General features: G+C 33.7%; 1 protein-coding gene and 1 long non-coding RNA gene across 2 annotated transcripts; both read left to right on the top strand.

Annotated features, from left to right (window-relative positions):
- The first annotated feature begins 135,512 nt into the window (after positions 1-135,512).
- Positions 135,513-135,854, top strand: LOC139842608 (uncharacterized). The gene has a single exon (XM_071832728.1). It carries the CDS (start codon positions 135,513-135,515, stop codon positions 135,852-135,854), a length of 342 nt encoding a protein of 113 aa, XP_071688829.1.
- A 492-nt stretch (positions 135,855-136,346) lies between these two features.
- LOC139845076 (uncharacterized) lies at positions 136,347-137,852 on the top strand. The gene is made up of 3 exons (XR_011758195.1): positions 136,347-136,498; positions 137,053-137,112; positions 137,583-137,852. It is a non-coding gene; the product is annotated as an uncharacterized lncRNA (long non-coding RNA).
- Positions 137,853-144,179: the final 6,327 nt, after the last annotated feature.

Here is a 144,179-nt window from a genome sequence, read left to right as displayed (position 1 = left end):
CTTTATAGTTCTTTCATCTCGCTGGGTGCGAGTCTGTAAGGAGCACGAGCTATTGGTGCAGCTCCTGGTACAAGATCTATTTGAAATTCAACGGATCGATGTGGGGGTAATCCCGGTAATTCTTTCGGAAATACATCGGGAAATTCTTTTGCAATGGGAACATCATTGATGCTCTTTTCTTCAGTTTGTACTTTCTCGACGTGTGCTAGAACAGCATAGCAACCTTTTCTTATTAGTTTTTGTGCCTTCAAATTACTAATAAGATGTAGCTTCGTGTTGCCCTTTTCTCCGTACACCATTAAGGGTTTTCCTTTTTCTCGTATAATGCGAATTGCATTTTTGTAACAAACGATCTCTGCTTTCACTTCTTTCAACCAGTCCATACCGATTATCACATCAAAACTCCCTAACTCTACTGGTATCAAATCAATCTTAAATGTTTCGCTAACCAGTTTAATTTCTCGATTCCGACATATATTATCTGCTGAAATTAATTTACCATTTGCTAATTCGAGTAAAAATTTACTATCCAAAGGCGTCAATGGACAACTTAATTTAGCACAAAAATCCCTACTCATATAGCTTCTATCCGCACCCGAATCAAATAAAACGTAAGCAGATTTATTGTCAATAAGAAACGTACCCGTAACAAGCTCCGGGTCTTCCTGTGCCTCTGCCGCATTAATATTGAAAACTCTTCCGCGGCCTTGTCCATTCGTGTTCTCCTGGTTCGGGCAATTTCTAATAATGTGGCCCGGTTTTCCACATTTATAACAAACTACATTGGCATAACTTGTTCCGACACCATTTGTTCCTTTCGTTCTGTTAACCCCTGGTCCGTAGACATCACACTTCACCGCGCTATGACCATTTCTTTTACACTTGTTGCAAAATTTGGTGCAGAACCCCGAGTGATACTTTTCACACCTTTGGCATAGCTGCTTCTGATTGTTGTTGTTGTTGCGGTTATTATTGTTGTTGGGATGATTGTTGTAGTTGCTGTTGCTGTTGTTGTTGTTGTTGTTGGGCCGTTTGTTGTAGTTGCGATTGATGTTGCGATTGTTGGGATAATTGTTGCGATTATTGTTGTAATTGCTGTTGTTGTTGTATTGGTGATTCTTATCACCGTTTTCCTCCCACTTTCTTTTGACTTGCTTCACATTGGCCTCTTCAGCAGTCTGTTCTTTAATTCTTTCTTCAATCTGGTTCACTAGTTTGTGAGCCATTCTACATGCCTGTTGTATGGAGGCGGGCTCGTGTGAACTTATATCTTCTTGGATTCTTTCCGGTAATCCTTTCACAAACGCGTCGATCTTCTCTTCCTCATCTTCGAATGCTCCCGGACACAATAGGCACAATTCTGTGAATCGTCTTTCGTACGTGGTAATATCAAATCCTTGGGTTCGTAACCCTCTAAGTTCTGTCTTGAGCTTATTGACCTCGGTTCTGGGACGGTACTTCTCGTTCATCAAGTGCTTGAATGCTGACCACGGTAGTGCGTACGCATCGTCTTGTCCCACTTGCTCTAGATAGGTATTCCACCATGTTAACGCAGAACCTGTGAAGGTATGCGTAGCGTACTTCACTTTGTCCTCTTCAGTACACTTACTTATGGCAAACACCGATTCGACCTTCTCGGTCCACCGTTTCAATCCGATTGGTCCTTCGGTTCCATCAAATTCCAAAGGTTTGCAGGCAGTGAATTCTTTGTAGGTGCATCCTACACGATTTCCTGTACTGCTAGATCCAAGGTTATTGTTGGTATGTAGCGCAGCCTGTACTGCGGCTATGTTTGAAGCTAGAAAAGTACGGAATTCCTCTTCATTCATATTCACGGTGTGTCGAGTAGTCGGTGCCATTTCCTTCAAAATAGTTAAATGGAACAAGTTAATCATACAGAATATTAAGAGTAGTTAATAGTATTTCGTAGCATAATATGAACTCATTTATAAAAGCTTTTTCTTCATATTAGCGTTTTATAAGTTTAAATTCGGGTAGTACCTACCCGTTAAGTTCATACTTAGTAGCTAATATACAATTCAACTACTACAATTCTATATGAAAAACTGATTATAATAATATTTCACGTTCAAACTTTTATACAATATTTTACAAACTTACAATACCACTTATTTTACATAAAGCATGAAATATAGCACACAATAACTTTGATACAAGATAGTTGTGAAGATAATTCTAGCTAGTACACAAGTCGTTCAGCAAAGGCAATAAAGACACGTAATTCATACGTCCAGAAACAAGTCATGCATTCTGGTTTTACTAGGACTACTTCCCATCCTTGGTCTTGTGGAACATAACCGTTATGGCCGTTGATAAGACAGCGTGTTGTAACGTCATCAAAGGGACGAGGGTTACGTAATGACCAACAGTCTCGTAATAACCTAAAAACCTCATTTCTTACCCCAATTACCGACTCCGTCACTTGTGGAAACGTTTTGTTTAATAGTTGTAGCCCGATGTTCTTGTTCTCACTTTGGTGAGAAGCGAACATTACTAACCCGTAAGCATAACATGCTTCTTTATGTTGCATGTTAGCCGCTTTTTCTAAATCACGAAGTCCTATATTCGGATATACTGAGTCAAAATAATTTCTTAACCCGTTGCGTAAAATAGCATTTGGGTTCCCCGCAATATATGCGTCAAAGTAAACACATCGTAACTTATGGATTTCCCAATGTGATATTCCCCATCTTTCGAACGAAAGCCTTTTATAAACCAAGGCATTCTTGGAACGTTCTTCGAATGTCTTACAAACTGATCTTGCCTTAAATAGTTGTGCCGAGGAATTCTGACCGACTCTAGACAAGATTTCATCAATCATGTCTCCGGGTAGGTCTCTTAAAATATTGGGTTGTCTATCCATTTTGTGTTTTTATACTGTAAAATAGACAAGAGTTAGATTCATAAAAAAAATACTTATTAATACAAGCAATTTTTACATATATCATAAAGCATAAGCACACTATATTACATATATTACACCACACGAATATAACTATCTTATTCCGACTCGCTCGTTTCTTCTTGTTCGGTTTTGGTTCGTTTTGCCAAGTTTCTAGGGATATATGATTTTCCCCTAATACGAGCCGTCGTTATCCACATTGGTTTAGAAAAACCTGGTGGTTTAGAGGTTCCCGGGTCATTGTTACAACTTAAGGACTTCGGGGGTTGACGATACATATAAAGTTCATCGGGGTTGGAATTAGATTTCTCTATTTTTATGCCCTTTCCCTTATTATTTTCTTTTGCCTTTTTAAATTCAGTTGGGGTAATTTCTATAACATCATCGGAATTCTCGTCGGAATCCGATTCATCGGAGAATTGGTAATCCTCCCAATATTTTGCTTCCTTGGCGGAAACACCATTGACCATGATTAACCTTGGTCGGTTGGTTGAGGATTCTTTTTTACTTAACCGTTTTATTATTTCCCCCACCGATTCTATTTCTTCTTCCGGTTCCGATTCTTCTTCCGGTTCCGATTCTTCTTCCGGTTCCGACTCTTCTTCCGGTTCCTCTTCGGGAACTTGTGAATCAGTCCACGAATCATTCCAATTTACATTTGACTCTTCATTATTATTAGGTGAGTCAATGGGACTTGTTCTAGAGGTAGACATCTATCACATAATATCAAACACGATAAGAGATTAATATATCACATAATATTCATATGTTAAAAATATATAGTTTCCAACAAAAATGTTAAGCAATCATTTTTCAAGTAAACACGGTCGAAGTCCAGACTCACTAATGCATCCTAACAAACTCGATAAGACACACTAATGCAAAATTCTGGTTCTCTAAGACCAACGCTCTGATACCAACTGAAATGTCCCGTTCTTATTGATTAAAAACATTCCATATTAATTGATTTCGTTGCGAGGTTTTGACCTCTATATGAGACGTTTTTCAAAGACTGCATTCATTTTAAAACAAACCATAACCTTTATTTCATCAATAAAGGTTTAAAAAGCTTTACGTAGATTATCAAATAATGATAATCTAAAATATCCTGTTTACACACGACCATTACATAATGGTTTACAATACAAATATGTTACAATAAAATAAGTTTCTTGAATGCAGTTTTTACACAATATCATACAAGCATGGACTCCAATTCTCGTCCTTATTTAAGTATGCGACAGCGGAAGCTCTTAATAATCACCTGAGAATAAACATGCTTAAAACGTCAATAAAAATGTTGGTGAGTTATAGGTTTAACCTATATATATCAAATCATAATAATAGACCACAAGATTTCATATTTCAATACACATCCCATACATAGAGATAAAAATCATTCATATGGTGAACACCTGGTAACCGACATTAACAAGATGCATATATAAGAATATCCCCATCATTCCGGGACACCCTTCGGATATGATATAAATTTCAAAGTACTAAAGCATCCGGTACTTTGGATGGGGCTTGTTGGGCCCAATAGATCTATCTTTAGGATTCGCGTCAATTAGGGTGTCTGTTCCCTAATTCTTAGATTACCAGACTTAATAAAAAGGGGCATATTCGATTTCGATAATTCAACCATAGAATGTAGTTTCACGTACTTGTGTCTATTTTGTAAATCATTTATAAAACCTGCATGTATTCTCATCCCAAAAATATTAGATTTTAAAAGTGGGACTATAACTCACTTTCACAGATTTTTACTTCGTCGGAAAGTAAGACTTGGCCACTGGTTGATTCACGAACCTATAACAATATATACATATATATCAAAGTATGTTCAAAATATATTTACAACACTTTTAATATATTTTGATGTTTTAAGTTTATTAAGTCAGCTGTCCTCGTTAGTAACCTACAACTAGTTGTCCACAGTTAGATGTACAGAAATAAATCGATAAATATTATCTTGAATCAATCCACGACCCAGTGTATACGTATCTCTGTATTGATCACAACTCAAACTATATATATTTTGGAATCAACCTCAACCCTGTATAGCTAACTCCAACATTCACATATAGAGTGTCTATGGTTGTTCCGAAATATATATAAATGTGTCGACATGATAGGTCGAAACATTGTATACGTGTCTATGGTATCTCAAGATTACATAATATACAATACAAGTTGATTAAGTTTTGGTTGGAATAGATTTGTTACCAATTTTCACGTAGCTAAAATGAGAAAAATTATCCAATCTTGTTTTACCCATAACTTCTTCATTTTAAATCCGTTTTGAGTGAATCAAATTGCTATGGTTTCATATTGAACTCTATTTTATGAATCTAAACAAAAAAGTATAGGTTTCTAGTCGGAAAAATAAGTTACAAGTCGTTTTTGTAAAGGTAGTCATTTCAGTCGAAAGAACGACGTCTAGATGACCATTTTAGAAAACATACTTCCACTTTGAGTTTAACCATAATTTTTGGATATAGTTTCATGTTCATAATAAAAATCATTTTCTCAGAATAACAACTTTTAAATCAAAGTTTATCATAGTTTTTAATTAACTAACCCAAAACAGCCCGCGGTGTTACTACGACGGCGAAAATCCGGTTTTATGGTGTTTTTCGTGTTTCCAGGTTTTAAATCATTAAGTTAGCATATCATATAGATATAGGACATGTGTTTAGTTGATTTTAAAAGTCAAGTTAGAAGGATTAACTTTTGTTTGCGAACAAGTTTAGAATTAACTAAACTATGTTCTAGTGATTACAAGTTTAAACCTTCGAATAAGATAGCTTTATATGTATGAATCGAATGATGTTATGAACATCATTACTACCTTAAGTTCGTTGGATAAACCTACTGGAAAAGAGAAAAATGGATCTAGCTTCAACGGATCCTTGGATGGCTCGAAGTTCTTGAAGCAGAATCATGACACGAAAACAAGTTCAAGTAAGATCATCACTTGAAATAAGATTGTTATAGTTATAGAAATTGAACCAAAGTTTGAATATGATTATTACCTTGTATTAGAATGATAACCTACTGTAAGAAACAAAGATTTCTTGAGGTTGGATGATCACCTTACAAGATTGGAAGTGAGCTAGCAAATTTGAAAGTATTCTTGATTTTATGAAACTAGAACTTTTGGAATTTATGAAGAACACTTAGAACTTGAAGATAGAACTTGAGAGAGATCAATTAGATGAAGAAAATTGAAGAATGAAAGTGTTTGTAGGTGTTTTTGGTCGTTGGTGTATGGATTAGATATAAAGGATATGTTATTTTGTTTTCATGTAAATAAGTCATGAATGATTACTCATATTTTTTGTAATTTTATGAGATATTTCATGCTAGTTGCCAAATGATGGTTCCCACATGTGTTAGGTAACTCACATGGGCTGCTAAGAGCTGATCATTGGAGTGTATATACCAATAGTACAAACATCTAAAAGCTGTGTATTGTACGAGTACGAATACGGGTGCATATGAGTAGAATTGTTGATGAAACTGAACGAGGATGTAATTGTAAGCATTTTTGTTAAGTAGAAGTATTTTGATAAGTGTCTTGAAGTCTTTCAAAAGTGTATGAATACATATTAAAACACTACATGTATATACATTTTAACTGAGTCGTTAAGTCATCGTTAGTCGTTACATGTAAATGTTGTTTTGAAACCTTTAGGTTAACGATCTTGTTGAATGTTGTTAACCCATTGTTTATTATAACAAATGAGATGTTAAATTATTATATTATCATGATATTATGATATATAATATATCTTAGTATGATGTATATACAGTTAAATGTCGTTACAACGATAATCGTTACATATATGTCTCGTTTCGAAATCATTAAGTTAGTAGCCTTATTTTTACATATGTATTTCATTGTTAATACACTTAATAATATATTTACTTATCATTTAACATAATTAACCAAGTGTATCAATATCTTAATATGATTCATATGTACCTAGTAAGACGTTGTTATAACGATAATCGTTATATATATCGTTTTCGAGTTTCTTAAATTAATAGTCTCATTTTTATGTATATAACTCATTGTTAAAATACCTAATGAGATACATACTTATAATAAAAACATGTTAACTATATATATAACCATATATATGTCATCGTATAGTTTTTATAAGTTTTAACGTTCGTGAATCACCGGTCAACTTGGGTGGTCAATTGTCTATATGAAACATATTTCAATTAATCAAGTCTTAACAAGTTTGATTGCTTAACATGTTGGAAACATTAAATCATGTAAATATCAATCTTAATTAATTTATATAAACATGGAAAAGTTCGGGTCACTACAAATAATTCATACTTTAATAATTTACTTTAATAATTCATACTTTAATAATTCACTTTAATAATTCATACTTTAATAATTCACTTTAATAATTCATACTTTAATAATTCACTTTAATAATTCAAAAATCTATTATAAATAGAATTCAATAGGTTTCATTATTTCATAGAAACTTGAAAATATTTTTCTCTAAACTCTCTCAATCAATTTACATATATATATTTACTCCGTATTATTTCAAGATATTATTAGTATACATAAAATATTACGACGGAGTGCTGTCCGAGTGATTTCGAAATTGTTTTTCGAGTAGGATAGGATTAAGGAAATTATGGGTTATAGCTATGGAGGTGATTGAGTATGGTTCATGGGTATGCTCGTGAGGTCAATATAGTGTTTATCATTTCCGTTGCGTCTACGTACCTTTCCTGCGATATTGAATCTCAATATTGATACGTGAGTACTCATAATTTAACTTTTACATACTAATAGTGTATCCCTGACTAGTGCTCGAGTATTTAGGATTATGCATGCTTGTACTTTTGATATTGCCCTTAGACAGGTTAGGTTGAATCTTGAATTAGTTACACTTGCGGTTGAGATAAGGTATAAGATATGCATGTCATTGGAAAGCTAGCGAAAAATTAAGAACTTTTCCTTTAGATATTGAATGGTTTCGATGAATGGATTAGAAGTTATAATCAATTGAATTTTCGATATTTTTATTAAAAATGATTATTATTATCGTAGTTTTTATCGTCGTTCTAGTTTTATCTTATTATTATCATTATTATTATCTTTATCAATAAAAGGGATTTATCATTAAAAATTGTTATTTTTTTATTATTACTATCGTTATTATCGTTAAAGTTATAATTAGTATTATTATTATTATCCAATTATTATTATTATTATTATTATTATTATTATTATTATTATTATTATTATTATTATTATTATTAGTATTATTATTATTATCATCATTATTAATATATATATATATCATTATTTAAAAATGGTTATTGTTATTGTTATTATTATTATTACTATATTATCATTAAGATAATTATTAGTATTATCGTTAATAATGTTATAGTAACTATCATTATTAATATTAGTGTAATTAAAATAAATATTTGTAACACCTAATTATTTTGATTACTATTATTATCATTATTATGAACACGATATAAAAGATGATTAAAAGCTATTAAACGAAACGATTAGAAAATAATGAGTAAGAGTATCATGATGAAATTAAAATATTATAAGATATTGATTTAGATAAAATTATCATTCTTATTATTTTTATCATTACTATTATTATTAAAAGTATCGTTAGTATTAAAACTATCATTTTAACAAAAATTATCATTTTAATAGAAATGTCATTGTTACTATAAAATATCATTATTATTATTATTTTAAATAGAATTATTATTTTAAAGATAATATTAAAAATTATCGTAAATATTAAAGTTATCATAATTAGAATTATCGTTTTATTATAATGTCATCTTAGTAATTATAAATATTGATATTTTTATAATAATAATTATTATTACAAAATAATACAACTTTTACTTACTATCATTATTGATATTATTTTATCAAATAAATATGTGATACAAACATATTTTACTACGTGTAATAACTTACTTTAATAATACCTATCATATTATCTTTATATATTAAATTAACCCTATAAATTTTATTACTTAATATATATAAAAGTATATTTTATTATATAAATTTAATATAAAATTTTATTTATTAATACAAAAATTATATTATTTACTCTAATAAATCTTTTAAAAATATTAAAAATATAAAACGACGATATTTAAACTATATATTAATCATGTATAGATTTTTGGAAATTATTTTGAGTCAAATTTACTTTTGTTGACTTTTGCATATTAGTCTCGAGCAAATATATATATGAATTTTGCATAGGATTGTGGTACACTATGACTTAACCTAATTTGTTAGACAAATATTGACCAACACATAAATATATATAATTAATTTAGGTTCGTGAATCCGAGGCCAACCTTGCACTTGTTCAATGACGTTATATGTATTTTTACTACGAAATACAGTATGGTGAGTTTCATTTGCCTTTTTACCCTTTATATTTTTGGGACTGAGAATACATGCGCTTTTATAAATGTTTGACGAAATAGACACAAGTAATTGAAACTACATTCTATGGTTGAATTATCGAAATCGAATATGCCCCTTTTTATTAAAGTCTGGTTATCTAAGAATTAGGGAACAGACACCCTAATTGACGCGAATCCTAAGATAGATCTATTGGGCCTAACAAACCCCATCTAAAGTACCGGATGCTTTAGTACTTCGAAATTTATATCATGTCGGAAGGAGGATCCCGGAATGATAGGGGATATTCTTATATGTATCTAGTTAATGTCGGTTACCAGGTGTTCACCATATGAATGATTATTTTTGTCTCTATGCATGGGACGTATATTTATGAGAACTGGAAATGAAATTCTTGTGGTCTATTAAAATGATGAAAATAAATGATTATGATAAACTAATGAACTCACCAACCTTTTGGTTGACACTTTAAAACATGTTTATTCTCAGATGTTAAAGAAATCTTCCGCTGTGCATTTGCTCATTTTAAAGATATTACTTGGAGTCTTTCATAGCATATTTCGAAGAACGTTGCATTCGAGTTATTGAGTTCATCAAAGATTATTGTTAAATCAATTTATAGTTGGATAGTGGATATTATGAAATGGTATGCATGCCTGTCAATTTTCGATGTAAAGAAAGTTTGTCTTTTAAAAACGAATGCAATGTTTATAAAATGTGTCATATAGAGGTCAAATACCTCGCAATGTAATCAACTATTGTGATTCGTTTATAATGTATATAAACGGGTCCTTTCAGTTGGTATCAGAGCGGTGGTCTTAGCGAACCAGGTCTGCATTAGTGTGTCTAACTGATAAGTCGATAGGATGCATTAGTGAGTCTGGACTTCGACCGTGTCTGCATGTCAAAAGTTTTGCTTATCATTTTGTGTCGAAAATTAACTACTTATCATCCTCAAGAAATTACCTTCTTATCATTTTTAGTCTAAGACACGTCTTGCTGCATTGATTGCATGAATAGTGTATATATATATACATACATATATATATATACATATATATATATATATATTCTATGTAATTAGAATACCATCCGTTAGCCAAAATCATTTCATATCGAAAAGAAAAAAAAAATCCTTTATCCAATCGTACGAAATGGAATTCGTTATCAGTTCAAGTCACTCAGATTCCGAAATGGAATCCCATTCAAGCTCCGAAAGCAGTATGACCGGAATAGATCAACCAATCAGTCATCACCTATTTTGGATGAATTGGGGATGGGTTCGTAGCCTCCTCAATCATTGGAGACAAGGAGAAGGTGATCCCTTCCATCCACCACATTGCCCTCTTGACGAAGAACCTGAAGCACTTACCGGCGAACCTGTCCGAAACACCATTTTTTCGCTCATTTCTAGAGTATCTCGTCATGATTATATATTACATAAAATTTTAGATTTTATTTATCCGTTCGTCCGAACTGACAATCACCCCGGTGTAATAGAAGAAGTCAACGAGTTTCGCGCTCGGGTAGTGGCTTTGGAGAATATGGTGCAGAGATTATACACACCAGTAGCAGCATCAGCAGCATAACCAGTACTACCATCATCAACGCCAATAGTACCATTACCACCTCCAGCCACAACCGCGTCGTAAATCTCAACTTCACAATCTGTCCCACGAGCATCAACGTCATATGCACCATAGATACCAAGGAGTACCAACAACAATAACTGACGAAGTATTAATTCATAACTTCATTGGAGAAACATTCCGCGACGATTATGTAATCTCTAAAGTCTTAGAGATTATCTAATCTAGTAATCTAGCCCTAACCATAAATCAGTTAAGCGAACCAAAATGATAGAAGGAAGAGTAGAAACCCTTACAAAAATGGTGTGTGATTAACAAGCTAAACTTGCTTTACCAACAGCATCAACAGTACAGTCAGTGTTACCAGCATCGTCAGTATAGTCAACATCCGAATCAACAACACCGATAACATCACAAACTCCGTCAATTCAAGAATCACTGTGGACATCATTACGAATAAATAACGTGTATATTGTATCAACGAGTTATGAAGAATTAACTCATTCCCTCTGAAGAAATTATATGTATATTATATATATATATATATATATATATATATATATATATATATATATATATATATATATATATATATATATATATATTGAAATAAATCTTTCCGTGCTAATCTATTGTGTGTGAATCTTAACTACTCGGTTAATTCATATTACAAATATGCAATAATGTACATCCTTCGGCCGCAACTTAACCAGCGTTAACTACAATCTCTGTCGCAATTCAACAAATTCCAATTCATAATAAATCAAGTATATATTTGATTTTACACTTTCATCATCGATGTACCCGAAACTTTTCAGATAACATCATTCGTACTTTGCGAAATTCACAAGAATTCCACGAATCGAACATCATACTTTAACAAATAACGAAGTATTGATTCATAATTTCAATGTCATTAAAGAAATACTGCGTAAAAGTTATGTACTTTTTAAAGCCTTTAGGGATTATTCAATTCTAGTTTCAACCGTAAATCAAATGAGTTTAATTTAACATTAACTCATTAAATCTATGTTACATCTGAAGAAAATAAACATATTTATATTTTCATAAAGACTGTGATAAAATTCTTTTGTACAAAATATTAATTGTGAATTTTTTTTTAACGGGTAGGTAATACCCGAGAGATATATAAATTCACAAATAATATGTTACATTCTTCGAATCTGATTCAGCAAATCATTCATTATACTCCCTACTTTCACAACAATATACATTCTTTTATAGAAATCAAAACAACCATACTCATTCAAAATTTAATTACATATTTTGATTTTGAAATCTCAAAATTCAACTCGAGATATGACCAAAATCATCACTCTTAGATCCTTACATCTTTCACAAGCTATATTTTGACTTCAAAACTGTGTTAGAACATCAAATGTATGTTAACGATTACAATCTGTGTTCAAACCCTTCGAAAATTTCTGAAGAAACTTCGAATGATGAGCAATCGTGATGATGATCCAACCACATGTTGCCCACAGTTATGTACCCGAAAAACTCTTGAAACCAAAGTAAAAGTTTAAACAACGTATCCGCGTCAGATTCTTTGGCATTTATTAGCAAAAATAACTTTGCGACTCCTATTCAAAGTAGCCAGTTTTGTCACAGCTCCAACAAGTCAACTTCGACTTTTCAGTCAGACTAACCTTATTATAACCTTGAGATATACACCATCGTTACCAGGGAACCTTTTACATTCCACCACATTATTAGCAGATGTACCAACAACTTCATTGCCCTTTGACTTTAGCCTCTCCAAAAAGTCATTATAATTATTTATTGAAACCCCATCATTTACTCATTCGCATCTTGTAATGAGAATTTCCATACGAATCATTGGGAATTAGCAATCAGTATTTTGAAATCTCACAGCATGTCTACGCCAACAGTTATATGTGTATATATAACGTCTATCTTCTGAACTTAATTTGAATGTGAAGTTTCTAAAAAATACTCCGAACTACGAATTGGTTCTCCGAAAATGGAAAAAATGCTGATGAAGCAGCAAAAACTATAAATGACTTTAAACGGTAAAAGCTGGATGATAATGATGAAGTGTGCTGGCAAAGCGCAGAAAAAGGGAAGTTTTGGAACTGGAAAACGGATTGAGCAAAGTAGGAAGGAGGCTGTGGACAAATTACAAAGACTGAACCTGACTTCAAAGGATCCAAATGATTCAGTACCTGCTGAAGCCATTAACGAATACCTTGCTCCTGACTCTAAACCCCTGCGAACAATATTCTTCATCATCCTCTGATATTAGAAATTCTAAAATATCATCATATCTTTCATTATAAATATCCTCCATATTTCTGAAGATATTTTCTTAATTTTTCTTATTTGAAATCATTTACCTCTTCGCGCTATCTGTATTACATCATAAAAGAAACTATTTTAGTTTCTAAATTCTGAAACATTCAAGTTTAAAATAGGAATATTTTGAAGTAGTGTTGGGAACTGAAGCATGAATTAGTATAATATAATGACACTTGATCAACGTGATTATATTAAAGTAAGTCATGCTGAGTTTCTAAATGGAAGGTGATGATTCACAGATCATAACATCATCATGTGCCATGTTATACGACTCTTGTATTCTATTTAACCTCTAAAATATCAAGAAAATATTTCTTGATGATTCGGACTTTTCTAAGGTATTCTAGTAATTTGACAAGTCAAGATCGTGCCATCACAATTTCCTTCCTAGAACATTAACAATGTTCATTCCGAAATTCATATCTGTGAATTATGGACCATTACAAGCGGTGCTTAATCGCAAGAAGAAGAAACGAAAGGACAAAACTACGAAATAGAAATTGGGGTATAAATTGAAGCAAATAAAAGAGAGCATTAACTGTGAATGATAATGATTATAGAAGACAGAAGCAGAGACTTTGAAATATAAGGGAACATATAAAGCCCAACGACAAACCAGAAATTATAAACCATATATATCGATGCATATAGCAATATAAAGATACGGGAGAACTAGAAACACTATAAACCCAAGAGTATAGTAGAAGTAAATAGATTCTTCCGGTGGTAGATGAAAAAGAAGAATGACCGATATGAAAGTTAGAAGTATATCGAGAATCAGAACTGGATGGAGCATATTGATGAATACTTTAAAATATGAGTTGAGGGGGAAAGAATAGAAGGTGATGAAACATGACTAGGAACTTAGAAATCAACAGATTTAACTCACACAATGGTGGAATAAGTGAATCAAACCCTCTAGTGAATAGGTTAAGTTTTTTTTTTTTTGGTTAATTTAGTCAAACTACAACTAAATCAAGTGTGATTAGATCAACACCTAGAGCTATTATTCACCACTTGGGTGATTTGGACTGAGAGAGAATCGGAGGAGCTCACTAGATCTGAGTATGTGTAACAAATGAGAGGCTTAACCTAAAATGAAGAACATAAGACTTTATATACCCCTACTGTTGACTCACCCATACGATTCATTCATCACACGTACAAGTTGGCTTCATAAGCTGTACGGGTGATCATTCACTCGTGTCTTCTCATTAAGGTTGTAATTGTGACTTAACTCAGCATCAACCGTGCGTATGAGCCTGTCAGCCGTACTAGTGAGGCTTCACTTGTACGTCTGACTAAGTCTAACATAGTTAAACATCTAAATCTCGTTCCTGCAGTTCCTGTAACCACATACAAACACGGATAGGATAATAACAAGCAATCATGGTGGCCTGTAAACTGTTGTACCTGCAATGGACGTGGGTAGATGTCTAGGGACTTGCATAAAATGCATCAACAGAAGGTGTGAGTTGTAAGGAAATGAAGGAGGTGAATTTATAAAAAATCTCCTACAGAACAATTAAAATGGATGATCGCATTTAAAGCGGATCCTAATTCCCTTGATTACCGGAGAGTCAAATCTTATTAAGAAGATTTTCTTCAAATCCCTTGAAATCTGGAAATCAATCATATCTACGTCAAATGATAAGATGAATCTACACTTACTCATTTCACTCTTCTATGTTAGCTTCATTCGTACTCTTCATATAAATGGATTGTTTATCCAAATTATTCGCTGATGACAAAACTCTAATTTTCAGCCCGTATGCATCATGAAAACATACTTATTATCATTCACGACCTTTCCACTCAAATTTCGGGACGAAATTTCTTTAACGGGTAGGTACTGTGACAACCCAGAAATTTCCAACCAAATTTAAACTTTAATCTTTATATGTTTCCGACACGATAAGCAATATTTGTTAAGTTAAATTTTAAGAATTTTAAACTATGTTCATACATTTATTCAACCTCGACCAAGTTCCAACGATTCACGAACCATTAAACGAATATGATTATATATGTATATGTGTATATATATTATAACTTGAAACGTAAACAAAATATTAGATTAAATACTTTATATGATTGTATCTGTTTCAAAATGTTTATCAAAGGAATTAGAAGATAAGATCAAATGATTGAATTATCAGATATATTGAATTATGATTACAAGTCTCTGTTGAAAGGCCCACGTTGATTTGAGAAATATTTCCATTTTAACAATATTCAGAAAATGGTAAAGTGATTTATAAATAAGAACAAATTGTCAATCATTGAGAACTAGACAAAGGATAGTGGAAGATTGAATCTCATAAAGACTCGATTGATCTATTTAGTTTCAAACGTACAAAAACGTTTTCAGTTTAAAAAGAACTTTATTATTAAAACGTATATAACTTTTATAAATATCTAGAACCACTTTTGACAACTCATTACTTAACTAGTATGATAAAGATAACGATATTTATATTTTATTTTATTAAATATATATAACGATTTAAATTAATATTATATATATTTATATGCGTATTATACGTACATAGTTTTATACTTTTACTATACTTAAACTTTACCTTTACTTTATTTTTACTTTACTTTAACTTTAATAATTCACTTTAATAATTCATACTTTAATAATTCACTTTAATAATTCATACTTTAATAATTCACTTTAATAATTCATACTTTAATAATTCACTTTAATAATTCATACTTTAATAATTCACTTTAATAATTCATACTTTAATAATTCACTTTAATAATTCAAAAATCTATTATAAATAGAATTCAATAGGTTTCATTATTTCATAGAAACTTGAAAATATTTTTCTCTAAACTCTCTCAATCAATTTACATATATATATTTACTCCGTATTATTTCAAGATATTATTAGTATACATAAAATATTACAACGGAGTGCTGTCCGAGTGATTTCGAAATTGTTTTTCGAGTAGGATAGGATTAAGGAAATTATGGGTTATAGCTATGGAGGTGATTGAGTATGGTTCATGGGTATGCTCGTGAGGTCAATATAGTGTTTATCATTTCTGTTGCGTCTACGTACCTTTCCTGCAATATTGAATCTCAATATTGATACGTGAGTACTCATAATTTAACTTTTACATACTAATAGTGTATCCCTGACGAGTGCTCGAGTATTTAGGATTATGCATGCTTGTACTTTTGATATTGCCCTTAGACAGGTTAGGTTGAATCTTGAATTAGTTACACTTGCGGTTGAGATAAGGTAAAAGATATGCATGTCCTTGGAAAGCTAGCGAAAAATTAAGAACTTTTCCTTTAGATATCGAATGGTTTCGATGAACGGATTAGAAGTTATAATCAATTGAATTTTCGATATTTTTATTAAAAATGATTATTATTATCGTAGTTTTTATCGTCGTTCTAGTTTTATCTTATTATTATCATTATTATTATCATTATTATTATCTTTATCAATAAAAGGGATTTATCATTAAAAATTATTATTTTTTTATTATTACTATCGTTATTATCGTTAAAGTTATAATTAGTAGTATTATTATTATTATTATTATTATTATTATTATTAGTATTATCATTATTATTATCATTATTAATATATATATATATCATTATTTAAAAATGGTTATTGTTATTGTTATTATTATTATTACTATATTACCATTAAGATAATTATTAGTATTATCGTTAATAATGTTATAGTAACTATCATTATTAATATTAGTGTAATTAAAACAAATATTTGTAACACCTAATTATTTTGATTACTATTATTATCATTATTATTGAAAGGATCCGTTCATATACATTATAAACGATTCACAATAGTTGATTACATCGTGAGGTATTTGACCTCTATATGATACATTTTACAAACATTGCATTCGTTTTTAAAAGACAAACTTTCTTTACAACGAAAGTTGACGGCATGCACACCATTTCATAATACATCCAACTATAATTGGCTTAATAATAATCTTGATGAACTCAATGACTCGAATGCAACGTCTTTCAAAATATGCCATGAATGACTCCAAGTAATATCCTTAAAATGAGCTAATGCACAGTGGAAGATTTCTTTAATACCTGAGAATAAACATGCTTTAAAGTGTCAACCAAAAGGTTGGTGAGTTCATAGGTTTATCATAACAATCATTTCAATATATTAATAGACCACAAGATTTCCGTTTATAAATATATGTACACTCGCAAGTGTATAAAAGTATTCTATAAGTTGTAGGCACCCGGTAACAAGCCTTAACGTTCATGTTTTACCCTCTGAAGTACACCAGATCAGGTGTGTTTAAAATAACCTCGAAGTACTAAAGCATCCCATAGTCAGGATGGGGTTTGTCAGGCCCAATAGATCTATCTTTAGGATTCGCGCCTACCGTACATAGACAAGTAGTTTAATGTTACCAAGCTAAGGGTATATTTCTGGTTTAAACCCACGTAGAATTGGTTTTAGTACTTGTGCCTATTTCGTAAAACTTTTATAAAAACAGTGCATGTATTCTCAGTCCCAAAAATATATATAAAAGGGAGCAAATGAAACTCACAATACTGTATTTTGTAGCAATTATGTATATGACGGCATTGAACAAGTGCAGGGTTTGTCTCAGATTCACGAACGTATCAATATTGTGATTCAATATTGCAGGAAAGTACGTAGACGCAACGAAAATGATAAACGTTAGGTTGACCTCACGAGCAATACCCTCGATCAATACCCATAACCTCCATATCTATAACCCATAATTTCCTTAGCTCTATCCCGTTTGAAAACTTATTTTGAAATCGTCTGAGTATAACTCCGTCGCAGTATTTTATGTATACTAATAATATCTTGAAATAATACAAAGAAAATATATATATGTAATTCGATTGAGAGAGTTTAGAGAAATATATTTTCAAGTTTCGATGAAATAATGAAACCTATTGAATTCTATTTATAATAGATTTTTGAATTATTAAAGTGAATTATTAAAGTATGAATTATTAAAGTGAATTATTAAAGTGAATTATTAAAGTATGAATTATTAAAGTGAATTATTAAAGTGAATTATTAAAGTATGAATTATTAAAGTGAATTATTAAAGTGAATTATTAAAGTGTGAATTATTAAAGTGCATTATTAAAGTATGAATTATTAAAGTTAAAGTAAAATAAAAGTAAAGTAGAGGTAAAGTTAAAGTATAGTAAAAGTATAAAAACTATGTATGTATAATACGCGTATAAATATATATAATATTAATTTAAATCGTTATATATATTTAATGAAATAAAATATAAATATCGTTATATTTATTATACTGGTTAAGTAATGAGTTGTCAAAAGTGTTTCTAGATATTTATAAAAGTTATATACGTTTTAATAATAAAGTTCTTTTTAAACTGAAAACGTCTTTGTACGTTTGAAAATAGATTAATAGAATATTATGGAAACCAATTCTCCACTAACTTTTGTCTAACTTTCGTAAATGACACTTTTTGTTTTTATTTATAAATAGCTTTACAAATTATTCTGAATATCGTTAAGAGGAATAGATTTCCTCAAATCATAGTGGACCTCTCAACAGAGACTTGTAATCATAATTCAATGTTTCTGATAATTCAATCATTTAATATATTTTTTTTAATTTTGTCAAAAATCATATTGAAACAAATACGTTCGTGTAAAGTATTATACGTTTAATACTTTATTAATATTCTCAAGTTATAATAATATATATATATATACATATACATATCTATTTATATATAACGGTTCGTGAATCGTCGGAATTTGGTCGAGGTTATAATGAATGTATGAACACAGTTTAAATTCTTGAGATTTAACTTAACAAACTTTGCTTATCGTGTTGGAATAATATAAAGATTAAAGTTTAAATTTGGTCAAAAATTTTCGGGTCGTCACAGTACCTACCCGTTAAAGAAATTTCGTCCCCGAAATTTGATAGAGGTCGTCATGACTAACAATGAGAATGTTATTATAATGATTATAGAGTTTTATCATGTTCAAGAAGAATGGATAAAATAATTTAATAACTCGAAGCGTGTTAGTGAAGTTATCGTAAATGAATGAAATAAGATAATAGTGATTCGTCGTATCTTTTGACGTCATCACGATTGATCTCCGAAAATAAAATCTTTGTAATCTATATTGGATTTGATTATTCGGCGATTAATGAAATTATGATCCTCTTCGAATTAATGCGATAATCCATTTTGATTTCTCTGTCGGATATTTCACTATAAATCCACCTCATTTGTTTTCTTACAACTCACAGCTTCTCAACTCATATTTTAAAGTATTTGTTAATATGCTTCATCCAGTGCTGATTCTTGATATACTCCTCACTTTCATATCTGTCGCTCTTCTTTTTCATCTGCCTCAGGAAGAATCTATTTACTTCTACTATACTCTTGTTTTTATAGTGTTTTTAGTTCTCCCGTGTCTTTATATTGCTATATGCATTGATATATACGGTTTGTGATTTCTGGGTTGTTGTTTTTATATCTTCCCTTATATTTCAAAGTCCTTGCTTCTTCTATAATCATTGTCATCCACAGTTAATGCTCTCTTCTATTTGCTATGATTTATAATCCCATTTCTAGTTCGGAGCTTTGTCCTTTCGTTTCTTCTTCTTGCGATTAAGCACCGCTTGTAATGATCCAGAATTCGCAGATATAAATTTCAGAATGAACATTGTTAATGTTCTAGGAAGGAAATTGTAATGGCACGATCTTGACTTGTCAAATTACCAGAATACCTCGGAAAAGGCCGAATTATCAAGAAATATTTTCTTGATATTTAGAGATCAAAGAGAATACAAGAGTCATGTAACATAGAACATGATGACATTATGATCTATGAATCATCATGTTCCATTTAGAAACTCAACATGAATTACTGTAATATAATCACGTTAATCAAGTGTCATTATATTATACTAACTCATGCTTCAGCTCCCAACACTTCTTCAAGAATATTCCTATTTTAAACTTGAATGTTTCAAAATTTAGAAACTAAAATAGTTTCTTTTATGATATAATATAGATAGCGCGAAGAGGTAAATAATTTCAGATAAGAATAATTATAAAAATATCTTCAGAAGTATGGATGATATTTATAATGAAAGATACGATGATATCTTAGAATGTCTAATATCAGAGGATGATGAAGGATATTGTCCGCAGGGGTTTAGAGTCAGAAGCAAGGTATTCGTTAATGACTTCAGCAAGTACTGAATCATTTGGATTCTTTGAAGGCAGGTTCAGCCTTTGTGATTTGTCCACAGCATCCTTCATACTTTGCTCAATCCGTTTTCCAGTTCTAAAGCTTCTCTTTTTCTGAGCTTTGCCAATATACTATCCTTTATCATCCAACTTTTTACTGTTAAAGTCGTTTACAGTTTTTGCTACTTCATCAGCATTTTTCAAAATTTCGAGAACTAGTTCGCAGTTTAGGGTGTTTTTCAGAAATTTCTCATTCAAAGAATGTAAATCTTGGAGGTAGACATTGTGTGTATATGTAATTGTTGATGTAGACATGCTGCGAGGTTTCAAAATACTGATTGCTGATTCTCAATAATTGGTATGGCAATTCTTGTTATAAGGTACGAATGAGTATATGATAGGGTTTCGATAATTATAATGATTTTTTTTTTTTGGAAAGTCAAATATCAATGAAGTTGTTGGTAAGTTTATTGCTAATGTGGTGAATATAAACGATTCCCCCGGTAACGTTGGCGAAGGGGTAACGTATCTATCGAGGTTATAATAAGACTGTTTTGATTGAGAAGTCGAAGTTGACTTGCTGGAGCTGTGACAAAACTGTCTATTTTGAAATGGAATTGAAAAGTTATTTTAGTTAGTAAATGCCAAAGGGTCTAACACGGATACGTGTCGAACTATGACTTGGGTTTTGAGAGTTTTTCAGGTGTATAACTGTGGGTAACATGTGGTTGGATCATCATCTCGATTGTTCCTTAGTTGAAGTGTCTTCAGGAATTTCGTAGGGTTTGAGCACATATTGTAATCGTTAATACATATGATGTTCTAACACAGTTTTGAAGTCAAAGTATAGCTTTGAAAGATATAGGAATCTAAGAGTGATGATACTGGTTATATTTCGAATTGAATTATGCGATTTCAAAATCAGAATATGTAATTGAATTTGAATGAGTATGATTGTTTTGATTTATATGAAAGAATGGATATTGTTGTGAAAGTATGGAGTATAGTTGATGATTGCTGAATCAGTTTCGAAAAATGTAATATATTAATTGTGAATTTATATATCTCTCGGATATTACCTACCCGTTAAAAAAATTTTCACAATTAATATTTTGTACAAAAGAAGTTTATTACAGTCTTTATGAAAATATATGTGTATATTTTCTTTAGATGTAATATAGATTTAATGAGTTAATATTAAATTAAACTCATTTGTTTTATGGTTGGAACTAGAATTGAGTAATCCCTAAAACTTTATAAATTGCATAAGTATTTCTTCAATAATATTGAAATTATGAATCATTACTTTGTTATTTGTTGGTTTTCGTGAAATTCTTGTGAACTTCGTAAGGTACGAATGATGTTATTTGAAAAGTTTCGAGTACATCGATGATGAAAGTGTAAAATCAAACATATATTCGAATAATACGCTTGATTTATTATGAATTGGATTTTTATTGAATTGAGACAGAGATTGTAATTAACGATGGCTAAGTTGCGGACGAAGGACGTACATCATTGCATATTTATAATATGAATTTACTGAGTAGTTAAGATTCACACATAATAGCTTAGTACGGGAAGATTTATTATGGTTTAAAAATTTATACATATAAAATATACATATAAATCTTTCGATTGGAAATGAGTTAATACTTCATAACTCGTTGATACAATATATTTGTTGTTGATTCGTAATGATGTCCACAATAAATCTTGAACTGACAGAGTTTGTGATGTTACAGGTGCTGTTGATTCTGACGATACTGACGGCACTGACTGTGTTGATGATGCTACGGTCCTGTTGATGCTGTTGGTAAAACAATTCTAGCTTGTAAATCGTACACCATTTTCGATCAAATTTTCTACTCTACCATCTCCGTTCACTCATCCGATTTATAGTCAGAATTAAATAATCTCTAAGATTTTGGAGATTACATAACTGCCGCAGAGATATCTCTTCAATGAAGTTTATGAATTAATACTTCATCGTTTGTTGTTGTTGATATTCCTGGATATTTACAGGGCGTATGACGTTGATGTTTGAGATACAGATTGTGATGTTGCGGTGTGGGATGTGGATGTTGTTGTTGGTGGTGGTGATGGTACTGTTGGTGTTGCTGATGGTGGTACTGTTTATGCTGCTGGTGCTGCTGCTGGTGTTTGTAACCTTTGCACCATATTCTCCAAAGCCACTACCCGAGCGCGAAGCTCGTTGACTTCTTCTATTACACCGGGGTGATTGTCGGTTTGGACGAGCGGATAAATAAAATCTAGAATTTGGTGTAGTATGTAATCGTGACGAGATACTCTAGAAATAAGAGAGAAAATGGTGTTTCGGATAGGTTCGCCGGTAAGTACTTCAGGTTCTTCGCCAAGAGGGAAATGTGGTGGATGGAAGGGATCACCTTCTTCTTGTCTCCAATGATTAAGGAGGCTATAAACCCATCCCCAATTCATCCAGAATAGATGATGACTAATTGGTTGATCCATTCCGGTCACACTGCTTTCGGAACTTGAGTGGGATTCCATTTCGGAATCCGAGGGACTTGAACTAATGACGAATTCCATTTCGTACGATTGAATAAAGAATTTTTCGATATGAAATGATTTTCCGGCTATCGGGTGGTATTCTAATTATATAGAGCAAAAGGTTTCGTAGATTACGGAGGAATTTACGGAATATGTCAGGCAAAGTTTACAGTAACAGATACGCTAAGATATGAATTAGCAGATACGCTAAGATATGAATTTTGTCTATACACTATTCATGCAATCAATGCAATAATATGTGTCTAGACTAAGAATGATAAGCAGGTAATTTTCGACAAAAATGATGAGCAAAACTTTTGACATGCAGACACGGTCGAAGTCCAGACTCAATAATGCATCCTAACGACTATCAGTTAGACACACTAATGCAGACCTGGTTCGCTAAGACCACCGCTCTGATACCAACTGAAAGGATCTGTTCATATACATTATAAACGTTTCACAATAGTTGATTACATCGCGAGGTATTTGACCTCTATATGATACATTTTACAAACATTGCATTCGTTTTTAAAAGACAAACTTTCTTTACAACGAAAGTTGATGGCATGCACATCATTTCATAATACATCCAACTATAATTGGCTTAATAATAATCTTGATGAACTCAATGACTCGAATGCAACGTCTTTCAAAATATGCCATGAATGACTCCAAGTAATATCCTTAAAATGAGCTAATGCACAGCGAAAGATTTCTTTAATACCTGAGAATAAACATGCTTTAAAGTGTCAACCAAAACGTTGGTGAGTTCATAGGTTTATCATAACAATCATTTCAATATATTAATAGACCACAAGATTTCCGTTTATAAATATATGTACACTCGCAAGTGTATAAAAGTATTCTATAAGTTGTAGGCACCCGATAACAAGCCTTAACATTCATGTTTTACCCTCTGAAGTACACCAGATCAGGTGTGTTTAAAATAACCTCGAAGTACTAAAGCATCCCATAGTCAGGATGGGGTTTGTCAGGCCCAATAGATCTATCTTTAGGATTCGCGCCTACCGTACATAGACAAGTAGTTTAATGTTACCAAGCTAAGGGTATATTTCTGGTTTAAACCCACGTAGAATTGGTTTTAGTACTTGTGCCTATTTCGTAAAACATTTATAAAAACAGCGCATGTATTCTCAGTCCCAAAAATATATATAAAAGGGAGCAAATGAAACTCACAATACTGTATTTCGTAGCAATTATGTATATGACGGCATTGAACAAGTGCAGGGTTTGTCTCAGATTCATGAACGTATCAATATTGTGATCCAATATTGCAGGAAAGTACGTAGACGCAACGAAAATGATAAACGTTAGGTTGACCTCACGAGCAATACCCTCGATCAATACCCATAACCTCCATATCTATAACCCATAATTTTCTTAGCTCTATCCCGTTTGAAAACTTATTTTGAAATCGTCTGAGTATAACTCCGTCGTAGTATTTTATGTATACTAATAATATCTTGAAATAATACAAAGAAAATATATATATGTAATTCGATTGAGAGAGTTTAGAGAAATATATTTTCAAGTTTCTATGAAATAATAAAACCTATTGAATTCTATTTATAATAGATTTTTGAATTATTAAAGTGAATTATTAAAGTATGAATTATTAAAGTGAATTATTAAAGTAAATTATTAAAGTATGAATTATTAAAGTGAATTATTAAAGTATGAATTATTAAAGTGAATTATTAAAGTGAATTATTAAAGTGTGAATTATTAAAGTGAATTATTAAAGTATGAATTATTAAAGTTAAAGTAAAATAAAAGTAAAGTAAAGGTAAAGTTAAAGTATAGTAAAAGTATAAAAACTATATTTGTATAATACGCGTATAAATATATATAATATTAATTTAAATCGTTATATATATTTAATGAAATAAAATACAAATATCGTTATATTTATTATACTGGTTAAGTAATGAGTTGTCAAAAGTGATTCTAGATATTTATAAAAGTTATATACGTTTTAATAATAAAGTTCTTTTTAAACTGAAAACGTCTTTGTACGTTTGAAAATAGATTAATAGAATATTATGGAAACCAATTCTCCACTAACTTTTGTCTAACTTTCGTAAATGACACTTTTTGTTTTTATTTATAAATAGCTTTACAAATTATTCTGAATATCGTTAAGAGGAATAGATTTTCTTAAATCATAGTGGACCTCTCAACAGAGACTTGTAATCATAATTCAATGTTTCTGATAATTCAATCATTTAATATATTTTTTTTAATTTCATCGAAAATCATATTGAAACAAATACGTTCGTGTAAAGTATTATACGTTTAATACTTTATTAATATTCTCAAGTTATAATATATATATATACATATACATATCTATTTATATATAACGGTTCGTGAATCGTCGAAATTTGGTCGAGGTTATAATGAATGTATGAACACAGTTTAAAATTCTTGAGATTTAACTTAACAAACTTTGCTTATCGTGTTGGAATAATATAAAGATTAAAGTTTAAATTTGGTCGAAAATTTCCGGGTCGTCACAATTATGAACACGATATAAAAGATGATTAAAAGCTATTAAACGAAACGATTAGGAAATAATGAGTAAGAGTACCATGATGAAATTAAAATATTATAAGATATTGATTTAGATAAAATTATCGTTCTTATTATTTTTATCATTACTATTATTATTATTAAAAGTATCGTTAGTATTAAAACTATCATTTTAACAAAAATTATCATTTTAATAGAAATGTCATTGTTACTATAAAATATCATTATTATTATTATTTTAAATAGAATTATTATTTTAAAGATAATATTAAAAATTATCGTAAATATTAAAGTTATCATAATTAGAATTATCGTTTTATTATAATGTCATCTTAGTAATTATAAATATTGATATTTTTATAATAATAATTATTATTACAAAATAATACAACTTTTACTTACTATCATTATAGATATTATTTTATCAAATAAATATGTGATACAAACATATTTTACTACGTGTAATAACTTACTTTAATAATACCTATCATATTATCTTTATGATATTAAATTAACCCTATAAAATTTATTACTTAATATATATAAAAGTATATTTTATTATATAAATTTAATATAAAATTTTATTTATTAATACATAAATTATATTATTTACTCTAATAAATCTTTTAAAAATATTTAAAAATATAAAATGACGATATTTAAACTATATATTAATCATGTATAGATTTTTGGAAATTATTTTGAGTCAAATTTACTTTTGTTGACTTTTGCATATTAGTCTCGAGCATTAGGATTGTGGTACACTATGACTTGACCTAATTTGTTAGACAAATATTGACCAACACATAAATATATATAATTAATTTAGGTTCGTGAATCCGAGGCCAACCTTGCACTTGTTCAATGACGTTATATGTATTTTTACTACGAAATACAGTATGGTGAGTTTCATTTGCCTTTTTACCCTTTATATTTTTGGGACTGAGAATACATGCGCTTTTATAAATGTTTGACGAAATAGACACAAGTAATTGAAACTACATTCTATGGTTGAATTATCGAAATCGAATATGCCCCTTTTTATTAAAGTCTGGTAATCTAAGAATTAGGGAACAGATACCCTAATTGACGCGAATCCTAAAGATAGATCTGTTGGGCCTAACAAACCCCATCCAAAGTACCTGATGCTTTAGTACTTCGAAATTTATATCATGTTCGAAGGAGGATCCCGGAATGATAGGGGATATTCTTATATATATCTAGTTAATGTCGGTTACCAGGTGTTCACCATATGAATGATTATTTTTGTCTCTATGCATGGGACGTATATTTATGAGAACTGGAAATGAAATTCTTGTGGTCTATTAAAATGATGAAAATAAATGATTATGATAAACTAATGAACTCACCAACCTTTTGGTTGACACTTTAAAGCATGTTTATTCTCATGTGTTAAAGAAATCTTCCGCTGTGCATTTGCTCATTTTAAAGATATTACTTGGAGTCTTTCATAGCATATTTCGAAGAACGTTGCATTCGAGTTATTGAGTTCATCAAAGATTATTGTTAAATCAATTTATAGTTGGATAGTGGATATTATGAAATGGTATGCATGCCTGTCAATTTTCGATGTAAAGAAAGTTTGTCTTTTAAAAACGAATGCAATGTTTGTAAAATGTATCATATAGAGGTCAAATACCTCGCAATGTAATCAACTATTGTGAATCGTTTATAATGTATATGAACGGGTCCTTTCACTTTCCACGTCTCGAATTTGAAGAAATGTTTTGCTAAAGAAGATCTCACTATTCCGTTAGATGAAATCCAAATCAACGAAAAACTTCAATTCATCGAAGAACCCGTCAAAATAATGGATCGTGAGGTTAAAAGACTTAAGCAAAACAAGATACCAATTGTTAAGGTTCGATGGAATGCTCGTAGAGGACCCGAGTTCACCTGGGAACGAGAAGATCAGATGAAGAAGAAATACGCGCATTTATTTCTAGAAGATACGTCAACACCTCCAACTGCTTAAAATTTCGGGACGAAATTTATTTAACGGGTAGGTACTGTAGTGACCCGAACTTTTTCATGTTTATATATATATTAAATGAAATTGTTATTTACATGATTAAGTGTTTCCAACATGTTAAGCAATCAAACTTGTTAAGACTTGATTAATTGAAATAGGTTTCATATAGACAATTGACCACCCAAGTTGACCGGTGATTCACGAACGTTAACATTTGTAAAAACTATATGATGACATATATATGGATATATATATATATAGTTGACATGATATTATGATAAGTAAACATATCATTAAGTATATTAACAATGAACTACATATGTAAAAGCAAGACTACTAACTTAATGATTTTGAAACGAGACATATATGTAACGATTATCGTTGTAACGACATTTAATGTATATATATCATATTAAGAGATATTCATACATCATATTATCATGATAATATAATAATTTAAAATCTCATTTGATATTATAAACATTAGGTTAACAACATTTAACAAGATCGTTAACCTAAAGGTTTCAAAACAACACTTACATGTAACGACTAACGATGACTTAACGACTCAGTTAAAATGTATATACATGTAGTGTTTTAATATGTATTCATACACTTTTGAAAGACTTCAATACACTTATCAAAATACTTCTACTTAACAAAAATGCTTACAATTACATCCTCGTTCAGTTTCATCAACAATTCTACTCGTATGCACCCGTATTCGTACTCGTACAATACACAGCTTTTAGATGTATGTACTATTGGTATATATACTCCAATGATCAGCTCTTAGCAGCCCATGCGAGTCACCTAACACATGTGGGAACCATCATTTGGCAACTAGCATGAAATATCTCATAAAATTACAAAAATATGAGTAATCATTCATGACTTATTTACATGAAAACAAAATTACATATCCTTTATATCTAATCCATACACCAACGACCAAAAACACCTACAAACACTTTCATTCTTCAATTTTCTTCATCTAATTGATCTCTCTTAAGTTCTATCTTCAAGTTCTAAGTGTTCTTCATAACTTCTACAAGTTCTAGTTTCATAAAATCAAGAATACTTTCAAGTTTGTTAGCTTACTTCCAATCTTGTAGAGTGATCATCCAACCTCAAGAAATCTTTCTTATTTACAGTAAGATATCTTTCTAATATAAGGTAATACTCATATTCAAACTTTGATTCAATTTCTATAACTATAACAATCTTATTTCGAGTGGAAATCTTACTTAAACTTGTTTTCGTGTCATGATTCTACTTCAAGAACTTTCAAGGCATCCAAGATCCTTTGAAGCTAGATCCATTTGTCTCTTTTCCAGTAGGTTTATCCACAAAACTTGAGGTAGTAATGATGTTCATAACATCATTCGATTCATACATATAAAGCTATCTTATTCAAAGGTTTAAACTTGAAATCACTAGAACATAGTTTAGTTAATTCTAAACTTGTTCGCAAACAAAAGTTAATCCTTCTAACTTGACTTTTAAAATAAACTAAACACATGTTCTATATCTATATGATATGCTAACTTAATGATTTAAAACCTGGAAACACGAAAAACACCGTAAAACTGGACATACGCCGTCGTAGTAACACCGCGGGCTGTTTTGGGTTTGACAATTAAAAACTATGATAAACTTTGATTTAAAAGTTGTTCTTCTGGAAAAATGGTTTTTCTTATGAACATGAAACTATATCCAAAAATCATGGTTAAACTCAAAGTCGAAGTATGTTTTTCAAAATGGTCATCAAGACGTCGTTCTTTGGACTGAAATGACTACCTCTTACAAAAACAACTTGTAACTTATATTTCCGACTATAAACATATACTTTTTCTATTTAGATTCATAAAATATAGTTCAATATGAAACCATAGCAATTTGATTCACTCAAAACGGATTTAAAATGAAGAAGTTATGGGTAAAACAAGATTGGATATTTTTTGATTTTTGTAGCTACGGGAAATATTAACAATTCTATACAAATCATATCCTAGCTAACTTATATTGTATTATACATGTATTCTAATATATTATGTAATCTTGGGATACCATAGACACGTATGCAAATGTTTTGACATATCATATCAACCCATGTATATATATTATTTGGAACAACCATAGACACTCTATATGCAGTAATGTTGGAGTTAGCTATACAGGGTTGAGGTTGATTCCAAAAATATATATACTTTGAGTTGTGATCTAGCCTGAGACGTGTATACACTGGGTCATGGATTGATTCAAGATAATATATATATCGATTTATTTCTGTACATCTAACTGTGGACAACTATGTAGTGACCCGAACTTTTCCATGTTTATATATATTAATTGAGATTGATATTTACATGATTAAACGTTTCCAACATGTTAACCAATCAAACTTGTTAAGACTTGATTAATTGAAATAGGTTTCATATAGACAATTGACTACCCAAGTTGACCGGTGATTCACGAACGTTAAAACTTGTAAAAACTATATGATGACATATATATGGTTATATATATAGTTAACATGATATTATGATAAGTAAACATATCATTAAGTATATTAACAATGAACTACATATGTAAAAACAAGACTACTAACTTAATGATTTTTAAACGAGACATATATGTAACGATTATCGTTGTAACGACATTTAAATGTATATATATCATATTAAGATATATTAATATATCATAATATCATGATAATATAATAATTTAACATCTCATTAGATATAATAAACAATGGGTTAACAACATTAATTGAGATCGTTAACTTAAAGGTTTCAAAACAACACTTACATGTAACGACTAACGATGACTTAACGACTCCGTTAAAATGTATATACATGTAGTGTATTTAGATGTATTAAAATACTTTTGGAAGACTTCAAGACATATATCGAAACACTCATACTTAACGAAAATGGTTACATTTACTTTCCCATTCTTTTCTTTCATCAAGAATTCTAGTCGTATTCTTACCCGTATTATACACAGCTTCAAAACGTACTTACTATGGGTATATACCAATAGGAACTAGCATGGGATTCCACTCTTGATTATGTCATGTATGACTAATCAATTTTAACTTCTACCATGAGCTAGTCAACTAACTAGAACTCCTTTTAACCCCACTCACCACTCACCAATTAACACTCATCATTCACTCCATTTCACTTCCAAATCTCTTTCTAATTCTCTCTCAACACACCCACACTATTATGAACGTATTTTTCCAGTAGTTAATCATCATCTTCATCAAAAATCACTTCAAGAATCAAGCTATAATCATCATAGGAAGAACACTTCAAGAATACTTCAAAAATCCCTTCAAGTTTACTAATTTACTTCCAAGCTTTCTAATCCATTCCAAGTAATCATCTAAGATCAAGAAACCTTTGTTTTATACAGTAGGTTATCTTTCTTATTCAAGGTAATATTCATATTCAAACTTTGATTCAATTTCTATAACTATAAACTATCTTAATTCGAGCAAAAATCTTACTTGAACTTGTTTTTGTGTCATGATCCTACTTCAAGAACTTTCAAGCCATCCAAGATCCTTTGAAGCTAGATCATTTCTTGTCACTTCCAGTAGGTTTACCTACTAAACTTGAGGTAGTAATGATGTTCATAACATCATTCGATTCATATATATAAAACTATCTTATTCGAAGGTTTAAACTCGTAATCACTAGAACATAGTTTAGTTAATTCTAAACTTGTTCGCAAACAAAAGTTAATCCTTCTAACTTGACTTTTAAAATTAACTAAACACATGTTCTATATCTATATGATATGCTAACTTAATGATTTAAAACCTGGAAACACGAAAAACACCGTAAAACCGGATTTACGCCGTCGTAGTAACACCGCGGGCTGTTTTGGGTTAGTTAATTAAAAACTATGATAAACTTTGATTTAAAAGTTGTTATTCTGAGAAAATGATTTTTATTATGAACATGAAACTATATCCAAAAATTATGGTTAAACTCAAAGTGGAAGTATGTTTTCTAAAATGGTCATCTAGACGTCGTTCTTTCGACTGAAATGACTACCTTTACAAAAACGACTTGTAACTTATTTTTCCGACTATAAACCTATACTTTTTCTGTGTAGATTCATAAAATAAAGTTCAATATGAAACCATAGCAATTTGATTCATTCAAAACGGATTTAAAATGAAGAAGTTATGGGTAAAACAAGATTGGATAATTTTTATCATTTTAGCTACGTGAAAATTGGTAACAAATCTATTCCAACCATAACTTAATCAACTTGTATTGTATATTATGTAATCTTGAGATACCATAGACACGTATACAATGTTTCGACCTATCATGTCGACACATCTATATATATTTCGGAACAACCATAGACACTCTATATGTGAATGTTGGAGTTAGCTATACAGGGTTGAGGTTGATTCCAAAATATATATAGTTTGAGTTGTGATCAATACTGAGATACGTATACACTGGGTCGTGGATTGATTCAAGATAATATTTATTGATTTATTTCTGTACATCTAACTGTGGACAACTAGTTGTAGGTTACTAACGAGGACAGCTGACTTAATAAACTTAAAACATCAAAATATATTAAAAGTGTTGTAAATATATTTTGAACATACTTTAATATATATGTATATATTGTTATAGGTTCGTGAATCAACAGTGGCCAAGTCTTACTTCTCGACGAAGTAAAAATCTGTGAAAGTGAGTTATAGTCCCACTTTTAAAATCTAATATTTTTGGGATGAGAATACATGCAGGTTTTATAAATGATTTACAAAATAGACACAAGTACGTGAAACTACATTCTATGGTTGAATTATCGAAATCGAATATGCCCCTTTTTATTAAGTCTGGTAATCTAAGAATTAGGGAACAGACACCCTAATTGACGCGAATCCTAAAGATAGATCTATTGGGCCTAACAAACCCCATCCAAAGTACCGGATGCTTTAGTACTTCGAAATTATATCATATCCGAAGGGTGTCCCGGAATGATGGGGATATTCTTATATATGCATCTTGTTATTGTCGGTTACCAGGTGTTCACCATATGAATGATTTTTATCTCTATGTATGGGATGTGTATTGAAATATGAAATCTTGTGGTCTATTATTATGATTTGGTATATATAGGTTAAACCTATAACTCACCAACATTTTTGTTGACGTTTTAAGCATGTTTATTCTCAGGTGATTATTAAGAGCTTCCGCTGTCGCATACTTAAATAAGGACGAGATTTGGAGTCCATGCTTGTATGATATTGTGTAAAAACTGCATTCAAGAAACTTATTTTGTTGTAACATATTTGTATTGTAAACCATTATGTAATGGTCGTGTGTAAACAGGATATTTTAGATTATCATTATTTGATAATCTACGTAAAGCTTTTTAAACCTTTATTGATGAAATAAAGGTTATGGTTTGTTTTAAAATGAATGCAGTCTTTGAAAAACGTCTCATATAGAGGTCAAAACCTCGCAACGAAATCAATTAATATGGAACGTTTTTAATCAATAAGAACGGGACATTTCAGTTGGTATCAGAGCGTTGGTCTTAGAGAACCAGAATTTTGCATTAGTGTGTCTTATCGAGTTTGTTAGGATGCATTAGTGAGTCTGGACTTCGACCGTGTTTACTTGAAAAATGATTGCTTAACAAATTTTGTTGGAAACTATATATTTTTAACATGTGAATATTATGTGATATATTAATCTCTTAACGCGTTTGATATTATGTGATAGATGTCTACCTCTAGAACAAGTCCCATTGACTCACCTAATAATAATGAAGAGTCAAATGTAAATTGGAATGATTCGTGGACTGATTCACAAGTTCCCGAAGAGGAACCGGAAGAAGAGTCGGAACCGGAAGAAGAATCAGAACCGGAAGATGAGGAACCGGATGAAGAAATAGAACCGGTGGGGGAAATAATAAAACGGTTAAGTAAAGGAAAATCCTCAACCAACCGACCAAGGTTAATTATGGTCAATGGTGTTTCCGCCAAGGAAGCAAAATATTGGGAGGATTACCAATTCTCCGATGAATCGGATTCCGACGAGAATTCCGATGATGTTATAGAAATTACCCCAACTGAATTTAAAAAGGCAAAAGAAAATAATAAGGGAAAGGGCATAAAAATAGAGAAATCTAATTCCAACCCCGATGAACTTTATATGTATCGTCAACCCCCGAAGTCCTTAAGTTGTAACAATGACCCGGGAACCTCTAGACCACCAGGTTTTTCTAAACCAATGTGGAAAATTACGGCTCGTATTAGGGGAACATCATATATCCCTAGAAACTTGGCAAAACGAACCAAAACCAAAGAAGAAGAAACAAGCGAGTCGGAATAAGATAGTTGTATTCGTGTGGTGTAATATATGTAATATAGTGTGCTTATGCTTTATGATATATGTAAAAATTGCTTGTATTAATAAGTATTTTTTTTTTTTATGAATCTAACTCTTGTCTATTTTACAGTATAAAAACACAAAATGGATAGACAACCCAATATTTTAAGAGACCTACCCGGAGACATGATTGATGAAATCTTGTCTAGAGTCGGTCAGAATTCCTCGGCACAACTATTTAAGGCGAGATCAGTTTGTAAGACATTCGAAGAACGTTCCAAGAATGATTTGGTTTATAAAAGGCTTTCGTTCGGAAGATGGGGGATATCACATTGGGAAATCCATAAGTTACGATGTGTTTACTTTGACGCATATATTGCGGGGAACCCAAATGCTATTTTACGCAACGGGTTAAGAAATTATTTTGACTCAGTATATCCAAATATAGGACTTCGTGATTTAGAAAAAGCGGCTAACATGCAACATAAAGAAGCATGTTATGCTTACGGGTTAGTAATGTTCGCTTCTCACCAAAGTGAGAACAAGAACATCGGGCTACAACTATTAAACAAAACGTTCCCTCAAGTGACGGAGTCGGTAATTGGGGTAAGAAATGAGGTTTTTAGGTTATTACGAGACTGTTGGTCATTACGTAACCCTCGTCCCTTTGACGACGTTACAACACGCTGTCTTATCAACGGCCATAACGGTTATGTTCCACAAGACCAAGGATGGGAAGTAGTCCTAGTAAAACCAGAATGCATGACTTGTTTCTGGACGTATGAATTACGTGTCTTTATTGCCTTTGCTGAACGACTTGTGTACTAGCTAGAATTATCTTCACAACTATCTTGTATCAAAGTTATTGTGTGCTATATTTCATGCTTTATGTAAAATAAGCAGTATTGTAAGTTTGTAAAATATTGTATAAAAGTTTGAACGCGAAATATTATTATAATCAGTTTTTCATATAGAATTGTAGTAGTTGAATTGTATATTAGCTACTAAGTATGAACTTAACGGGTAGGTACTACCCGAATTTAAACTTATAAAACGCTAATATGAAGAAAAAGCTTTTATAAATGAGTTCATATTATGCTACGAAATACTATTAACTACTCTTAATATTCTGTATGATTAACTTGTTCCATTTGACTATTTTGAAGGAAATGGCACCGACTACTCGACACACCGTGAATATGAATGAAGAGGAATTCCGTACTTTTCTAGCTTCAAACATAGCCGCAGTACAGGCTGCGCTATATACCAACAATAACCTTGGATCTGGCAGTACAGGAAATCGTGTAGGATGCACCTACAAAGAATTCACTGCCTGCAAACCTTTGGAATTTGATGGAACCGAAGGACCGATCGGATTGAAACGGTGGACCGAGAAGGTTGAATCGGTGTTTGCCATAAGTAAGTGTACTGAAGAGGACAAAGTGAAGTACGCTACGCATACCTTCACAGGTTCTGCGTTAACATGGTGGAATACCTATCTAGAGCAAGTGGGACAAGATGATGCGTACGCACTACCGTGGTCAGCATTCAAGCACTTGATGAATGAGAAGTACCGTCCCAGAACCGAGGTCAATAAGCTCAAGACAGAACTTAGAGGGTTACGAACCCAAGGCTTTGATATTACCATGTACGAAAGACGATTCACAGAATTGTGCCTATTGTGTCCGGGAGCGTTCGAAGATGAGGAAGAGAAGATCGACGCGTTTGTGAAAGGATTACCGGAAAGAATCCAAGAAGATATAAGTTCACACGAGCCCGCCTCCATACAACAGGCATGTAGAATGGCTCACAAACTAGTGAACCAGATTGAAGAAAGAATTAAAGAACAGACTGCTGAAGAGGCCAATGTGAAGCAAGTCAAAAGAAAGTGGGAGGAAAACGGTGATAAGAATCGCCAATACAGCAACAACAGCAATTACAACAATAATCGCAACAATTATCCCAACAATCGCAACTACAACAAACGGCCCAACAACAACAACAACAACAACAACAACAACTACAACAATCATCCTAACAACAATAATAACCGCAACAACAACAACAATCAGAAGCAGCTATGCCAAAGGTGTGAAAAGAATCACTCGGGGTTCTGCACCAAATTTTGCAACAAGTGTAAAAGAAATGGTCATAGCGCGGCGAAGTGTGAGGTCTACGGACCAGGGGTTAATAGAACGAAAGGAACAAATGGTGTCGGAACGAGTAATGGCGGAGCAAGTAGTGTCGGAGCAAGTTATGCCAATGTAGTTTGTTATAAATGTGGAAAACCGGGCCACATTATTAGAAATTGCCCGAACCAGGAGAACACGAATGGACAAGGTCGTGGAAGAGTTTTCAATATTAATGCGGCAGAGGCACAGGAAGACCCGGAGCTTGTTACGGGTACGTTTCTTATTGACAATAAATCTGCTTACGTTTTATTTGATTCGGGTGCGGATAGAAGCTATATGAGTAGAGATTTTTGTGCTAAATTAAGTTGTCCATTGACGCCTTTGGATAGTAAATTTTTACTCGAATTAGCAAATGGTAAATTAATTTCAGCAGATAATATATGTCGGAATCGAGAAATTAAACTGGTTAGCGAAACATTTAAGATTGATTTGATACCAGTAGAGTTAGGGAGTTTTGATGTGATAATCGGTATGGACTGGTTGAAAGAAGTGAAAGCAGAGATCGTCTGTTACAAAAATGCAATTCGCATTATACGAGAAAAAGGAAAACCCTTAATGGTGTACGGAGAAAAGGGCAACACGAAGCTACATCTTATTAGTAATTTGAAGGCACAAAAACTAATAAGAAAAGGTTGCTATGCTGTTCTAGCACACGTCGAGAAAGTACAAACTGAAGAAAAGAGCATCAATGATGTTCCCATTGCAAAAGAATTTCCCGATGTATTTCCGAAAGAATTACCGGGATTACCCCCACATCGATCCGTTGAATTTCAAATAGATCTTGTACCAGGAGCTGCACCAATAGCTCGTGCTCCTTACAGACTTGCACCCAGCGAGATGAAAGAACTGCAAAGCCAATTACAAGAACTTTTAGAGCGTGGTTTCATTCGACCAAGCACATCACCGTGGGGAGCTCCTGTTTTGTTTGTCAAGAAGAAAGATGGTACATTCAGGTTGTGTATCGACTACCGAGAGTTGAACAAACTTACCATCAAGAACCGCTACCCACTACCGAGAATCGACGACTTATTTGATCAACTACAAGGCTCGTCTGTTTATTCAAAGATTGACTTACGTTCCGGGTATCATCAAATGCGGGTGAAAGAAGATGATATTCCAAAGACTGCTTTCAGAACACGTTACGGTCATTACGAGTTTATGGTCATGCCGTTTGGTTTAACTAATGCACCAGCTGTGTTCATGGACCTTATGAACCGAGTGTGTGGACCATACCTTGACAAGTTTGTCATCGTTTTCATTGATGACATACTTATTTACTCAAAGAATGACCAAGAACACGGTGAACATTTGAGAAAGGTGTTAGAAGTATTGAGGAAGGAAGAATTGTACGCTAAGTTTTCAAAGTGTGCATTTTGGTTGGAAGAAGTTCAATTCCTCGGTCACATAGTGAACAAAGAAGGTATTAAGGTGGATCCAGCAAAGATAGAAACTGTTGAAAAGTGGGAAACACCGAAAACTCCGAAACACGTACGCCAGTTTTTAGGACTAGCTGGTTACTACAGAAGGTTCATCCAAGACTTTTCCAGAATAGCAAAACCCTTGACTGCATTAACGCATAAAGGGAAGAAATTTGAATGGAATGATGAACAAGAGAAAGCGTTTCAGTTATTGAAGAAAAAGCTAACTACGGCACCTATATTGTCATTGCCTGAAGGGAATGATGATTTTGTGATTTATTGTGACGCATCAAAGCAAGGTCTCGGTTGTGTATTAATGCAACGAACGAAGGTGATTGCTTATGCGTCTAGACAATTGAAGATTCACGAACAAAATTATACGACGCATGATTTGGAATTAGGTGCGGTTGTTTTTGCATTAAAGACTTGGAGGCACTACTTATATGGGGTCAAAAGTATTATATATACCGACCACAAAAGTCTTCAACACATATTTAATCAGAAACAACTGAATATGAGGCAGCGTAGGTGGATTGAATTATTGAATGATTACGACTTTGAGATTCGTTACCACCCGGGAAAGGCAAATGTGGTAGCCGATGCCTTGAGCAGGAAGGACAGAGAACCCATTCGAGTAAAATCTATGAATATAATGATTCATAATAACCTTACTACTCAAATAAAGGAGGCGCAACAAGGAGTTTTAAAAGAAGGAAATTTAAAGGATGAAATACCCAAAGGATCGGAGAAGCATCTTAATATTCGGGAAGACGGAACCCGGTATAGGGCTGAAAGGATTTGGGTACCAAAATTTGGAGATATGAGAGAAATGGTACTTAGAGAAGCTCATAAAACCAGATACTCAATACATCCTGGAACGGGGAAGATGTACAAGGATCTCAAGAAACATTTTTGGTGGCCGGGTATGAAAGCCGATGTTGCTAAATATGTAGGAGAATGTTTGACGTGTTCTAAGGTCAAAGCTGAGCATCAGAAACCATCAGGTCTACTTCAACAACCCGAAATCCCGGAATGGAAATGGGAAAACATTACCATGGATTTCATCACTAAATTGCCAAGGACTGCAAGTGGTTTTGATACTATTTGGGTAATAGTTGATCGTCTCACCAAATCAGTACACTTCCTGCCAATAAGAGAAGATGACAAGATGGAGAAGTTAGCACGACTGTATTTGAAGGAAGTCGTCTCCAGACATGGAATACCAATCTCTATTATCTCTGATAGGGATGGCAGATTTATTTCAAGATTCTGGCAGACATTACAGCAAGCATTAGGAACTCGTCTAGACATGAGTACTGCCTATCATCCACAAACCGATGGGCAGAGCGAAAGGACGATACAAATGCTTGAAGACATGCTACGAGCATGTGTTATTGATTTCGGAAACAGTTGGGATCGACATCTACCGTTAGCAGAATTTTCCTACAACAACAGCTACCATTCAAGCATTGAGATGGCGCCGTTTGAAGCACTTTATGGTAGAAAGTGCAGGTCTCCGATTTGTTGGAGTGAAGTGGGGGATAGACAGATTACGGGTCCGGAGATTATACAAGAAACTACCGAGAAGATCATCCAAATTCAACAACGGTTGAAAACTGCCCAAAGTCGACAAAAGAGCTACGCTGACATTAAAAGAAAAGATATAGAATTTGAAATTGGAGAGATGGTCATGCTTAAAGTTGCACCTTGGAAAGGCGTTGTTCGATTTGGTAAACGAGGGAAATTAAATCCAAGGTATATTGGACCATTCAAGATTATTGATCGTGTCGGACCAGTAGCTTACCGACTAGAGTTACCTCAACAACTCGCGGCTGTACATAACACTTTCCACGTCTCGAATTTGAAGAAATGTTTTGCTAAAGAAGATCTCACTATTCCGTTAGATGAAATCCAAATCAACGAAAAACTTCAATTCATCGAAGAACCCGTCGAAATAATGGATCGTGAGGTTAAAAGACTTAAGCAAAACAAGATACCAATTGTTAAGGTTCGATGGAATGCTCGTAGAGGACCCGAGTTCACCTGGGAGCGTGAAGATCAGATGAAGAAGAAATACCCGCATCTATTTCCAGAAGATTCGTCAACACCTTCAACAGCTTAAAATTTCGGGACGAAATTTATTTAACGGGTAGGTACTGTAGTGACCCGAACTTTTCCATGTTTATATATATTAATTGAGATTGATATTTACATGATTAAACGTTTCCAACATGTTAAGCAATCAAACTTGTTAAGACTTGATTAATTGAAATAGGTTTCATATAGACAATTGACTACCCAAGTTGACCGGTGATTCACGAACGTTAAAACTTGTAAAAACTATATGATGACATATATATGGTTATATATATAGTTAACATGATATTATGATAAGTAAACATATCATTAAGTATATTAACAATGAACTACATATGTAAAAACAAGACTACTAACTTAATGATTTTTAAACGAGACATATATGTAACGATTATCGTTGTAACGACATTTAAATGTATATATATCATATTAAGATATATTAATATATCATAATATCATGATAATATAATAATTTAACATCTCATTAGATATAATAAACAATGGGTTAACAACATTAATTGAGATCGTTAACTTAAAGGTTTCAAAACAACACTTACATGTAACGACTAACGATGACTTAACGACTCCGTTAAAATGTATATACATGTAGTGTATTTAGATGTATTAAAATACTTTTGGAAGACTTCAAGACATATATCGAAACACTCATACTTAACGAAAATGGTTACATTTACTTTCCCATTCTTTTCTTTCATCAAGAATTCTAGTCGTATTCTTACCCGTATTATACACAGCTTCAAAACGTACTTACTATGGGTATATACCAATAGGAACTAGCATGGGATTCCACTCTTGATTATGTCATGTATGACTAATCAATTTTAACTTCTACCATGAGCTAGTCAACTAACTAGAACTCCTTTTAACCCCACTCACCACTCACCAATTAACACTCATCATTCACTCCATTTCACTTCCAAATCTCTTTCTAATTCTCTCTCAACACACCCACACTATTATGAACGTATTTTTCCAGTAGTTAATCATCATCTTCATCAAAAATCACTTCAAGAATCAAGCTATAATCATCATAGGAAGAACACTTCAAGAATACTTCAAAAATCCCTTCAAGTTTACTAATTTACTTCCAAGCTTTCTAATCCATTCCAAGTAATCATCTAAGATCAAGAAACCTTTGTTTTATACAGTAGGTTATCTTTCTTATTCAAGGTAATATTCATATTCAAACTTTGATTCAATTTCTATAACTATAAACTATCTTAATTCGAGCAAAAATCTTACTTGAACTTGTTTTTGTGTCATGATCCTACTTCAAGAACTTTCAAGCCATCCAAGATCCTTTGAAGCTAGATCATTTCTTGTCACTTCCAGTAGGTTTACCTACTAAACTTGAGGTAGTAATGATGTTCATAACATCATTCGATTCATATATATAAAACTATCTTATTCGAAGGTTTAAACTCATAATCACTAGAACATAGTTTAGTTAATTCTAAACTTGTTCGCAAACAAAAGTTAATCCTTCTAACTTGACATTTAAAATTAACTAAACACATGTTCTATATCTATATGATATGCTAACTTAATGATTTAAAACCTGGAAACACGAAAAACACCGTAAAACCGGATTTACGCCGTCGTAGTAACACCGCGGGCTGTTTTGGGTTAGTTAATTAAAAACTATGATAAACTTTGATTTAAAAGTTGTTATTCTGAGAAAATGATTTTTATTATGAACATGAAACTATATCCAAAAATTATGGTTAAACTCAAAGTGGAAGTATGTTTTCTAAAATGGTCATCTAGACGTCGTTCTTTCGACTGAAATGACTACCTTTACAAAAACGACTTGTAACTTATTTTTCCGACTATAAACCTATACTTTTTCTGTGTAGATTCATAAAATAAAGTTCAATATGAAACCATAGCAATTTGATTCATTCAAAACGGATTTAAAATGAAGAAGTTATGGGTAAAACAAGATTGGATAATTTTTATCATTTTAGCTACGTGAAAATTGGTAACAAATCTATTCCAACCATAACTTAATCAACTTGTATTGTATATTATGTAATCTTGAGATACCATAGACACGTATACAATGTTTCGACCTATCATGTCGACACATCTATATATATTTCGAAACAACCATAGACACTCTATATGTGAATGTTGGAGTTAGCTATACAGGGTTGAGGTTGATTCCAAAATATATATAGTTTGAGTTGTGATCAATACTGAGATACGTATACACTGGGTCGTGGATTGATTCAAGATAATATTTATTGATTTATTTCTGTACATCTAACTGTGGACAACTAGTTGTAGGTTACTAACGAGGACAGCTGACTTAATAAACTTAAAACATCAAAATATATTAAAAGTGTTGTAAATATATTTTGAACATACTTTAATATATATGTATATATTGTTATAGGTTCGTGAATCAACAGTGGCCAAGTCTTACTTCTCGACGAAGTAAAAATCTGTGAAAGTGAGTTATAGTCCCACTTTTAAAATCTAATATTTTTGGGATGAGAATACATGCAGGTTTTATAAATGATTTACAAAATAGACACAAGTACGTGAAACTACATTCTATGGTTGAATTATCGAAATCGAATATGCCCCTTTTTATTAAGTCTGGTAATCTAAGAATTAGGGAACAGACACCCTAATTGACGCGAATCCTAAAGATAGATCTATTGGGCCTAACAAACCCCATCCAAAGTACCGGATGCTTTAGTACTTCGAAATTATATCATATCCGAAGGGTGTCCCGGAATGATGGGGATATTCTTATATATGCATCTTGTTATTGTCGGTTACCAGGTGTTCACCATATGAATGATTTTTATCTCTATGTATGGGATGTGTATTGAAATATGAAATCTTGTGGTCTATTATTATGATTTGGTATATATAGGTTAAACCTATAACTCACCAACATTTTTGTTGACGTTTTAAGCATGTTTATTCTCAGGTGATTATTAAGAGCTTCCGCTGTCGCATACTTAAATAAGGACGAGATTTGGAGTCCATGCTTGTATGATATTGTGTAAAAACTGCATTCAAGAAACTTATTTTGTTGTAACATATTTGTATTGTAAACCATTATGTAATGGTCGTGTGTAAACAGGATATTTTAGATTATCATTATTTGATAATCTACGTAAAGCTTTTTAAACCTTTATTGATGAAATAAAGGTTATGGTTTGTTTTAAAATGAATGCAGTCTTTGAAAAACGTCTCATATAGAGGTCAAAACCTCGCAACGAAATCAATTAATATGGAACGTTTTTAATCAATAAGAACGGGACATTTCAAACTAGTTGTAGGTTACTAACGAGGACAGCTGACTTAATAAACTTAAAACATCAAAATGTATTAAAGGTGTTGTAAATATATTTTGAACATACTTTGATATATATGTACATATTTGTTATAGGTTCGTGAATTGACCAGTGGCCAAGTCTTACTTCCCGACGAAGTAAAAATCTGTGAAAGTGAGTTTCATTACTCCCTTTTTAAATGCTTTTGCAATATATATTTTTGGGACTGAGAATACATGCGTTTTTATAAATGTTTTACGAAATAGACACAAGTAATCGAAACTACATTATATGGTTGAATGATCGAAGCCGAATATGCCCCTTTTGCTTGGTAACCTAAGAATTAGTAAACCAGTCTACTAATTGACGCGAATCCTAAAGATAGATCTATTGGGCCTAACAAACCCCATCCGTTATAGCGGATGCTTTAGTACTTCGATGTTGTTTTATCATGTCCGATGGATGTCCCGGAATGATAGGGGATATTCTTATATGCATCTTGTTAATGTCGGTTACCAGGTGTTCACCATATGAATGAATTTTATCTCTATGTATGGGATGTATATTGAAATATGAAATCTTGTGGTCTATTATTATGATTTGATAATATATAGGTTAAACCTATAACTCACCAACATTTTTGTTGACGTTTTAAGCATGTTTATTCTCAGGTGATTATTAAGAGCTTCCGCTGTCGCATACTTAAATAAGGACGAGATTTGGAGTCCATGCTTGTATGATATTGTGTAAAAACTGCATTCAAGAAACTTATTTCGTTGTAACATATTTGTATTGTAAACCGTTATGTAATGGTCGTATGTAAACAGGATATGGTTTGTTTTAAAATGAATGCAGTCTTTGAAAAACGTCTCATATAGAGGTCAAAACCTCGCAACGAAATCAATTAATATGGAACGTTTTTAATCAATAAGAACGGGACATTTCAGGTCGCCAGTTTTTTCCGCTCATTGCCATCCCTAAAATTAAACACTGAATAGACCCTCACAGGCTCCTTGTGCTCTAATACTTCAGGATTATTAGTCAATATACCAACTCTCAATATATAGGAAGACATTATTACCCTTATAGCACTATACTGCTGTCACGTCTAATTTTTTTTAACGATGGTTAGAAGTAACAGAAGGGGATTCAAACGCAATATCAGAACTCACCCACCTGATCATTTTCCTAGAAGAATCAATACATTTCTACTTCCTCCCGGGAGCAAACCTTAACGACAAATCCATACGGGCATCGCCTGTGGTAAAAACCCCTCCGGTGAGGCTCAAACGCATTGACGTTCGAAAACTCAGAGGCCCATGAAATGTGCGGGTAACCACTGTAGTGACCCGAACTTTTTCCATGTTTATATATATATTAATTGAGATTGATATTTACATGATTAAATGTTTCCAACATGTTAAGCAATCAAACTTTTTAAGACTTGATTAATTGAAATATGTTTCATATAGACAATTGACCACCCAAGTTGACCGGTGATTCACGAACGTTAAAACTTGTAAAAACTATATGATGACATATATATGGATATATATATAGTTAACATGATACTATGATAAGTAAACATATCATTAAGTATATTAACAATGAACTACATATGTAAAAACAAGACTACTAACTTAATGATTTTTAAACTAGACATATATGTAACGATTATCGTTGTAAAGACATTTAATGTATATATATCATATTAAGAGATATTCATACATGATAATATCATGATAATATAATAATTTAAAATCTCATTTGATATTATAAACATTGGGTTAACAACATTTAACAAGATCGTTAACCTAAAGGTTTCAAAACAACACTTACATGTAACGACTAACGATGACTTAACGACTCAGTTAAAATGTATATACATGTAGTGTTTTAATTTGTATTTATACACTTTTGAAAGACTTCAATACACTTATCAAAATACTTCTACTTAACAAAAATGCTTACAATTACATCCTCGTTCAGTTTCATCAACAATTCTACTCGTATGTACCCGTATTCGTACTCGTACAATACACAGCTTTTAGATGTATGTACTATTGGTATATACACTCCAATGATCAGCTCTTAGCAGCCCATGTGAGTCACCTAACACATGTGGGAACTATCATTTGGCAACTAGCATGAAATATCTCATAAAATTACAAAAATATGAGTAATCATTCATGACTTATTTACATGAAAACAAAATTACATATCCTTTATATCTAATCCATACACCAACGACCAAAAACACCTACAAACACTTTCATTCTTCAATTTTCTTCATCTAATTGATCTCTCTCAAGTTCTATCTTCAAGTTCTAAGTGTTCTTCATATATTCTACAAGTTCTAGTTACATAAAATCAAGAATACTTTCAAGTTTGCTAGCTCACTTCCAATCTTGTAAGGTGATCATCCAACCTCAAGAAATTTTTGTTTCTTACAGTAGGTTATCATTATAATACAAGGTAATAATCATATTCAAACTTTGGTTCAATTTCTATAACTATAACAATCTTATTTCAAGTGATGATCTTACTTGAACTTGTTTTCGTGTCATGATTCTGCTTCAAGAACTTCGAGCCATCCAAGGATCCGTTGAAGCTAGATCCATTTTTCTCTTTTCCAGTAGGTTTATCCAAGGAACTTAAGGTAGTAATGATGTTCATAACATCATTCGATCCATACATATAAAGCTATCTTATTCGAAGGTTTAAACTTGTAATCACTAGAACATAGTTTAGTTAATTCTAAACTTGTTCGCAAACAAAAGTTAATCCTTCTAACTTGACTTTTAAAATCAACTAAACACATGTTCTATATCTATATGATATGCTAACTTAATGATTTAAAACCTGGAAACACGAAAAACACCGTAAAACCGGATTTACGCCGTCGTAGTAACACCGCGGGCTGTTTTGGGTTAGTTAATTAAAAACTATGATAAACTTTGATTTAAAAGTTGTTATTCTGAGAAAATGATTTTTATTATGAACATGAAACTATATCCAAAAATTATGGTTAAACTCAAAGTGGAAGTATGTTTTCTAAAATGGTCATCTAGACGTCGTTCTTTCGACTGAAATGACTACCTTTACAAAAACGACTTGTAACTTATTTTTCCGACTATAAACCTATACTTTTTCTGTTTAGATTCATAAAATAGAGTTCAATATGAAACCATAGCAATTTGATTCACTCAAAACGGATTTAAAATGAAGAAGTTATGGGTAAAACAAGATTGGATAATTTTTCTCATTTTAGCTACGTGAGAATTGGTAACAAATCTATTCCAACCATAACTTAATCAACTTGTATTATATATTATGTAATCTTGAGATACCATAGACACGTATACAATGTTTCGACCTATCATGTCGACACATCTATATATATTTCGGAACAACCATAGACACTCTATATGTGAATGTTGGAGTTAGCTATACAGGGTTGAGGTTGATTCCAAAATATATATAGTTTGAGTTGTGATCAATACTGAGATACGTATACACTGGGTCGTGGATTGATTCAAGATAATATTTATCGATTTATTTCTGTACATCTAACTGTGGACAACTAGTTGTAGGTTACTAACGAGGACAGCTGACTTAATAAACTTAAAACATCAAAATATATTAAAAGTGTTGTAAATATATTTTGAACATACTTTGATATATATATGTATATATTGTTATAGGTTCATGAATCAACCAGTGGCCAAGTCTTACTTCCCGACTAAGTAAAAATCTGTGAAAGTGAGTTATAGTCCCACTTTTAAAATCTAATATTTTTGGGATGAGAATACATGCAGGTTTTATAAATGATTTACAAAATAGACACAAGTACGTGAAACTACATTCTATGGTTGAATTATCGAAATCGAATATTCCCCTTTTTATTAAGTCTGGTAATCTAAGAATTAGGGAACAGACACCCTAATTGACGCGAATCCTAAAGATAGATCTATTGGGCCTAACAAACTCCATCCAAAGTACCGGATGCTTTAGTACTTCGAAATTTATATCATATCCGAAGGGTGTCCCGGAATGATGGGGATATTCTTATATATGCATCTTGTTAATGTCGGTTACCAGGTGTTCACCATATGAATGATTTTTATCTCTATGTATGAGATGTGTATTGAAATATGAAATCTTGTGGTCTATTATTATGATTTGATATATATAGGTTAAACCTATAACTCACCAACATTTTTGTTGACGTTTTAAGCATGTTTATTCTCAGGTGATTATTAAGAGCTTCCGCTGTTGCATACTTAAATAAGGATGAGATTTGGAGTCCATGCTTGTATGATATTGTGTAAAAACTGCATTCAAGAAACTTATTTTGTTGTAACATATTTGTATTGTAAACCATTATGTAATGGTCGTGTGTAAACAGGATATTTTAGATTATCATTATTTGATAATCTACGTAAAGCTTTTTAAAACCTTTATCTATGAAATAAAGGTTGTGGTTTGTTTTAAAAATGAATGCAGTCTTTGAAAAACGTCTCATATAGAGGTCAAAACCTCGCAACGAAATCAATTAATATGGAACGTTTTTAATCAATAAGAACGGGACATTTCAGTTGGTATCAGAGCGTTGGTCTTAGAGAACCAGAATTTTGCATTAGTGTGTCTTATCGAGTTTGTTAGGATGCATTAGTGAGTCTGGACTTCGACCGTGTTTACTTGAAAAATGATTGCTTAACAAATTTTGTTGGAAATTATATATTTTTAACATGTGAATATTATGTGATATATTAATCTCTTAACGCGTTTGATATTATGTGATAGATGTCTACCTCTAGAACAAGTCCCATTGACTCACCTAATAATAATGAAGAGTCAAATGTAAATTGGAATGATTCGTGGACTGATTCACAAGTTCCCGAAGAGGAACCGGAAGAAGAGTCGGAACCGGAAGAAGAATCGGAACCGGAAGAAGAATCGGAACCGGATGAAGAAATAGAACCGGTGGGGAAAATAATAAAACAGTTAAGTAAAAGAAAATCCTCAACCAACCGACCAAGGTTAATTATGGTCAATGGTGTTTCCGCCAAGGAAGCAAAATATTGGGAGGATTACCAATTCTCCGATGAATCGGATTCCGACGAGAATTCCGATGATGTTATAGAAATTACCCCAACTGAATTTAAAAAGGCAAAAGAAAATAATAAGGGAAAGGGCATAAAAATAGAGAAATCTAATTCCAACCCCGATGAACTTTATATGTATCGTCAACCCCCGAAGTCCTTAAGTTGTAACAATGACCTGGGAATCTCTAAACCACCAGGTTTTTCTAAACCAATGTGGAAAACGATGGCTCGTATTAGGGGAACATCATATATCCCTAGAAACTTGGCAAAACGAACCAAAACCGAAGAAGAAGAAACAAGCGAGTCGGAATAAGATAGTTGTATTCGTGTGGTGTAATATATGTAATATAGTGTGCTTATGCTTTATGATATATGTAAAAATTGCTTGTATTAATAAGTATTTTTTTTATGAATCTAACTCTTGTCTATTTTACAGTATAAAAACACAAAATGGATAGACAACCCAATACTTTAAGAGACCTACCCGGAGACATGATTGATGAAATCTTATCTAGAGTCGGTCAGAATTCTTCGGTACAACTATTTAAGGCGAGATCATTTTGTAAGACATTCGAAGAATGTTCCAAGAATGCCTTGGTTTATAAAAGGCTTTCGTTCGAAAGATGGGGGATATCACATTGGGAAATCCATAAGTTACGATGTGTTTACTTTGACGCATATATTGCGGGGAACCCAAATGCTATTTTACGCAATGGGTTAAGAAATTATTTTGACTCACTATATCCGAATATTGGACTTCGTGATTTAGAAAAAGCGGCTAACATGCAACATAAAGAAGCATGCTATGCTTACGGATTAGTAATGTTCGCTTCTCACCAAAGTGAGAACAAGAACATCGGGTTACAACTATTAAACAAAACGTTTCCACAAGTGACGGAGTCGGTAATTGGGGTAAGAAATGAGGTTTTTAGATTGTTACGGGACTGTTGGACATTACGTAACCCTCGTCCCTTTGACGACGTTACAACACGCTGTCTTATCAACGGCCATAACGGTTATGTTCCACAAGACCAAGGATGGGAAGTAATCCTAGTAAAACCAGAATGCATGACTTGTTTCTGGACGTATGAATTACGTGTCTTTATTGCCTTTGCTGAACGACTTGTGTACTAGCTAGAATTATCTTCACAACCATCTTGTATCAAATTTATTGTGTGCTATATTTCATGCTATATGTAAAATAAGCGGTATTGTAAGTTTGTAAAATATTGTGTAAAAGTTTGAACGCGAAATATTATTATAATCAGTTTTTCATATAGAATTGTAGTAGTTGAATTGTATATTAGCTACTAAGTATGAACTTAACGGGTAGGTACTACCCGAATTTAAACTTATAAAATGCTAATGTGAAGAAAAAGCTTTTATAAATGAGTTCATATTATCCTACGAAATACTATTAACTACTCTTAATATTCTGTATGATTAACTTGTTCCATTTGACTATTTTGAAGGAAATGGCACCGACTACTCGACACACCGTGAATATGAATGAAGAGGAATTCCGTAATTTTCTAGCTTCAAACATAGCCGCAGTACAGGCTGCGCTACATACCAATAATAACCTTGGATCTAGCAGTACAGGAAATCGTGTAGGATGCACCTACAAAGAGTTCACTGCCTGCAAACCATTGGAATTTGATGGAACTGAAGGACCTATCGGATTGAAACGGTGGACCGAGAAGGTCGAATTGGTGTTTGCCATAAGTAAGTGTACTGAAGAGGACAAAGTGAAGTACGCTACGCATACCTTCACAGGTTCTGCGTTAACATGGTGGAATACCTATCTAGAGCAAGTGGGACAAGACGATGCGTACGCACTACCGTGGTCAGCATTCAAGCACTTGATGAACGAGAAGTACCGTCCCAGAATCGAGGTCAATAAGCTCAAGACAGAACTTAGAGGGTTACGAACCCAAGGATTTGATATTACCACGTACGAAAGACGATTCACAGAATTGTGCCTATTGTGTCCGGGAGCATTCGAAGATGAGGAAGAGAAGATTGACGCGTTTGTGAAAGGATTACCGGAAAGAATCCAAGAAGATATAAGTTCACACGAGCCCGCCTCCATACAACAGGCATGTAGAATGGCTCACAAACTAGTGAACCAGATTGAAGAAAGAATTAAAGAACAGACTGCTGAAGAGGCCAATGTGAAGCAAGTCAAAAGAAAGTGGGAGGAAAACGGTGATAAGAATCACCAATACAACAACAACGGCAATTACAACAATAATCGCAACAATCGCAACATCAATCGCAACTACAACAAATGGCCCAACAACAACAACAACAATAACAACAACAACAACAACAGCAACTACGACAATCATCCCAACAACAATAATAACCACAACAATAACAACAATCAGAAGCAACTATGCCAAAGGTGTGAAAAGTATCACTCGGGGTTCGGCACCAAATTTTGCAACAAGTGTAAAAGAAATGGTCATAGCGCAGCGAAGTGTGAGGTCTACGGACCAGGGGTTAATAGAACGAAAGGAATAAATGGTGTCGGAACGAGTAATGGCGGAGCAAGTAGTGTCGGAGCAAGTTATGCCAATGTAGTTTGTTATAAATGTGGAAAACTGGGCCACATTATTAGAAATTACCCGAACCAGGAGAACACGAATGGACAAGGCCGCGGAAGAGTTTTCAATATTAATGCGGCAGAGGCACAGGAAGACCCGGAGCTTGTTACGAGTACGTTTCTTATTGACAATAAATCTGCTTACGTTTTATTTGATTCGGGTGCGGATAGAAGCTATATGAGTAGAGATTTTTGTGCTAAATTAAGTTGTCCATTGACGCCTTTGGATAGTAAATTTTTACTCGAATTAGCAAATGGTAAATTAATTTCAGCAGATAATATATGTCGGAATCGAGAAATTAAACTGGTTAGCGAAACATTTAAGATTGATTTGATACCAGTAGAGTTAGGGAGTTTTGATGTGATAATCGGTATGGACTGGTTGAAAGAAGTGAAAGCAGAGATTGTTTGTTACAAAAATGCAATTCGCATTATACGAGAAAAAGGAAAACCCTTAATGGTGTACGGAGAAAAGGGCAACACGAAGCTACATCTTATTAGTAATTTGAAGGCATAAAAACTAATAAGAAAAGGTTGCTAAGCTGTTCTAGCACACGTCGAGAAAGTACAAACTGAAGAAAAGAGCATCAATGATGTTCCCATTGCAAAAGAATTTCCCGATGTATTTCCGAAAGAATTACCGGGATTACCCCCACATCGATCCGTTGAATTTCAAATAGATCTTGTACCAGGAGATGCACCAATAGCTCGTGCTCCTTACAGACTCACACCCAGCGAGATGAAAGAACTGCAAAGCCAATTACAAGAACTTTTAGAGTGTGGTTTCATTCGACCAAGCACATCACCGTGGGGAGCTCCTGTTTTGTTTGTCAAGAAGAAAGATGGTACATTCAGGTTTTGTATCGACTACCGAGAGTTGAACAAACTTACCATCAAGAACCGCTACCCACTACCGAGAATCGACGACTTATTTGATCAACTACAAGGCTCGTCTATTTATTCAAAGATTGACTTACGTTCCGGGTATCATCAAATGCGGGTGAAAGAAGATGATATTCCAAAGACTGCTTTCAGAACATGTTACGGTCATTACGAGTTTATAATCATGCCGTTTGGTTTAACTAATGCACCAGCTATGTTCATGGACCTTATGAACCGAGTGTGTAGACCATACCTTGACAAGTTTGTCATTGTTTTCATTGATGACATACTTATTTACTCAAAGAATGACCAAGAACACGGTGAACATTTGAGAAAGGTGTTAGAAGTATTGAGGAAGGAAGAATTGTACGCTAAGTTTTCAAAGTGTGCATTTTGGTTGGAAGAAGTTCAATTCCTCGGTCATATAGTGAACAAAGAAGGTATTAAGGTGGATCCGGCAAAGATAGAAACTGTTGAAAAGTGGGAAACCCCGAAAACTCTGAAACACATATGCCAGTTTTTAGGACTAGCTGGTTACTACAGAAGATTCATCCAAGACTTTTCCAGAATAGCAAAACCCTTGACTGCATTAACGCATAAAGGGAAGAAATTTGAATGGAATGATGAACAAGAGAAAGCGTTTCAGTTATTGAAGAAAAAGCTAACTACGGCACCTATATTGTCATTGCCTGAAGGGAATGATGATTTTGTGATTTATTGTGACGCATCAAAGCAAGGTCTCGGTTGTGTATTAATGCAACGAACGAAGGTGATTGCTTATGCGTCTAGACAATTGAAGATTCACGAACAAAATTATACGACGCATGATTTGGAATTAGGCGCGGTTGTTTTTGCATTAAAGACTTGGAGGCACTACTTATATGGGGTCAAAAGTATTATATATACCGACCACAAAAGTCTTCAACACATATTTAATCAGAAACAACTGAATATGAGGCAGCGTAGGTGGATTGAATTATTGAATGATTACGACTTTGAGATTCGTTACCACCCGGGGAAGGCAAATGTGGTAGCCGATGCCTTGAGCAGGAAGGACAGAGAACCCATTCGAGTAAAATCTATGAATATAATGATTCATAATAACCTTACTACTCAAATAAAGGAGGCGCAACAAGGAATTTTAAAAAAGGGAAATTTAAAGGATGAAATACCCAAAGGATCGGAGAAGCATCTTAATATTCGGGAAGACGGAACCCGGTATAGGGCTGAAAGGATTTGGGTACCAAAATTTGGAGATATGAGAGAAATGGTACTTAGAAAAGCTCATAAAACCAGATACTCAATACATCCTGGAACGGGGAAGATGTACAAGGATCTCAAGAAACATTTTTGGTGGTCGGGTATGAAAGCCGATGTTGCTAAATACGTAGGAGAATGTTTGACGTGTTCTAAGGTCAAAGCTGAGCATCAGAAACCATCAGGTCTACTTCAACAACCCGAAATCCCGGAATGGAAATGGGAAAACATTACCATGGATTTCATCACTAAATTGCCAAGGACTACAAGTGGTTTTGATACTATTTGGGTAATAGTTGATCGTCTCACCAAATCAGCACACTTCCTACCAATAAGAGAAGATGACAAGATGGAGAAGTTAGCACGACTGTATTTGAAGGAAGTCGTCTCCAGACATGGAATACCAATCTCTATTATCTCTGATAGGGATGGCAGATTTATTTCAAGATTCTGGCAGACATTACAGCAAGCATTAGGAACTCGTCTAGACATGAGTACTGCCTATCATCCACAAACTGATGGGCAGAGTGAAAGGACGATACAAACGCTTGAAGACATGCTACAAGCATGTGTTATTGATTTCGGAAACAGTTGGGATCGACATCTACCGTTAGCAGAATTTTCCTACAACAACAGCTACCATTCAAGCATTGAGATGGTGAAATGTCCCGTTCTTATTGATTAAAAACGTTCCATATTAATTGATTTTCGTTGCGAGGTTTTGACCTCTATATGAGACATTTTTCAAATACTGCATTCATTTTAAAACAAGCCATAACCTTTATTTCATCAATAAAGGTTTAAAAAGCTTTACGTAGATTATCAAATAATGATAATCTAAAATATCATGTTTACACACGACCATTACATAATGGTTTACAATACAAATATGTTACAACAAAATAAGTTTCTTGAATGCAGTTTTTACACAATATCATACAAACATGGACTCCAAATCTCGTCCTTATTTAAGTATGCGACAGCGGAAGCTCTTAATAATCACCTGAGAATAAACATGCTAAAAACGTCAACAAAAATGTTGGTGAGTTATAGGTTTAACCTATATATATCAAATCATAATAATAGACCACAAGATTTCATATTTCAATACACATCCCATACATAGAGATAAAAAACATTCATATGGTGAACACCTGGTAACCGACATTAACAAGATGCATATATAAGAATATCCCCATCATTCCGGGACACCCTTCGGATATGATATAAATTTCGAAGTACTAAAGCATCCGGTACTTTGGATGGGGCTTGTTGGGCCCGATAGATCTATCTTTAGGATTCGCGTCAATTAGGGTGTCTGTTCCCTAATTCTTAGATTACCAGACTTAATAAAAAGGGGCATATTCGATTTCGATAATTCAACCATAGAATGTAGTTTCACGTACTTGTGTCTATTTTGTAAATCATTTATAAAACCTGCATGTATTCTCATCCCAAAAATATTAGATTTTAAAAGTGGGACTATAACTCACTTTCACAGATTTTTACTTCGTCGGGAAGTAAGACTTGGCCACTGGTTGATTCACGAACCTATAACAATATATACATATATATCAAAGTATGTTCAAAATATATTTACAATACTTTTAATATATTTTGATGTTTTAAGTTTATTAAGTCAGCTGTCCTCGTTAGTAACCTACAACTAGTTGTCCACAGTTAGATGTACAGAAATAAATCGATAAATATTATCTCGAATCAATCCACGACCCAGTGTATACGTATCTCAGTATTGATCACAACTCAAACTATATATATTTTGGAATCAACCTCAACCCTGTATAGCTAACTCCAACATTCACATATAGAGTGTCTATGGTTGTTCCGAAATATATATAGATGTGTCGACATGATAGGTCGAAACATTGTATACGTGTCTATGGTATCTCAAGATTACATAATATATAATACAAGTTGATTAAGTTATGGTTGGAATAGATTTGTTACCAATTTTCACGTAGCTAAAATGAGAAAAATTATCCAATCTTGTTTTACCCATAACTTCTTCATTTTAAATCCGTTTTGAGTGAATCAAATTGCTATGGTTTCATATTGAACTCTATTTTATGAATCTAAACAAAAAAAGTATAGGTTTCTAGTCGGAAAAATAAGTTACAAGTCGTTTTTGTAAAGGTAGTCATTTCAGTCGAAAGAACGACGTCTAGATGACCATTTTAGAAAACATACTTCCACTTTGAGTTTAACCATAATTTTTGGATATAGTTTCATGTTCATAATAAAAATCATTTTCTCAGAATAACAACTTTTAAATCAAAGTTTATCATAGTTTTTAATTAACTAACCCAAAACAGCCCGCGGTGTTACTACGACGGCGTAAATCCGGTTTTACGGTGTTTTTCGTGTTTCCAGGTTTTAAATCATTAAGTTAGCATATCATATAGATATAGAACATGTGTTTAGTTGATTTTAAAAGTCAAGTTAGAAGGATTAACTTTTGTTTGCGAACAAGTTTAGAATTAACTAAACTATGTTCTAGTGATTACAAGTTTAAACCTTCGAATAAGATAGCTTTATATGTATGAATCGAATGATGTTATGAACATCATTACTACCTTAAGTTCCTTGGATGAACCTACTGGAAAAGAGAAAAATGGATCTAGCTTCAATGGATCCTTGGATGGCTCAAAGTTCTTGAAGCAAAATCATGACACGAAAACAAGTTCAAGTAAGATCATCACTTGAAATAAGATTGTTATAGTTATAGAAATTGAACCAAAGTTTGAATATGATTATTACCTTGTATTAGAATGATAACCTACTGTAAGAAACAAAGATTTCTTGAGGTTGGATGATCACCTTACAAGATTGGAAGTGAGCTAGCAAACTTGAAAGTATTCTTGATTTTATGTAACTAGAACTTGTAGAATATATGAAGAACACTTAGAACTTGAAGATAGAACTTGAGAGAGATCAATTAGATGAAGAAAATTGAAGAATGAAAGTGTTTGTAGGTGTTTTTGGTCGTTGGTGTATGGATTAGATATAAAGGATATGTAATTTTGTTTTCATGTAAATAAGTCATGAATGATTACTCATATTTTTGTAATTTTATGAGATATTTCATGCTAGTTGCCAAATGATGGTTCCCACATGTGTTAGGTGACTCACATGGGCTGCTAAGAGCTGATCATTGGAGTGTATATACCAATAGTACATACATCTAAAAGCTGTGTATTGTACGAGTACGAATACGGGTGCATACGAGTAGAATTATTGATGAAACTGAACGAGAATGTAATTGTAAGCATTTTTGTTAAGTAGAAGTATTTTGATAAGTGTATTGAAGTCTTTCAAAAGTGTATAAATACATATTAAAACACTACATGTATATACATTTTAACTGAGTCGTTAAGTCATCGTTAGTCGTTACATGTAAGTGTTGTTTTGAAACCTTTAGGTTAACGATCTTGTTAAATGTTGTTAACCCAATGTTTATAATATCAAAAGAGATTTTAAATTATTATATTATCATGATATTATGATATATAATATATCTCAGTATGATGTATATACAGTTAAATGTCGTTACAACGATAATCGTTACATATATGTCTCATTTCGAAATCATTAAGTTAGTAGTCTTATTTTTACATATGTATTTCATTGTTAATACACTTAATAATATATTTACTTATCATTTAACATAATTAACCAAGTGTATCAATATCTTAATATGATTCATATGTACCTAGTAAGACGTTGTTATAACGATAATCGTTATATATATCGTTTTCGAGTTTCTTAAATTAATAGTCTCATTTTTATGTATATAACTCATTGTTAAAATACCTAATGAGATACATACTTATAATAAAAACATGTTAACTATATATATAACCATATATATGTCATCGTATAGTTTTTACAAGTTTTAACGTTCGTGAATCACCGGTCAACTTGGGTGGTCAATTGTCTATATGAAACATATTTCAATTAATCAAGTCTTAACAAGTTTGATTGCTTAACATGTTGGAAACATTTAATCATGTAAATATCAATCTCAATTAATATATATAAACATGGAAAAGTTCGGGTCACTACAGTACCTACCCGTTAAATAAATTTCGTCCCGAAATTTTAAGCTGTTGAAGGTGTTGACGAGTCTTCTGGAAATAGATGAGGGTATTTCTTCTTCATCTGATCTTCACGCTCCCAGGTGAACTCGGGTCCTCTACGAGCATTCCATCGAACCTTAACAATTGGTATCTTGTTTTGCTTAAGTCTTTTAACCTCACGATCCATTATTTCGACGGGTTCTTCGATGAATTGGAGTTTTTCGTTGATTTGGATTTCATCTAACGGAATAGTGAGATCTTCTTTAGCAAAACATTTCTTCAAATTCGATACGTGGAAAGTGTTATGTACAGCCGCGAGTTGTTGAGGTAACTCAAGTCGGTAAGCTACTGGTCCGACACGATCAATAATCTTGAATGGTCCAATATACCTTGGATTTAATTTCCCTCGTTTACCAAATCGAACAACGCCTTTCCAAGGTGCAACTTTAAGCATGACCATCTCTCCAATTTCAAATTCTATATCTTTTCTTTTAATGTCAGCGTAGCTCTTTTGTCGACTTTGGGCGGTTTTCAACCGTTGTTGAATTTGGATGATCTTCTCGGTAGTTTCTTGTATAATCTCTGGACCCGTAATCTGTCTATCCCCCACCTCACTCCAACAAATTGGAGACCTGCACTTTCTACCATAAAGTGCTTCAAACGGCGCCATCTCAATGCTTGAATGGTAGCTGTTGTTGTAGGAAAATTCTGCTAACGGTAGATGTCGATCCCAACTGTTTCCGAAATCAATAACACATGCTCGTAGCATGTCTTCAAGCGTTTGTATCGTCCTTTCGCTCTGCCCATCAGTTTGTGGATGATAGGCAGTACTCATGTCTAGACGAGTTCCTAATGCTTGCTGTAATGTCTGCCAGAATCTTGAAATAAATCTGCCATCCCTATCAGAGATAATAGAGATTGGTATTCCATGTCTGGAGACGACTTCCTTCAAATACAGTCGTGCTAACTTCTCCATCTTGTCATCTTCTCTTATTGGTAGGAAGTGTGCTGATTTGGTGAGACGATCAACTATTACCCAAATAGTATCAAAACCACTTGCAGTCCTTGGCAATTTAGTGATGAAATCCATGGTAATGTTTTCCCATTTCCATTCCGGGATTTCGGGTTGTTGAAGTAGACCTGATGGTTTCTGATGCTCAGCTTTGACCTTAGAACACGTCAAACATTCTCCTACGTATTTAGCAACATCGGCTTTCATACCCGGCCACCAAAAATGTTTCTTGAGATCCTTGTACATCTTCCCCGTTCCAGGATGTATTGAGTATCTGGTTTTATGAGCTTCTCTAAGTACCATTTCTCTCATATCTCCAAATTTTGGTACCCAAATCCTTTCAGCCCTATACCGGGTTCCGTCTTCCCGAATATTAAGATGCTTCTCCGATCCTTTGGGTATTTCATCCTTTAAATTTCCCTCTTTTAAAACTCCTTGTTGCGCCTCCTTTATTTGAGTAGTAATGTTATTATGAATCATTATATTCATAGATTTTACTCGAATGGGTTCTCTGTCCTTCCTGCTCAAGGCATCGGCTACCACATTTGCCTTCCCCGGGTGGTAACGAATCTCAAAGTCGTAATCATTCAACAATTCAATCCACCTACGCTGCCTCATATTCAGTTGTTTCTGATTAAATATGTGTTGAAGACTTTTGTGGTCGGTATATATAATACTTTTGACCCCATATAAGTAGTGCCTCCAAGTCTTTAATGCAAAAACAACCGCGCCTAATTCCAAATCATGCGTCGTATAATTTTGTTCGTGAATCTTCAATTGTCTAGACGCATAAGCAATCACCTTCGTTCGTTGCATTAATACACAACCGAGACCTTGCTTTGATGCGTCACAATAAATCACAAAATCATCATTCCCTTCAGGCAATGACAATATAGGTGCCGTAGTTAGCTTTTTCTTCAATAACTGAAACGCTTTCTCTTGTTCATCATTCCATTCAAATTTCTTCCCTTTATGAGTTAATGCAGTCAAGGGTTTTGCTATTCTGGAAAAGTCTTGGATGAACCTTCTGTAGTAACCAGCTAGTCCTAAAAACTGGCGTATGTGTTTCGGAGTTTTCGGGGTTTCCCACTTTTCAACAGTTTCTATCTTTGCCGGATCCACCTTAATACCTTCTTTGTTCACTATGTGACCGAGGAATTGAACTTCTTCCAACCAAAATGCACACTTTGAAAACTTAGCGTACAATTCTTCCTTCCTCAATACTTCTAACACCTTTCTCAAATGTTCACCGTGTTCTTGGTCATTCTTTGAGTAAATAAGTATGTCATCAATGAAAACAATGACAAACTTGTCAAGGTATGGTCCACACACTCGGTTCATAAGGTCCATGAACACAGCTGGTGCATTAGTTAAACCAAACGGCATGACCATAAACTCGTAATGACCGTAACGTGTTCTGAAAGCAGTCTTTGGAATATCATCTTCTTTCACCCGCATTTGATGATACCCGGAACGTAAGTCAATCTTTGAATAAACAGACGAGCCTTGTAGTTGATCAAATAAGTCGTCGATTCTCGGTAGTGGGTAGCGGTTCTTGATGGTAAGTTTGTTCAACTCTCGGTAGTCGATACACAACCTGAATGTACCATCTTTCTTCTTGACAAACAAAACAGGAGCTCCCCACGGTGATGTGCTTGGTCGAATGAAACCACGCTCTAAAAGTTCTTGTAATTGGCTTTGCAGTTCTTTCATCTCGCTGGGTGCGAGTCTGTAAGGAGCACGAGCTATTGGTGCAGCTCCTGGTACAAGATCTATTTGAAATTCAACGGATCGATGTGGGGGTAATCCCGGTAATTCTTTCGGGAATACATCGGGAAATTCTTTTGCAATGGGAACATCATTGATGCTCTTTTCTTCAGTTTGTACTTTCTCGACGTGTGCTAGAACAGCATAGCAACCTTTTCTTATTAGTTTTTGTGCCTTCAAATTACTAATAAGATGTAGCTTCGTGTTGCCCTTTTCTCCGTACACCATTAAGGGTTTTCCTTTTTCTCGTATAATGCGAATTGCATTTTTGTAACAAACGATCTCCGCTTTCACTTCTTTCAACCAGTCCATACCGATTATCACATCAAAACTCCCTAACTCTACTGGTATCAAATCAATCTTAAATGTTTCGCTAACCAGTTTAATTTCTCGATTCCGACATATATTATCTGCTGAAATTAATTTACCATTTGCTAATTCGAGTAAAAATTTACTATCCAAAGGCGTCAATGGACAACTTAATTTAGCACAAAAATCTCTACTCATATAGCTTCTATCCGCACCCGAATCAAATAAAACGTAAGCAGATTTATTGTCAATAAGAAACGTACCCGTAACAAGCTCCGGGTCTTCCTGTGCCTCTACCGCATTAATATTGAAAACTCTTCCACGGCCTTGTCCATTCGTGTTCTCCTGGTTCGGGCAATTTCTAATAATGTGGCCTGGTTTTCCACATTTATAACAAACTACATTGGCATAACTTGCTCCGACACTACTTGCTCCGCCATTACTCATTCCGACACCATTTGTTCCTTTCGTTCTATTAACCCCTGGTCCGTAGACCTCACACTTCGCCGCGCTATGACCATTTCTTTTACACTTGTTGCAAAATTTGGTGCAGAACCCCGAGTGATTCTTTTCACACCTTTGGCATAGTTGCTTCTGATTGTTGTTGTTGTTGCGGTTATTATTGTTGTTGGGATGATTGTTGTAGTTGCTGTTGTTGTTGTTGTTGTTGTTGTTGTTGTTGTTGTTGGGCCGTTTGTTGTAGTTGCGATTGATGTTGCGATTGTTGGGATAATTGTTGCGATTATTGTTGTAATTGCTGTTGTTGTTGTATTGGTGATTCTTATCACCGTTTTCCTCCCACTTTCTTTTGACTTGCTTCACATTGGCCTCTTCAGCAGTCTGTTCTTTAATTCTTTCTTCAATCTGGTTCACTAGTTTGTGAGCCATTCTACATGCCTGTTGTATGGAGGCGGGCTCGTGTGAACTTATATCTTCTTGGATTCTTTCCGGTAATCCTTTCACAAACGCGTCGATCTTCTCTTCCTCATCTTCGAATGCTCCCGGACACAATAGGCACAATTCTGTGAATCGTCTTTCGTACGTGGTAATATCAAATCCTTGGGTTCGTAACCCTCTAAGTTCTGTCTTGAGCTTATTGACCTCGGTTCTGGGACGGTACTTCTCGTTCATCAAGTGCTTGAATGCTGACCACGGTAGTGCGTACGCATCGTCTTGTCCCACTTGCTCTAGATAGGTATTCCACCATGTTAACGCAGAACCTGTGAAGGTATGCGTAGCGTACTTCACTTTGTCCTCTTCAGTACACTTACTTATGGCAAACACCGATTCAACCTTCTCGGTCCACCGTTTCAATCCGATCGGTCCTTCGGTTCCATCAAATTCCAAAGGTTTGCAGGCAGTGAATTCTTTGTAGGTGCATCCTACACGATTTCCTGTACTACTAGATCCAAGGTTATTGTTGGTATGTAGCGCAGCCTGTACTGCGGCTATGTTTGAAGCTAGAAAAGTACGGAATTCCTCTTCATTCATATTCACGGTGTGTCGAGTAGTCGGTGCCATTTCCTTCAAAATAGTTAAATGGAACAAGTTAATCATACAGAATATTAAGAGTAGTTAATAGTATTTCGTAGCATAATATGAACTCATTTATAAAAGCTTTTTCTTCATATTAGCGTTTTATAAGTTTAAATTCGGGTAGTACCTACCCGTTAAGTTCATACTTAGTAGCTAATATACAATTCAACTACTACAATTCTATATGAAAAACTGATTATAATAATATTTCGCGTTCAAACTTTTATACAATATTTTACAAACTTACAATACCGCTTATTTTACATAAAGCATGAAATATAGCACACAATAACTTTGATACAAGATAGTTGTGAAGATAATTCTAGCTAGTACACAAGTCGTTCAGCAAAGGCAATAAAGACACGTAATTCATACGTCCAGAAACAAGTCATGCATTCTGGTTTTACTAGGACTACTTCCCATCCTTGGTCTTGTGCAACATAACCGTTATGGCCGTTGATAAGACAGCGTGTTGTAACGTCATCAAAGGGACGAGGGTTACGTAATGTCCAACAGTCCCGTAACAATCTAAAAACCTCATTTCTTACCCCAATTACCGACTCCGTCACTTGTGGAAACGTTTTGTTTAATAGTTGTAGCCCGATGTTCTTGTTCTCACTTTGGTGAGAAGCGAACATTACTAATCCGTAAGCATAACATGCTTCTTTATGTTGCATGTTAGCCGCTTTTTCTAAATCACGAAGTCCAATATTCGGATATATTGAGTCAAAATAATTTCTTAACCCGTTGCGTAAAATAGCATTTGGGTTCCCCGCAATATATGCGTCAAAGTAAACACATCGTAACTTATGGGTTTCCCAATGTGATATCCCCCATATTTCAAATGAAAGTCTCTTATAAACCAAGACATTCTTGGAACGTTCTTCGAATGTCTTACAAACTGATCTCGCCTTAAATAGTTGTGCCGAAGAATTCTGACCAACTTTAGACAAGATTTCATCAATCATGTCTCCGGGTAGGTCTCTTAAAATATTGGGTTGTCTATCCATTTTGTGTTTTTAAACTGTAAAATAGACAAGAGTTAGTTTCATAAAAAAATACTTATTAATACAAGCAATTTTTACATATATCATAAAGCATAAGAACACTATATTACATATATTACACCACACGAATACAACTATCTTATTCCGACTCGCTCGTTTCTTCTTCTTCGGTTTTGGTTCGTTTTGCCAAGTTTCTAGGGATATATGATGTTCCCCTAATACGAGCCGTCGTTGTCCACATTGGTTTATAAAAACCTGGTGGTTTAGAGGTTCCCGGGTCATTGTTACAACTTAAGGACTTCGGGCGTTGACGATACATATAAAGTTCATCGGGGTTGGAATTAGATTTCTCTATTTTTATGCCCTTTCCCTTATTATTTTCTTTTGCCTTTTTAAATTCAGTTGGGGTGATTTCTATAACATCATCGGAATTCTCGTCGGAATCCGATTCATCGGAGAATTGGTAATCCTCCCAATATTTTGCTTCCTTGGCGGAAACACCATTGACCATAATGAACCTTGGTCGGTTGGTTGAGTATTTTCTTTTACTTAACCGTTTTATTATTTCCCCCACCGGTTCTACTTCTTCATCCGGTTCCGATTCTTCTTCCGGTTCCGATTCTTCTTCCGGTTCCGACTCTTCTTCCGGTTCCTCTTCGGGAACTTGTGAATCAGTCCACGAATCATTCCAATTTACATTTGACTCTTCATTATTATTAGGTGAGTCAATGGGACTTGTTCTAGAGGTAGACATCTATCACATAATATCAAACGCGTTAAGAGATTAATATATCACATAATATTCACATGTTAAAAATATATAGTTTCCAATAAAATTTGTTAAGCAATCATTTTTCAAGTAAACACGGTCGAAGTCCAGACTCACTAATGCATCCTAACAAACTCGATAAGACAAACTAATGAAAAATTCTGGTTCTCTAAGACCAACGCTCTGATACCAACTGAAATGTCCCGTTCTTATTGATTAAAAACGTTCCATATTAATTGATTTTCGTTGCGAGGTTTTGACCTCTATATGAGACATTTTTCAAATACTGCATTCATTTTAAAACAAGCCATAACCTTTATTTCATCAATAAAGGTTTAAAAAGCTTTACGTAGATTATCAAATAATGATAATCTAAAATATCATGTTTACACACGACCATTACATAATGGTTTACAATACAAATATGTTACAACAAAATAAGTTTCTTGAATGCAGTTTTTACACAATATCATACAAACATGGACTCCAAATCTCGTCCTTATTTAAGTATGCGACAGCGGAAGCTCTTAATAATCACCTGAGAATAAACATGCTAAAAACGTCAACAAAAATGTTGGTGAGTTATAGGTTTAACCTATATATATCAAATCATAATAATAGACCACAAGATTTCATATTTCAATACACATCCCATACATAGAGATAAAAAACATTCATATGGTGAACACCTGGTAACCGACATTAACAAGATGCATATATAAGAATATCCCCATCATTCCGGGACACCCTTCGAATATGATATAAATTTCGAAGTACTAAAGCATCCGGTACTTTGGATGGGGCTTGTTGGGCCCGATAGATCTATCTTTAGGATTCGCGTCAATTAGGGTGTCTGTTCCCTAATTCTTAGATTACCAGACTTAATAAAAAGGGGCATATTCGATTTCGATAATTCAACCATAGAATGTAGTTTCACGTACTTGTGTCTATTTTGTAAATCATTTATAAAACCTGCATGTATTCTCATCCCAAAAATATTAGATTTTAAAAGTGGGACTATAACTCACTTTCAAAGATTTTTACTTCGTCGGGAAGTAAGACTTGGCCACTGGTTGATTCACGAACCTATAACAATATATACATATATATCAAAGTATGTTCAAAATATATTTACAATACTTTTAATATATTTTGATGTTTTAAGTTTATTAAGTCAGCTGTCCTCGTTAGTAACCTACAACTAGTTGTCCACAGTTAGATGTACAGAAATAAATCGATAAATATTATCTCGAATCAATCCACGACCCAGTGTATACGTATCTCAGTATTGATCACAACTCAAACTATATATATTTTGGAATCAACCTCAACCCTGTATAGCTAACTCCAACATTCACATATAGAGTGTCTATGGTTGTTCCGAAATATATATAGATGTGTCGACATGATAGGTCGAAACATTGTATACGTGTCTATGGTATCTCAAGATTACATAATATATAATACAAGTTGATTAAGTTATGGTTGGAATAGATTTGTTACCAATTTTCACGTAGCTAAAATGAGAAAAATTATCCAATCTTGTTTTACCCATAACTTCTTCATTTTAAATCCGTTTTGAGTGAATCAAATTGCTATGGTTTCATATTGAACTCTATTTTATGAATATAAACAAAAAAAGTATAGGTTTCTAGTCGGAAAAATAAGTTACAAGTCGTTTTTGTAAAGGTAGTCATTTCAGTCGAAAGAACGACGTCTAGATGACCATTTTAGAAAACATACTTCCACTTTGAGTTTAACCATAATTTTTGGATATAGTTTCATGTTCATAATAAAAATCATTTTCTCAGAATAACAACTTTTAAATCAAAGTTTATCATAGTTTTTAATTAACTAACCCAAAACAGCCCGCGGTGTTACTACGACGGCGTAAATCCGGTTTTACGGTGTTTTTCGTGTTTCCAGGTTTTAAATCATTAAGTTAGCATATCATATAGATATAGAACATGTGTTTATTTGATTTTAAAAGTCAAGTTAGAAGGATTAACTTTTGTTTGCGAACAAGTTTAGAATTAACTAAACTATGTTCTAGTGATTACAAGTTTAAACCTTCGAATAAGATAGCTTTATATGTATGAATCGAATGATGTTATGAACATCATTACTACCTTAAGTTCCTTGGATAAACCTACTGGAAAAGAGAAAAATGGATCTAGCTTCAATGGATCCTTGGATGGCTCAAAGTTCTTGAAGCAAAATCATGACACGAAAACAAGTTCAAGTAAGATCATCACTTGAAATAAGATTGTTATAGTTATAGAAATTGAACCAAAGTTTGAATATGATTATTACCTTGTATTAGAATGATAACCTACTGTAAGAAACAAAGATTTCTTGAGGTTGGATGATCACCTTACAAGATTGGAAGTGAGCTAGCAAACTTGAAAGTATTCTTGATTTTATGTAACTAGAACTTGTAGAATATATGAAGAACACTTAGAACTTGAAGATAGAACTTGAGAGAGATCAATTAGATGAAGAAAATTGAAGAATGAAAGTGTTTGTAGGTGTTTTTGGTCGTTGGTGTATGGATTAGATATAAAGGATATGTAATTTTGTTTTCATGTAAATAAGTCATGAATGATTACTCATATTTTTGTAATTTTATGAGATATTTCATGCTAGTTGCCAAATGATGGTTCCCACTTGTGTTAGGTGACTCACATGGGCTGCTAAGAGCTGATCATTGGAGTGTATATACCAATAGTACATACATCTAAAAGCTGTGTATTGTACGAGTACGAATACGGGTGCATACGAGTAGAATTATTGATGAAACTGAACGAGAATGTAATTGTAAGCATTTTTGTTAAGTAGAAGTATTTTGATAAGTGTATTGAAGTCTTTCAAAAGTGTATAAATACATATTAAAACACTACATGTATATACATTTTAACTGAGTCGTTAAGTCATCGTTAGTCGTTACATGTAAGTGTTGTTTTGAAACCTTTAGGTTAACGATCTTGTTAAATGTTGTTAACCCAATGTTTATAATATCAAAAGAGATTTTAAATTATTATATTATCATGATATTATGATATATAATATATCTCAGTATGATGTATATACAGTTAAATGTCGTTACAACGATAATCGTTACATATATGTCTCATTTCGAAATCATTAAGTTAGTAGTCTTATTCTTACATATGTATTTCATTGTTAATACACTTAATAATATATTTACTTATCATTTAACATAATTAACCAAGTGTATCAATATCTTAATATGATTCATATGTACCTAGTAAGACGTTGTTATAACGATAATCGTTATATATATCGTTTTCGAGTTTCTTAAATTAATAGTCTCATTTTTATGTATATAACTCATTGTTAAAATACCTAATGAGATACATACTTATAATAAAAACATGTTAACTATATATATAACCATATATATGTCATCGTATAGTTTTTACAAGTTTTAACGTTCGTGAATCACCGGTCAACTTGGGTGGTCAATTGTCTATATGAAACATATTTCAATTAATCAAGTCTTAACAAGTTTGATTGCTTAACATGTTGGAAACATTTAATCATGTAAATATCAATCTCAATTAATATATATAAACATGGAAAAGTTCGGGTCACTACAGATGGCGCCGTTTGAAGCACTTTATGGTAGAAAGTGCAGGTCTCCGATTTGTTGGAGTGAAGTGGGGGATAGACAGATTACGGGTCCGGAGATTATACAAGAAACTACCGAGAAGATCATCCAAATTCAACAACGGTTGAAAACCGCCCAAAGTCGACAAAAGAGCTACGCTGACATTAAAAGAAAAGATATAGAATTTGAAATTGGAGATATGGTCATGCTTAAAGTTGCACCTTGGAAAGGCGTTGTTCGATTTGGTAAACGAGGGAAATTAAATCCAAGGTATATTGGACCATTCAAGATTATTGATCGTGTTGGACCAGTAGGTTCGTGAATCGACTAGTGGCCAAGTCTTACTTCTCGACGAAGTAAAAATCTGTGAAAGTGAGTTTCATTACTCCCTTTTTAAATGCTTTTGCAATATATATTTTTGGGACTGAGAATACATGCGTTTTTATAAATGTTTTACGAAATAGACACAAGTAATCGAAACTACATTATATGGTTGAATGATCGAAGCCGAATATGCCCCTTTTGCTTGGTAACCTAAGAATTAGTAAACCAGTCTAATAATTGACGCGAATCCTAAAGATAGATCTATTGGGCCTAACAAACCCCATCCGTTATAGCGGATGCTTTAGTACTTCGATGTTGTTTTATCATGTCCGATGGATGTCCCGGAATGATAGGGGATATTCTTATATGCATCTTGTTAATGTCGGTTACCAGGTGTTCACCATATGAATGAATTTTATCTCTATGTATGGGATGTATATTGAAATATGAAATCTTGTGGTCTATTATTATGATTTGATAATATATAGGTTAAACCTATAACTCACCAACATTTTTGTTGACGTTTTAAGCATGTTTATTCTCAGGTGATTATTAAGAGCTTCCGCTGTCGCATACTTAAATAAGGACGAGATTTGGAGTCCATGCTTGTATGATATTGTGTAAAAACTGTATTCAAGAAACTTATTTCGTTGTAACATATTTGTATTGTAAACCGTTATGTAATGGTCGTATGTAAACAGGATATTTTAGATTATCATTATTTGATAATCTACGTAAAGCTTTTTTAAACCTTTATTGATGAAATAAAGGTTATGGTTTGTTTTAAAATGAATGCAGTCTTTGAAAAACGTCTCATATAGAGGTCAAAACCTCGCAACGAAATCAATTAATATGGAACGTTTTTAATCAATAAGAACGGGACATTTCAGGTCGGCAGTTTTTTCCGCTCATTGCCATCCCTAAAATTAAACACTGAATAGACCCTCACAGGCTCCTTGTGCTCTAATACTTCAGGATTATTAGTCAATATACCAACTCTCAATATATAGGAAGACATTATTACCCTTATAGCACTATACTGCTGTCTCATCTAATTTTTTTTAACGATGGTTAGAAGTAACAGAAGGGGATTCAAACACAATATCAGAACTCACCCACCTGATCATTTTCCTAGAAGAATCAATACATTTCTACTTCCTCCCGGGAGCAAACCTTAACGACAAATCCATACGGGCATCGCCTGTGGTAAAAACCCCTCCGGTGAGGCTCAAACGCATTGACGTTCGAAAACTCAGAGGCCCATGAAATGTGCGGGTAACCACTGTAGTGACCCGAACTTTTTCCATGTTTATATATATTAATTGAGATTGATATTTACATGATTAAATGTTTCCAACATGTTAAGCAATCAAACTTTTTAAGACTTGATTAACTGAAATATGTTTCATATAGACAATTGACCACCCAAGTTGACCGGTGATTCACGAACGTTAAAACTTGTAAAAACTATATGATGAAATATATATGGATATATATATAGTTAAAATGATACCATGATAAGTAAACATATCATTAAGTATATTAACAATGAACTACATATGTAAAAACAAGACTACTAACTTAATGATTTTTAAACGAGACATATATGTAACGATTATCGTTGTAAAGACATTTAATGTATATACATCATATTAAGACATATTCATACATGATAATATCATGATAATATAATAATTTAAAATCTCATTTGATATTATAAATATTGGGTTAACAACATTTAACAAGATCGTTAACCTAAAGGTTTCAAAACAACACTTACATGTAACGACTAACGATGACTTAACGACTCAGTTAAAATGTATATACATGTAGTGTTTTAATATGTATTTATACACTTTTGAAAGACTTCAATACACTTATCAAAATACTTCTACTTAACAAAAATTCTTACAATTACATCCTCGTTCAGTTTCATCAACAATTCTACTCGTATGCACCCGTATTCGTACTCGTACAATACACAACTTTTAGATGTATGTACTATTGGTATATACACTCCAATGATCAGCTCTTAGCAGCCCATGTGAGTCACCTAACACATGTGGGAACCATCATTTGGCAACTAGCATGAAATATCTCATAAAATTACAAAAATATGAGTAATCATTCATGACTTATTTACATGAAAACAAAATTACATATCCTTTATATCTAATCCATACACCAACGACCAAAAACACCTACAAAAACTTTCATTCTTCAATTTTCTTCATCTAATTGATCTCTCTCAAGTTCTATCTTCAAGTTCTAAGTGTTCTTCATATATTCTACAAGTTCTAGTTACATAAAATCAAGAATACTTTCAAGTTTGCTAGCTCACTTCCAATCTTGTAAGGTGATCATCCAACCTCAAGAAATTTTTGTTTCTTACAGTAGGTTATCATTTTAATACAAGGTAATAATTATATTCAAACTTTGGTTCAATTTCTATAACTATAACAATCTTATTTCAAGTGATGATCTTACTTGAACTTGTTTTCGTGTCATGATTCTGCTTCAAGAACTTCGAGCCATCCAAGGATCCGTTGAAGCTAGATCTATTTTTTCCTTTTCTAGTAGGTTTATCCAAGGAACTTAAGGTAGTAATGATGTTCATAACATCATTCGATCCATACATATAAAGCTATCTTATTCGAAGGTTTAAACTTGTAATCACTAGAACATAGTTTAGTTAATTCTAAACTTGTTCGCAAACAAAAGTTAATCCTTCTAACTTGACTTTTAAAATCAACTAAACACATTTTCTATATCTATATGATATGTTAACTTAATGATTTAAAACCTGGAAACACGAAAAACACCGTAAAACCGGATTTACGCCGTCGTAGTAACACCGCGGGCTGTTTTGGGTTAGTTAATTAAAAACTATGATAAACTTTGATTTAAAAGTTGTTATTCTGAGAAAATGATTTTTATTATGAACATGAAACTATATCCAAAAATTATGGTTAAACTCAAAGTGGAAGTATGTTTTCTAAAATGGTCATCTAGACGTCGTTCTTTCGACTGAAATGACTACCTTTACAAAAACGACTTGTAACTTATTTTTCCGACTATAAACCTATACTTTTTCTGTTTAGATTCATAAAATAGAGTTCAATATGAAACCATAGCAATTTGATTCACTCAAAACGGATTTAAAATGAAGAAGTTATGGGTAAAACAAGATTGGATAATTTTTCTCATTTTAGCTACGTGAAAATTGGTAACAAATCTATTCCAACCATAACTTAATCAACTTGTATTATATATTATGTAATCTTGAGATACCATAGACACGTATACAATGTTTCGACCTATCATGTCGACACATCTATATATATTTCGGAACAACCATAGACACTCTATATGTGAATGTTGGAGTTAGCTATACAGGGTTGAGGTTGATTCCAAAATATATATAGTTTGAGTTGTGATCAATACTGAGATACGTATACACTGGGTCGTGGATTGATTCAAGATAATATTTATCGATTTATTTCTGTACATCTAACTGTGGACAACTAGTTGTAGGTTACTAACGAGGACAGCTGACTTAATAAACTTAAAACATCAAAATATATTAAAAGTGTTGTAAATATATTTTGAACATACTTTGATATATATGTATATATTGTTATAGGTTCGTGAATCAACCAGTGGCCAAGTCTTACTTCCCGACGAAGTAAAAATCTGTGAAAGTGAGTTATAGTCCCACTTTTAAAATCTAATATTTTTGGGATGAGAATACATGCAGGTTTTATAAATGATTTACAAAATAGACACAAGTACGTGAAACTACATTCTATGGTTGAATTATCGAAATCGAATATTCCCCTTTTTATTAAGTCTGGTAATCTAAGAATTAGGGAACAGACACCCTAATTGACGTGAATCCTAAAGATAGATCTATTGGGCCTAACAAACCCCATCCAAAGTACCGGATGCTTTAGTACTTCGAAATTTATATCATATCCGAAGGGTGTCCCGGAATGATGGGGATATTCTTATATATGCATCTTGTTAATGTCGGTTACCAGGTGTTCACCATATGAATGATTTTTATCTCTATGTATGGGATGTGTATTGAAATATGAAATCTTGTGGTCTATTATTATGATTTGATATATATAGGTTAAACCTATAACTCACCAACATTTTTGTTGACGTTTTAAGCATGTTTATTCTCAGGTGATTATTAAGAGCTTCCGCTGTCGCATACTTAAATAAGGACGAGATTTGGAGTCCATGCTTGTATGATATTGTGTAAAAACTGCATTCAAGAAACTTATTTTGTTGTAACATATTTGTATTGTAAACCATTATGTAATGGTCGTGTGTAAACAGGATATTTTAGATTATCATTATTTGATAATCTACGTAAAGCTTTTTAAAACCTTTATCTATGAAATAAAGGTTATGGTTTGTTTTAAAAATGAATGCAGTCTTTGAAAAATGTCTCATATAGAGGTCAAAACCTCGCAACGAAATCAATTAATATGGAACGTTTTTAATCAATAAGAACGAGACATTTCAACCACAAGTGAAATATTTTCGCAACACGTGGGATTTAAACCCTTGACCTTAATTATGGAAAATCAGATTACCACCAATGTGCCAACACCTTTCACTTAATACAATATTATCTATTATGGGGTTATTAGACCAGTCTCAGTTGTGCCTCCCACCCCGCCCTGTGGGGCATCGATGGCAGCAACCCTGCGTGAATCCAGCTCCTCTATGTCCTAGTTTTCGTGCTTTCTCAACATAAATGTGGACGAAGATTATCTTTGCTTTTACTTTTTTTTTTTATCTTAAGTCAAATGATGAATCTTTGTAGTGGAACACGATCATTTCAAAACAATTATATTTACGTATCTTTGATTCTTTATCAAAATATGTCTATTACGCATTTTTCTTTGGTTTATGTTTTTCCCAAGAAAAGTTGCTTAGATTATAATTATCTTTTACATTAATTTAATAATAAGAATAAAAATATGTTATTACACTATCTACACACAACTCTTATTTACATGTTTGTTATCCACACAACACTTATCTACCTTCTACTAATCATCCATCAAAGGTTCATTAAAATATCTAATCTCTTGTGATTTCATCAAATAGAATATGTAACTAATAAAGAGCAACTCGTCTGGTTCCTATTTCAGCCCAAGTCTAACCAACCCAAGCCCAATAATTAGATGGTCTAACAAATGAGGAATCTTATGCAGATGGAATGAACAGCTAGGATGATAATAGTTTGTTATTTCTGTCTTGCAAAGAGAATAAATATGTAATGGTGTCTAGTGTGAGAGGCATTCATTCACTTTTTCTTTATGCTTTAGAGTACGGTTTTTGCTTGGGCAGTAAGAAACTATGTGAGGTCTTCACTGATTTTGTATTTACATTTCATCTATCACTTAGTAAAATCATTCCTCCATTGTTACACAATACTGCAATTCTTATTATATCTTTTATTTACAAAATTGATATATCCTATATCTATCATTGGTTCCATTGCCCAATTACCTATCATCTCCTACAATGGTGAATCCAGATCCACTCACAACTGCCACTCGATTACAATCACGTGTTTATGCTCACGATGAGACTTTACTTCATCTTTCAAGCCAAATGAACGAATTGAAAGGAATGCTTACTTATTTACCCAAAACTTATAGCAAATGATTGTAACAAGATTGATAATCGGATAAAAAAGTAGAGCACAACCACATGACACATCTTCTCACTACCACATGCATCCTATGTGCCTCCTCAGGTCCAAAATCCTTTTGGTTCCAACTTAGATAATAATCGAAACGCTCACACTAACCTGTTTCTAGAAAATCTAATAGATAATTCCCTATTATCTCTACCAAAAGTTAAATGACCTGTGTTTGAAGGAGTCGATCCACGTGGTTGGATAAATATGGTTGAACTCCATTTTCGAATAGACAACACTCCAATGAATCACAAAATTCACCTCACACAAATGTGTATGGATGGTATTGCACTCAACTGGTTCACCAATCTATTGATCAAACAACAAACGATCGAATAGATGGAATTTTGGAACAAACTCGTGATTCGTTTCAGCGGAACAAAATACTGTAATGCTTACAAAGCCCTGAGATCATTGTATCACACTGATGATATCAAAGATTACATCCACGAATTTGAAGCTCTTTCAGCCCTAATTCCGAATCAATATGAAGAATAATCAATAGAAATGTTTTTGCAAAGGATTTAAAACAGAAATCAAGAACTGGGTACGCGTTATGAATCCATCGTCTTCAAAACAAGTGCGTCAAAACGCCGTCGCTATTTCACCGCCAGTTACGACCGATCACTCATAATCTAAAAGTAAGACCACTGCATCTTATTCAACCTATTCTAAACCTAATTAATTTGCTTCTTCTCACTATGATAAACCCATTACATATGGGCCTATTTTTCCAAAGCCTAATTTACCTCAGGCCCAATCACAACCCAATTCCCAAACCAAACCCTACACTGCTGTTACACTACCAATTAAACATTTGACATAACAGGAATGAGAGGATTGTCGACGTAAGGGGTTGTGTTTCCGATGTGATTCCTTATTCAACCGGCTAAGCATGAGCCATTTTTAGCACCTAAAATGGGCATATAATAAAACTTGTAACCCTTTTATTGTACATAAAAGACCATGTAACCCTTTTATTGTATAAAATACAACAACTAATTTTTTTATTCTACAGATAGAGTATGTAACTGATAAGAACAGCTCCTCTGGTTCATGTTTCAACCCAAGTCAACCAACCCAAGCCCACTAATTGGAAGGTCTAACAAAAAAGGAATCTTATGCAAATGGAATGAACAGCCAGGATGATAATAGTTTGTTGATATTGTACATTTTTCATATATTTATCATGGAAATATCCGTCAGTTTACGTCTATTTGGTTACGCTTTTGGTTATTATTCGCGATTATTATGAAGATTATGGTTTGAGAGCCGAGAAGTGTTCATTTGAAGTATTTTATTGCTTCTTGGATGGTTTTTATTGCTTCTTGGATGGTTTTTTCGGATATTTTCAAATTCCAATAGACCCTAAGGATCAAGAGAAGACCACTTTCACTTGTCCTTTTGGTACTTTCGCTTATAGAAGAATGCCATTTGGGTTATGCAATGCCCCAGGCACCTTTCAAAGATGCATGATAGCTATCTTCCACGACATGGTGGAAGATTTTATGGAAGTTTATATGGATGATTTCTCTGTTTTCGGAACATCCTTTGATTCCTGTCTATCTAATCTTGATAAAATGCTCGCTCGTTGTGAAAAGACAAATCTTGTCCTTAACTGGGAAAAATGCCACTTTATGGTAAAAGAAGGTATTGTCCTTGGTCATAAAATTTCTAATAAAGGAATTGAAGTCGATAAAGCAAAAATTAACGTTATTTATGAAATGTCCCGTTCTTATTGATTAAAAACGTTCCATATTAATTGATTTCGTTGCGAGGTTTTGACCTCTATATGAGACGTTTTTCAAAGACTGCATTCATTTTAAAACAAACCATAACCTTTATTTTATCAATAAAGGTTTAAAAAGCTTTACGTAGATTATCAAATAATGATAATCTAAAATATCCTGTTTACACACGACCATTACATAATGGTTTACAATACAAATATGTTACAACAAAATAAGTTTCTTGAATGCAGTTTTTACACAATATCATACAAGCATGGACTCCAAATCTCGTCCTTATTTAAGTATGCAACAGCGGAAGCTCTTAATAATCACCTGAGAATAAACATGCTTAAAACGTCAACAAAAATGTTGGTGAGTTATAGGTTTAACCTATATATATCAAATCGTAACAATAGACCACAAGATTTCATATTTCAATACACATCCCATACATAGAGATAAAAATCATTCATATGGTGAACACCTGGTAACCGACATTAACAAGATGCATATATAAGAATATCCCCATCATTCCGGGATACCCTTCGGATATGATATAAATTTCGAAGTACTAAAGCATCCGATACTTTGGATGGGGTTTGTTAGGCCCAATAGATCTATCTTTAGGATTCGCGTCAATTAGGGTGTCTGTTCCCTAATTCTTAGATTACCAGACTTAATAAAAAGGGGCATATTCGATTTCGATAATTCAACCATAGAATGTAGTTTCACGTACTTGTGTCTATTTTGTAAATCATTTATAAAACCTGCATGTATTCTCATCCCAAAAATATTAGATTTTAAAAGTGGGCCTATAACTCACTTTCACAGATTTTTACTTCGTCGGGAAGTAAGACTTGGCCACTGGTTGATTCACGAACCTATAACAATATATACATATATATCAAAGTATGTTCAAAATATATTTACAACACTTTTAATATATTTTGATGTTTTAAGTTTATTAAGTCAGCTGTCCTCGTTAGTAACCTACAACTAGTTGTCCACAGTTAGATATACAGAAATAAATCGATAAATATTATCTTGAATCAATCCACGACCCAGTGTATACGTATCTCAGTATTGATCACAACTCAAACTATACATATTTTGGAATCAACCTCAACCCTGTATAGCTAACTCCAACATTCACATATAGAGTGTCTATGGTTGTTCCGAAATATATATAGATGTGTCGACATGATAGGTCGAAACATTGTATACGTGTCTGTGGTATCTCAAGATTACATAATATACAATACAAGTTGATTAAGTTATGGTTGGAATAGATTTGTTACCAATTTTCACGTAGCTAAAATGAGAAAAATTATCCAATCTTGTTTTACCCATAACTTCTTCATTTTAAATCCGTTTTGAGTGAATCAAATTGCTATGGTTTCATATTGAACTCTATTTTATGAATCTAAACAGAAAAAGTATAGGTTTATAGTCGGAAAAATAAGTTACAAGTCGTTTTTGTAAAGGTAGTCATTTCAGTCGAAAGAACGACGTCTAGATGACCATTTTAGAAAACATACTTCCACTTTGAGTTTAACCATAATTTTTGGATATAGTTTCATGTTCATAATAAAAATCATTTTCTCAGAATAACAACTTTTAAATCAAAGTTTATCATAGTTTTTAATTAACTAATCCAAAACAGCCCGTGGTGTTACTACGACGGCGTAAATCCGGTTTTACGGTATTTTTGGTGTTTCCAGGTTTTAAATCATTAAGTTAGCATATCATATAGATATAGAACATGTGTTTAGTTAATTTTAAAAGTCAAGTTAGAAGGATTAACTTTTGTTTGCGAACAAGTTTAGAATTAACTAAACTATGTTCTAGTGATTACGAGTTTAAACCTTCGAATAAGATAGTTTTATATATATGAATCGAATGATGTTATGAATATCATTAGTACCTCAAGTTTAGTAGGTAAACCTACTGGAAGTGACAAGAAATGATCTAGCTTCAAAGGATCTTGGATGGCTTGAAAGTTCTTGAAGTAGGATCATGACACAAAAACAAGTTCAAGTAAGATTTTTACTCGAATTAAGATAGTTTATAGTTATAGAAATTGAATCAAAGTTTGAATATGAATATTACCTTGAATAAGAAAGATAACCTACTGTATATAACAAAGGTTTCTTGATCTTAGATGATTACTTGGAATGGATTAGAAAGCTTGGAAGTAAATTAGTAAACTTGAAGGGATTTTTAAAGTGTTCTTAAAGTGTTCTTCCTATGATGATTATAGCTTGATTCTTGAAGTGATTTTTGATGAAGATGATGATTAACTACTGAAAAAATACGTTCATAATAGTGTGGGTGTGTTGAGAGAGAATTAAAAAGAGAATTGGAAGTGAAATGGAGTGAATGATGAGTGGTAATTGGTGAGTGGTGAGTGGGGTTAAAAGGAGTTCTAGTTAGTTGACTAGCTCATGGTAGAAGTTAAAATTGATTAGTCATACATGACATAATCAAGAGTGGAATCCCATGCTAGTTCCTATTGGTATATACCCATAGTAAGTACGTTTTGAAGCTGTGTATAATACGGGTAAGAATACGACTAGAATTCTTGATGAAAGAAAAGAATGGGAAAGTAACTGTAACCATTTTTGTTAAGTATGAGTGTTTTGATATATGTCTTGAAGTCTTCCAAAAGTATTTTAATACATCTAAATACACTACATGTATATACATTTTAACTGAGTCGTTAAGTCATCGTTAGTCGTTACATGTAAGTGTTGTTTTGAAACCTTTAAGTTAACGATCTCAATTAATGTTGTTAACCCATTGTTTATTATATCTAATGAGATGTTAAATTATTATATTATCATGATATTATGATATATTAATATATCTTAATATGATATATATACATTTAAATGTCGTTACAACGATAATCGTTACATATATGTCTTGTTTCGAAATCCTTAAGTTAGTAGTCTTGTTTATATGTATATAACTCATTGTTAATATACTTATGGAGATACTTACTTATCATAATCTCATGTTAACCATATGTATATCCATATATATATCATCATGTCGTTTTTACAAGTTTTAACGTTCGTGAATCGCCGGTCAACTTGGGTGGTCAATTGTCTATATGAAACATATTTCAATTAATCAAGTCTTAACAAGTTTGATTGCTTAACATGTTGGAAACATTTAATCATGTAAATATCAATCTCAATTAATATATATAAACATGGAAAAGTTCGGGTCACTACAGTACCTACCCGTTAAATAAATTTCGTCCCGAAATTTTAAGCTGTTGAAGGTGTTGACGAATCTTCTGGAAATAGATGCGGGTATTTCTTCTTCATCTGATCTTCATGCTCCCAGGTGAACTCGGGTCATCTACGAGCATTCCATCGAACCTTAACAATTGGTATCTTGTTTTGCTTAAGTCTTTTAACCTCACGATCCATTATTTCGACGGGTTCTTCGATGAATTGAAGTTTTTCGTTGATTTGGATTTCATCTAACGGAATAGTGAGATCTTCTTTAGCGAAAAATTTCTTCAAATTCGAGACGTGGAAAGTGTTATGTACAGCCGCGAGTTGTTGAGGTAACTCAAGTCGGTAAGCTACTGGTCCGACACGATCAATAATCTTGAATGGTCCAATATACCTTGGATTTAATTTCCCTCGTTTACCAAATCGAACAACGCCTTTCCAAGGTGCAACTTTAAGCATGACCATCTCTCCAATTTCAGATTCTATATCTTTTCTTTTAATGTCAGCGTAGCTCTTTTGTCGACTTTGGGCGGTTTTCAACCGTTGTTGAATTTGGATGATCTTCTCGGTAGTTTCTTGTATAATCTCCGGACCCGTAATCTGTCTATCCCCCACTTCACTCCAACAAATCGGAGACCTGCACTTTCTACCATAAAGTGCTTCAAAAGGCGCCATCTCAATGCTTGAATGGTAGCTGTTGTTGTAGGAAAATTCTGCTAACGGTAGATGTCGATCCCAACTGTTTCCGAAATCAATAACACATGCTCGTAGCATGTCTTTAAGCGTTTGTATCCTCCTTTCGCTCTGCCCATCAGTTTGTGGATGATAGGAAGTACTCATGTCTAGACGAGTTCCTAATGCTTGCTGTAATGTCTGCCAGAATCTTGAAATAAATCTGCCATCCCTATCAGAGATAATAGAGATTGGTATTCCATGTCTGGAGACGACTTCCTTCAAATACAGTCGTGCTAACTTCTCCATCTTGTCATCTTCTCTTATTGGTAGGAAGTGTGCTGATTTGGTGAGACGATCAACTATTACCCAAATAGTATCAAAACCACTTGCAGTCCTTGGCAATTTAGTGATGAAATCCATGGTAATGTTTTCCCATTTCCATTCCGGGATTTCGGGTTGTTGAAGTAGACCTGATGGTTTCTGATGCTCAGCTTTGACCTTAGAACACGTCAAACATTCTCCTACGTATTTAGCAACATCGGCTTTCATACCCGGCCACCAAAAATGTTTCTTGAGATCCTTGTACATCTTCCCCGTTCCAGGATGTATTGAGTATCTGGTTTTATGAGCTTCTCTAAGTACCATTTCTCTCATATCTCCAAATTTTGGTACCCAAATCCTTTCAGCCCTATACCGGGTTCCGTCTTCCCGAATATTAAGATGCTTCTCCGATCCTTTGGGTATTTCATCCTTTAAATTTCCCTCTTTTAAAACTCCTTTAAATTTCCCTCTTTTACTCGAATGGGTTCTCTGTCCTTCCTGCTCAAGGCATCGGCTACCACATTTGCCTTCCCCGGGTGGTAACGAATCTCAAAGTCGTAATCATTCAATAATTCAATCCACCTACGCTGCCTCATATTCAGTTGTTTCTGATTAAATATGTGTTGAAGACTTTTGTGGTCGGTATATATAATACTTTTGACCCCATATAAGTAGTGCCTCCAAGTATTTAATGCAAAAACAACCGCGCCTAATTCCAAATCATGCGTCGTATAATTTTGTTCGTGAATCTTCAATTGTCTAGACGCATAAGCAATCACCTTCTTTCGTTGCATTAATACACAACCGAGACCTTGCTTTGATGCATCACAATAAATCACAAAATCATCATTCCCTTCAGGCAATGACAATATAGGTGCCGTAGTTAGCTTTTTCTTCAATAACTGAAACGCTTTCTCTTGTTCATCATTCCATTCAAATTTCTTCCCTTTATGCGTTAATGCAGTCAAGGGTTTTGCTATTCTGGAAAAGTCTTGGATGAACCTTCTGTAGTAACCAGCTAGTCCTAAAAACGTGTTTCGGAGTTTTCGGGGTTTCCCACTTTTCAACAGTTTCTATATTTGCCGGATCCACCTTAATACCTTCTTTGTTCACTATGTGACCGAGGAATTGAACTTCTTCCAACCAAAATGCACACTTTGAAAACTTAGCGTACAATTCTTCCTTCCTCAATACTTCTAACACCTTTCTCAAATGTTCACCGTGTTCTTGGTCATTCTTTGAGTAAATAAGTATGTCATCAATGAAAACAATGACAAACTTGTCAAGGTATGGTCCACACACTCGGTTCATAAGGTCCATGAACACAGCTGGTGCATTAGTTAAACCAAACGGCATGACCATAAACTCGTAATGACCGTAACGTGTTCTGAAAGCAGTCTTTAGAATATCATCTTCTTTCACCCGCATTTGATGATACCCGGAACGTAAGTCAATCTTTGAATAAACAGACGAGCCTTGTAGTTGATCAAATAAGTCGTCGATTCTCGGTAGTGGGTAGCGGTTCTTGATGGTATGTTTGTTCAACTCTCGGTAGTCGATACACAACCTGAATGTACCATCTTTCTTCTTGACAAACAAAACAGGAGCTCCCCACGGTGATGTGCTTGGTCGAATGAAACCACGCTCTAAAAGTTCTTGTAATTGGCTTTGCAGTTCTTTCATCCCGCTGGGTGCGAGTCTGTAAGGAGCACGAGCTATTGGTGCAGCTCCTGGTACAAGATCTATTTGAAATTCAACGGATCGATGTGGGGGTAATCCCGGTAATTCTTTCGGAAATACATCGGGAAATTCTTTTGCAATGGGAACATCATTGATGCTCTTTTCTTCAGTTTGTACTTTTTCGACGTGTGCTAGAACAGAATAGCAATCTTTTCTTGTTAGTTTTTGTGCCTTCAAATTACTAATAAGATGTAGCTTCGTGTTGCCCTTTTCTCCGTACACCATTAAGGGTTTTCCTTTTTCTCGTATAATGATAATTGTATTTTTGTAACAAACGATCTCTGCTTTCACTTCTTTCAACCAGTCCATACCGATTATCACATCAAAACTCCCTAACTCTACTGGTATCAAGTCAATCTTAAATGTTTCGCTAACCAATTTAATTTCTCAATTCCGACATATATTATCTGCTGAAATTAATTTACCATTTGCTAATTCGAGTAAAAATTTACTATCCAAAGGCGTCAATGGACAACTTAATTTAGCACAAAAATCTCTACTCATATAGCTTCTATCCGCACCCGAATCAAATAAAACGTAAGCAGATTTATTGTCAATAAAAAACGTACCCGTAACAAGCTCCGGGTCTTCCTGTGCCTCTGCCGCATTAATATTGAAAACTCTTCCGCGGCCTTGTCCATCCGTGTTCTCCTGGTTCGGGCAATTTCTAATAATGTGGCCCAGTTTTCCACATTTATAACAAACTACATTGGCATAACTTGCTCCGCCATTACTCGTTCTGACACCATTTGTTCCTTTCGTTCTATTAACCCCTGGTCCGTAGACCTCACACTTCGTCGCGCTATGACCATTTCTTTTACACTTGTTTCAAAATTTGGTGCAGAACCCCGAGTGATACTTTTCACACCTCTGGCATAGCGGCTTCTGATTGTTGTTATTGTTGCGGTTATTATTGTTGTTGGGATGATTGTTGTAGTTGCTGTTGTTGTTGTTGTTGGGCCGTTTGTTGTAGTTGCGATTGATGTTGTGATTTTTGGGATAATTGTTGCGATTATTGTTGTAATTGCTGTTGTTGTTGTATTGGTAATTCTTATCACCGTTTTCCTCCCACTTTCTTTTGACTTGCTTCACATTGGCCTCTTCAGCAGTCTGTTCTTTAATTCTTTCTTCAATCTGGTTCACTAGTTTGTGAGCCATTCTACATGCCTGTTGTATGGAAGCGGGCTCGTGTGAACTTATATCTTCTTGGATTCTTTCCGGTAATCCTTTCACAAACGCGTCGATCTTCTCTTCCTCATTTTCAAATGCTCCCTGACACAATAGGCACAATTCTGTGAATCGTCTTTCGTACGTGGTAATATCAAATCCTTGGGTTCGTAACCCTCTAAGTTCTGTCTTGAGCTTATTGACCTCGGTTCTGGGACGGTACTTCTCGTTCATCAAGTGCTTGAATACTGACCACGGTAGTGCGTACGCATCGTCTTGTCCCACTTGCTCTAGATAGGTATTCCACCATGTTAATGCAGAACCTGTGAAGGTATGCGTAGCGTACTTCACTTTGTCCTCTTCAGTACACTTACTTATGGCAAACACCGATTCGACCTTCTCGGTCCACCGTTTCAATCTGATCGGTCCTTCGGTTCCATCAAATTCCAAAGGTTTGCAGGCAGTGAATTCTTTGTAGGTGCATCCTACACGATTTCCTGTACTGCTAGATCCAAGGTTATTGTTGGTATGTAGCGCAGCCTGTACTGCGGCTATGTTTGAAGCTAGAAAAGTACGAAATTCCTCTTCATTCATATTCACGGTGTGTCGAGTAGTCGGTGCCATTTCCTTCAAAATAGTCAAATGGAACAAGTTAATCATATAGAATATTAAGAGTAGTTAATAGTATTTAGTAGCATAATATGAACTCATTTATAAAAGCTTTTTCTTCATATTAGCGTTTTATAAGTTTAAATTCGGGTAGTACCTACCCGTTAAGTTCATACTTAGTAGCTAATATACAATTCAACTACTACAATTCTATATGAAAAACTGATTATAATAATATTTCGCGTTCAAACTTTTACACAATATTTTACAAACTTACAATACCGCTTATTTTACATATAGCATGAAATATAGCACACAATAAATTTGATACAAGATGGTTGTGAAGATAATTCTAGCTAGTACACAAGTCGTTCAGCAAAGGCAATAAAGACACGTAATTCATACGTCCAGAAACAAGTCATGCATTCTGGTTTTACTAGGATTACTTCCCATCCTTGGTCTTGTGGAACATAACCGTTATGGCCGTTGATAAGACAGCGTGTTGTAACGTCGTCAAAGGGACGAGGGTTACGTAATGTCCAACAGTCCCGTAACAATCTAAAAACCTCATTTCTTACCCCAATTACCGACTCCGTCACTTGTGGGAACGTTTTGTTTAATAGTTGTAGCCCGATGTTCTTGTTCTCATTTTGGTGAGAAGCGAACATTACTAATCCGTAAGCATAACATGCTTCTTTATGTTGCATGTTAGCCGCTTTTTCTAAATCACGAAGTCCAATATTCGGATATATTGAGTCAAAATAATTTCTTAACCCATTGCGTAAAATAGCATTTGGGTTCCCCGCAATATATGCGTCAAAGTAAACACATCGTAACTTATGGATTTCCCAATGTGATATCCCCCATCTTTCGAACGAAAGCCTTTTAAAAACCAAGGCATTCTTGGAACGTTCTTCGAATGTCTTACAAACTGATCTCGCCTTAAATAGTTGTGCCGAAGAATTCTGACCGACTCTAGATAAGATTTCATCAATCATGTCTCCGGGTAGGTCTCTTAAAATATTGGGTTGAAAGGACCCGTTCATATACATTATAAACGATTCACAATAGTTGATTACATCCCTAGGTATTTGACCTCTATATGATACGTTTTACAAACATTGCATTCGTTTTTAAAAGACAAACTTTCTTTACATCAAAAATTGACGGCATGCATACCATTTCATATTACATCCAACTATAATTGACTTAATATTAATCTTGATGAACTCAACGACTCGAATGCAACGTCTTTCAAAGTATGTCTTGAATGACTCCAAGTAATATCCTTAAAATGAGCTAATGCACAGCGGAAGAATTCTTTAATACCTGAGAATAAACATGCTTTAAAGTGTCAACCAAAAGGTTGGTGAGTTCATTAGTTTATCATAATCCATCATTTCCGTAATAGTAATAGACCACAAGATTTCAGTTTCTATAAATATTCGTACACTCGCAAGTGTATAAAAGTATTCTATAAGTTGTAGGCACCCGGTAACAAGCTTTAACGTTCATGTTTTACCCTCTGAAGTACACCAGATCAGGTGTGTTTAAAATAACCTCGAAGTACTAAAGCATCCCATAGTCAGGATGGGGTTTGTCAGACCCAATAGATCTATCTTTAGGATTCGCGCCTACCGTACATAGACAAGTAGTTTAATGTTACCAAGCTAAGGGTATATTTCTGGTTTAAACCCACATAGAATTAGTTTTAGTACTTGTGCCTATTTTGTAAAACATTTATAAATCAGCGCATGTATTCTCAGCCCAAAAATATATATAAAAAGGGAGCAAATGAAACTCACAATACTGTATTTCGTAGCAATTATGTATATGACGGAACTGAACAAGTGCAGGGTTTGTCTCGGATTCACGAACCTATATTAAGTATATATATTTATATGTTGGTCAATATCTGTCTAACAATTTAGGTCAAGTCGTAGTGTATCACAATCCTAATGCTCGAGACCGACATGCAAAAGTCAACAAAAGTCAACTTGACCCAAAATGACTTCCAAAATCTATACATGTTTATTATATAACTTATATATAGTCGTTTTATATATTTAAATATATTTATCAGATCTTATTATACTAAATAATACAAGTCATTTATTAATAAATAAAAATTTATATTTAAATTCATATATGATAAAAATATACTTTTATATATCTCAAGTAATAAAATTTATAAAATTTACTTGATATCATAAAAATATAGTGGTATGTATTATTAATGTAATTATATTACGTGTGGTAAAAATATCTTTGTACGCATATTTATTTGATTAAATAATATTGATAATAATAATAATGATACAAATAATAAAATGATAGTTTCAATAAAAATATTAATTTTTAGTAATAAAGATAATTTTAGTAATAACATCAACTGATAACAATTATAATAATAGTTTTAATAATAATATTAAAATTAATAATAATTCAGTTGGCCATATCTTTTAATCCGTTCATCGAACCCACACGATTTCTAAATGAAAAGTTATTAATTTTTCTTTAGCTTTTTAACGACATGCATATCATATACCTTATCTCAGTAGCATATGTATCAAATTCGTGATTTATCATAAACTATTTAACGACGAAACTAAGCATACAAACATGCATAATCATATATACTCGAGCACTAGTCAGGGATACACTATGAATATAAAAAAAATAAGATATGAATGCTCACGTATCAATATTGTGATTCAATATTGCAGGAAAGTACGTAGACGCAACGAAAATGATAAACGTTAGGTTGACCTCACGAGCAATACCCTCGAACAATACCCATAACCTCCTTAGCTATAACCCATAATTTCCTTAGCTCTATCCCGTTTGAAAACTTATTTTGAAATCGTCTGAATATAACTCCGTCGTAGTATTTTATGTATACTAATAATATCTTGAAATAATACTAAGTAAATATATATATGTAATTCGATTGAGAGAGTTTAGAGAAATATATTTTCAAGTTTCTATGAAATAATGAAACCTATTGAATTCTATTTATAATAGATTTTTGAATTATTAAAGTGAATTATTAAAGTGAATTATTAAAGTAAATTATTAAAGTATGAATTATTAAAGTGAATTATTAAAGTATGAATTATTAAAGTGAATTATTAAAGTATGAATTATTAAAGTGAATTATTAAAGTATGAATTATTAAAGTGAATTATTAAAGTATGAATTATTAAAGTGAATTATTAAAGTATGAATTATTAAAGTGAATTATTAAAGTATGAATTATTAAAGTGAATTATTAAAGTATGAATTATTAAAGTGAATTATTAAAGTATGAATTATTAAAGTGAATTATTAAAGTATGAATTATTAAAGTTAAAGTAAAGTAAAAGTAAAGTAAAAGTAAAGTTAAAGTATAGTATAAGTATAAAACTATGTACATATAATACGCGTATAAAATATATATATAATATTAATTTAAATCGTTATATATATATATATATATATATATATATATATATTTAATAAAATAAAATATAAATATCGTTATCTTTATCATACTGGTTAAGTAATGAGTTGTCAAAAAAAATAAATTTCTTAAATCACAGTGGACCTCATAACATAGGCCCGTAATCATATCATAATGTATCTGATAATTCAATCATTTGATATTATCTCTTAATTATGTCGATAAATATATCGAAACAAATATGTTTATGTAAAGTATCATATATCTAATACTTTGTTAATGTTTTCAGTTAATATTATATATTATATATACATATCTATATACACATAATTGTTCGTGAATCGTCGAACACGGTCAAAGGGTAATTGATTACATGAATGTAGTTCCAAACTTTTTGAGATTCAACATTACAAATTCTGCTTATCGTGTCGAAAACATATAAAGGTTAGTTTTAAATTTGGTCGGAAATTTTCGGGTCGTCACAGTACCTACCCGTTATAGAAATTTCGTCCCGAAATTTGATCGAGGTCGTCATGGCTAACTTTAAAAATGTTTTCATGACGAATATGAGTTGATAAATAGAGTTTTATCATCATTGAGTAATATAGATAAAACAATTTGATTACGCGAAGAGTATAAGTGAAGCTATCGCAAGAGAGTGAAATGAGTAAACGTATATTCGTTTTAACCGATGACGTAGTTATGATTGATTTCCGGAATTCATGGAATTTAAAGAAAATCTTTGCAATAAGATTTGGTTCTTTGGCGATTAAGGAAATCAGGATCTTATTTGATTAAATGCGATAATCTGTCTCGATTTCTCTGTCTGATATTTTACTATAAATCCACCCCTTCGTTTCTTTATTTCCACAGCTCACACCTTCTAGTCTTTCTCCCCAATTCATACTTTAAAGCATTCGTTAATATGCTTCATCCAGTATTGATTCTTGATATACTTTTAACTTTCATATCTGTCATTCTTCTTTTTCATCTACCACCGGAGGAAGTTATTTTCTTCTACCATTACCTTGGGGTTATTGTGTTTTTCATTCTCCCGTGTCTTTATATTGCTATACGCATTTATATACACGGTTTGTAATTTCGGAGTTGTTATCGGGCTTTATATTCTCCATTATATTTCGGAGCTTCATTCTTTTGTTTTCTCTTCCCGATCTTAAGTCAAGCGGATAATAGTCCAGAATTCGTAGATATGAATTTTTGGATGAATATAGTTAATGTTCCAAGAAGAAAATCGTAATGGCACGATCTTGATTTGGAAAATTACCAGAATATCCGAAAATATAGAGCTATCAAGATGATATGTTCTTAATATGTTTGAAAATTGGGTAGAATGTAAGAGTCGTGTAAACAGTACATGATGACGGTATGTTCTGTGAATCATCACGTTCCATTAGAAACTCGGCATGACTTACTGTAATATAATCACGTTGATCAAGTGTCATTATATTATACTAACTCATGCTTCAGTTCCCAACACTACTTCAAAAACATTCCTATTTTAAATTCATAATTTTTTTTTAAATTTAGAAACTAACACAGTTTCTTTTTATGTTGTAACGCAAATATTGCGAAGAGATAAAAGATATCGGATAAGAATAGTTGTGAAAATATCTTCAGGAATATCGATGATATTATAATAAAAGATAAGATAATATGGATGATGAAGAAGATTTGTCTGTGAAGGTTTAGAATAAGAAGTAAGGTGTTTGCTAACGATTTCAGTAGACACTGAATCATTTGGATCCTTTGAAGGCAAGTTTAGTCTTTGTGATTTGTCCACAGCCTCCTTCATGGTCTGCTCAATCCGTTTTCCAGTTTCAAACCTTCTCTTTTTCTCAGATTTACCACCATACTATTCTTTATCATCAAACTTTTGACTGTTAAAGTCGTTTACAGTTTTTGCTGCTTCATCAGCATTTTTCCAATTTCGAAGAACTAGTTCATAGTTTGGGATGTTTTTCAGAAAATTCAAATTCGAAGTATGTAAGTCTAGGAGATAGACGTTATATGTATAACTTTTGACGTAAAATTGTCGCGAAATTCAAAATACTGATTGCTAATTCCCAGTAGTTGGTGTGACAATTATTGTTACAGGATGTAGGTGAGTACATGATGGGGTTTTAATGAATAAGTATAGTGGCTTTTCGGAGAGGCTTAAGTCGAAGGTTAATGAAGTTGTTGATAAGTTTACTGCTAATGTGGCGAGATATGAAAGGTTCCCCGGTAACAATGATGAAGGGGTAATTGTTATAATAAGGTTTATTTGTATAAACAAATGAAGGTGATTTGCTGGAGCTGTGACAAAACTGTCTATTTTGGAAAGAGATTGAAAAATTATATTTGGTAATAAATATCAAAGCATCTGACACGGATACGTGTTAAACTATAACTTTGGTTTCGAGAGCTTTTCAGATGCATGACAGTGGGTAATATGTGGTTGGATCATCATCTCGCATGTCTTTAGGAATTTCGAAGTGTTTGAACACATATTGTAATTGTTAATATACATATGATGTTCTAAGATTTTGAATGATACAAATATTTTTGTGAGTTCCATGAATAGAAATGAGGTTCTAGGACAGTTTTGAAGTCAAAGTATAGTTTTGAAAGATGTAGGAATCTAAGAGTGATGATTTCGGTTATATCTTGAATCGAATTCTGAGATTTCAAAATCAGAATATGTAATTAGATTTTGAATGTGTAGGGTTGTTTTGATTTCTATAAAAGAATGTATATTGTTGTGAAAGTAGGGAGTATAATGGATGATTTGTGAATCAGATTCGAAGAAATGTAACATATTAATTGTGAATTTATATATCTCTCGGGTATTACCTACCCGTTAAAAAAAAATTTCCCAATTAATATTTTGTACAAAAGAATTTTATTACAGTCTTTATGGAAATATATATGTGTATATTTCTTCAGATGTAATATTGATTTAATGAGTTAATATTAAATTAAACTCATTTGATTTATGGTTAAGGCTAGGATAGATAATTTCTAAACTTTAGAAATTACATAATCGCCGTAGAATGTTTCCCCAATGAAGTTATGAATCAATACTTCATCGTTGTGGTATTCCTTGGTATCTACATGGCGTATGACGTCGATGCTCGTGGGACAGATTGTGAAGTTGAGGTTTGCGATGCGGTTGTTGTTGGTGGTGGTAATGGTACTGTTGATGTTGTTGATGGTGGTACTGGTTATGCTGCTAGTGCTACTGCTGGTGTTTGTAACCTTTGCACCATATTCTCTAAAGCCACTACCCGAGCGCGAAGCTCGTTGACTTCTTCTATTACACCGGGGTGATTGTCAGTTCGGACGAGCGGATAAATAAGATCTAGAATTTGGTGTAGTATATAATCATGACGAGATACTCTGGAAATGAGAGAGAAAATGGTGTTTCGGACAGGTTCGCCGGTAAGTGCTTCAGGTTCATTGCCAAGAGGGCAATGTGGTGGATGAAAGGGATCGCCTTCTTCTTGTCTCCAATGGTTAAGTAGATTACGAACCCATCCCCAATTCATCCAGAATAGATGATGGCTAATTGGTTGATCCATTCCGGTCACGCTGCTTTCAGAGCTCATGTGGAAATCCATATCGGCATAGCTGTCGGAATTCGAGGAACTCGAACTGGTTGAGGGATCCATCTTGTATGATCAGGGAAAGAATTTTTTTGGTATGAAATAGATTGTAGAATTTAGATTTGGTATTCTTCAATATATAATTTACATATGTATATATAATACCAAAATCCCATAAATTACGGAGGAATCTTTGAAAGACGTCAGTCAAAGTTCACAGTAACAGATATGCTAAGATAAGAATTCGTCTATACACTATTATGCAATAAATGTAGGAAAACGCGTCTAGACTTAAGAATGATAAGCAGGTAATTTCCTAAGGATGGTAAGTAGATGATTTCCGACTAAAAATGATAAGCAAAACTTTTGACATGCAGACACGGTCGAAGTCCAGACTCACTAATGCATCTTAACAACTATCAGTTAGACACACTAATGCAAGACCTGGTTCGCTAAGACCACCGCTCTGATACCAACTGAAAGGACCCGTTCATATACATTATAAACGATTTATAATAGTTGATTACATCGCGAGGTATTTGACCTCTATATGATACGTTTTACAAACATTGCATTCGTTTTTAAAAGACAAACTTTCTTTACATCAAAAATTGACGGCATGCATACCATTTCATATTACATCCAACTATAATTGACTTAATATTAATCTTGATGAACTCAACGACTCGAATGCAACGTCTTTCAAAGTATGTCTTGAATGACTCCAAGTAATATCCTTAAAATGAGCTAATGCACAGCGGAAGAATTCTTTAATACCTGAGAATAAACATGCTTTAAAGTGTCAACCAAAAGGTTGGTGAGTTCATTAGTTTATCATAATCCATCATTTCCGTAATAGTAATAGACCACAAGATTTCAGTTTCTATAAATATTCGTACACTCGCAAGTGTATAAAAGTATTCTATAAGTTGTAGGCACCCGGTAACAAGCTTTAACGTTCATGTTTTACCCTCTGAAGTACACCAGATCAGGTGTGTTTAAAATAACCTCGAAGTACTAAAGCATCCCATAGTCAGGATGGGGTTTGTCAGACCCAATAGATCTATCTTTAGGATTCGCGCCTACCGTACATAGACAAGTAGTTTAATGTTACCAAGCTAAGGGTATATTTCTGGTATAAACCCACATAGAATTAGTTTTAGTACTTGTGCCTATTTTGTAAAACATTTATAAATCAGCGCATGTATTCTCAGCCCAAAAATATATATAAAAAGGGAGCAAATGAAACTCACAATACTGTATTTCGTAGCAATTATGTATATGACGGAACTGAACAAGTGCAGGGTTTGTCTCGGATTCACGAACCTATATTAACTATATATATTTATATGTTGGTCAATATCTGTCTAACAATTTAGGTCAAGTCGTAGTGTATCACAATCCTAATGCTCGAGACCGACATGCAAAAGTCAACAAAAGTCAACTTGACCCAAAATGACTTCCAAAATCTATACATTTTTATTATATAACTTATATATAGTCGTTTTATATATTTAAATATATTTATCAGATCTTATTATACTAAATAATACAAGTCATTTATTAATAAATAAAAATTTATATTTAAATTCATATATGAAAAAAATATACTTTTATATATCTCAAGTAATAAAATTTATAAAATTTACTTGATATCATAAAAATATAGTGGTATGTATTATTAATGTAATTATATTACGTGTGGTAAAAATATCTTTGTACGCATATTTATTTGATTAAATAATATTGATAATAATAATAATGATACAAATAATAAAATGATAGTTTCAATAAAAATATTAATTTTTAGTAATAAAGATAATTTTAGTAATAACATCAACTGATAACAATTATAATAATAGTTTTAATAATAATATTAAAATTAATAATAATTCAGTTGGCCATATCTTTTAATCCGTTCATCGAACCCACACGATTTCTAAATGAAAAGTTATTAATTTTTCTTTAGCTTTTTAACGACATGCATATCATATACCTTATCTCAGTAGCATATGTATCAAATTCGTGATTTATCATAAACTATTTAACGACGAAACTAAGCATACAAACATGCATAATCATATATACTCGAGCACTAGTCAGGGATACACTATGAATATAAAAAAAAATAAGATATGAATGCTCACGTATCAATATTGTGATTCAATATTGCAGGAAAGTACGTAGACGCAACGAAAATGATAAACGTTAGGTTGACCTCACGAGCAATACCCTCGAACAATACCCATAACCTCCTTAGCTATAACCCATAATTTCCTTAGCTCTATCCCGTTTGAAAACTTATTTTAAAATCGTCTGAATATAACTCCGTCGTAGTATTTTATGTATACTAATAATATCTTGAAATAATACTAAGTAAATATATATATGTAATTCGATTGAGAGAGTTTAGAGAAATATATTTTCAAGTTTCTATGAAATAATGAAACCTATTGAATTCTATTTATAATAGATTTTTGAATTATTAAAGTGAATTATTAAAGTATGAATTATTAAAGTGAATTTTTAAAGTAAATTATTAAAGTATGAATTATTAAAGTGAATTATTAAAGTATGAATTATTAAAGTGAATTATTAAAGTATGAATTATTAAAGTGAATTATTAAAGTATGAATTATTAAAGTGAATTATTAAAGTATGAATTATTAAAGTGAATTATTAAAGTATGAATTATTAAAGTGAATTATTAAAGTATGAATTATTAAAGTGAATTATTAAAGTATGAATTATTAAAGTGAATTATTAAAGTATGAATTATTAAAGTGAATTATTAAAGTATGAATTATTAAAGTAAAAGTAAAGTAAAAGTAAAGTAAAAGGAAAGTTAAAGTATAATATAAGTATAAAACTATGTACGTATAATACGCGTATAAAATATATATATAATATTAATTTAAATCGTTATATATATATATATATATATATATATTTTTAATAAAATAAAATAAAATATAAATATCATTATCTTTATCATACTGGTTAAGTAATGAGTTGTCAAAAAAAAATAAATTTCTTAAATCACAGTGGACCTCATAACATAGGCCCGTAATCATATCATAATGTATCTGATAATTCAATCATTTGATATTATCTCTTAATTCTGTCGATAAATATATCGAAACAAATATGTTTATGTAAAGTATCATATATCTAATACTTTGTTAATGTTTTCAGTTAATATTATATATTATATATACATATCTATATACACATAATTGTTCGTGAATCGTCGAACACGGTCAAAGGGTAATTGATTACATGAATGTAGTTCCAAACTTTTTGAGATTCAACATTACAAATTCTGCTTATCGTGTCGGAAACATATAAAGGTTAGGTTTAAATTTGGTCGGAAATTTTCGGGTCGTCACATGGGTTGTCTATCCATTTTGTGTTTTTATACTGTACAATAGACAAGAGTTAGATTCATAAAAAAAAATACTTATTAATACAAGCAATTTTTACATATATCATAAAGCATAAGCACACTATATTACTTATATTACACCACACGAATACAACTATCTTATTCCGACTCGCTTGTTTCTTCTTCTTTGGTTTTGGTTCGTTTTGCCAAGTTTCTAGGGATATATGATGTTCCCCTAATACGAGCCGTCGTTATCCACATTGGTTTAGAAAAACCTGGTGGTTTAGAGGTTCCCGGGTCATTGTTACAACTTAAGGACTTCGGGGGTTGACGATACATATAAAGTTCATCGGGGTTGGAATTAGATTTCTCTATTTTTATGCCCTTTCCCTTATTATTTTCTTTTGCCTTTTTAAATTCAGTTGGGGTAATTTCTATAACATCATCAGAATTCTCGTCGGAATCCGATTCATCGGAGAATTGGTAATCCTCCCAATATTTTGCTTCCTTGGCGGAAACATCATTGACCATAATTAACCTTGGTCGGTTGGTTGAGGATTTTCTTTTACTTAACCGTTTTATTATTTCCCCCACCGGTTCTATTTCTTCATCCGGTTCCGATTCTTCTTCCGGTTCCGATTCTTCTTCCGGTTCCGACTCTTCTTCCGGTTCCTCTTTGTGAACTTGTGAATCAGTCCACGAATCATTTCAATTTACATTTGACTCTTTATTATTATTAGGTGAGTCAATGGGACTTGTTCTAGAGGTGGACATCTATCACATAATATCAAACGCGTTAAGAGATTAATATATCACATAATATTCACATGTTAAAAATATATAGTTTCCAACAAAATTTGTTAAGCAATCATTTTTCAAGTAAACACGGTCGAAGTCCAGACTCACTAATGCATCCTAACAAACTAGATAAGACACACTAATGCAAAATTCTGGTTCTCTAAGACCAAAGCTCGGATACCAACTGAAATGTCCCGTTCTTATTGATTAAAAACGTTCCATATTAATTGATTTCGTTGCGAGGTTTTGACCTCTATATGAGACGTTTTTCAAAGACTGCATTCATTTTAAAACAAGCCATAACCTTTATTTCATCAATAAAGGTTTAAAAAGCTTTACGTAGATTATCAAATAATGATAATCTAAAATATCCTGTTTACACACGACCATTACATAATGGTTTACAATACAAATATGTTACAACAAAATAAGTTTCTTGAATGCAGTTTTTACACAATATCATACAAGCATGGACTCCAAATCTCGTCCTTATTTAAGTATGCGACAGCGAAAGCTCTTAATAATCACCTGAGAATAAACATGCTTAAAACGTCAACAAAAATGTTGGTGAGTTATAGGTTTAACCTATATATATCAAATCGTAACAATAGACCACAAGATTTCATATTTCAATACACATCCCATACATAGAGATAAAAATCATTCATATGGTGAACACCTGGTAACCGACATTAACAAGATGCATATATAAGAATATCCCCATCATTCCGGGACACCCTTCGAATATGATATAAATTTCGAAGTACTAAAGCATCCGATACTTTGGCTGGGGTTTGTTAGGCCCAATAGATCTATCTTTAGGATTCGCGTCAATTAGGGTGTCTGTTCCCTAATTCTTAGATTACCAGACTTAATAAAAAGGGGCATATTCGATTTTGATAATTCAACCATAGAATGTAGTTTCACGTACTTGTGTCTATTTTGTAAATCATTTATAAAACCTGCATGTATTCTCATCCCAAAAATATTAGATTTTAAAAGTGGGCCTATAACTCACTTTCACAGATTTTTACTTCGTCGGGAAGTAAGACTTGGCCACTGGTTGATTCACGAACCTATAACAATATATACATATATATCAAAGTATGTTCAAAATATATTTACAACACTTTTAATATATTTTGATGTTTTAAGTTTATTAAGTCAGCTGTCCTCGTTAGTAACCTACAACTAGTTGTCCACAGTTAGATATACAGAAATAAATCGATAAATATTATCTTGAATCAATCCACGACCCAGTATATACGTATCTCAGTATTGATCACAACTCAAACTATACATATTTTGGAATCAACCTCAACCCTGTATAGCTAACTCCAACATTCACATATAGAGTGTCTATGGTTGTTCCGAAATATATATAGATGTGTCGACATGATAGGTCGAAACATTGTATACGTGTCTATGGTATCTCAAGATTACATAATATACAATATAAGTTGATTAAGTTATGGTTGGAATAGATTTGTTACCAATTTTCACGTAGCTAAAATGAGAAAAATTATCCAATCTTGTTTTACCCATAACTTCTTCATTTTAAATCCGTTTTGAGTGAATCAAATTGCTATGGTTTCATATTGAACTCTATTTTATGAATCTAAACAGAAAAAGTATAGGTTTATAGTCGGAAAAATAAGTTACAAGTCGTTTTTGTAAAGGTAGTCATTTCAGTCGAAAGAACGACGTCTAGATGACCATTTTAGAAAACATACTTCCACTTTGAGTTTAACCATAATTTTTGGATATAGTTTCATGTTCATAATAAAAATCATTTTCTCAGAATAACAACTTTTAAATCAAAGTTTATCATAGTTTTTAATTAACTAACCCAAAACAGCCCGCGGTGTTACTACGACGGCGTAAATCCGGTTTTACGGTGTTTTTCGTGTTTCCAGGTTTTAAATCATTATGTTAGCATATCATATAGATATAGAACATGTGTTTAGTTAATTTTAAAAGTCAAGTTATAAGGATTAACTTTTGTTTGCGAACAAGTTTAGAATTAACTAAACTATGTTCTAGTGATTACGAGTTTAAACCTTCGAATAAGATAGTTTTATATATATGAATCGAATGATGTTATGAACATCATTACTACCTCAAGTTTAGTAGGTAAACCTACTGGAAGTGACAAGAAATGATCTAGCTTCAAAGGATCTTGGATGGCTTGAAAGTTCTTGAAGTAGGATCATGACACAAAAACAAGTTCAAGTAAGATTTTTACTCGAATTAAGATAGTTTATAGTTATAGAAATTGAATCAAAGTTTGAATATGAATATTACCTTGAATAAGAAAGATAACCTACTGTATATAACAAAGGTTTCTTGATCTTAGATGATTACTTGGAATGGATTAGAAAGCTTGGAAGTAAATTAGTAAACTTGAAGGGATTTTTGAAGTGTTCTTGAAGTGTTCTTCCTATGATGATTATAGCGTGGGTGTGTTGAGAGAGAATTAAAAAGAGAATTGGAAGTGAAATGGAGTGAATGATGAGTGGTAATTGGTGAGTGGTGAGTGGGGTTAAAAGGAGTTCTAGTTAGTTGACTAGCTCATGGTAGAAGTTAAAATTGATTAGTCATACATGACATAATCAAGAGTGGAATCCCATGCTAGTTCCTATTGGTATATACCCATAGTAAGTACGTTTTAAAGCTGTGTATAATACGGGTAAGAATACGACTAGAATTCTTGATGAAAGAAAAGAATGGGAAAGTAACTGTAACCATTTTCGTTAAGTATGAGTGTTTTGATATATGTCTTGAAGTCTTCCAAAAGTATTTTAATACATCTAAATACACTACATGTATATACATTTTAACTGAGTCGTTAAGTCATCGTTAGTCGTTACATGTAAGTGTTGTTTTGAAACCTTTAAGTTAACGATCTCAATTAATGTTGTTAACCCATTGTTTATTATATCTAATGAGATGTTAAATTATTATATTATCATGATATTATGATATATTAATATATCTTAATATGATATATATATACATTTAAATGTCGTTACAACGATAATCGTTACATATATGTCTCGTTTCGAAATCCTTAAGTTAGTAGTCTTGTTTATATGTATATAACTCATTGTTAATATACTTATGGAGATACTTACTTATCATAATCTCATGTTAACCATATGTATATCCATATATATATATCGTCATGTCGTTTTTACAAGTTTTAACGTTCGTGAATCGCCGGTCAACTTGGGTGGTCAATTGTCTATATGAAACATATTTCAATTAATCAAGTCTTAACAAGTTTGATTGCTTAACATGTTGGAAACATTTAATCATGTAAATATCAATCTCAATTAATATATATAAACATGGAAAAGTTCGGGTCACTACAATTTCCAATCTCCCGGAACCTACTAATGTTAAAGCCATTAGGAGTTTTCTAGGACATGCTGGATTTTATAGACGATTTATTCAAGATTTCTCAAAAATTGCTCGACCATTAACTAAACTTTTAGAAAAGGACGCATCGTTTGACTTTAATGAGGATTGTAAGAAGGCATTCTCCATTTTAAAGGACAAGCTTACCAACACACCTATCATAATATCACCTGATTGGTCAAAACCCTTCGAACTTATGTGTGATGCGAGTGACTATGCTATAGGAGCCGTTCTAGGGCAACGAAAAGAAAAACACTTTCATCCTATTTATTACGCAAGTAAAACATTAGCGGGGGCTCAACTGAATTATACAACTATAGAAAAAGAATTATTAGCTATCGTTTTCGCATTAGATAAATTCCGTTCATATTTAATAATGAATAAAGTGACCGTTTACACTGATCATTCTGCATTAAAATACCTACTCACAAAGCCTGATGCCAAAGCTCGACTTTTACGATGGGTTTTACTTTTGCAAGAATTCGATATGCAAGTCATTGATAAAAAGGGAGCTGAGAACCTAGCAGTAGATCATCTTTCACGTCTAGAAAATCCTGATCTAGATGATTCCATTGAAATTAGAGACACATTCCCTGATGAATGTCTCATGATGATTTCTGATGAGTCATACCCGTGGTTTGATGACTTTGCAAACTATTTAGCCGCAAAAGAATTAAGGAAAGATTTCACGTATCAACAAAGAAAAAAAATTCTTTGCTGATTTAAAATATTATTTTTGGAATAATCCTTATTTGTTTAAGGTAGGACCCGATCAAATCATTCGCCATTGTGTACATGGTAAGGAAGCAAACGAAATCCTAATACAATGCCATTGTAGTGCACCTGGAGGACATTTTGGTCCAAATTACACGGCTCGCAAAGTATTAGATTCTGGATTTTATTGGCCTACCATCTTCCAAGACGCACATAAATTACTTCAATCTTGTGACGCATGCCAACGGGGAGGAAACCTTTCAAAACGTGACGAGATGCCCCGTCAAAACATTCAAGTTTGTGAAATATTTGATGTATGGGGTATCGATTTCATGGGACCATTTCCTTCTTCCGAACGGAATCAATATATTATCGTAGCAGTTGACTATGTTTCTAAATGGGCTGAAGCGAAAGCTCTTCCCACGAATGATTCATGCTTAGTAGTGGACTTTCTTAAGAAACTATTCTGTCGATTTGGTTTCCCAAAAGCTTTAATTAGTGACCGTGGAACCCATTTTACTAATCAATTACTTGAAAGAGTTCTTAAGAGATATGGTGTTAATCATCATTTTTCTACAGCCTATCACCCTCAAACAAGTGGTCAGGTTGAAAATACTAATCGAGGATTGAAAAGAATACTCGAATGAACAGTTGAAAATAACCTAAAAATGTGGTCTCGTAAGTTAGATGATGCTCTATGGGCTTTTCGAACTGCTTATAAAACACCTATAGGAACTACTCCCTTTAGGTTAGTTTATGGAAAAGCTTGTCATCTACCTATTGAGATTGAACATCGCGCATATTGGGCTTTAAAACAATGTAACTTCGATCCTAAGGAAATAGAAAAACACCGACTACTCCAACTTAATAAACTTGATGAACTTAGGCTTTCGGCTTATGAAAACTGGATGATTTATAAAGAAAAAACGAAAAGATGGCATGATGCACGAATTAAGAATATTAAAATATTTCAACCAGGGGATAAGGTTCTAATTTTTCAATCAAAATATAAATTTTCCTCTGGGAAATTAAAGTCCCGATGGATGGGACCTTTCATTGTTAAGCAGTCTTTTTCTACCGGATATGTTGAATTATATAATAAAAAGGGTGAAACATTTAAAATAAATGGTCATAGACTTAAAATCTATTTTGGAATAGATACATTACCCGGAGGGGAAATAATTTCCCTTACCCCGATAAAAATCTAAAATTTTATAATTTAAAATGTTGTAGAGTTTTGTAAAATATTTGTTTATCAATTCTATTTTTGAAAAATTAAAAATATACAAATTTTGGTTAAAGCCGCCGGCTTGGATATAGTGAAGCCGCCGGCCTGGTAAAAACAGAAAAAGCTGCCGGATGACAATTCAATTAATGGCTTTTGACCACGAAGCCGCCGGCTTGGCTGCAAAGCCGCCGGCTTTGATTTTCGAACAGTTTTAACCCCCAAACTGCCTCTCTTTCTCATTTTTGCAACCCTAGTTTCCACAAAACGCTCTCAAGAGAAAAATCTGATAATTATTCAATCTAGTTTGCAATCACTCGTGGCTGAAAGAGTAAGTATTCGATTTTACATTCCACAATCTTAAAATCCTTTTTATTTCTACAAAAGTTGCCATGAATACCTGGGGAAAAGATGAAGCCGCCGGCATACTGTTGAAGCCACCGGCTGAAATGTCCCGTTCTTATTGATTAAAAAACGTTCCATATTAATTGATTTCGTTGCGAGGTTTTGACCTCTATATGAGACGTTTTTCAAAGACTGCATTCATTTTAAAACAAACCATAACCTTTATTTCATCAATAAAGGTTTAAAAAGCTTTACGTAGATTATCAAATAATGATAATCTAAAATATCATGTCTACACACGACCATTACATAATGGTTTACAATACAAATATGTTACAACAAAATAAGTTTCTTGAATGCAGTTTTTACACAATATTATACAAGCATGGACTCCAAATCTCGTCCTTATTTAAGTATGCAACAGCGGAAGCTCTTAATAATCACCTGAGAATAAACATGCTTAAAACGTCAACAAAAATGTTGGTGAGTTATAGGTTTAGCCTATATATATCAAATCATAATAATAGACCACAAGATTTCATATTTCAATACACATCCCATACATAGAGATAAAAATCATTCATATGGTGAACACCTGGTAACCGACAATAACAAGATGCATATATAAGAATATCCCCATCATTCCGGGACACCCTTCGGATATGATATAAATTTCGAAGTACTAAAGCATCCGGTACTTTGGATGGGGTTTGTTAGGCCCAATAGATCTATCTTTAGGATTCGCGTCAATTAGGGTGTCTGTTCCCTAATTCTTAGATTACCAGACTTAATAAAAAGGGGCATATTCGATTTCGATAATTCAACCATAGAATGTAGTTTCACGTACTTGTGTCTATTTTGTAAATCATTTATAAAACCTGCATGTATTCTCATCCCAAAAATATTAGATTTTAAAAGTGGGACTATAACTCACTTTCACAGATTTTTACTTCGTCGGGAAGTAAGACTTGGCCACTGGTTGATTCACGAACCTATAACAATATATACATATATATCAAAGTATGTTCAAAATATATTTACAACACTTTTAATATATTTTGATGTTTTAAGTTTATTAAGTCAGCTGTCCTCGTTAGTAACCTACAACTAGTTGTCCACAGTTAGATGTACAGAAATAAATCGATAAATATTATCTTGAATCAATCCACGACCCAGTGTATACGTATCTCAGTATTGATCACAACTCAAACTATATATATTTTGGAATCAACCTCAACCCTGTATAGCTAACTCCAACATTCACATATAGAGTGTCTATGGTTGTTCCGAAATATATATAGATGTGTCGACATGATAGGTCGAAACATTGTATACGTGTCTATGGTATCTCAAGATTACATAATATATAATACAAGTTGATTAAGTTATGGTTGGAATAGATTTGTTACCAATTTTCACGTAGCTAAAATGAGAAAAATTATCCAATCTTGTTTTACCCATAACTTCTTCATTTTAAATCCGTTTTGAGTGAATCAAATTGCTATGGTTTCATATTGAACTCTATTTTATGAATCTAAACAAAAAAAGTATAGGTTTCTAGTCGTAAAAATAAGTTACAAGTCGTTTTTGTAAAGGTAGTCATTTCAGTCGAAAGAACGACGTCTAGATGACCATTTTAGAAAACATACTTCCACTTTGAGTTTAACCATAATTTTTGGATATAGTTTCATGTTCATAATAAAAATCATTTTCTCAGAATAACAACTTTTAAATCAAAGTTTATCATAGTTTTTAATTAACTAACCCAAAACAGCCCGCGGTATTACTACGACGGTGTAAATCCGGTTTTACGGTGTTTTTCGTGTTTCCAGGTTTTAAATCATTAAGTTAGCATATCATATAGATATAGAACATGTGTTTAGTTGATTTTAAAAGTCAAGTTAGAAGGATTAACTTTTGTTTGCGAACAAGTTTAGAATTAACTAAACTATGTTCTAGTGATTACAAGTTTAAACCTTCGAATAAGATAGCTTTATATGTATGAATCGAATGATGTTATGAACATCATTACTACCTTAAGTTCCTTGGATGAACCTACTGGAAAAGAGAAAAATGGATCTAGCTTCAATGGATCCTTGGATGGCTCAAAGTTCTTGAAGTAAAATCATGACACGAAAACAAGTTCAAGTAAGATCATCACTTGAAATAAGATTGTTATAGTTATAGAAATTGAACCAAAGTTTGAATATGATTATTACCTTGTATTAGAATGATAACCTACTGTAAGAAACAAAGATTTCTTGAGGTTGGATGATCACCTTACAAGATTGGAAGTGAGCTAGCAAACTTGAAAGTATTCTTGATTTTATGAAACTAGAACTTTTGGAATTTATGAAGAACACTTAGAACTTGAAGATAGAACTTGAGAGAGTTCAATTAGATGAAGAAAATTGAAGAATGAAAGTGTTTGTAGGTGTTTTTGGTCGTTGGTGTATGGATTGGATATAAAGGATATGTAATTTTGTTTTCATGTAAATAAGTCATGAATGATTACTCATATTTTTGTAATCTTATGAGATATTTCATGCTAGTTGCCAAATGATGGTTCCCACATGTGTTAGGTGACTCACATGGGCTGCTAAGAGCTGATCATTGGAGTGTATATACCAATAGTACATACATCTAAAAGCTGTGTATTGTACGAGTACGAATACGGGTGCATACGAGTAGAATTGTTGATGAAACTGAACGAGAATGTAATTGTAAGCATTTTTGTTAAGTAGAAGTATTTTGATAAGTGTATTGAAGTCTTTCAAAAGTGTATAAATACATATTAAAACACTACATGTATATACATTTTAACTGAGTCGTTAAGTCATCGTTAGTCGTTACATGTAAGTGTTGTTTTGAAACCTTTAGGTTAACGATCTTGTTAAATGTTGTTAACCCAATGTTTATAATATCAAAAGAGATTTTAAATTATTATATTATCATGATATTATGATGTACGAATATCTCTTAATATGATATATATACATTAAATGTCGTTACAACGATAAACGTTACATATATGTCTCGTTTCAAAATCATTAAGTTAGTAGTCTTGTTTTTACATATGTAGTTCATTGTTAATATAATTAATGATATGTTTACTTATCATAATATCATGTTAACTATATATATAACCATATATATGTCATCATATAGTTTTTTTACAAGTTTTAACGTTCGTGAATCACCGGTCAACTTGGGTGGTCAATTGTCTATATGAAACCTATTTCAATTAATCAAGTCTTAACAAGTTTGATTGCTTAACATGTTGGAAACATTTAATCATGTAAACATCAATCTCAATTAATATATATAAACATGGAAAAGTTCGGGTCACTACAGTACCTACCCGTTAAATAAATTTCGTCCCGAAATTTTAAGCTGTTGAAGGTGTTGACGAATCTTCTGGAAATAGATGCGGGTATTTCTTCTTCATCTGATCTTCACGCTCCCAGGTGAACTCGGGTCCTCTACGAGCATTCCATCGAACCTTAACAATTGGTATCTTGTTTTGCTTAAGTCTTTTAACCTCACGATCCATTATTTCGACGGGTTCTTCGATGAATTGGAGTTTTTCGTTGATTTGGATTTAATCTAACGGAATAGTGAGATCTTCTTTAGCAAAACATTTCTTCAAATTCGAGACGTGGAAAGTGTTATGTACAGCCGCGAGTTGTTGAGGTAACTCAAGTCGGTAAGCTACTGGTCCGACACGATCAATAATCTTGAATGGTCCAATATACCTTGGATTTAATTTCCCTCGTTTACCAAATCGAACAACGCCTTTCCAAGGTGAAACTTTAAGCATGACCATCTCTCCAATTTCAAATTCTATATCTTTTCTTTTAATGTCAGCGTAGCTCTTTTGTCGACTTTGGGCGGTTTTCAACCGTTGTTGAATTTGGATGATCTTCTCGGTAGTTTCTTGTATAATCTCTGGACCCGTAATCTGTCTATCCCCCACCTCACTCCAACAAATCGGAGACCTGCACTTTCTACCATAAAGTGCTTCAAACGGCGCCATCTCAATGCTTGAATGGTAGCTGTTGTTGTAGGAAAATTCTGCTAACGGTAGATGTCGATCCCAACTGTTTCCGAAATCAATAACACATGCTCGTAGCATGTCTTCAAGCGTTTGTATCGTCCTTTCGCTCTGCCCATCAGTTTGTGGATGATAGGCAGTACTCATGTCTAGACGAGTTCCTAATGCTTGCTGTAATGTCTGCCAGAATCTTGAAATAAATCTGCCATCCCTATCAGAGATAATAGAGATTGGTATTCCATGTCTGGAGACGACTTCCTTCAAATACAGTCGTGCTAACTTCTCCATCTTGTCATCTTCTCTTATTGGTAGGAAGTGTGCTGATTTGGTGAGACGATCAACTATTACCCAAATAGTATCAAAACCACTTGCAGTCCTTGGCAATTTAGTGATGAAATCCATGGTAATGTTTTCCCATTTCCATTCCGGGATTTCGGGTTGTTGAAGTAGACCTGATGGTTTCTGATGCTCAGCTTTGACCTTAGAACACGTCAAACATTCTCCTACGTATTTAGCAACATCGGCTTTCATACCCGGCCACCAAAAATGTTTCTTGAGATCCTTGTACATCTTCCCCGTTCCAGGATGTATTGAGTATCTGGTTTTATGAGCTTCTCTAAGTACCATTTCTCTCATATCTCCAAATTTTGGTACCCAAATCCTTTCAGCCCTATACCGGGTTCCGTCTTCCCGAATATTAAGATGCTTCTCCGATCCTTTGGGTATTTCATCCTTTAAATTTCCCTCTTTTAAAACTCCTTGTTGCGCCTCCTTTATTTGAGTAGTAATGTTATTATGAATCATTATATTCATAGATTTTACTCGAATGGGTTCTCTATCCTTCCTGCTCAAGGCATCGGCTACCACATTTGCCTTCCCCGGGTGGTAACGAATCTCAAAATCGTAATCATTCAATAATTCAATCCACCTACGCTGCCTCATATTCAGTTGTTTCTGATTAAATATGTGTTGAAGACTTTTGTGGTCGGTATATATAATACTTTTGACCCCATATAAGTAGTGCCTCCAAGTCTTTAATGCAAAAACAACCGCGCCTAATTCCAAATCATGCGTCGTATAATTTTGTTCGTGAATCTTCAATTGTCTAGACGCATAAGCAATCACCTTCGTTCGTTGCATTAATACACAACCGAGACCTTGCTTTGATGCGTCACAATAAATCACAAAATCATCATTCCCTTCAGGCAATGACAATATAGGTGCCGTAGTTAGCTTTTTCTTCAATAACTGAAACGCTTTCTCTTGTTCATCATTCCATTCAAATTTCTTCCCTTTATGCGTTAATGCAGTCAAGGGTTTTGCTATTCTGGAAAAGTCTTGGATGAACCTTCTGTAGTAACCAGCTAGTCCTAAAAACTGGCGTATGTGTTTCGGAGTTTTCGAGGTTTCCCACTTTTCAACAGTTTCTATCTTTGCCGGATCCACCTTAATACCTTCTTTGTTCACTATGTGACCGAGGAATTGAACTTCTTCCAACCAAAATGCACACTTTGAAAACTTAGCGTACAATTCTTCCTTCCTCAATACTTCTAACACCTTTCTCAAATGTTCACCGTGTTCTTGGTCATTCTTTGAGTAAATAAGTATGTCATCAATGAAAACAATGACAAACTTGTCAAGGTATGGTCCACACACTCGGTTCATAAGGTCCATGAACACAGCTGGTGCATTAGTTAAACCAAACGGCATGACCATAAACTCGTAATGACCGTAACGTGTTCTGAAAGCAGTCTTTGGAATATCATCTTCTTTCACCCGCATTTGATGATACCCGGAACGTAAGTCAATCTTTGAATAAACAGACGAGCCTTGTAGTTGATCAAATAAGTCGTCGATTCTCGGTAGTGGGTAGCGGTTCTTGATGGTAAGTTTGTTCAACTCTCGGTAGTCGATACACAACCTGAATGTACCATCTTTCTTCTTGACAAACAAAACAGGAGCTCCCCACGGTGATGTGCTTGGTCGAATGAAACCACGCTCTAAAAGTTCTTGTAATTGGCTTTGCAGTTCTTTCATCTCACTGGGTGCGAGTCTGTAAGGAGCACGAGCTATTGGTGCAGCTCCTGGTACAAGATCTATTTGAAATTCAACGGATCGATGTGGGGGTAATCCCGGTAATTCTTTCGGAAATACATCGGGAAATTCTTTTGCAATGGGAACATCATTGATGCTCTTTTCTTCAGTTTGTACTTTCTCGACGTGTGCTAGAACAGCATAGCAACCTTTTCTTATTAGTTTTTGTGCCTTCAAATTACTAATAAGATGTAGCTTCGTGTTGCCCTTTTCTCCGTACACCATTAAGGGTTTTCCTTTTTCTCGTATAATGCGAATTGCATTTTTGTAACAAACGATCTCCGCTTTCACTTCTTTCAACCAGTCCATACCGATTATCACATCAAAACTCCCTAACTCTACTGGTATCAAATCAATCTTAAATGTTTCGCTAACCAGTTTAATTTCTCGATTCCGACATATATTATCTGCTGAAATTAATTTACCATTTGCTAATTCGAGTAAAAATTTACTATCCAAAGGCGTCAATGGACAACTTAATTTAGCACAAAAATCTCTACTCATATAGCTTCTATCCGCACCCGAATCAAATAAAACGTAAGCAGATTTATTGTCAATAAGAAACGTACCCGTAACAAGCTCCGGGTCTTCCTGTGCCTCTACCGCATTAATATTGAAAACTCTTCCACGGCCTTGTCCATTCGTGTTCTCCTGGTTCGGGCAATTTCTAATAATGTGGCCTGGTTTTCCACATTTATAACAAACTACATTGGCATAACTTGCTCCGACACTACTTGCTCCGCCATTACTCGTTCCGACACCATTTGTTCCTTTCGTTCTATTAACCCCTGGTCCGTAGACCTCACATTTCGCCGCGCTATGACCATTTCTTTTACACTTGTTGCAAAATTTGGTGCAGAACCCCGAGTGATTCTTTTCACACCTTTGGCATAGTTGCTTCTGATTGTTGTTGTTGTTGCGGTTATTATTGTTGTTGGGATGATTGTTGTAGTTGCTGTTGTTGTTGTTGTTGTTGGGCCGTTTGTTGTAGTTGCGATTGATGTTGCGATTGTTGGGATAATTGTTGCGATTATTGTTGTAATTGCTGTTGTTGTTGTATTGGTGATTCTTATCACCGTTTTCCTCCCACTTTCTTTTGACTTGCTTCACATTGGCCTCTTCAGCAGTCTGTTCTTTAATTCTTTCTTCAATCTGGTTCACTAGTTTGTGAGCCATTCTACATGCCTGTTGTATGGAGGCGGGCTCGTGTGAACTTATATCTTCTTGGATTCTTTCCGGTAATCCTTTCACAAACGCGTCGATCTTCTCTTCCTCATCTTCGAATGCTCCCGGACACAATAGGCACAATTCTGTGAATCGTCTTTCGTACGTGGTAATATCAAATCCTTGGGTTCGTAACCCTCTAAGTTCTGTCTTGAGCTTATTGACCTCGGTTCTGGGACGGTACTTCTCGTTCATCAAGTGCTTGAATGCTGACCACGGTAGTGCGTACGCATCATCTTGTCCCACTTGCTCTAGATAGGTATTCCACCATGTTAACGCAGAACCTGTGAAGGTATGCGTAGCGTACTTCACTTTGTCCTCTTCAGTACACTTACTTATGGCAAACACCGATTCAACCTTCTCGGTCCACCGTTTCAATCCGATCGGTCCTTCGGTTCCATCAAATTCCAAAGGTTTGCAGGCAGTGAATTCTTTGTAGGTGCATCCTACACGATTTCCTGTACTGCTAGATCCAAGGTTATTGTTGGTATGTAGCGCAGCCTGTACTGCGGCTATGTTTGAAGCTAGAAAAGTACGGAATTCCTCTTCATTCATATTCACAGTGTGTCGAGTAGTCGGTGCCATTTCCTTCAAAATAGTTAAATGGAACAAGTTAATCATACAGAATATTAAGAGTAGTTAATAGTATTTCGTAGCATAATATGAACTCATTTATAAAAGCTTTTTCTTCATATTAGCATTTTATAAGTTTAAATTCGGGTAGTACCTACCCGTTAAGTTCATACTTAGTAGCTAATATACAATTCAACTACTACAATTCTATATGAAAAACTGATTATAATAATATTTCGCGTTCAAACTGTTATACAATATTTTACAAACTTACAATACCGCTTATTTTATATAAAGCATGAAATATAGCACACAATAACTTTGATACAAGATAGTTGTGAAGACAATTCTAGCTAGTACACAACTCGTTCAGCAAAGGCAATAAAGACACGTAATTCATACGTCCAGAAACAAGTCATGCATTCTGGTTTTACAAGGACTACTTCCCATCCTTGGTCTTGTGCAACATAACCGTTATGGCCGTTGATAAGACAGCGTGTTGTAACGTCATCAAAGGGACGAGGGTTACGTAATGTCCAACAGTCCCGTAATAATCTAAAAACCTCATTTCTTACCCCAATTACCGACTCCGTCACTTGTGGAAACGTTTTGTTTAATAGTTGTAGCCCGATGTTCTTGTTCTCACTTTGGTGAGAAGCGAACATTACTAATCCGTAAGCATAACATGCTTCTTTATGTTGCATGTTAGCCGCTTTTTCTAAATCACGAAGTCCAATATTCGGATATATTGAGTCAAAATAATTTCTTAACCCGTTGCGTAAAATAGCATTTGGGTTCCCCGCAATATATGCGTCAAAGTAAACACATCGTAACTTATGGGTTTCCCAATGTGATATCCCCCATCTTTCAAACGAAAGTCTCTTATAAACCAAGACATTCTTGGAACGTTCTTCGAATGTCTTACAAACTGATCTCGCCTTAAATAGTTGTGCCGAAGAATTCTGGCCGACTCTAGACAAGATTTCATCAATCATGTCTCCGGGTAGGTCTCTTAAAATATTGGGTTGTCTATCCATTTTGTGTTTTTAAACTATAAAATAGACAAGAGTTAGATTCATAAAAAAAATACTTATTAATACAAGCAATTTTTACATATATCATAAAGCATAAGAACACTATATTCCATATATTACACCACACGAATACAACTATCTTATTCCGACTCGCTCGTTTCTTCTTCTTCGGTTTTGGTTCGTTTTGCCAAGTTTCTAGGGATATATGATGTTCCCCTAATACGAGCCGTCGTTGTCCACATTGGTTTAGAAAAACCTGGTGGTTTAGAGGTTCCCGGGTCATTGTTACAACTTAAGGACTTCGGGGGTTGACGATACATATAAAGTTCATCGGGGTTGGAATTAGATTTCTCTATTTTTATGCCCTTTCCCTTATTATTTTCTTTTGCCTTTTTAAATTCAGTTGGGGTAATTTCTATAACATCATCGGAATTCTCGTCGGAATCCGATTCATCAGAGAATTGGTAATCCTCCCAATATTTTGCTTCCTTGGCGGAAACACCATTGACCATAATTAACTTTGGTCGGTTGGTTGAGGATTTTCTTTTACTTAACCGTTTTATTATTTCCCCCACCGGTTCTATTTCTTCATCCGGTTCCGATTCTTCTTCCGGTTCCGATTCTTCTTCCGGTTCCGACTCTTCTTCCGGTTCCTCTTCGGGAACTTGTGAATCAGTCCACAAATCATTCCAATTTACATTTGACTCTTCATTATTATTAGGTGAGTCAATGGGACTTGTTCTAGAGGTAGACATCTATCACATAATATCAAACACGTTAAGAGATTAATATATCACATAATATTCATATGTTAAAAATATATAGTTTCCAACAAAAATGTTAAGCAATCATTTTTAAAGAAAACACGGTCGAAGTCCAGACTCACTAATGCATCCTAACAAACTCGATAAGACACACTAATGCAAATTTTCTGGTTCTCTAAGACCAACGCTCGGAGACCAACTGAAATGTCCCGTTCTTATTGATTAAAAAACGTTCCATATTAATTGATTTTGTTGCGAGGTTTTGACCTCTATATGAGACGTTTTTCAAAGACTGCATTCATTTTAAAACAAACCATAACCTTTATTTCATCAATAAAGGTTTAAAAAGCTTTACGTAGATTATCAAATAATGATAATCTAAAATATCATGTCTACACACGACCATTACATAATGGTTTACAATACAAATATGTTACAACAAAATAAGTTTCTTGAATGCAGTTTTTACACAATATCATACAAGCATGGACTCCAAATCTCGTCCTTATTTAAGTATGCAACAGCGGAAGCTCTTAATAATCACCTGAGAATAAACATGCTTAAAACGTCAACAAAAATGTTGGTGAGTTATAGGTTTAGCCTATATATATCAAATCATAATAATAGACCACAAGATTTCATATTTCAATACACATCCCATACATAGAGATAAAAATCATTCATATGGTGAACACCTGGTAACCTACAATAACAAGATGCATATATAAGAATATCCCCATCATTCCGGGACACCCTTCGGATATGATATAAATTTCGAAGTACTAAAGCATCCGGTACTTTGGATGGGGTTTGTTAGGCCCAATAGATCTATCTTTAGGATTCGCGTCAATTAGGGTGTCTGTTCCCTAATTCTTAGATTACCAGACTTAATAAAAAGGGGCATATTCGATTTCGATAATTCAACCATAGAATGTAGTTTCACGTACTTGTGTCTATTTTGTAAATCATTTATAAAACCTGCATGTATTCTCATCCCAAAAATATTAGATTTTAAAAGTGGGACTATAACTCACTTTCACAGATTTTTACTTCGTCGGGAAGTAAGACTTGGCCACTGGTTGATTCACGAACCTATAACAATATATACATATATATCAAAGTATGTTCAAAATATATTTACAACACTTTTAATATATTTTGATGTTTTAAGTTTATTAAGTCAGCTGTCCTCGTTAGTAACCTACAACTAGTTGTCCACAGTTAGATGTACAGAAATAAATCGATAAATATTATCTTGAATCAATCCACGACCCAGTGTATACGTATCTCAGTATTGATCACAACTCAAACTATATATATTTTGGAATCAACCTCAACCCTGTATAGCTAACTCCAACATTCACATATAGAGTGTCTATGGTTGTTCCGAAATATATATAGATGTGTCGACATGATAGGTCGAAACATTGTATACGTGTCTATGGTATCTCAAGATTACATAATATATAATACAAGTTGATTAAGTTATGGTTGGAATAGATTTGTTACCAATTTTCACGTAGCTAAAATGAGAAAAATTATCCAATCTTGTTTTACCCATAACTTCTTCATTTTAAATCCGTTTTGAGTGAATCAAATTGCTATGGTTTCATATTGAACTCTATTTTATGAATCTAAACAAAAAAAGTATAGGTTTCTAGTCGTAAAAATAAGTTACAAGTCGTTTTTGTAAAGGTAGTCATTTCAGTCGAAAGAACGACGTCTAGATGACCATTTTAGAAAACATACTTCCACTTTGAGTTTAACCATAATTTTTGGATATAGTTTCATGTTCATAATAAAAATCATTTTCTCAGAATAACAACTTTTAAATCAAAGTTTATCATAGTTTTTAATTAACTAACCCAAAACAGCCCGCGGTGTTACTACGACGGTGTAAATCCGGTTTTACGGTGTTTTTCGTGTTTCCAGGTTTTAAATCATTAAGTTAGCATATCATATAGATATAGAACATGTGTTTAGTTGATTTTAAAAGTCAAGTTAGAAGGATTAACTTTTGTTTGCGAACAAGTTTAGAATTAACTAAACTATGTTCTAGTGATTACAAGTTTAAACCTTCGAATAAGATAGCTTTATATGTATGAATCGAATGATGTTATGAACATCATTACTACCTTAAGTTCCTTGGATGAACCTACTAGAAAAGAGAAAAATGGATCTAGCTTCAATGGATCCTTGGATGGCTCAAAGTTCTTGAAGCAAAATCATGACACGAAAACAAGTTCAAGTAAGATCATCACTTGAAATAAGATTGTTATAGTTATAGAAATTGAACCAAAGTTTGAATATGATTATTACCTTGTATTAGAATGATAACCTACTGTAATAAACAAAGATTTCTTGAGGTTGGATGATCACCTTACAAGATTGGAAGTGAGCTAGCAAACTTGAAAGTATTCTTGATTTTATGAAACTAGAACTTTTGGAATTTATGAAGAACACTTAGAACTTGAAGATAGAACTTGAGAGAGTTCAATTAGATGAAGAAAATTGAAGAATGAAAGTGTTTGTAGGTGTTTTTGGTCGTTGGTGTATGGATTGGATATAAAGGATATGTAATTTTGTTTTCATGTAAATAAGTCATGAATGATTACTCATATTTTTGTAATCTTATGAGATATTTCATGCTAGTTGCCAAATGATGGTTCCCACATGTGTTAGGTGACTCACATGGGCTGCTAAGAGCTGATCATTGGAGTGTATATACCAATAGTACATACATCTAAAAGCTGTGTATTGTACGAGTACGAATACGGGTGCATACGAGTAGAATTGTTGATGAAACTGAACGAGAATGTAATTGTAAGCATTTTTGTTAAGTAGAAGTATTTTGATAAGTGTATTGAAGTCTTTCAAAAGTGTATAAATACATATTAAAACACTACATGTATATACATTTTAACTGAGTCGTTAAGTCATCGTTAGTCGTTACATGTAAGTGTTGTTTTGAAACCTTTAGGTTAACGATCTTGTTAAATGTTGTTAACCCAATGTTTATAATATCAAAAGAGATTTTAAATTATTATATTATCATGATATTATGATGTACGAATATCTCTTAATATGATATATATACATTAAATGTCGTTACAACGATAAACGTTACATATATGTCTCGTTTCAAAATCATTAAGTTAGTAGTCTTGTTTTTACATATGTAGTTCATTGTTAATATAATTAATGATATGTTTACTTATCATAATATCATGTTAACTATATATATAACCATATATATGTCATCATATAGTTTTTTTACAAGTTTTAACGTTCGTGAATCACCGGTCAACTTGGGTGGTCAATTGTCTATATGAAACCTATTTCAATTAATCAAGTCTTAACAAGTTTGATTGCTTAACATGTTGGAAACATTTAATCATGTAAACATCAATCTCAATTAATATATATAAACATGGAAAAGTTCGGGTCACTACACCGGCCTCATCTTTGAGTTCTGAGATTGAACATTTACTGTTTAAATATACTTAGTAAAGTTTTATAATGTTATGGCATATTGATTTAAGTAGATCTGTGTGTGTTTATCACTGAAAGTTGGAAAAATCTGGAAACTACCACGAAGCCGCCGGCTTACTAGTAAAGCCGCCGGTTTCTGTCATGAAAATTATTCGATTATTTAATTAAACTGATAAACAGGTTTCTGGAAAATTGTATGAAAATTATTGTTTGCAGGTAATGAAGCCGCCGGCTTCGTTCATCTATTTTGATTTGTTTTGTCTTTCTAATGTTTATTCGAAATTGTGATAAAACATAGAGTTAGGGCTAGAGAGCAGCGTGAGGAAGCTGAAATTGTGATTAATTGGGCTATTTTACATCCATGGTTAAGGTTTCCCCAAGATGATGACCGATTTGATACGATGGCTCGCAAGCTTAAGAGAATGTTGCGACAAGAATTGTTGGCTCCTTACACTATTGAATGGTCTCCGCTTCAGTCAGCTAGGTTGTTTGATACTTACAGGGAGATGCTCCGGACTAATTATCTGGTCCCTCTAGCTAATGGAGGAGGGATGAGTGTAGTGTTTGAGGATTGGTTTAACTTGTTTATCATTTAGGAGACTATCTATCCTAAAATATAGTTCATGAGTTGCTTGCTTCTGCTGTTTGCTCTCGTCACATTCAGGATGTGACAGACTCATCGTTCTTTAGGTTTCGTTTGGGAGGACGTGAGCAGTCTATGAGCATGTTGGGCATTGCTCGGGCCTTGGGTATTTATGGGGAGCAAGTTAATGAAACTTGGTTTGAAGAGTATTTTACGACCGCTGCTAGACAAGGGCGATCAGATAATGGTTTGGCTTTTGATTATGATGCTGCTTGGAGTGAATTTGGTGACCAGTCTATGGGATTTCTTATCACCGAAGTGCGAAGGAAGAACATTGTTTTTCCATACATGCGATGTTTTCATATTTTGGTATCTCACACCATTGCTTTGAGAAAGGAAAACACAGAGAAGTTAACTCAGCCAGATTGTTGGTATTTGTCTCAGTCGTTTCATCATAATGCAGTGAACATTCCTTATTGTGTAGCCGATTACTTGGTTCATTTAGCGAGGGGTAGGACTCAGACGAGTGCTGTGTGTGGTGGTCATTTTGTGACCATGATTGCTAGAGCTTTGGGAGTCTCTACTGCTGGGTTGCAGCCGCTTATGACTGAGGTTGGTGAAATTAATGCTAGGATGTGGTTAAGTTGTAAGGTTGTTAAGCGAGGGCCTGGTGAGAGTTACCTGCCATATGAGCCGATGGTTGGTCAGTTGATGGATGTGGAGCAGCCCCAGGGTGCACATCACGCTGAGGCATCGAGTAGTCGAGCTAGGAGAGGTAGGAGAGGTGCGCATGGTGGTTCGGATGATCTGTCGCGAGTGATTGAGATGATGACTGCCCTGAATACTAGTCAGGGTAATATGTCTACTATGATGGGAGATCACCACCGGGAGTTGTTGGCTAAACGCCAGGAGGATAGGAATGAGTTTGATGCATTTAGGAGAGAGACCACATATGAGTTGGGGCGTATTGATTATTCGGTTCAGTGGGGTGTTCATAATAACGAGAGGTTCTACAGCCACTACCCGAGTACAGATCCCTTTGAGGCTACGTATTATGAGCCGCTGCCGTATTATGGTCCAGGTGTTGCCTATCCGCCCGCACGTTATGATCATACCTATGCTCTAGCTCAGATTCAGCCTAATGTTGTTAACAGTGATGATGAGGAGGAGTAGGAGATGGGGAGGCTCTTGTGATGATTTGATGACTTGGTTATATTATGTTTTAAGACATTATTATTATCTGAATTTGGGTCTGTAATAACTTTGAATATGTTTGATTATCGTATGCATGTGAACCTTATTATTATTATTATATGCTTGCTTTATTATCATATGATTGATGGATGAACAGGTTGAAGCAAGTAAAGCTGCTTCCATGATTATACGCTTGAAAAAGGGAAGAACTCCTTTTTCTCATTTTTAGTCGCTTACACTTTTATTTATTTTATGCAATGAGGACATTGCAAATTTCTAAGTGTGGGGTATAGGGAATGGCAAATTGTTTGAATTAAAATTATTAAAGTTAAAATTGATGAAAAATGGGTACGTTTTTAAAAATTTTCAGAAGTATAAAATTCTTAGTCAAACTTATGTCTTTTTATCTAACTTAATCGTAAATTTAATAAAGAACTACTCTCAATTTCGAGATCGGATTACTTGTTTAAGATAAGTAAGTTAAAAGTCAAAAATTGTGAAACGAGTGCAAGCTTATAGCCACTACCATATGGCACAAGAAGCATGGAACACTGAGGCAAAAGCAAAAAGCGTCCCAAAATAAGGGCCAATTTAGAAAAGTTGCCAAATGTAAAGCTAAATGCTAAGCATGAAAGCAAAATAAAAGAAAGGAAAAAGAGCCCAATGAAGGCCAACAAAAGAAAAGAGTTCCAATAAGAACCATACACTTATAAAAGTTAGAAAATAAAAGAGTCCAATGATGACCAAACTGTATAAATTTGACTTAATAACCATTAGGACTGCTTGTAATCCTTGGTCTGGTTCAGACTAGTTCTTTTAATAATAAAAGCTAACTTATAATTAGACATCTGTTTGACTTTGTAATTTTGCTTCAGCTATTCTATACCCATTTAAAATTGTTTTTAGCCCTACTAGAAATAAAATGATAAATTTACTTGAGGACAAGTAAAAGCTCAAGTGTGGAGTATTTGATAACTCCTAAATTATACTATATTTTTATATCATTTTGAGGAGTTATCTTGTTATTTTTGAATCATTTTGACGCCAAAACACACCAAAATGGGTAAAATGGGGAAATAGGTGTTTCTAATATTTTGGTTAAGAAATGCACAAAAACAGGATCAAAAATAGCGGAAAATTGAAGAACGAGAATGAAGCCGCCGGCATCATGGCAACCAAGCCGCCGGCTTCCCCTCAAAGTTCCAGAATGTTCCTGTTTTGTTCGTTAAATATGTTAAACTTGGAGATCAAGAAAGAATGAAATGAACCCGTCGGCTTCACTTGAAGCCGTCGGCTTTAGAGACACGGTTTCCTGACTTGCTGATCAAGTTCGATTAAAAATAGAAACAAAATCAAGACAAAAAGAGAGAGATTTGGCGAATCATTTGAAGCCGCCGGCTTGGTCACAAGCCGCCGGCTTAGGAAGTCGGTTACGAATCAATTGGTTTGAAAACACGTTTTGCTTGGAGAAAAAGCCACCGACTCAGGAAAGCCGCCGGCTTCATCGTGAAGCCGCCAGCTTGGTTTAGCCGTCATAAAACACTATAAATAGAGGCTTTAGGCCAGATTTCAAGACATGTTCAGTTTTCTTTACTTTTCCTTGTTCAAAACACGAATTAATTAGAATTTAATTTCGTTTCAACTTTCAAGTTCTTCAATTAAAAGTTTGGTTTTTGATTTCTTCTATGTCGGTATGACTTTCTACTTTATTCCTTACTTTTTAATTGTTCTTTCTTTAGTTATGGGCTAATAGCCTTACATATGCTTGAATCATGTAACACCTTGTGATCAGTTGCCTGAACTATCTAAACTGTAAGACAGAAAACAGAAATCCAGAGTTGGAACATGAAGCCGCCGGCTTCATGGACCAAAGTCACCGACTTCGTCTGGATTGGTTAATATTTAACTGTTATTTTTACTCAGATCAAAATAAAAAGTATTCGGCGGAATTATTCTTAAATCCCAACGAAGCCGCCGACTTCGTTGTCAAAGCCGCCGGCTTTATATGATTTACACAGAAATTATATTTTGACAGAACGTCTGACTTTCCGTTATGTGTTATGTCTGATTAAAACACCACTGTTAAATTAATCTGATTTGGATAAAGGTCAATTATTAGGTTTTAATTAGAACATCACTAAGATTAAAGCTTAATAATTTTAAACATAATCGGATTAGCTTAGTTGTGAGGGTTATAGCTAGTAACTATAATCAGGGTTTGGTTAATCATACTAAATCTTTTATCAGGTTGTAATATAGGCAAGAAGTTTAGTCATCTATTTTAGGATTAACCTGATCAACTAATCTTGAAGTAGATATTCTTAGGTCATTTATTAATCTGAGTTTTGATCTTAGTTCAATAAGGCAATTGTAAACAAGGTGTGAAAGATTCAAGCATGTGTTTTAATTATTATTGTTTATTTTTCTTTAAGTTGTTTATCTGCAATTTACTTGTTCCTTGTTATTTAAAGTTTTAAAATAACAATTTATATTCTTAAAACCCACTCGTTCTCTTGGGACGAATCTAAACTTACAAAATACTAAACTACACTTGACCGGGTTTTCTTGCTCGTTAGGGTGTTAAAAGTAATTAGTAAATTAAGAATTCATAAATTAAAAAGTAGATTAAAAAGCACGCATTATTGCACATACTTTTGACACATCAACGAGGTTGAGTCCGGTGCAACTCTTATGGCCATAGACAATCAAGGGTTCACCGTTCTCGATAGGAATCCAGATTGCATTAAGATCGCAAAGAATGTGATATTTCTTTTTGACTAACCAATTCATACCGATTATTACATCAAAGCTCCCTAGTTCCATGGGTATCAAGTCAATTTCAAACTCATTTCCTAAAATGTTTAACGTACACCCCCGGTAATATGTGTCGGCACTCAATAGGTTCCCGTTGGCCACCTCAATGGCATAAGTAGTATCTAGGGGGAGTGATGGAGTGCTAAGAGTATGAACCAAAGTCTTGGATATAAAACATTTATCGGCACCCGAATCGAATAAGCAAGAAACATAAGTTTTGTTGAGAAGAAACGTACCCGTGACTAGTTCATTGTCATCTCGGGCCTCTTGGGCGTTAATATTGAAGGCTCGGCCGCGTGTGTTGGGGTTAGATTTCTTCTTCGGACATGCATTTCTAAAATGACCCGTTTAGCCACATTCAAAACAAGCACCCGGTTTTGGTGCATTGGGCCCCTTTTGAGCGACGGGGGCGGCACTTCTACAATCGTTGGCCACATGACCACTCCTTTGGCACCGGTGGAAAAATGATTTGTCACATTCACCATAGTGCTGCTTGTGGCATTTGTTGCAAAAGGATTTATTTCCGCCATAACTTTTCTTGGCGTCGGAGGTGAAAGGCTTTTTGGTGAAGTTGTTGTTGTAGTTGCTTGATGGAGTGGCTTCCCATTTTTTTTTATTGCCACCCGACTTATCCTCGGCTTTAGGTGCCGGAACTACAATTTCATCCACCGTTTCTATCAATTGGCGAGCCGTATTTAAGGCTTGTTGTAGGTTAGCGGGTTTGGATGACATCACTCCTTGTTTGATGCTCTTTGGAAGACCATCCATTTAGAGTTCAACCCTTTGAGATTCGGGGTTCACGAGGTTTGGACACATCAAGGATAGTTCGGCAAATCGTTGATTATAGGCCTTGAGATCGTTTCCAACCGCCTTTAAAGTTCTTAGCTCTTGTTCGAGCTTTCGGGTTTCTTCACGAGGGAAATATTCGACGATCATCTTTTCCCTTAAGTCGGCCCAAGAGAGGGCGTGAGCTTCATCGGTACCCACCGATTGAACATAGGTGTTCCACCATGTGAGAGCGACACCGGCGAAAGTGTGAGTGGAGTATTTGACCTTATCTTGGTCCCGACAACCGCTTATGCTAAAAACGGCTTCCGTTTATTCGAACCATCGAGTGAGCACAACCGGTCCCCCGGTTCCATCAAAAGTGTGAGGTTTGCACCCCATGAAGGATTTGTAGGAGCACCCTTCACTTGAGTTACCTGTAGTGACCCGAACTTTTCCATGTTTATATATATTAATTGAGATTGATATTTACATGATTAAATGTTTCCAACATGTTAAGTAATCAAACTTGTTAAGACTTGATTAATTGAAATAGGTTTCATATAGACAATTGACCACCCAAGTTGACCGGTGATTCACGAACGTTAAAACTTGTAAAAACTATATGATGACATATATATGGATATATATATAGTGAACATGATACTATGATAAGTAAACATATCATTAAGTATATTAACAATGAACTACATATGTAAAAACAAGACTACTAACTTAATGATTTTTAAACGAGACATATATGTAACGATTATCGTTGTAAAGACATTTAATGTATATATATCATATTAAGAGATATTCATACATGATAATATCATAATAATATAATAATTTAAAATCTCATTTGATATTATAAACATTGGGTTAACAACATTTAACAAGATCGTTAACCTAAAGGTTTCAAAACAACACTTACATGTAACGACTAACGATGACTTAACGACTCAGTTAAAATGTATATACATGTAGTGTTTTAATATGTATTTATACACTTTTGAAAGACTTCAATACACTTATCAAAATACTTCTACTTAACAAAAATGCTTACAATTACATCCTCGTTCAGTTTCATCAACAATTCAACTCGTATGCACCCGTATTCGTACTCGTACAATACACAGCTTTTAGATGTATGTACTATTGGTATATACACTCCAATGATAAGCTCTTAGCAGCCCATGTGAGTCACCTAACACATGTGGGAACCATCATTTGGCAACTAGCATGAAATATCTCATAAAATTACAAAAATATGAGTAATCATTCATGACTTATTTACATGAAAACAAAATTACATATCCTTTATATCTAATCCATACACCAACGACCAAAAACACCTACAAACACTTTCATTCTTCAATTTTCTTCATCTAATTGATCTCTCTCAAGTTCTATCTTCAAGTTCTAAGTGTTCTTCATAAATTCCAAAAGTTCTAGTTTCATAAAATCAAGAATACTTTCAAGTTTGCTAGCTCACTTCCAATCTTGTAAGGTGATCATCCAACCTCAAGAAATCTTTGTTTCTTACAGTAGGTTATCATTCTAATACAAGGTAATAATCATATTCAAACTTTGGTTCAATTTCTATAACTATAACAATCTTATTTCAAGTGATGATCTTACTTGAACTTGTTTTCGTGTCATGATTCTGCTTCAAGAACTTCGAGCCATCCAAGGATCCATTGAAGCTAGATCCATTTTTCTCTTTTCCAGTAGGTTTATCCAAGGAACTTAAGGTAGTAATGATGTTCATAACATCATTCGATTCATACATATAAAGCTATCTTATTCGAAGGTTTAAACTTGTAATCACTAGAACATAGTTTAGTTAATTCTAAACTTGTTCGCAAACAAAAGTTAATCCTTCTAACTTGACTTTTAAAATCAACTAAACACATGTTCTATATCTATATGATATGCTAACTTAATGATTTAAAATCTGAAAACACGAAAAACACCGTAAAACCGGATTTACGCCGTCGTAGTAACACCGCGGGCTGTTTTGGGTTAGTTAATTAAAAACTATGATAAACTTTGATTTAAAAGTTGTTATTCTGAGAAAATGATTTTTATTATGAACATGAAACTATATCCAAAAATTATGGTTAAACTCAAAGTGAAAGTATGTTTTCTAAAACGGTCATCTAGACGTCGTTCTTTCGACTGAAATGACTACCTTTACAAAAACGACTTGTAACTTATTTTTCCGACTATAAACCTATACTTTTTCTGTTTAGATTCATAAAATAGAGTTCAATATGAAACCATAGCAATTTGATTCACTCAAAACGGATTTAAAATGAAGAAGTTATGGGTAAAACAAGATTGGATAATTTTTCTCATTTTAGCTACGTGAAAATTAGTAACAAATCTATTCCAACCATAACTTAATCAACTTGTATTGTATATTATGTAATCTTGAGATACCATAGACACGTATACAATGTTTCGACCTATCATGTCGACACATCTATATATATTTCGGAACACCCATAGACACTCTATATGTGAATGTTGGAGTTAGCTATACAGGGTTGAGGTTGATTCCAAAATATATATAGTTTGAGTTGTGATCAATACTGAGATACGTATACACTGGGTCGTGGATTGATTCAAGATAATATTTATCGATTTATTTCTGTACATCTAACTGTGGACAACTAGTTGTAGGTTACTAACGAGGACAGCTGACTTAATAAACTTAAAACATCAAAATATATTAAAAGTGTTGTAAATATATTTTGAACATACTTTGATATATATGTATATATTGTTATAGGTTCGTGAATCAACCAGTGGCCAAGTCTTACTTCCCGACGAAGTAAAAATCTGTGAAAGTGAGTTATAGTCCCACTTTTAAAATCTAATATTTTTGGGATGAGAATACATGCAGGTTTTATAAATGATTTTTATCTCTATATATGGGATGTGTATTGAAATATAAAATCTTGTGGTCTATTATTATGATTTGATATATATAGGTTAAACCTATAACTCACCAACATTTTTGTTGACGTTTTAAGCATGTTTATTCTCAGGTGATTATTAAGAGCTTCCGCTGTCGCATACTTAAATAAGGACAAGATTTGGAGTCCATGCTTGTATGATATTGTGTAAAAACTGCATTCAAGAAACTTATTTTGTTGTAACATATTTGTATTGTAAACTATTATGTAATGGTTGTGTGTAAACAGGATATTTTAGATTATCATTATTTGATAATCTACGTAAAGCTTTTTAAACCTTTATTGATGAAATAAAGGTTATGGTTTGTTTTAAAATGAATGCAGTCTTTGAAAAACGTCTCATATAGAGGTCAAAACCTCGCAACGAAATCAATTAATATGGAACGTTTTTAATCAATAAGAACGGGACATTTCAGTTGGTATCAGAGCGTTGGTCTTAGAGAACCAGAAAATTTGCATTAGTGTGTCTTATTGAGTTTGTTAGGATGCATTAGTGAGTCTGGACTTCGACCGTGTTTTCTTTAAAAATGATTGCTTAACATTTTTGTTGGAAACTATATATTTTTAAACATATGAATATTATGTGATATATTAATCTCTTAACGTGTTTGATATTATGTGATAGATGTCTACCTCTAGAACAAGTCCCATTGACTCACCTAATAATAATGAAGAGTCAAATGTAAATTGGAATGATTCGTGGACTGATTCACAAGTTCCCGAAGAGGAACCGGAAGAAGAGTCGGAACCGGAAGAAGAATCGGAACCGGAAGAAGAATCGGAACAGGATGAAGAAATAGAACCGGTGGGGGAAATAATAAAACGGTTAAGTAAAAGAAAATCCTCAACCAACCGACCAAGGTTAATTATGGTCAATGGTGTTTCCGCCAAGGAAGCAAAATATTGGGAGGATTACCAATTCTCCGATGAATCGGATTCCGACGAGAATTCCGATGATGTTATAGAAATTACCCCAATTGAATTTAAAAAGGCAAAAGAAAATAATAAGGGAAAGGGCATAAAAATAGAGAAATCTAATTCCAACCCCGATGAACTTTATATGTATCGTCAACGCCCGAAGTCCTTAAGTTGTAACAATGACCCGGGAACCTCTAAACCACCAGGTTTTTCTAAACCAATGTGTACAACGACGGCTCGTATTAGGGGAACATCATATATCCCTAGAAACTTGGCAAAACGAACCAAAACCGAAGAAGAAGAAACGAGCGAGTCGGAATAAGATAGTTGTATTTGTGTGGTGTAATATATGTAATATAGTGTTCTTATGCTTTATGATATATGTAAAAATTGCTTGTATTAATAAGTATTTTTTTATGAATCTAACTCTTGTCTATTTTACAGTTTAAAAACACAAAATGGATAGACAACCCAATATTTTAAGAGACCTACCCGGAGACATGATTGATGAAATCTTGTCTAGAGTCGGCCAGAATTCTTCGGCACAACTATTTAAGGCGAGATCAGTTTGTAAGACATTCGAAGAACGTTCCAAGAATGCCTTGGTTTATAAAAGGCTTTCGTTCGGAATATGGGGGATATCACATTGGGAAATCCATAAGTTACGATGTGTTTACTTTGACGCATATATTGCGGGGAACCCAAATGCTATTTTACGCAACGGGTTAAGAAATTATTTTGACTCAATATATCCGAATATTGGACTTCGTGATTTAGAAAAAGCGGCTAACATGCAACATAAAGAAGCATGTTATGCTTATGGATTAGTAATGTTCGCTTCTCACCAAAGTGAGAACAAGAACATCGGGCTACAACTATTAAACAAAACGTTTCCACAAGTGACGGAGTCGGTAATTGGGGTAAGAAATGAGGTTTTTAGATTGTTACGGGACTGTTGGACATTACGTAACCCTCGTCCCTTTGACGACGTTACAACACGCTGTCTTATCAACGGCCATAACGGTTATGTTGCACAAGACCAAGGATGGGAAGTAGTCCTAGTAAAACCAGAATGCATGACTTGTTTCTGGACGTATGAATTACGTGTCTTTATTGCCTTTGCTGAACAACTTGTGTACTAGCTAGAATTATCTTCACAACTATCTTGTATCAAAGTTATTGTGTGCTATATTTCATGCTTTATGTAAAATAAGCGGTATTGTAAGTTTGTAAAATATTGTATAAAAGTTTGAACGCGAAATATTATTATAATCAGTTTTTCATATAGAATTGTAGTAGTTGAATTGTATATTAGCTACTAAGTATGAACTTAACGGGTAGGTACTACCCGAATTTAAACTTATAAAACGCTAATATGAAGAAAAAGCTTTTATAAATGAGTTCATATTATGCTACGAAATACTATTAACTACTCTTAATATTCTGTATGATTAACTTGTTCCATTTAACTATTTTGAAGGAAATGGCACCGACTACTCGACACACCGTGAATATGAATGAAGAGGAATTCCGTACTTTTCTAGCTTCAAACATAGCCGCAGTACAGGCTGCGCTACATACCAATAATAACCTTGGATCTAGCAGTACAGGAAATCGTGTAGGATGCACCTACAAAGAATTCACTGCCTGCAAACCTTTGGAATTTGATGGAACCGAAGGACCGATCGGATTGAAACGGTGGACCGAGAAGGTCGAATCGGTGTTTGCCATAAGTAAGTGTACTGAAGAGGACAAAGTGAAGTACGCTACGCATACCTTCACAGGTTCTGCGTTAACATGGTGGAATACCTATCTAGAGCAAGTGGGACAAGACAATGCGTACGCACTACCGTGGTCAGCATTCAAGCACTTGATGAACGAGAAGTACCGTCCCAGAACCGAGGTCAATAAGCTTAAGACAGAACTTAGAGGGTTACGAACCCAAGGATTTGATATTACCACGTACGAAAGACGATTCACAGAATTGTGCCTATTGTGTCCGGGAGCATTCGAAGATGAGGAAGAGAAGATCGACGCGTTTGTGAAAGGATTACCGGAAAGAATCCAAGAAGATATAAGTTCACACGAGCCCGCCTCCATACAACAGGCATGTAGAATGGCTCACAAACTAGTGAACCAGATTGAAGAAAGAATTAAAGAACAGAATGCTGAAGAGGCCAATGTGAAGCAAGTCAAAAGAAAGTGGGAGGAAAACGGTGATCAGAATCACCAATACAACAACAACAGCAATTACAACAATAATCGCAACAATTATCCCAACAATCGCAACATCAATCGCAACTACAACAAACGGCCCAACAACAACAACAACAACAACAACAGCAACTACAACAATCATCCCAACAACAATAATAACCGCAACAACAACAACAATCAGAAGCAGCTATGCCAAAGGTGTGAAAAGAATCACTCGGGGTTCTGCACCAAATTTTACAACAAGTGTAAAAGAAATGGTCATAGCGCGGCGAAGTGTGAGGTTTACGGACCAGGGGTTAATAGAACGAAAGGAACAAATGGTGTAGGAACGAGTAATGGCGGAGCAAGTAGTGTCGGAGCAAGTTATGCAAATGTAGTTTGTTATAAATGTGGAAAACCGGGCCACATTATTAGAAATTGCCCGAACCAGGAGAACACGAATGGACAAGGCCGCAGAAGAGTTTTCAATATTAATGCGGCAGAGGCACAGGAAGACCCGGAGCTTGTTACGGGTACGTTTCTTATTGACAATAAATCTGCTTACGTTTTATTTGATTCGGGTGAGGATAGAAGCTATATGAGTAGGGATTTTTGTGCTAAATTAAGTTGTCCATTGACGCCTTTGGATAGTAAATTTTTACTCGAATTAGCAAATGGTAAATTAATTTCAGCAGATAATATATGTCGGAATCGAGAAATTAAACTGGTTAGCGAAACATTTAAGATTGATTTGATACCAGTAGAGTTAGGGAGTTTTGATGTGATAATCGGTATGGACTGGTTGAAAGAAGTGAAAGTGGAGATCGTTTGTTACAAAATGCAATTCGCATTATACGAGAAAAAGGAAAACCCTTAATGGTGTACGGAGAAAAGGGCAACACGAAGCTACATCTTATTAGTAATTTGAAGGCACAAAAACTAATAAGAAAAGGTTGCTATGCTGTTCTAGCACACGTTGAGAAAGTACAAACTGAAGAAAAGAGCATCAATGATGTTCCCGTCGCAAAAGAATTTCCTGATGTATTTCCGAAAGAATTACCGGGATTACCCCCACATCGATCCGTTGAATTTCAAATAGATCTTGTACCAGGAGCTGCACCAATAGCTCGTGCTCCTTACAGACTCGCACCCAGCGAGATGAAAGAACTACAAAGCCAATTACAAGAACTTTTAGAGCGTGGTTTCATTCGACCAAGCACATCACCGTGGGGAGCTCCAGTTTTGTTTGTCAAGAAGAAAGATGGTACATTCAGGTTGTGTATCGACTACCGAGAGTTGAACAAACTTACCATCAAGAACCGCTACCCACTACCGAGAATCGATGACTTATTTGATCAACTACAAGGCTCGTCTGTTTATTCAAAGATTGACTTACGTTCCGGGTATCATCAAATGCGGGTGAAAGAAGATGATATTCCAAAGACTGCTTTCAGAACACGTTACGGTCATTACGAGTTTATGTTCATGCCGTTTGGTTTAACTAATGCACCAGCTGTGTTCATGGACCTTATGAACCGAGTGTGTGGACCATACCTTGACAAGTTTGTCATTGTTTTCATTGATGACATACTTATTTACTCAAAGAATGACCAAGAACACGGTGAACATTTGAGAAAGGTGTTAGAAGTATTGAGGAAGGAAGAATTGTACGCTAAGTTTTCAAAGTGTGCATTTTGGTTGGAAGAAGTTCAATTCCTCGGTCACATAGTGAACAAAGAAGGTATTAAGGTGGATCCGGCAAAGATAGAAACTGTTGAAAAGTGGGAAACCCCGAAAACTCCGAAACACATATGCCAGTTTTTAGGACTAGCTGGTTACTACAGAAGGTTCATCCAAGACTTTTCCAGAATAGCAAAACCCTTGACTGCATTAACGCATAAAGGGAAGAAATTTGAATGGAATGATGAACAAGAGAAAGCGTTTCAGTTATTGAAGAAAAAGCTAACTACGGCACCTATATTGTCATTGCCTGAAGGGAATGATGATTTTGTGATTTATTGTGATGCATCAAAGCAAGGTCTCGGTTGTGTATTAATGCAACGAACGAAGGTGATTGCTTATGCGTCTAGACAATTGAAGATTCACGAACAAAATTTTACGACGCATGATTTGGAATTAGGCGCGGTTGTTTTTGCATTAAAGACTTGGAGGCACTACTTATATGGGGTCAAAAGTATTATATATACCGACCACAAAAGTCTTCAACACATATTTAATCAGAAACAACTGAATATGAGGCAGCGTAGGTGGATTGAATTATTGAATGATTACGACTTTGAGATTCGTTACCACCCGGGGAAGGCAAATGTGGTAGCCGATGCCTTGAGCAGGAAGGACAGAGAACCCATTCGAGTAAAATCTATGAATATAATGATTCATAATAACATTACTACTCAAATAAAGGAGGCGCAACAAGGAGTTTTAAAAGAGGGAAATTTAAAGGATGAAATACCCAAAGGATCGGAGAAGCATCTTAATATTCGGGAAGACGGAACCCGGTATAGGGCTGAAAGGATTTGGGTACCAAAATTTGGAGATATGAGAGAAATGGTACTTAGAGAAGCTCATAAAACCAGATACTCAATACATCCTGGAACGGGGAAGATGTACAAAGATCTCAAGAAACATTTTTGGTGGCCGGGTATGAAAGCCGGTGTTGCTAAATACGTAGGAGAATGTTTGACGTGTTCTAAGGTCAAAGCTGAGCATCAGAAACCATCAGGTCTACTTCAACAACCCGAAATCCCGGAATGGAAATGGGAAAACATTACTATGGATTTCATCACTAAATTGCCAAGGACTGCAAGTGGTTTTGATACTATTTGGGTAATAGTTGATCGTCTCACCAAATCAGCACACTTCCTGCCAATAAGAGAAGATGATAAGATGGAGAAGTTAGCACGACTGTATTTGAAGGAAGTCATCTCCAGACATGGAATACCAATCTCTATTATCTCTGATAGGGATGGCAGATTTATTTCAAGATTCTGGCAGACATTACAGCAAGCATTAGGAACTCGTCTAGACATGAGTACTGTGTATCATCCACAAACTGATGGGCAGAGCGAAAGGACGATACAAACGCTTGAAGACATGCTACGAGCATGTGTTATTGATTTCGGAAACAGTTGGGATCGACATCTACCTTTAGCAGAATTTTTCTACAACAACAGCTACCATTCAAGCATTGAGATGGCGCCGTTTGAAGCACTTTATGGTAGAAAGTGCAGGTCTCCGATTTGTTGGAGTGAAGTGGGGGATAGACAGATTACGGGTCCGGAGATTATACAAGAAACTACCGAGAAGATCATCCAAATTCAACAACGGTTAAAAACCGCCCAAAGTCGACAAAAGAGCTACGCTGACATTAAAAGAAAAGATATAGAATTTGAAATTGGAGAGATGGTCATGCTTAAAGTTGCACCTTGGAAAGGCGTTGTTCGATTTGGTAAACGAGGGAAATTAAATCCAAGGTATATTGGACCATTCAAGATTATTGATCGTGTCGGACCAGTAGCTTACCGACTTGAGTTACCTCAACAACTCGCGGCTGTACATAACACTTTCCACGTCTCGAATTTGAAGAAATGTTTTGCTAAAGAAGATCTCACTATTCCGTTAGATGAAATCCAAATCAACGAAAAACTTCAATTCATCGAAGAACCCGTCGAAATAATGGATCGTGAGGTTAAAAGACTTAAGCAAAACAAGATACCAATTGTTAAGGTTCGATGGAATGCTCGTAGAGGACCCGAGTTCACCTGGGAGCATGAAGATCAGATGAAGAAGAAATACCCGCATCTATTTCCAGAAGATTCGTCAACACCTTCAACAGCTTAAAATTTCGGGACGAAATTTATTTAACGGGTAGGTACTGTAGTGACCCGAACTTTTCCATGTTTATATATATTAATTGAGATTGATATTTACATGATTAAATGTTTCCAACATGTTAAGCAATCAAACTTGTTAAGACTTGATTAATTGAAATAGGTTTCATATAGACAATTGACCACCCAAGTTGACCGGTGATTCACGAACGTTAAAACTTGTAAAAACTATATGATGACATATATATGGATATATATAGTGAACATGATACTATGATAAGTAAACATATCATTAAGTATATTAACAATGAACTACATATGTAAAAACAAGACTACTAACTTAATGATTTTTAAACGAGACATATATGTAACGATTATCGTTGTAAAGACATTTAATGTATATATATATCATATTAAGAGATATTCATACATGATAATATCATAATAATATAATAATTTAAAATCTCATTTGATATTATAAACATTGGGTTAACAACATTTAACAAGATCGTTAACCTAAAGGTTTCAAAACAACACTTACATGTAACGACTAACGATGACTTAACGACTCAGTTAAAATGTATATACATGTAGTGTTTTAATATGTATTTATACACTTTTGAAAGACTTCAATACACTTATCAAAATACTTCTACTTAACAAAAATGCTTACAATTACATCCTCGTTCAGTTTCATCAACAATTCTACTCGTATGCACCCGTATTCGTACTCGTACAATACACAGCTTTTAGATGTATGTACTATTGGTATATACACTCCAATGATCAGCTCTTAGCAGCTCATGTGAGTCACCTAACACATGTGGGAACCATCATTTGGCAACTAGCATGAAATATCTCATAAAATTACAAAAATATGAGTAATCATTCATGACTTATTTACATGAAAACAAAATTACATATCCTTTATATCTAATCCATACACCAACGACCAAAAACACCTACAAACACTTTCATTCTTCAATTTTCTTCATCTAATTGATCTCTCTCAAGTTCTATCTTCAAGTTCTAAGTGTTCTTCATAAATTCCAAAAGTTCTAGTTTCATAAAATCAAGAATACTTTCAAGTTTGCTAGCTCACTTCCAATCTTGTAAGGTGATCATCCAACCTCAAGAAATCTTTGTTTCTTACAGTAGGTTATCATTCTAATACAAGGTAATAATCATATTCAAACTTTGGTTCAATTTCTATAACTATAACAATCTTATTTCAAGTGATGATCTTACTTGAACTTGTTTTCGTGTCATGATTCTGCTTCAAGAACTTCGAGCCATCCAAGGATCCATTGAATCTAGATCCATTTTTCTATTTTCCAGTAGGTTTATCCAAGGAACTTAAGGTAGTAATGATATTCATAACATCATTCGATTCATACATATAAAGCTATCTTATTCGAAGGTTTAAACTTGTAATCACTAGAACATAGTTTAGTTAATTCTAAACTTGTTCGCAAACAAAAGTTAATCCTTCTAACTTAACTTTTAAAATCAACTAAACACATGTTCTATATCTATATGATATGCTAACTTAATGATTTAAAATCTGGAAACACGAAAAACACCGTAAAACCGGATTTACGCCGTCGTAGTAACACCGCGGGCTGTTTTGGGTTAGTTAATTAAAAACTATGATAAACTTTGATTTAAAAGTTGTTATTCTGAGAAAATGATTTTTATTATGAACATGAAACTATATCCAAAAATTATGGTTAAACTCAAAGTGGAAGTATGTTTTCTAAAACGGTCATCTAGACGTCGTTCTTTCGACTGAAATGACTACCTTTACAAAAACGACTTGTAACTTATTTTTCCGACTATAAACCTATACTTTTTCTGTTTAGATTCATAAAATAGAGTTCAATATGAAACCATAGCAATTTTATTCACTCAAAACGGATTTAAAATGAAGAAGTTATGGGTAAAACAAGATTGGATAATTTTTCTCATTTTAGCTACGTGAAAATTAGTAACAAATCTATTCCAACCATAACTTAATCAACTTGTATTGTATATTATGTAATCTTGAGATACCATAGACACGTATACAATGTTTCGACCTATCATGTCGACACATCTATATATATTTCGGAACACCCATAGACACTCTATATGTGAATGTTGGAGTTAGCTATACAGGGTTGAGGTTGATTCCAAAATATATATAGTTTGAGTTGTGATCAATACTGAGATACGTATACACTATGTCGTGGATTGATTCAAGATAATATTTATCGATTTATTTCTGTACATCTAACTGTGGACAACTAGTTGTAGGTTACTAACGAGGACAGCTGACTTAATAAACTTAAAACATCAAAATATATTAAAAGTGTTGTAAATATATTTTGAACATACTTTGATATATATGTATATATTGTTATAGGTTCGTGAATCAACCAGTGGCCAAGTCTTACTTCCCGACGAAGTAAAAATCTTTGAAAGTGAGTTATAGTCCCACTTTTAAAATCTAATATTTTTGGGATGAGAATACATGCAGGTTTTATAAATGATTTTTATCTCTATGTATGGGATGTGTATTGAAATATGAAATCTTGTGGTCTATTATTATGATTTGATATATATAGGTTAAACCTATAACTCACCAACATTTTTGTTGACGTTTTAAGCATGTTTATTCTCAGGTGATTATTAAGAGCTTCCGCTGTCGCATACTTAAATAAGGACAAGATTTGGAGTCCATGCTTGTATGATATTGTGTAAAAACTGCATTCAAGAAACTTATTTTGTTGTAACATATTTGTATTGTAAACCATTATGTAATGGTTGTGTGTAAACAGGATATTTTAGATTATCATTATTTAATAATCTACGTAAAGCTTTTTAAAACTTTATTGATGAAATAAAGGTTATGGTTTGTTTTAAAATGAATGCAGTCTTTGAAAAACGTCTCATATAGAGGTCAAAACCTCGCAACGAAATCAATTAATATGGAACGTTTTTAATCAATAAGAACGGGACATTTCATTACCGGCCCCTTGATTGTTGTTGTGGTTGTTGTTATTGTTGTTATTGGAAGAGTGACCGGCCATGGCTGCCTCTACGGCGGTGGCTACCAACCTTTGAAGGGCTTGTGCGGGTGTTTCGTTACATGGCACACGGCGAGGAGGCATTGTTCCTTTAAAACACAAGAATATCATTGATTAGTATTCTCAATAATACTAACCGTGATATTGAATAAGGATAGAGAGAAAAATTTTCCTTGACTTGCCTTAAATTCTTTATGTCATAATGTCGTAACGTCCATGTGAATCACCGTAATATAATCCCAGAAATTATATTACCCTGATTCACATGAGCATTTAACATTACTTCATAGGGTCAAGGTGGCGTGTTAACCAAATTTAACAATGTGAGATTAAGATCGAATAAGAGTTAGATATGAATAGAAACGTTTGAGTATAATTGCACAAGTAGTCAAGTAATTCCTACTTCAAGTCTATATGCCAGTCGTAGTCTAGATCCACTAATGTACCCTATGACTCGGGGTTGACACCAATGAACTCTAAATCCCTACCACCAAAGCTCTGATACCATCTGTAGCGACCCGACAAAATCGTCATTGACAGCGCCTTCTACTTAGGTCTCGTTACGTGGTCATAAGTCTTTAAAATGACGTTTGACCAAAAAATATGTCGCATTCATTTCAAATGTAAAAGTGTTTCAAGTTTACAAAGGTAGTTCGATGACTAGTTACATTACAATGTTTAACGTACAAGTGAAACCTATGCAACACAATTTTTAAAGTAATCCAAAAGATGCTCCATGTATGCATATATACTAGACATCCAAGCAAGTATCAAAAGAGTGCGGAAGTATGTATCACATAGCTTTTAAGGACCTGAGAAAACATATAGAAAACTGTCAATGAAAACGTTGGTGAAATCATAGGTGTTTTAGTAAACGTTGTAATTGAACCACAAGATTTAATATAAGTTGATTATCTAAATCGTTTGCATTCCAAAGTTGTTGTTTATATCGCGAGCACCCAATTATCAAACTTAATTGTTTTGTACCCTGTTACATAGTGTTAGAACATACACTATACTCGAAAATATATTTCATCCGCTAACGGTAGCGAACCGTCCGAATGAGGCTCGTCAAGCCCATGTGATCACATAATATAAGTTCTCGTTTACACCCTGCAAGTGTAACTAATGATAATTGAATTAAGGCTTTTTGTTCAAACTCGCACGTGGAATGTTTGTTTTTCGTACTTGTGTTCAAAGCATAAAAGTATGATACGTATATGTTTCTCATCCCATAGTTTAAAGTAAAAGTTGTTGAAAAGGTGGGACTATGATCTCACCTTTATTACAAGCGTATAAAAGTACTTCACAAGTAAACGTGCAAGAACTAATGCTAGTCTTGACCTAAACAAGTAGGTCGTATCAAATAACGGTAAACAAGATAGGTCAAAGTGTTCAATTAGTCCTATGGCTCATTACGACTCGATTATAATAGCATGTGAATCAAATTGTCAAGTTTCATGCAAGGTACAAGTATAAAAGCATTTTAGAATGACTGCATCAGTATTTGGTTAAGTTTTATTAAAAGTCAAACTTGGTCAAAGTCAACGGGTCGGGTCGGGCATCCGACAATTTTCCCATGATGAGGAATCATATATGAGCACATTAGTCAAATTTCATGTTAATCGGAGTTACGATTAAGTGGAAAAGTTTTTATGAAGAACAAAACACAAATAAAAAGTAACTGGACAGATGCGCGGCGGGCGCAGGGTTGCGCGGCGCACTTCAACGTGGAACCAGGTCAGAAATCGACTAAAAGGGGCAATCATCTAGATTTTCTAATTTGCGCGGCGCGCTAAGGTGTGCGCGGCGCGCATACCTGGAAAAATGCTGGTTTGCAGAAAATTTGCCAAGTCTCGAACCAAAACCCAAATTAACATAATTCATGAACTGAAAACATTCAAAATGCATACCATATATCGTTGGAAAGGTAATTTGACGAAGAACACAACTAAACACATTTCATCAATCAAATTATCATTTGCAATAAACAAAACCAAGTGGAAAGCTCATTAAATATCCACCATTAATGCTTTCAAGTCCATAAATGCATATTTATGATTCGGGAATTAAATGCATATATATCATACGTTGTTTTGTAGGTAATTATGCATACAATACTATTATGCACTCATAATTAACATTCCAAAGCATTCAATGCATTTAAATTCCATTTTACTTCTATCAAACCCTAACTCAAGAACCACAAAATCAATAATCATTTTAGTGAAGTTTTCTTAATCAACCTACACATCAAATTGAAACCAATGATGCTAGGAACACATTTAATACTTGCACTTTATCATAACAACAACATTAAATCATCCAAAACTCAAAATCAAACACACACTTTTCAAGTTCATGTTAGTTACATTTAAACAACGAGATCAAGCATATAATTCATATATTCATGTTAGACTTGAGCCATAGACACTAATTAATAACTTTATAAGTTAAAAACATCAAGAACACAAAATCTAGTGATTTTAGAAAGTTACGCAAATGAGATGTAATCAGTATGGATTCGAAGAGGAAGATGCAAGGATTCCGAATATATAATTTGTTTGGATTGATGCTTGCTCGATTTGATTTAGATGATGAATCTTTGTATTGGAGATTTAGAGAAAATGGTGAAAGTATGAAAAGAAAAGGGAAATGAAAATGGATAAATGAATGGATGAGGAAGAGTGTTGACTCTTTGACCTAGTCACATCTTTGCTCTTTTGACAATCTTAGTCCCTCAACTTTGGAAACGGGTGCGTGAATTACCTAAACGAGATAATTTTAAAACGCGTGTCAACGGGAGATGTTATAAATATATGACGGACTTTAAATAGTTAGACAAAAATTTAACGGAAAAAGGCGGGATGTTACATAATGAACAGGAAACTGCGTTTTAGACTTTGAAAAGTTTGTTGTGTCAAGCACCAGTGTTAACTTTACCTGAGGGATTCGATGACTTCATTGTGTACTGCGATGCATCTTTATCCGGTTTGGGTTGTGTATTAATGCAAAGAGATCGTGTAATCGCGTATGCGTCTCGACAGTTAAAACCGAGTGAAAAGAATTACCCGACGCATGACTTAGAAATGGTTGCATTAGTGTTTACGTTAAAGTTATGGAGACATTATCTTTATGGTACGCATTGTGTTATCTTCACCGATCATAAAAGTTTACAGTATATTTTTTCTCAGAAAGAGATGAATATGCGTCAGAGACGGTGGCAAGAACTAATTAAGGATTATGACTGTGAGATCAGATATCATCCTGGCAAAGCAAATGTCGTGGCTGATGCGTTAAGTCGTAAGAAATCCGCTGACAGTGTAAAGTTTATGCGAATTGAGATTGTGTCCGATTTAGTTGATCGACTAAAGATAACACAACTTGAAGCATTACAAGATGAACATTTGAAATCTGAGTTAATGGTGAAAAGAAAGAAAGAATTGATGAATGATTCTCGAGGATTAAAGACTTATCATGAACGAGTTTGGGTGCCGTTACTTGGAGGATTGAGAGATTTAATCTTAAATGAAACACATAAATCGAGATTGTCTGTGCATCCCGGTAGTACAAAAATGTACCATGATCTAAAAGTGCTATATTGGTGGCCAACTATGAAAGCAGACATCGCGCAATACGTTGGAAAGTGTCATATTTTCTCCCAAGTGAAAGCAGAACACCAGAAACCGTATGGGTCCTTGCATCAATTAGAGATTCCAGAGTGGAAATGGGAACATATCACCATGGATTTTGTGACAAAGCTACCCAGAACCCAGAAAGGAAATGACATGATTTGGGTAATAGTGGACCGTTTAACTAAAAGTGCGCATTTTCTAGCTACCAGTGAAACAGCTTCATTGACCAAATTAGCTCAGTTGTACCTAAATGAAATTGTATCACGACATGGTATACCGTTGTCTATTGTGTCAGATAGAGATTCCCGATTTGTGTCTAGTTTCTGGAATAGTCTACAACAAAATTTGGGTACTCGTGTAAACCTTAGTACAACTTATCATCCTCAAACTGACGGTCAAAGTGAACGAACTATCCAGACATTAGAGGATATGTTAAGGGCTTGTGTGATAGAGTATGGTGGATCGTGGGATTATCATCTGCCATTGATCGAATTTGCTTACAACAATTCCTATCATTCAAGTATTGGCATGCCGCCTTATGAAATGTTGTATGGTAGAAAGTGTCGAACTCCATCGTGTTGGTTAGAGGCAGGTGAGAAACAGTTTGCGGGTCCAGAAATTGTGCAGCATACTGCGGAAAAAGTGGCTATCGCACGTGAAAAGCTGAAAGCTGCTATAGATCGACAAAAGATGTACGCAGATCCTCGTCGATGACCAGTGACATTTACCGTGGGTGAACGTGTGTATTTAAAAGTGTCACCATGGAAGGGTGTAATTCGGTTCGGCAAACGAGGAAAACTAGTCCAAGATACATTGGTCCTTTTAGAATTCGTCAAGTGCTAAACGATCAAACCGTAGTGTTAGATCTTCCTCCAGAGTTAGCTGGTATTCATGACACGTTCAACATCTGCTATATTCGTAAGTGTAAAGTGGACGATGAAAATCAAATTCTTCCGCTCCAAGATCTGAAAGTAGATTCAAGTAAGAAATTGGTGGAAGAACCAGTGAGGATCGTCGACAGAAAAGTGACTAAGTTACGTAAAAAGCAGATTCCCACGGTGCGTGTGGAATGGAAGCATAGTTTAGGCACCAATCTGACATAGGAGACCGAGGAGTTGATGACCTCTAAATACCCTCATCTGTTTAACCGTGACCAGATTTCGAGGACGAAATCTTTTTAAGGGGGGTAGATTTGTAACACCCTAGTTATGGGCTAAATGAAATATGTATATTGTGTTATTTTATTATTATAATTTAAATATGATATTTAAATTATGAGTAATTCATATGATTTAATTATAAGGAGTGAAATAATAAATTATGAGTTGATAATTTATTATGTGACTAAATTAATGTATGCATGATGATGGTCACAGAAAATATCTGTTTGTGTGATTTGAGCCTCGTTAGGACTGCTTAACGAAGTGCGTTGTATTCCAGATAACAGATAAAATACCTGTGTGTATATAATTAAATGTGGTGGAAGAATTCTGTGGAAGTATCCACGTGGTCTTGTGTACACGTGGTCTCTTTGTGGCTCATTTTCATCTATACTTTATTTTATAATAATAAACAAAGCAAGTACTAGGCACTTTTTACTTGTTCCATTTCATCTTTGACAATAACACACACGTCGCATACCAAACACCCTTTATTTTCTACTTTGATCTATTATCCTTTAATTTTAATTAAGAAGATGATGATGCTCATTTACTTGTAAACTTACAAAAGATCCGAATAAGCTAAGGTTCGTGCCTTGTGATTTTATATTGAATTAAATTGGAGTTTTGTAAGTTTTTATGAATTTGTAGTTTGGTGCTTGAATCTTATTATATGCTTGTTGTTTGTTAAAATTGATATGGGGTTTAGCTTAAACCTATTGTATATGAATTGTTTACATGATTTGTATAGTTTTAATCCATGTAACTGTGATTGTTTTGTATGTATAGATTATGAGTTAAAAAGTGGGTTTTTTTTTTTTTTTTTGTTAATGCTTGAATCTTGATGATGTTTGCATGATGAAATTGGTTATATAGTTCGTATATATTATATACATGATTCGAGTATGCTTGATTTGTGTTAAATTTGTATAAATGGTGATTTAAATTTTAGGGTTCATGTTTGTATAAATTGGAGATTTTGGTACTTTGATCCTAAATCTTGTGTATAAGTATTAGATCTTAGTGATTTTGAGTAAGGAATATGTGTATATATGCTTTGTGAATATTTTTTGTTAAATGTGAAGCGCTATTCAACACTTGAACACTATACTAACTTGAGATATTTTGTGATGATTCTCAGGTGATAGACGAAAAGGTGAAGACTCAGTGATATAAGACAACTGAGTGCTTGTGCTTTCAGGTGAGTGGGATTATCTTTATGGATGTGATTATACAGTGACAAGTATAGTGATTCGTGCCTTGCTTACAATTAGACTGTGTAATGAGTCTGTGACCATTGTTGTGACTATATGTGATTGTGTGCGCACCCAGTGCTAACGTCGAGGGTGAATTCCGGCGTCACATCGATGGTGTTCCCGACGTAAGAGGTCAATGCTATTTACCTTGGTGTCGGGTAGTAGTATTGGGTTAAAGCGTTACTGATTGGTGGTATAGCGTGAATGACGAGTGCGTCACGTCTGGAAGACTATACTAGTGATTCAGTAATGAGGGCTATCGGTATATTCCAGCTTGATCAGCTACGGGTTGTCGGTCCTCTTGTTTATGGCTTTAAGTGATTAATGACTAGTGTCTTTAAGCTGTGCTTGATGCTTGTAGTGATGTCCACTTAGATATTGTCATTCACTTAGCGTTATGCTAATTTTTCCACAGTGTTTTGCCCTGCAGGTGTGTATTAGCAGCTTTTGGTGGGTTTTGCAAGGCAAGTCAAGATGTTTGACACAGTGTATAACTCTGATGTTTTGTAATAATCTATAAGGTCAACTGGTTTGTATTAATAACGTAACACCTGTGATTTCGTGTAATCATATTACTATGTATTAATATATGATGGGTAAACTTTAAAGTCTTTCGCTGTAAGTGCTCAAAAAAAATGTGTATATAAAAAGTACGGTGTTACAGAAACTACCTCTATTTTATTAATTGTCGTATTGTAATTGTAAATTATTAAAATAATGTTTAATTTATAGTTAAAGTATGTACTCCGTATTACATAGTGAAAGTGTGTATTATAGATTTATATCACGATTACACGAACAACAAAGGTGTCGATTTATTTACCATATATAGAGAATAGAGATACATATAGGGATATAGAGACTAGAGAATGATTTTAGTATTTGAGCACATGTTCTCATCTCTGTTTAGCATCTTGTAAAAGGTATATAAAAGTTACTCCGTGCAACAAAATAAAAAGGCTTGACTAGAAGCCTAAAACCAAGCCCAATATCAATCCAAAGCCCAATCACAGTTTCAAGGCCTAGCCGGAAGCCGGAAGCCGAAGCCGATTTTATCGAATTTGTATTTCCTGTAATCCTATTTAGGTCCAATACGATTGTCATTTATCTGAGGAGAATTTGAATGTCCCAAAATGTAGAAAACGAATTTATGCTAATGAAGTTTTGTTAGTTGTTGCGATTAATGTAACGGCAAATATTTAACTCACCGATTACTCATATCCATCAGAAACTGGTTTTACACAAACATATGATGAATTGATGATGATTTAATATTTTGAATTGAGCTTCCTACGAAACAAGAGTAAAATCTATCTAATGATATATCATATACGGAGTATATTTCATTCAAAGATCTTGTTAATTGTAAATCATATTCTTTGCGTTCATCATACCTACTCACTTCTGCTGGCATATATATAAAAATAAAAAATGTTTCATTTTTATGAACGTCATTGCTCGCGTCATCAATTGCATGTATACATTACTATTTTAATATAGGATGTTTTACTATACGTTCAAATAAAATGATGACCACAAAATAACATATCTATTGTTGGTCAAGGTCAATGAATTAATTTAATAGTGTCTTTATTTCTGAGTAGATAATATGGAAAAAAAAAAATACTTGACAATTTAATTATTATTAATTATATAATACATTATCACCAGAGGCGGAGATAACGGGTGATTGAGGGGTGCTTAGCCTCCCCCAATGCCTAATCTAGACCCAAGTTTCATTTGCATGGGCGGATTTGGACATGTTCTAAGTGTGACGTAGCACATGACCCATAATCCAAAGGGGCCCAAAAATAACCCAACATACATATTTTGAACAAATCCAAAGATGCTAGTACTCATGATATATAACACCTGTTTTCCTAAGTTACATCGCATGGAACGTCTCACGTAGTCCAAAGGTACGTAATTAATCTTTAAAACGCATCTACATAGTTACATATGACTTAAAATGGTTTGAAATTAAGTTTGGGGTGAAATCTGGTAATCTGTCGCGTTTAGAGGTGGTGTATCGCGTTTTGTTGTGTCGCGATACGCGACAAGTATGCTTGAAACGCGACAACTCAAAAACCCCATCCCTGACCAACCTATCGCGTTTTGGTAACGGGTATCGCGTTTTGGTTATCGCGAATCGCGATGGGGTGTCGAGAAACGCGACCCGCGAGCAGATCTGGTATTAAATTCGATTTTTAATGCTACTTTTGAGGGTGTAATGGTCTTTTCACATTGTGGACGGTTTGAGGCCATAAGAACTGACCCAAAGCTTATCCTTATTTCATTTCTTACTCTTTCACCTACACAATTACATTCCAGAGAGAGAGTTAGGATTTTAGAGAGGTAGAGCTCTTTTTGGAGAAGAAGGAGACCAAATCTTGTCCGAGTCCAAGTATTAAAGTTGTTCACTATGTCTCTAGCTACGTTTAGATAGTAGTGGTAAGTGTTAATTCCGAGTTTCAACTCTTAATTGATTTATGACTAGTGATTTGGTTATGGGTTTAGGTGTAAGACCCATTTTCTTGTTAAATAGGTGAACTTGGGTAAAATTGTTGTTTGGAAACTCAAAGATTTATAAACTAGAGTTGATATTGTTAACCTAGGGTTTATGATGCGATCTTGTTGTAAAAATCACTAGCTCAGTAGTATTGTTAGTGAAAGATTTGTTATTGAGGTTCATGGTTGACTTGAAATGGGTCAAATGGGTAAGTTTGACCTAGTGGGTTAAATTGGGTATGAAAATACCCTATCTTTGTATTAGTTGGTGTTATTGGACTTTAATCACTAGCTTTTAGTGATTAGTTGTGGACTTTGACCTAGTTGGGTGATTCTATTGCAAATGGGTCATAAATACCCTTTTGGGTCATAAATGCACCAGTGAGGTTAGTTGGTAAATAGTCCAACTTGTTATGTGTATTAATTGGGCATTAATTGTATTAGGTGACTTGCTTTGAAGGTTTGTTTAACGACCCGTCAAAATCGCTATTGACGCGGCACGTTATTCATTGATTCCATATTGAGGTTTTGACCTCTATATGATACGTTTTGATAAAATATTGCATTCATTAAAATAACTGACTTTCTAAACATAGAAAGTTATAAACATGTGGGCGGGTGCTTAAGTATAAGCAAATCCTCAAAATACATAAGTCTTTATTTTACAGGTTGACATCACAGTCAAATTATTTATTACACAACGTAGTTTTGTTTCGAATGCAATAAACTTTATACAAAGCATGAGAGACTCCATGCAGGCAACAAGCACATCACAGCGGAAGCAGTTGTAACGACCCGGAAATTTTTGACCAAATTTAAACTTGATCTTTATATGTTTCCGACACGATAAGCAAAGTCTATAATGTTGAGTCTCGAAAATTTGAGAACTATGTTCATGTATTCAATTACCTTCGACCAGTTTCGACGATTCACAAACAATTAATTGTAAATAGATATGTGTGTGTGTGTGTGTGTGTGTGTGTATATATATATATATATATATATATATATATATATATATATATATATATATATATATATATATATATAAATGGTAATTGAAAATATAATTTGAAATATTATATGTTATTGCAATTAAAATTAAATTATGTAAAATAAAAATAGGATATTATAATAATAATTATTTAAAATATATCTATATATATAAATAAAGTATATTAAAAATAAATATTAAATGATTGTTGTAGTGACCCGAACTTTTCCATGTAATGAAAACTATATTTGTATGATTAAATGTTTCCAACATGTTAAGCAATCAAACTTGTTAAGACTTGATTATTTGAAATGTGCTTCATATAGACAATTGACCACCCAAGTTGACCGGCGATTCACGAATGTTAAAAATTTGTAAAAACTACATGATGATATATATATATATATATATATATATATATATATATATATATATATATATATATATATATATATATATATATATATATATATATATATATGGTTAACATGAGATTATGATAAGTAAGTATCTCACTAAGTATATAAACAATGAGTGATATCCATAAAAATGAGTTTATTGAATTAAGAAACTCGAAACGATATATATAACGATTATCGTTATAACAACGTCATACTAAATACATATGAATCATATTAAGATATTGATACACTATGTTTAACATGTTAAAATGATAATTAAGTATATCATTAAGTGTGTTAACAATGAACTACATATGTAAAACAAGACTACTAACTTAAGAATTTCGAAACGAGGCATATATGTAACGATTATCGTTGTAACGACATTTTAATGTATATATATATCATATTAAGATATATTCATAAATTATAATATCATGATAATGTAATAATTTAACATCTCATTTAAGTATAATAACAATGGATTAATTACATTTAACAAGATCGTTAACTTAAAGGTCTTAAAACAACACTTACATGTAATGACTAACGGTGACTTAACGACTCAGTTAAAATGTATATACATGTAGTGTATTAAGATGTATTAATACACTTTTGAAAGACTTCATGACACATGTGACAACCCGGAAATTTTTGACCAAATTTAAACTTTATCTTTAAATGATTTAACGTTTCCGACACGATAAGCAAAGTCTATGAAGTTGAATCTCAAAATTTTAGAACTGTTTCATTACATTTGACTGCTCTCGACGATTCATGAACAATTATATGTATGTATATATATATATATGTACAAGTAAAAACGACTTTCCTACAGTAAAATACTATTTGCTACAGTAAAACACTATTTGCTACAGTGAAACCGTATTTTGCTACAGTGCTACAGTGATTTGCTACAGTATCAAAGTACTTCTACTTAACAAAAATACTTACAATTACATTCTCGTTCATTTTCATCAACAATTTTACTCGTATGCACCCGTATTCGTACTCGTACAATACACAGCTTCTAGATGTATATACTATTGGTATATAAACTCAATCTGTAACATCCCAGGTAACACGTTCCCCGTAGCATGATATTATCCGTTGTGCCCGTAGTCGCACGGATTTTTCTTGGCGACCAAACATGACGAGCACTTTCCCAGGAGGTCACCCATCCCGGTAGTGCTCTCGCCTGAGCACGCTTAACTGCAGAGTTCTCATGGGATCTGCTGTGCTTGTGGTCCTAAAACGCGTCATGCTAGAAAAGGTCTCCACACCCTTATAAGGCATGCTTTGTTCTCCTCTCCAGCCAATGTGGGACGGATGTAACACGGATGTTACAATCCTCCCCCCTAATGGGACACAGCATCCTCGCTGTGCACGTTTGGTCTGGGGCATGGCTCTGATACCATCTGTAACATCCCAGGTAACACGTTCCCCGTAGCATGATATTGTCCGATGTGCCCATAGGCGCACGGATTTTTCTTGGCGACCAAACATGACGAACACTTTTCCAGGAGGTCACCCATCCCGGTAGTGCTCTCGCCTGAGCACACTTAACTGCAGAGTTCTCATGGGATCTGCTGCACTTGTGGTCCCAAAACGTGTCATGCTAGGAAAGGTCTCCACACCCTTATAAGGCATGCTTTGTTCCCCTCTCCAACCAATGTGGGACGGATGTAACACGGATGTTACACAATCATCAGCTCCTTAGCAGCCCATGTGAGTCATTAAACATGTGGGAACCATCATTTGGTAACTAGCATGAATGATTACACAAAATTACAAAAATATTATAAATCATTCATGAATTATTTACATGAAAACAAAATTACATATCCTTTATATCTAATCCATATACCAATGACCAAAAACACCTACAAACACTTTCATTCTTCAATTTTCATCATCTAATTGATCTCTCTCAAGTTCCATCTTCAAGTTCTAAGTGTTCTTCATAAATTCTACAAGTTCTAGTTTCATAAAATCAAGAATACTTCCAAGTTTACTAGCTCACTTCCAATCTTGTAAAGTGATCACCCAACCTCAATAAATCCTTGTTGTTTACAGTAAGATATCATTCTAAATCAAGGTAATACTCATATACAAACTTTGATTCAATTTCTATAACTATAACTATCTTAATTCGAGTGATAATTTTACTTGAACTTGTTTTCGTGTCATGATTCTACTTCAAGAACTTTTAAGCCATCCAAGATCCTTTGAAGTTAGATCATTTCTTGTCACTTCCAGTAGGTTTACCTACTAAACTTGAGGAAGTAATGATGTTCATAACATCATTCGATTCATACATATAAAACTTTCTTATTCTAAGATTTGAACATGTAATCACCAGAACATAGTTTAGTTAATTCTAAACTTGTTCGCAAACAAAGTTAATCCTTCTAACTTGACTTTTAAAATCAACTAAACACATGTTCTATATCTATATGATATGCTAACTTAATGATTTAAAACCTGGAAACAGGAAGAACACCGTAAAACCGGATGTACGCCGTCGTAGTAACACCGCGGGCTGTTTTGGGTTAGTTAATTAAAAACTATGATACACTTTGATTTAAAAGTTGTTCTTTTGGAAAAAAAGATTTTTCTTATGAACATGAAACTATATCCAAAAATCATGGTTAAACTCAAAGTGGAAGTATGTTTTTCAAAATGGTCATCAAGACGTCGTTCTTTCGACTGAAATGACTACTTCTTATAATATTGAATTGTAACCTATATTTCTAACTATAAACTTATACTTTTTCTGTTTAGATTCATAAACTTAAGTTCAATATGAAACCATAGCAACTTGAATCACTCAAAACGGATTTAAAACGAAGAAGTTATGGGTAAAACAAGATTGGATAATTTTGCTTGTTGTAGCTACGTGAAAATTGGTAACAAATCTATATCAATCATATCCTAGCTAACTTATATTGTATTATACATGTATTCTAATATATTATGTAATCTTGGGATACCATAGACACGTATGCAAATGTTTTGACATATCATATCGACCCATGTATATATATTATTTGGAACAACCATAGACACTCTATATGCAGTAATGTTTGAGTTAGCTATACATGGTTGA

Source organism: Rutidosis leptorrhynchoides, chromosome 4 (assembly GCF_046630445.1).
Source record: "Rutidosis leptorrhynchoides isolate AG116_Rl617_1_P2 chromosome 4, CSIRO_AGI_Rlap_v1, whole genome shotgun sequence".
Taxonomy (NCBI): Eukaryota; Viridiplantae; Streptophyta; class Magnoliopsida; order Asterales; family Asteraceae; genus Rutidosis; species Rutidosis leptorrhynchoides.
This window is presented reverse-complemented; position numbering and strand designations above follow the sequence as displayed.

Coding starts and splice junctions, on each gene's coding strand:
- LOC139842608 (XM_071832728.1), top strand. CDS start 135,513: ATGGAAGGGTGTAATTCGGTTCGGCAAACGAGGAAAACTAGTCCAAGA.